At 38.3% G+C, this 108,667-nt stretch overlaps 2 protein-coding genes across 4 annotated transcripts; both read left to right on the forward strand.

Annotated features, from left to right (window-relative positions):
- The first annotated feature begins 31,878 nt into the window (after positions 1-31,878).
- LOC114240960 (organic cation transporter protein) lies at positions 31,879-50,355 on the forward strand. 3 transcript variants are annotated; one of them, XM_028171657.2, is made up of 7 exons: positions 31,879-32,032; positions 32,131-32,298; positions 45,733-45,946; positions 46,216-46,471; positions 47,029-47,670; positions 49,171-49,352; positions 49,929-50,355. In XM_028171657.2, exons 2-7 carry the CDS (start codon positions 32,138-32,140, stop codon positions 50,091-50,093), a joined length of 1,620 nt encoding a protein of 539 aa, XP_028027458.2. In that variant the 5' UTR covers positions 31,879-32,032; positions 32,131-32,137; the 3' UTR covers positions 50,094-50,355. The 3 variants fall into 3 exon arrangements, with proteins under 3 accessions (XP_028027458.2, XP_028027459.2, XP_089592580.1); XM_089736454.1 differs by having other exon boundaries at positions 31,883-31,957; XM_028171658.2 differs by having other exon boundaries at positions 31,880-32,298.
- Positions 50,356-56,122: 5,767 nt separating this feature from the next.
- On the forward strand, positions 56,123-101,016 carry LOC114240935 (organic cation transporter protein). Its single transcript, XM_028171618.2, has 7 exons — positions 56,123-56,363; positions 80,179-80,386; positions 85,421-85,634; positions 87,360-87,615; positions 89,003-89,623; positions 94,932-95,110; positions 95,565-101,016. The coding sequence occupies exons 2-7, from the start codon at positions 80,223-80,225 to the stop codon at positions 95,733-95,735; spliced, it is 1,605 nt and encodes a 534-aa protein (XP_028027419.2). The 5' UTR covers positions 56,123-56,363; positions 80,179-80,222; the 3' UTR covers positions 95,736-101,016.
- The last annotated feature ends 7,651 nt before the right edge of the window (positions 101,017-108,667 follow it).

The raw sequence follows: 108,667 nt of genomic DNA on the forward strand, positions 1-108,667 counted from the left end.
GACTGAAGAGATGCCGCGCTTTGTTGAAGCGGTACGCGGGAAAAAAATATCGGGAAATTCTTTTATCGGATGAAAAAATTTTTACCGTAGAAAAGAGCTACAACAAACAAAATGATAAGGTGTACGCACACAGTAGTGAAGAAGCGAGCAACCGTATTCCGCGTGTCCAACGAGGTCATTTTCCATCCTCGCTCATGGTATGGTTGGGAGTTTCTTATTGGGGCTTAACAGAGGTACATTTTTGTGAGAAAGGTGTAAAAACGAATGCAGTTGTGTATCAAAATACAGTCCTGACGAACCTTGTGGAACCTGTTTCTCATACCATGTTCAATAACAGGCACTGGGTATTCCAACAAGATTCGGCGCCAGCTCATAGAGCGAAGAGCACACAAGACTGGCTGGCGGCGCGCGAAATCGACTTCATCCGGCACGAAGACTGGCCCTCCTCCAGTCCAGATTTGAATCCGTTAGATTACAAGATATGGCAACACTTGAAGGAAAAGGCGTGCTCAAAGCCTCATCCCAATTTGGAGTCACTCAAGACATCCTTGATTAAGGCAGCCGCCGATATTGACATGGACCTCGTTCGTGCTGCGATAGACGACTGGCCGCACAGATTGAAGTTCTGTATTCAAAATCACGGAGGTCATTTTGAATAAACTTTAGTGTCATAAGAATCTATGTTTTGTTAAGTTCATTTTGGTATATGAATGGTTACATAATGAATAAACTTGTTTCAATTATTTTACATCAAACATGTGACAGAATTTATGACCTGACTAGGTATATATAACATTTCTAATACAATTCTTAATATTTAAACTTTACCTTAATAAGAAAATTTCATTTGTTTCTGGTAAAATGTTCCTTTTTTTTTTTTTTTTTTTTATAACAAGTAAGAGGCAAACGAGCAAGACGGGTCACCTGATGGTAAGTGATTCACCGCCGCCCACGGTCACCAGCGTTTACGCCAGTGCGTTGCCTACCCTTCAGATAAGAATATGCTCTTTTCTTGAATAACCCAATGTCGCAGTTGTTGGGGAAGACCGCTGATGGCAACGAATTCCAGAAATTTACTGTGCGTGGCAGAAAACTGTTTTTAAAACGCATTGTAGTGGAACGCCAACCATCCAGATGGTGCGGATGATAGTTCCGGCGAGACGATCGGTTGCGAAAATCAGCGGCTTCTATTAAATTGAACAACTCCTCGGAACACTCCCCATTGTAAATTCTGTAAAGTTTGCATAGGGAAGATAAATCCCTACGCAGTGCCAAAGGATCTAGCCGATCGGTAAGTACAGGATCGTCGACAATCCGAGATGCCCTACGTTGAATTCGGTCAAAGGGAGATAGCTGATAACCCGGAGCCCCGGCCCAAAGGTGGCAACAATACTCCATGTGAGGCCGCACCTGCGCCTTATACAGCTTAAGGCGGTGAGCCGGCTTGAAGTACTGTTTGGCCCTGTTGAGTACTCCGAGTTTTTTGGAGGCCATTTTAGCCTTGCTCTCCAAATGACCGCCAAACTGGACAACACTCGAAATGTCTACGCCCAGAATGCCCATGTTCGGCTTGGCACAAAGGTGAGTGTTTCCGAAGAGTGGCGATGCGACAAAGGGGGCTTTTTTAGCGGTAAACGCGCAAACTTGAGTCTTAGAAGGGTTAAACTGGACTAGATTTAGTCCCCCCCAATCGGAAATCTTCACAAGGGATGATTCGATTTCAGACACAAGTTTGTTCCGACACTCATCGACGTGATCCCGAGAGATATTGCTGCGGCCGAAATACAGTGCATCCACGGTACTGTCATCCGCATAGCAATGAATGCCACTGGTATGCAACAAATCATTGATATGCAGAATGAACAATGTCGGGGATAACACGCAGCCTTGGGGAACACCAGCATTTACGGTCCGGGGGTCCGAGCATGAGCCGTCTACGACGACTTTAACTCTCCGTTCCGCAAGGAAACTGCCGATCCACCTACAAAGTCTCTCAGGAAGCCCATAGGAAGGAAGCTTCGATAGTAAGGCTTTATGCCAAGCCCGATCGAAGGCTTTCGCAATGTCCAAACTAACGCCTAGTGCCTCACCCCTACTCTCAACCGCCTGCGCCCAACGGTGAGTTAGTAAAGCCAAAAGATCACCAGCTGATCGGCCTTTGCGGAAGCCATATTGGCGGTCACTGATCAGCTGGTGCTCTTCCAGGTAGCCCATGAGCTGGCGGTTGATTATGGATTCCATAATTTTGGAGAGCAAGGAGGTGATAGCGATAGGCCTGTAGTTGGACGGATCTGAGCGGTCGCCTTTTTTAGGGATCGGGTGTACTAGAGCCGTCTTCCATGAATGTGGGACAACGCCGAGGACGTAAGAGTGTCTGAATAAGCGCGTTAAAACCGGTGCCAGCTCTGGAGCACACACCTTCAGCACAATAGGAGATATTCCATCGGGCCCACTCGACTTGTTGACATCCAGGGAGAATAGTGCTTTCCGCACAGCACACTGTGTGAAGCGGACGTCCGCCATTGTGGTTTCACACCTCGGGATGGTAGGAGGAGTGTTCCCCCTGTCGTCAAGAGTCGAGTCCTAAGGAAGACAGATGAAAGATGAATATTGATTTTCGTTTTTTTATTTATCTATTGCTTAGATGGGTGGACGAGCTCACAGCCCACCTGGTTAAGTGCTTACTTGAGCCCATAGACATCTACAACGTGAATGCGCCACCCACCTTGAGATATAAGTTCTAAGTTGTCAGTATAGTTACAACAGCTGCCCCACCCTTCAAACCGAAACGCATTACTCCTTCACGGCAGAAAATAGGCGGGATGGTGGTACCCACCTATGCCGACCCAGAAAAGGTCCTCTCTCTCTCTCTCTTCGATCGGTTCCTCACTGCTGAGGATCGTGACTCCGTCCGATTTCGTCAAACCACCAGTAAAAAATTCAAATTATAATATGAAAATAATGTATATATATATGTATATGTATACGATTACACAATACGGAACAATTATATAATAAAAATCTAATTTAAAATTGTTTTGTTCAGTACAAATGCGTCAGTGTGTTTCGAATTTTCATGTTTCGAAAAGATTAGTTCGAAATGCATTTTTACTGCCTATAACTAAATGAGCGGCCTGATGTTGGGTTCTTACTGAATCCTATAGTGCACAACGTAAATGCCGCCACCCACTTTGGTCTAGGTTTGAATTATGTAACGGTTATGCCACCCTTCAATTCGGAACCAAAAATGCATTAACATTTCATGGGAAAGATCGGTAGGACGGTAGAGACCCTACAGGTTTGGGCTTACAATATCTCTTACCACCAAGACGTATCAAAACGAGCTATTGTTTATTAAAAAAAAAAACAAAATACTAATTAAAATGCTTACGCAGCTAATTCAATAGCTACAGTAATCCCCGTAACGACGAACCGATATAAACGAACCGATAAATCGTGTCGCATTCTCCCGACATAACTCCAGCGACCTTCACTATTCAAATGACGCGGTAACTTCATAAAGTAATCACTTATTCATGACATCTTAAAAGCAAAGATGGTGTGCGGTGACCGCTCTTTGATTCTCGGTGAGATCGTTCGGGGTCCGACGTTAAATCCACGTGGGTTTTTGTAATAGGTAATTTCTGCTCTACCTAAAATTAATATTAATCCGGCTTACCTGCTATGAGCCGATCAACTGCAAAATATACAGGCACACCGTTGAATATTTATTAAACGGAATGTTTGTTATTAAAATTTAAACTATTTTCGATAATATACGTCGTACATAGCTGGTTCGTTTACAAATTATTATCTTCGTAGCTCAATTTGCTTTTATTACGTATTGGTTAGTAATTTTCGTGATCCCTTGATAAAGTAGATTTTAATTTATAAACAGTTATTTTTTTCATTCTTTCAAAATTTCTGTTGAATGCAATACAATGTGTACGTATTTACAGTGTGTGCGTATGTGTGTATATATTTTACTAATTGAAATTGGATTAGGTGAGATTATAGGAGCAATCCAGTCTAGCGTCATGTTCGTTTGTGACCCACAGCAGACTGCGCACCAATTTGAGAAGTGAGACAACATATTTACAATAGAATTGAGTCTACCACTCCATGTTTTAAAGCAAGTGACGGTATACATCGTTATATGAAGTGGCTATCGTCAGCACTTAATACGCAAATAAGTAGACCCTGCAGCCTTCTAGATGATTAACCCTTTAGTTGCTATCTATATTTCGAAATTGGTGGTAGGACCTCTTGTGAGTCCGCGCGGGTAAGTACCACCCTGTCTATTTCTGCCGTGAAGCAGTATGTAATGCGTTTCGGTCTGAAGGGCGGGGCAACCGTTGTAACTATACTTGAGACCTTAGAACTTATATCTCAAGATGGGTGGCGCGTTGATATCGTAGATGTCTATGGGCTCCAGTAACCACTTAACACCAGGTGGGCTGTGAGCTCGTCCACCCATATAAGTAATAAAAAAAAAAACTATGCCGGCCCCATTTTTTTTTTTTATTGCTTAGATTCGTATTAAGTGGTTACTGGAGCCCATACACATCTACAACGTAAATGCGCCACCCACCTTTAGATATAAGTTGTAAGTCCACCTAGTGGGATAAGGTGGAGAAATAGAAGAAGTGCGTTTTCTACCAACGAATACTTACAAACAAACGTATGCGTACCGGTTCGCACGCATTCACAAAATCTGATTACTCTACAGGCACGTAAGGCTTACTAAAATACACTTTTCCGAGAGAAAACAAGATCCAATCCAAGCTTTTCTGCAATAGTTATATATCATAACTTTATAATGAGAGGCGTTGCTATTCCCAGTGATTTCGGTAAATCCTCTGCATTCGACAAAGGCGAACCCGTGGTCTACCATGAATCATTCACGCAGCACAGTTGGATACGAATATCGTGCTCCCTCAATCGCCCGTATAAATGTATGTGCATAAATTATTATTGTTGAGCTTTGTGCATTTGTTGTACACAGTGCTGCCATCTAGGTTTCGAGTAGTGAACAACAGGTCAACAACCCTATTGTCTCTATAGTGAGGTTGATACATGATTATTTACAGACCCGGTTTGAGCCACGCGAGCTCATCTACACGTCAAGCAGAAGCTGATATAGACTCTCAAGGCTATCCTCAGCGTAGGAAGGAAAAAAAAGGTTACAAATGTCTGTTGATCTTCAGGCACTTGGGTGTGTCCCTGAGATTACTGAAATCTGCGTGTAATGGTAACCACTTACCATCAGGTAGACCGTGTGTGCGTGCGAAGATAAAAAAATTTTTGGTAAGCAGTGGCTTGGCTTTGCTCTTGCCCGTGGGCCGTATGCCCGTCTGCCTACAAGGGCAATAAAAAAGTGGCTAAGCCTAAAGCCCTTTATACGATTCTTATTCAGAACATCCACTCTCCTCTAAACGCTTTTGGGTGTATTTTTATATTAAACGTAATTTATTTGATAACAATCAAGGGTATTATCAAAAACCTTTGAAGATGAATACTCGAATCCTCCTTGAGTCGAATAATAGACTTGATCCTCCTTGAAAAAGCACTCGTGTTTCTAGTTCAATAATAATTTCCATTGTAAAATCTAAACGAGTAGATACGAATATCTATGAGACACAAAATAAATACAGTTTTAAGGCAAATATATGATAGAGAAACGTGAGATGGTAAATAAATAAATACCTAATCCGAAACAAATCACACACGATCATCGAGCTCCAAGCTAGGACTCCCTGTAGTATATGAATGAGAAACTGATATACATACTTATATATATTTAAATAAATATATAATTATGTAGATATTAAACACGAAGGCAAAGAGGGAACAAACTTGTTCATCACACGGATGTTAACCCGAAATGCGAATCTACGACCCACGGCTCAGCTGCTTTTTTTTTTCTACCTAAACGAACCTTAACTAGTAGGTGAGCTCACGGGGCTCAAACCGGAGCGATGCTAACACTGACTCTAGCAAGAGCCGTGCTTCGCAGAATCTATCACCGGATCGGAAACGCGACCCACTGAGAAGATCCGGCGAGAAACTCAGTAGGCTGTATCTATGGGGTCTGAAGTGCTAACTGCTGTGCCTCCCAGTCAGTCAGAATAGTCCTGTATGTCGTGGTTACTAAGTTTTGAAGTCATCGTGGTCTAAAGGATAAAACGCATTTCTACGGTGAAAGAATAACATCCTGTAATAAAACAAACCTGTACATATTACAATTTGCGTAATTAGTGGTAGTAGGACGTCTTATGTATCCGCACGGGTAGGTACCATCATCCTGTCTATTTCTGCCGTGAAACAGTAATGCGTTTCGGCTTGAACGGTGAGGCAGCATTTGTATTACAAAACTGCGACCTAGAACTCATATCTCCAAGCGGTGATGTCTATGGTCTCCTATAACCACTTAAAATGAGGTGAGTCGCGAGCTCGTCCACCAACCTAAGCAATAACAAAAAAGTGCCAACGAAACCAGAAAAAATACAATGTTAAATGAGAGAGCGAATAAACAAACGTACCGCGTAAAAAAAATGGCGCAGTCAATGCACACTGCCGGCACCCCACTGAATATATACACGGAGATAAATCGTTTGAGCATGATGTGGCAGAATTGAAGCGCTGAGCCGACAGCTGAAAAATTGTTTCATAATAAATTGTAATGACACACCTGTTCTTTGTTGTCGGTACTATAAATCGTGCACATCAATTAACTGTCTGTACTATAGTACTGCTACGCCGGTAAGAGTAACGCCATCTATCGCCAAAGAGCCGAAACTATTATCAAAGGATCTAGTAACATCTAGAACGCTTGAGAAGTACAACGCCATCTATTGTCAGATGGCGGAAACAGACATCGAAAATACTCGACTTGCGAGGAATGTTCTCGACAATTCTAAGGATTTCGTGTCAACTATAAAAGCGTTGCAGAGATGGCACGCAGTCAGTTAGTAACCGGAACTACTCGAAGCGAAACAGCGAACGGATCACCTGAAGCGAAGCGGAAGAAGTGAATTAAGAATTTTAAGGTATTCTGTGAGTGTTAAATACAGTTTTAAGTTGTACTTTGGTGGAACTTTTTATTTATCCCGAATCCCAGCGCGTAATAGTACCTATAGGCACTAATTCAGCTCACATAAATCCTATAGCAGATGTTTTGGATAATCACGAAATTTTTTTCACGTCAAGGTATTCTTTAGGGTTTCAAATATGAACGAAATCTACCAGTTGTTCGGTAATTAACTAATCGTCAAATACACCTTAATCATCGGTCACCAAAGCAACTGCAAACGTCTAACGGTCGTTTTCAATAAAAAGCAGTCGACGTCGCGCAAAACACGTAATTTCAGATCCTCTCGATCCACTTACCTGCTTTTAGGTACCTCAAGCACCGGTCATCGTTCTTGTCGAACCCGTCGCTTGCGACAAAGGGCTCGACGAGTAAATTAACCCCCACTGAGTTTTTTCGCCGGATCTTCTCAGTGGGTTGCATTTCCGATCCGGTGGTAGATTCTGCGAAGCATGGCTCTTGCTAAGGTTCGTGTTAGCAACGTCGTCAGGTTTGAGCCCCGTGAGCTCATCTACATGTTAGGGTGAAGCTGAAATAGTCTCTCAAAGCTATCAGTATTGGTAGGGAAATAAAAAAAATTAAAAAAGTGGCCTATCTGAGATTACGGATAGATTGTGATTATCAGTATGAGCGTATCTATCCTTAGTTTGCGTTTCGTAATCACGGATAAGTGCTATAATATATCTTTACCTAACAGTAGATAGCTTCTTCCCTCTCATCTATCCGAGCCTCTTGATACGTTTCGTTCTACTGCAAATACGAAACAGCACCAGGTTCAAGACTTATTTTATTTTATTCTAAATTATAACTATAATTTAACCATCATATCGTAGACCATTCATTTGTTTATCTATATACTTAGTCTGGCCATAAATACTGTTACAATTAAAAATAAACAAAATATTACATTTGAATTTGGAATCTGTCATTTTACATGATTGCTCATTGAGTTTTCTCATTTTGGCGCCAATACATTGTACAACATTTTGCGATATTAAAATGGAGTGGGGTGATAAAGAGAACCGAATCGCTGTGATTGCATTACACAAAGTAGGTATGGAGCCAAATGCAATTTTTTAAACTCTCCATACGCTTAGTATTAGTAAAATGTTTGTGTACCGGGCTATTAATAGGTGCAATGAGACCTCCTCTGTTTGTGACAGAAAAATATCTGGCCGTCCACGTATTGTTCGTACGAAAAAGTAAGGGAAATAATTCGAAGAAATCCTGCCCGAAAGCGAAAGATTTTAGTTCGGGAGATGAAGATAGCACCTAGAACCGTATCGCGTATTTTAAAAGATGACTTAGGAATTGCAGCCTATAAGAGACTTACTGGTCATTTCTTAACTGATCATTTAAAAGAGAATAGGGTGGTAAAATCGAAACAAGTACTGAAGCGGTACGAAAAGCGGTAGAAAATTTTTGTTTACGGATGAGAAAATTTTTACAATTGAGCAACATTTTAACAAACCAAATGACCGTATTTATGCTCAAAGCTCTAAGGAAGCTTCCCAATTAGTCGACAGAGTGCAACGTGGGCACTATCCGACTTCAGTGATGGTTTGGTGGGGTATTAGCTATGAAGGAGTGACTGAACCATACTTTTGTGAAAAAGGTATCAAAACATCGGCACAAGTGTATCAATATACCATTCTTGAGAAGGTAGTGAAGCCCCTTAACAACACCATGTTCAATAATCAAGAATGGTCCTTCCAGCAAGACTCGGCGCCAGGTCATAAAGCTCGGTCTACGCAGTCTTGGTTGAAAACGAACGTTTCGGACTTCATCAGAGCTGAAGACTGGCCGTCGTCTAGTCCCGATCTTAATCCGCTGGATTATGATTTATGGTCAGTTTTAGAGAGTACGGCTTGCTCTAAGCGCTATGATAATTTGGAGTCCCTAAAACAATCCGTACGATTGGCAGTGAAAATTTTTCCCATGGAAAGAGTGCGTGCTTCTATTGATAACTGGCCTCAACGTTTAAAGGACTGTATTACAGCCAATGGAGACCACTTCGAATAAGCTTTTTGTACTTTAAATTGTTTTATATTTATGTATTAAACTAACACACTGTAAAAGTAATAAATGTTATTGGCCATAGATTTTTTTTTTGTTTTCCTTTGTAACAGTAGGTATTTATGGCCAGACTAAGTATATAAAAATGAATTGCTGTTCGTTAGTCTCGCTAAAACTCGAGAACAGCTCGACGGATTTCGCTAATTTTGGTCTTGAATACATGTGGAAGTCCAGAGAAGGTTTAAAAGGTACATAAATATGAAAATGCTCGGAATGAAATAAAAATAGCAATTTTGTTTTTCCTTTGATGTGTCCCCCGTCAGATGGATTCCTTTTGTTTGTTTTAAATTTATTTTATACAAAAGTTTAGGTCTTTTATTTATCGATTGAGGCACCGAAGTGCCTCGAAGTGACTTCGAAAAGTCTGCTGAGTCAGCTAGTATTTTAATAAAATAACTTATATTATTGTAATAAAAAGTCATAAAAACATATATAGATTTTTTTTGCTAGTTATTCTTGTGGGCTCTGAAAATAGATTGCTAAGGTTATATGATTTTAACAATGTTCTGAGTCTAATAGTGGCATTTGTATTTTCTAATAAATTTATATTAAAATCACCACAAATAAAAACATGTTTATTAGAAACAGAAAGCTTTAATAAAACACTTTCCATTATATTTTCAAAAAAATCATATAACGAATTCGGGGGCCTGTACACACTTACAACAATGAATCGCTCAAGCTCTACACATGCCATTTCAATAATCCGTTCCACAGAGAGGCTCACAATGTCTCTACGTTCCTTACATTTATAATCTTTATTAACAATGATCAGTGAGCCACCTCGTATAGCATTCTCTCTGCAGAAGGAACTTACAACCTGGTGATTTTTAAAATTACAATTTAATTCATATTTTTTAAGCCAATGTTCAGTAACACATAGAACATTGACTTTATTATAATCTAGGAACAAATCAATTTCAAGTTCTTTACCCATCAAACCTTGTAAGTTCTGATGCACCAGGTTGATCACAGTTGTTTTCAAAGAAATATTATTTGTTGATGGGCTGTGTCCAGATAAATCATATTTACTGCAAGAGGTAAACTCTGTTGTCTTAGTAATTAATTTAAAGTACTTGGAACGGATTCCAAATTAATAGATGTCATATTTTTTTTCTGCTCAAAAGAAGCAGTAGGTTGATTAGCCAAATTCATGGCTAGATAAATGTGTAAAAAATAATGTAGCGAGTTTGCTACTTGTCTAAAATTGTAGCTACCTAAATAGAATTTGTTAGGTTTTGTCATAATAATACATTTATTTTTTATCATGCAATTAATGTCAATAGTATAAAATATATTTTCTGATTTGCATGGTGTCATGACATAATAATTATTAACATTAGAAATTGTCTGCATGAAATCATTAATGCAATGTCTGATTTTATTTTCTGCTGGCATACTCTGAATAAATGGAAATGCAAACATGATGATCTTTTTCACCTGTAGTGTTAATAATTGATTTATTTGATATTTTATATCTCTTATATCTGCATTTCCCCTTCTCCCAATCATTATGATTATTGTTGTGTTAGGGCAATGAGTCACATTTAAAATTTTATTGAGTATGTGGGTACATGAAGCCCCAGGCATACAATAATTTATGACAGATTGTCCCAAACACAGATCATTCAGCGCTACACCCATATTTTTCCCTAGTTCATCACTGAATATTTTAATATTTTTTTATTTATTGCTTAAATGAGTGAACGAGCTCACAGCCCATCTGGTGTTAAGTGGTTACTGGAGCCCATAGACATCCACAACGTAAATGCGCCACCCACCTTGAGATACAAGTTCTAAGGTCTCAAGTAACGACGGCTGCCCCACCCTTCAAACCGAAACGCATTACTGCTTCACGGCAGAAATCGGCAGGGTGGTGGTCTCCACCCGCGCGGACTCACAAGAGGTCCTACCACCAGTAATTACGCAAATTATAATTTTGCGGGTTTCATTTTGATTACACGATGTTATTCCTTCACCGTGGAAGTCAATCGTGAACATTTGTTGAGTACGTATTTCATTTGAAAAATTGGTACCCGCCTGCGGGATTCGAACACCGGTGCATCGCTCAACACGAATGCACCGGACGTCTTATCCGTTAGGCCACGACGACTTGATTGTCCGTTTGTCAATGAGCAGTGGTCGGTTTTGTATTGTTTAGTCGATGGTAAATTGCCTCCAAAACGCTTTAAAACTTTCGTTTATAATTCTAAGTGTGTGTTAAAAAAAAGATAATGACATTAAAAAAACGCGCGAATAAACCGTAATAATAATTCTAATTATGTCTATGGCACGCGAAAAAAAGAAAATATTTTTAAGAAATAGTATAATAGTATACAAAAATACAAGAATTCTATATTCTATATTCGGTTAATGTCCAAAATCAATGTGTTTGGAAACATTCGATAAAGATATTTATGAAAAACTCAGGACACGTATTATTAAAAAAAAAAAAACTAAATGTGCTTTAGTTTTATTCTTTATTTTATTTTGTTAATTCTCATTACACAATTTGAATGACTATCTTAATTTAAACAAGCATATCAACTAAAAATAAAACATTATCAGTAGATCTATTAACATAGAAAAGAACCTAGCAGCCATAGTTTTACAATGAAAAACTTCTCAAGACTTATTTTACAATATAACCGTTGTATTATTCTACAATATAACCATGGAAAATCTTACCTTAGTCAATATTAATTTCTAATTAACCTTTAAAATAAAGGAAATCTATATATTAATACGTGAAACAAAAACTTTGTACCCCGTTCTACGAAAATTGCGCGGACGGAGGAGAATGAAATTTCCCACTCTTACAGAGAATATAGAGAAGGAGTGCAGAATGTTAATATTTTATTAAATTATGCATAAAAATACATTAACTCAATATAAAAAAATATAAAAATTACACACACTAACATATATTTGACACACACACACACACATATATTTTATACTCTTTTTTTATTGTCAAACTTTTCTTATTGCTTATGGTTTGGCGTCAAATTGAGAATAGATTAAATATAGTTTGTCTTTATTAATATTTGTCTAAAGTGTAGTCTTGGCGAAATCTGTGATTATAGAAATATAAATTGTCTTTGATAATAGAATCATAATAGTGTACAAACTTATAATTTCAATTAATTATAGTCGAATTTCGACTACTGCGGGTCCTCTAGTTCTAATAAATGTATAATATCAGAAATACTTCAAGCGTGATCCATTTATCCAATATTTGTTTCATTTCTCTGGGCCATACACTGAAAGCTGTAAAATTTAATAACGGCCGGCGTACGTGGCTTACTACCAACTTGTTGGCTTACTGGAAGTTTAACTCGAAACTAAGGTATAATCCTGGCTTACCCATTAAATCCTGTTGTGTGTTATATTCAATCAGTTTAGTACGGTTTCGACGTTATACATCCATGAAGCATGAATCTAAGCACGATACCATTTAGTTGTGGTAATTTAACAATTTAATTTCCAGGGGAAGGAATTAGTTCTAGGTCTAAAAATATTCACTTTTTTGCTTTAAGTTCTTACGGGGACGATATCACCTTAAAACATGAGGTGAAAATCTGTTTGTTAATCCATATCAAACTGGAACGCCCGATTGTTTCTAAGTATAAGTAAAATAGTGGTCCTCCATATTTTCTGACAAAACAAACCATTGATTAGTAAGCTGAATTGGCAATGGGCTGGCCATATTAACCAGACAACCGATAACTGTTGGGCTAAGCACGTTCTTGAGTGGAGACCGTGAATTGGCAAACGCAGTGCAGGAAGCCCTCAGGATCGGTTGAGTGATGATATGTGCAGGGTGGCTGGCAGGAGCTGGACGAGTGAAGCCGAGGATCGTGCTCAATCGCGAGCAATTGGAGAGGTGATAGCGAATCAAACTAAATGGTCCGCACAAAACAACTTTATTGCAATTTTTTTTTTATTACTTAAATGGGTGGACGAGCTCACAGCCCACCTGGTGTTAAGTGGTTATTGGAGCCCATAGACATCCACAACGTAAATGCGCCACCTACCTTGTGATATAACTTCTAAGGTATCAAGTATAGTTACAACGGCTGCCCCACCCTCCAAACCATAATATATTACTGCTTGCATGATTTTGAGGATTAACTCGAAATTTGGTATACTTATTAAGGACCGAGGACATTTCAATATTAAATAAAAAAAATAAAAAAAAAATTGAAAAAATTGAAATTCCACTAAAAAATGAAAGATAAATAATAGTTTAAAAAAACTAACAAAAAACGCTTTTATAGAAAATCCAACTAAAAAATAGAAAATAAATTTTAATAAATTTGAATTAAAAGTGATTTTGAAAAATGATTTTATTGTAAAAAAGCGTGGGGTGCCTGGTATCAATCAGTACTTATAAATAAGTAGCCCAGAATTTAACGCAATATCTTTATATTTACAAACGAAATGACAGCTTTGTTTAAAGGAACCAACAAGACCTCAATTTAACAAATCGCAAACAGAAAAGGTTTTCTGTAAACATAAAATATTTACAGAGCACCTAAAAAAATGTATACAGATCCGTATCCCTTACTTGGAACCGAAAAACTGGATTTCTGAAGGCTTTTGTGCCCAGTAAAGTAATTAGATTGAAGTAATTGAAGTTGGTTTTGTGAAAGAGACCTAATTTCGAACCTCCAAAAAATACTATCATCCTCGGCCCAAGTACACATTTTAAGCAAATTCAACAAATTTTTTGAGTCTTTTCTGAGTTTTATTTTTTCTATTCCTGGTACCGTTGATTTACGTTGTAAAAACCCGGTTTACTTAAGTCGAGTTGGGTTATTTTCATGAGCAATTTTTACAGCTGTTTTTGGTTTATGGGACGGCTTATTGACAGATAATGTTAATTAATAAAATTAATTACAATCTCAAATATTTATAGAGGAACTATAGCGTCGTCAGTTATCATAGAATAGAAATATTTGACACATGCCCAAGTAGTTTGCACATTTAAAATTTCCGAACAATTTTAGTTCTTCCTTTGGACAACACTTCCTAATACTATTTTAAAGTTGTAGTGGAATGCTGATAATTTCTGACTCAGCTGATGATACATAGATAACGTCGCTCATGGACGTGAGCAATTCCAGGTACACAGCCAAAGCGCTGGCTACCGAGAAGTAATCTCTGCAAGCCAAGTCTGAAGAAAGACATGTTATAGCTCTCAGGAAACACCGTGGAGAGAAGCTCATTATAAATCCGAATGGTGTGAGACAAAAAACATTTTTGATTTCTAATATATATATATTTTATTGCTTAGATGGATGGACGAGCTCACAGCCCACCTGGTGTTAAGTGGTTACTGAATCCCATAGACATCTACAACGTAAATGCGCCACCCACCTTGAGATATAAGTTGTAAGGTCTCAGTATAGTTACAACGTTTCGAAAGAATCCGCTCCTCGGAACATCTCTATATTTAAAAAAGGCGTTTAAATAATTTTCATAAAACAAAATTAAGCAATTTTATAAATATTTCCTCATATATTGAATCTGAGCACAAAGAGAATTTCACAAAGTTTCACGGAAACGGATTATGCGTACGTTTTTGCACAAAATAGAAGATGAAACAATGTAGAACGAATAAAAGCATTATTTCGTGCGCAAATATTTCTTGTTCGTTACAGGCGATACTTTACCAGGTCTATCGGGGATCTATCAGTCGATTTCATGGACATAAAAATAATAATGCAACCAAATTATCAATTGGTGACGTTATTTTATATTTAGAATGTTAATAATTAGCTAAGATTTAAATCCGTACGTAAAACCTCCTTGCTATATTATATATAATTACAACATATCCTTTTTTAAACCTTCTAATTGAATAAGACCCATCAAATATTTAGTAAACAATATGTAATAAGAAGAAAATCATATTTTTTCCAATAAACATTGTTTAACTTTTGTCACTTCTAACTTATCAATCTTTGACGAATATTTCATTATTGTACCTACTGTATGAAATAATTCCCTTCAGAGAGAGCGTTAATAATAAACCATATTAAAGCAATAAGTTCCATGATGCGATTGATAAATAACGTGGATTTAAATTTTAACTATCCAATTTATAATTGTTTTGTGAAGGAATCGCTTCATTGATTCCATTTGTTTTCAAATTTATTGTTGTAGAGCAACTGCAGAGCAGAGCAGCTGTCTCGATTATATTGTTAATACAAAAATTTGAATTTTTGCGCGATTCGAACACCGGCCTAGTCGTATCGCATACGATTATATCAGGCGTCTTATCTTTTAGGGCACGACATCTTCACTTTAATTACTCGTGGTAGGACCTCTTGTGAGTCCGCGCGGGTGGGTACCACCACCACCCTGCCCATTTCTACCGTGAAGCAGTAATTCGTTTCGGTTTGAAGGGTGGGGCAGCCGTTGTAACTATACTTGAGACCTTAGAACTTATATCTCAAGGTGGGTGGCGCATTTACGTTGTGGATGTCTATGGGCTCCAGTAACCACTTAACACCAGGTGGGCTGTGAGCTCGTCCAACCATCTAAGCAATAAAAAAAAAAAAAAAAATCTCTTGGTTTCTCGAATTCCGCAAAGAGTTCGACGTGCAACCTAACCTAAAAATCAGCCCGTTGAGTTTTTTTTGTTTTTGTTTCAAACTTGAGACATGAGTTCTAAGGTCTAGATTTTTACAGTACAACGGCTGCCCCACCCTTCAAACCGAAACGCATCACTGCTTCACTGCAATTTTGCAGAATTTGCCTTTTATTAAACGATGTTATTCTTTCACCATGGAAGTCAATCGTGAGTATTTGTGAAGTACGTATTTCATTTAAAAAATTGGTACCCGCCTGCGGGATTCGAACACCGGTGCATCGCCACATACGAATGCACCGAGCGTCTTATCCTTTAGGCCACGAAGACTTCTAATCTTCTCAGTGGTTCGCGATTCCGATTCGGTAGTAGATGCATTCGCGAAGCAGCTGTCCTTGAACTGGTAGGTCTCCTTCGGAGTAGCTGTTCCCAAGTCCCACCCCTCCTGGCTGGGCCTTTGCTCGCTCACCTGTCCTGGTGAAACTCGAAAGGCCTTCGGGCCACCAGTAATCCTCCCTTCATAAAAAAGGATTTGATTTTATTGTTCGATTTTATTCGTGACAGTTCGTCTCGATAGGACAGATATATTATTAGCCTACGTCTTACTTGTCCAGTGAAATTCCAAACCAAAGCTACCACAATAATCTAAAAAGTACTGAGTTTTCTTTTTTTTTTTGGAAGACGGTAAAAATCGCAACGAATGCACACAATTTTTTTAAGATTATTAACTAGTAGAGTGTTGGTCAGCCGGGTTCAGTACAATGGATACGAATCGACGTTTGGATTGTATACGGTAATGTATGAAAGAATTGATACGGTACTCTAATTTCTTCTTCTTCTTTTTCTCCACCTCTATCCCACGAGGTGGGTTCGGTACAGCGAATTATTCTATTCCATTCTCTTCTATCAGCCGTCATCTCAACACTCTCTCTCTCTCATGTCGTCATTCACACACTCCGTCCATGTCTTCTTCGGTCGACCTCTTACCCTTCTATCTTGCACTACCATTTCCATACATCTCTTAGTCACATGCATCTTCTCTCTACGCATCACATGTCCGTACCACGCTAACCGTCCGCTCTTTAGTTTGTTAATTAGCGGGGCTACTTTCACACAACCTCTGATATACTCATTCATACGGTAATCTAATTTAATTTAGAAAATAGTTTTATGAATACTTTGTGGTCTTGATAAGAAATCGTGTCGTTTAGGGCAAAAAAGCGCGCACTTGCAATTAATTTAATGTTTTGCTATTTATTAAGACTAGTGATCCCGCAGTAGTCGAAATTCGACTATAATTAATTGAAATTAAAAGTTTAAACATTATTATGGTTCTATTGTCAAACGGTATTATACTTCTATAATATAATTACAGATATTAATATATTCTATATAATACAGATTTCGCCAAGACTACACTAACTACATAATATTAAAAACAAACAATATTAATCTGTTCTCAATTTGACCACAGACTTTAAAAAATAAAAAAAGTTTCACAATTAACAATCCGCAAAGAGTATATTTTATACGTATGTGTTGTGTCAAATACATGGTAGTGTGTTTAATGTTTTCTTTAATGATTTAATGTATCTTTTATGCATTATTTTTAAAAAATATTAGCATTGTGCACTTCTTCTCTATATTCTCTATAAGTGTGGAAAATTTCATACTCCTCCGTCCGCGCAATTTTCGTAAAAAGGGATACATTTTTTTTTTTTTTTTTTCCTACCTATGCTGATAGCCTTGAGAGGCTATTTCAGCGTACCCTAGCTTGTGTAGGTGAGCTCGCGGGGCTCAAACCGGAGAATTGCTAACACCGCCCTAGCAAGAGCAGTGCTTCGCAGAATCTACCACCGGATCGGAAGCGCGACCCACTGAGAAGATCCGGCGAGAAACTCAGTGGGCTGTGTCTGTGGGTTAATTCGCTCGTCGAGCCCTTCGTCGCAAGCGACGGGTTCGACGAGGACGGTGACCGGTGCTTGTATTGCCTAAAAGCACCGTTAATGGATCAGGAGGATCCGTGATGACGTGCTTTGGGCGACGTCGACGGTTTACCAATCGATCTACAGGATCGGGTATGTAATTTCCAGCGGCTACGATGAGAGGGTTCTCATGTCGTGCCGCCTTCTCAAAGTGGCGCAGCGATGCCGACTGTAGATACTTACTGACGGGGTCGAGCTCCAGGTCATCGTGGAGGTCCACGTTCCTCTGGAACCATGGTGCTCCGACGGCTATCCTGCAGAATCGGGATTGTATAACCTGAAGGGGTTTCAAGTTGGTGGGGGCCGCGTGAGCGAACACTACGCTTGCATACGTCATGACAGGGCGTATGCAAGTTTTGTAGAGGGTTACCTTATTACGGAGGGACAGTTTGCTTCGTCTACAAAGCATTGGGTAGAGTCGTCCTAGTATAAACGCGGCGCGATCGCGTACCGTTTTTACGTGGGGACGGAATGTCATCCCTCTGTCGAGGGTGACGCCTAGGTATTTGACCTTCGAGGCCCACGGTATGGGCTGGTCAAAGAGAGTGATGGGGCTAACGGCGGAGATGTTTACGCGCCTATTGGGGAGTGGGGTGCTCGAAGTGGTATTCGGAGGGCGACCCCTTTTGAATAGCACCGCTGTGCTTTTCGTGGGGTCGATGTCTATTCGCCACTTCCGGAACCACTGTCCCATGGTGCTTACTGCGATCTGGAGTCGCCGATGAAGCAACGACATCTTCCTACACGAGTAGTAGATAGTCGTGTCGTCGGCGAAGAGCGCTAGATGGGTCTCCGGAGACCGGGGTATATCGTTGATATACAAACTAAATAGTAACGGGGAGAGTGCGGAGCCTTGCGGGACTCCGGCAGTCAGATGACGGGGACGAGAACGAGTTCCCTCTACTCGATATCGAAACGAACGGTTCGACAAGAAGTCTCGTATGATGAGCACGAGTCTGTCTGGCACTCCCATGTTGTACAGTTTGTAGATCAAACCGTTGTGCCAGACTTTGTCGAACGCCTTCGCTACATCGAAGAAGAGGGCGCCGGTCGGGATTTGTTTACGCCTATTTAGCCCTATTAAGATGTGCTCCGTGAGGCGGTGCACTTGTTGTACGCACGAGTGTTTGGCGCGGACTCCAAACTGCTCGTCTATTAGAATTTTATTCGCGGTAACGAAGTCCCAGAGGCGTTTCCGAAGGAGCCGTTCGTAAATTTTGCCTATCGCTGGGAGGAGACTAATCGGACGGTAACTAGCGGTTTCATTATTCGGTTTTCCCGGCTTGTGTATACCGATAACGTCCGCTTCTTTCCATACCGCCGGAAAGATGCAGTGCGTCATAGCGGCATTTAAGATGGTAGCCAACATTGTTATCAGTTGGACTGGTAAGAGTTTTAACGCGCGGTTGCGGATGCCGTCGGAGCCGGGTGCCTTCTTAGGTTGAAGGTTATCTATTACTTCTCTAACTTCGTCAGAGGTAATGGGGGGTAACGCGTCCGAGGGTGGCAGGGAAGCTCAGCGCTCGACCTCCCTGTCGACTGCCTCGGTGTGTTCGGGGTCCGCGTATTGAGTGCTGGTGGTGCACTGCTCTTGCAGTGCATCGGCCAGCAACTCTGCCTTGTCATCGTCATCGAAAGCCGGTGGTTGGCCTGAAGGGCGTACGAGAGGAGGCATAGTAGCGGTAGTTTCGGACTTGAGAGTCCTTGCTAGTCGCCAGTATGCTTGATGAGAGGGCGCGAGTCCTTCTAAGTAACTATCCCAATTCTCATTTCGGGCGTCGCTTAGGCGAGATTTAACATCCCGCTGTAGACGACGCATCCGAATCCGGTTTGAGTGCGTGGGAAGTTGATCGTAGGCCCGGATTGCCGCGTTTCTAACTCTTAGGAGGTTCCTAAGTTCGGGGGACAGTCTGATGCGGTGGAAGCTATCCTCCACATCGACTTCTTTTGAGGATCTTATGATCGCGGAAGAGATGTGATCCGTGATGATGTTTATGGATTCGACTGTGTCCTCGGGGGATGGAGTTGAATCCGGGCCGCAGGGGAGGATTGGTGGAGCGGCATCGGCTAAGCATTTGCCCAGCTTCTTCCAGTCCACCATGGTCCTCGTAGCTGTGACTGGGTTGTGGGGGCGACCGAGCTACATAACGACAGGTCGGTGGTCTGAGTCGAGCTCTGACATTGCTTCGATGGAACGCAAGCGCAGAGTTACGTTCCTCAGCAGTGCCAGGTCTATAGTGCTCGGACGGAGCGCGATGTTATACGGATAACATGTTGGAGTTGGGGGACCGACTACTTCAAAGGTAAGGTCGTCTATAAACGCGTCGAGACGCCTACCGTTTATGTTTGAACTGTGGCAGTTCCACCTAGTGTGGTGGCAATTTAAATCGCCTGCCAGGATGACGGAGTCTCCCATGCCGAACAGTGACTCGATGTCACTGCTCAGAAGGGGCTTGTCCGGGAGGAGATAAACGGATGCGATGACGATCGGCTGGTGTCCCGTCAGCGAGATACGGCACACTGACGCCTCGATATGTGAGAGCGAGGGGGTATCGAGAGGGACAATGTGCAGGGCCCGCCTATAGTAAATGGCAGTCCCGCCTTTGGAGGCGGTGAGTCTGTCATTCCTAACCATGACGTAATTCGCGACTTTCGGGTCACGACGCGAGGGCTTCAGGCAGGTTTCCTGCACTAGCAGAATATCTACAAGATTGTCGCGGAGGAATTCGTAAATTTGATCGCGTTGTCGCGCGAGTCCGTTAGCATTGTAGAATGCTAACGTAAGGGAATACGGTTTCTCTCTAGCGTTTTGCGCCATTGATTACCGGTATATTTTTTAGAAAGTACGGGCCACGGACTCGTAAACGTCCATGTGCTCAAACGCGGCCGCGAGCCGTTGTTCGGGGTTAAGGGATACAAAATTTCACGTATTAATATATAGATTTGCTTATTATTTAACTTGTATTTTAGTAGTTTAGTGACAAATTTCTTTTTTATTTACATGCGTACGTGTCTGCGATAAATCACTTTTAGCGATAACACTGTCGATGGTTGATTATTAAGCGTAAAATAATATAAATCGCTGTCTTTGCTACATTTTCATTTTGTAATTACAGTAACGTGTAAAACAAATAAAAGAAAAGAATAAAATAAAAGAAATAAAATAAAAGAATAAAAAAAAGAAAACAATAAAACAAGATAAAAATAAAAGAAAAATGTACTACTAATTTTCTTTTAAAAAAGAATGTCTACGTTTCATACCTTCATGGAGAACAGGTGTAACAAAGAGGTTCGTTAACGTGCTCGGTCAGTTTGCCGCCATTCGGGGTTCGATTTTCAAAATTGTACGTAGAACACGCTGACGTTCTAACGTCGGGCAAATAAATGAAGGAGATTGAAAAAAACAAAACATCGATATCAATATCAAAATATCGTAGTCGACGACTATAGTGTTAGGAAATATTTGTAATTTTATCGATAAAATATGACAGGTACAGCTAATTCAAAGTTTAACGATACAAAGTAAGCATAGTAATTTTATTCACAATTGTATCTATTATATGGCTTTATAATGAAACTAGCTGTACCCGCCCGCTTCGCTTGATTTAAGACGGGAAGGGGAAGTAATTTCTTTTATAAATTAATTATAATAATGACAATAAATAATAATGTTAATTTTGAATGCCCAGTGAAGCGGGCGGGTACATCTATTCAATAATAAGTTGATAGAAACTGCAATTTTAAATTTAGCGTTTTTTATCATTAGCGCCATATCGCACTAGATGACATGACGCTATCATGAAAAAAAAATAGTTAAAAAAACTAACAAAATATGCTTTTATAAAAATCCAACTAAAACATAGAAAATAAATTTTAATAAATTTTAATTAAAAATAGTGTAAGAAAAAATGATTTTATTGTAAAAAAGCGTGGGGTGCTTTTCAGGATATTATCAAACTAACCCTTCTACTCATATCTGTTCATAAAATTTTTATAACTACTGATACCATGCACCCCACGCTTTTTTTTTACAATAAAATCATTTTTTCTTACACTATTTTTAATTCAAATTTATTAAAATGTATTTTCTATTGTTTATTGTAATTTTGTACACTATTATGATTGTATTTGATACTTCTATAATCACAAATTTCGCCAAGACTACACTATAAAAATATTAACAAAGACAAACAATATTTAATCTCAATTTGACAACAGACGTCAAGAACAAAAGTTTGACAATAAGTAGTATGCATGCGTGTGTGCGTCAAATACATGGTATGTAGTGTGTGTAATGTTTTCTTTATTGATTTAATGTATCTTTTATGCATTATTTTAAAAAAATATTAGCATTGTGCACTTCTACTCTATATTCTCTATAAGTGTGGAAAATTTCATACTCCTCCGTCCGCGCAATTTTCGTAAAAAGGGATACAAAGTTTTTGCTTCACGTATTAATATATAGATATTTACATCAGATTTATAATATATTTACGCAATGTAATACAACTAACAATAAATTGAATCACGGGGTCGATTGAGAGATTGTATTGTTCAGCTGTCAGCTACCTTCTTGGTACACTGCGCGTTTTTATTCGTCTAAATGTGTGGACAAGCTTTCAGCCCATTTAGTCCTAAGTAAGATATTACATCGTAGCGTGTACACAGCTTCCCCTTCAAGCTAGAACGCAAAACTGCTTCGCTACAAAAAATAAACGGTACTTACTACATATGCTATATGAAAATTTCGGAAAATTATACCTTAGTCGCACGTGACCACAAAAATGTTCAAAACATCGGATTTTATGTTATAGCAACAGAAAACGTGAGCTTAAACCATAATCTTAATTATGTCTACGACCTGAGAACGGCGAACTGTATATTTTGCTTTCGTAATATTAACCCGGTTCACAAATATAAATTTACTTAAACAACAAGTACGTGTGCTTTAATTACTAAGTGAAGAATGGTTTCAGCTTACTTCAGACTCCATTGCGCCTTGCACAGACCATTTAGCCGAATAAGAATCCTCAACAGTCCTCATACAGTATTGTATTAGACCAGCCTTTCCCAAAGTGGGTGATAACGCCTCCTTTTGGGCGTTGCAGGCCTAAAGGGGGGCGATAAGAGAATGAGAAAAAAAATGAGGCGTTGTCTAGAGGCTTGGGAGGCGATTTGTAATTTCATCTAGGAGGACTCTTAGACACCGACTGAGCTCTCGCTATAATGGTTTATAGTAGGCGAAAAAATGGGGGCGCTAAAAAATAATTTATAATTTATTCTCAAAGTGGGCAGTAGACAAAATAAGTTTGGGAACCCCTGTATTAGACGGAAACTTGTTTAATTTAACGAGCAATTGGCTTTATCACATCGTAAGGATACCTTTTCCCTTACATATTGCGTAGAACACTTTAGGCGAATTATTTCAGCTAAATTACGTCTTCGAGTTTTTGCTCTTACGATGGAATGTATTTCCGCAATAAAATGTTATCAAATCGTAAATAACAGTCTGAAGTTAATCGTTGAGGGTCAATGACTGATTTATTATTAATTTTATTTTATTGATTTGATTTTTTTATGTGATAACGCTTTTGTATCAGCGTCTCTTTTTTTTTTGCTTAGATGAGTGCACGAGCTCACAGCCCACCTGGTGTTTAGAGGTTACTGGAGCCCATAGACACCTACGACCTAAATGCGCCACCCACCTTGAGATATAAGTTCTAAGGTCTCAAGTATAGTTACAACGGCTGCCCCACCCTTAAAGCCGAAACGCATTACAGCTTCACGGCAGAAAGAGGCTGGGTGGTGATACCTACCCGTGCGGACTCACAAGAGGTCCTACCACCAGTATTTTGCGTATTTGTTCATTCAAAATTAGCGTCAGTGTCAGTAATGTTCTTATCATTGTTCAATCCGCAGCATAATACTACTTTGCGGCAGAAGTAGGTAAGATTGTGCCGATCGGTGCAGGCTTAGGTTGTGCGAGTTCGACTCTCAATTATCGGGAATAGGTCCTCCACACGCGCTATATTATAGATCGCATATATCAATAACAATAACCGTTTGTCGCGGTTAACTGAGCCGTGTGTCGGCTCAAACGTATTGTAACCGTAAGGACGTAATTAATATCTCAATACCGAATTACGATGTAATAATTAATGTAACATTTGGTTCGTGTTTGGAGGTGTTTATTATATAGTAAACCAGATCATATCAGCGTCGCTACCATATAGGCGACACCTTGTGCTTCGCTTGAAGAAGAACACGCCATAGCACTCAAAATATGACATACGTCACTAATGACAGTTGTCAATATGTTGTCTGCAAATTTCTCTTAATGGGAACGCAAGATAGCCTCACTGTATAGAGGGGCCAGTGGTACGCACTCGCGCACACTAGTGGGACGCCGTCGCTTGCAATGAAGGGCTCAGGGAGTAAATTAACCCACAGACACAGCCCACTGAGTTTCTCGCCGGATCTTCTCAGTGGATCGCGTTTCTGGTCCGGTGGTAAATTCTGTGAAACACTGCTCTTGCTGGGGTTAATGCTAGCAACGTCGTCAGGTTTGAGCCCCGTGATCTCATCTACTTGTTAAGGTTACGCTGAAACGGTATCTCAAGACCATCAGCTTAGGCAGGGAAAAAAAGCGGCACACCTTCCATCCTTACTTAAAATTTTATTCTTCCCTACATTACTTAATGAAGCATCTCTAAACGTTCACTCAAACAATTACCTTCACATTTATACGAGATAACACAGCAACAATTGTTAATTTCAATGAACCCCTCTGGAATAAGATAGAAATACGATCCATGAAAAATTCAAAACTCAAATAAAAGAAGCAAACTAATAAAAATATAATGAGGCGGAACTGAAGATCTTCTACTAGGTCCGTATATAAAAGAAAGGTCGAAATGTTAGGTGCAATACATTTTATTTTACTGGATGACTGGTGGTAGGAGCTCTTGTGAGTCCGCACGGGTAGGTACCACCACCCTTCCTATGTGCGAAGTCGTTACTGGAGCCCATAGACATCTAAAACGTAAATGCGCCACCCACCTTGAGATATAAGTTCTATGATCTCAAGTATAGTTACAACGGCTGCCCTACCCTTCAAACCGAAACGCATTACTGCTTCACGGCAGAAATAGGCAGGGTGGTGGTACCTACCTGCGCGGACTCACAAGAGGTCCTACCACCAGTAAAATTTTTTGCCGTGAAGCAGTAGTACGTTTCAATTTGAAGGGAGGGTCAGCCGTTGGAATTGTACTGACACCTTAGAAACCATATCTCAAGATGGGTGGCGGCATTTACGCTGTAGATGTCTATGGGCTCCGATAACCACTTAACACTAGGTGCGCTGTGAGCTTGCCCACTAGTCTATGCAATAAAAAAACAAAAAGACTGGACGCTGTCACCTTCTTGGACCGTCATGAAGCATAAAGTAAAACTTTCAGTAGTATTATATTTATAGTAGCTATGTAGAGTTACTTCAAACTGAAATTGCTTTGCGGCTGGAATATGATTGGTATTGGTACCCGTGCAAATCATACCAGTAGTACTTCTAGCTACTTACGTCTACTTTCATTACGAAGGCTTAGCGCTTGCTTCCTCAGATTTCGCCATTAGTGTAGAAGAATCTGTCGATACAATTTCGTCAGTCCAGTGCTATTATTTACAAGGTGGACATCACAATTGCAGCCACTCACCTCGAGACCCTAAGTCGAAGTCTCACCCTCCCAACCAATGAGGGTTTCGCGAAAAATATAGTACTATGGCATTTGCAAGTGGCGACTTACAATTCGCCTACATTTAAATAGCGGTTAACATTCGCAGTGAACTGTTACAATACTTAGACAACACTGTGGCCCCTTTTCTGATAAATATAGCTACAAAATACCCTGAGCTATATATTTTGTTTGAGGAAGAACAAAATAGAGAAACTACACAGACAAAACCGCGGTCTCATCCCGGTTTTCCTTAACAAACGGAACGAAACGAAGACTTTCTGGAAACACAACTGATCATTACCAATAATAAATTGTAATAAGACGATACGTATTTTATTGAGCGGCAAATATCGGTTTTATGGGACCAACGGATAACTGGTCCGAATCAGACGCGAACGCTCTCTTTGTGAACGAATAGTCGTAGGAAATTGTTCTAGAAATCAAAGTGAGCTTATAACGAAATAGGATTTCAGGAGAATATCGCAATGTATAAAGGAATATGGAAACAAAAAGTGGCCTTTTCCAGAATTGTTGCGGCTAAGGTTTTTAGTGTGATTTGAATCTGGAATTTACAATTTCCTATGTCAAACCGCCCACAGATTAAAGCGATTTATATGACATTTCCTGTATTGTTATTTCATCGCAAACTTCTGACTTAGCATCTTTAGACTTTTTTGTTTGGGGCTTCGAAAAAGATAAAGTCTATACTAATGGTCCACAATCGATTCAGGACCTCATGGAATTCGTGAAGTTATCGGGTACAATCAGCTGCAAATGTGCGAATGAGTGATAGAATATGTCATGAGACGATTATGGTCCTGCAAGCGTACCAGTGGTGGTTGTTGGGCTGATTTTGTTTTCATTTTAAAGACATATTCTTCTCTTTAAATATACTTATAAATAAATGTGGGATCCTCTATTCGGTTTTGTTACTCATTTACATTACAAGTAAATAAAATATACAAGTCTTTCGACTTCAGAGTTACCTACACTACCCTCATTCCTGCTCTGGCTTAAATTAAAACTATGTGTCTAGCATTCATTCACCGTCTCTCTTGTCTTCTAACACGACATTCTCCTATCTCTCTCACTCAATATGCTCCATATCTATCATTCATCCATCCATTCTATTTCTACATAAACACCTGATGATTTCGTTTCTTACATATCAAAATTGGAACACCCTGTACTATTTTTATACTATAGGCACCTAATAATTGTACCACCCAAACTCTTCACATGTTTGTGATAAAAGGCTATCAAAGTATTCCCCGGAGATTGGGCAGCAGTGAATAAAGTACCAGCATACTGCAATCGCCAACGTAAAATAGAACAATAGCGTAAGATTGTGGGCCATGCGCACGCCTGAATAAACTAAAACAGTGTAGGAGCCCGCTATACAATGCAGGAGACGGTTAACTCGCTCCCCAAGATTATCAGTCGCTGTTACTGGCGTTAGTGATAATGTTAAGCAGAGTTAAGACACACTAAAATCTATTTAACGGACAGTTTGAAAACATTGCTTAAATTGTTTGAAAGAAAAATATAGTAGCTAGATCAAAGAGACCAATATCCAAATTGTCTTCTTGTTAGAATATTTATGGTTTCTGTGGCCTAATAGGTAAGAAGTTGTATCATAGGATACTTGATAATATTATTTATAGTAGAGCAATAGTTTTCAACTATAGTTTTGCGATTTGACAAATAAGACTGAGATATTTTTAGCCACCATTCTAGATATTAATACTCGTACTATAGTGACGGGTTTAAAAAAATACTATAATACTAAACTAAAATACAAAAGCTCACTACCGATCAAACACGCTAAGCATAAACGTGCCATGTCAAATGCATAGATACATAAATGAGATATATATTTAGAATTGAATTCATGATACATCATAAACAATGCTTGTGTATTGGTTAATGAATTAAACAAATTAATCCAAATCAGTATAGAATCTCGTGCTCTGATGATTCAGTCGTCCTAAAATAGAAACTTATTGTTAAAGTTGACGTTGTATTAGATTTTGTTTGATAGGAATTAGATTTTAATAGCTGTTGGCGCTTTTTTAAAACAATCGTAGTACAACAAATTAAAACAATAAAGAAGGTTTGTAAAGCTTTTATCTAATAAAAAAAAAACAATAAAAAAAAAAGTTTAATGGTAGTATTAATTATTATTTTATCCCGGGGACCCTGATATAAATTATAAAATGAAATTAAGTAATAAAATTAATTGTTTTTGATATTTAAAATGTTTTTTTTTTGTTTTATAAATCGGACATTAAAAAAATAACTTTATTTTTTAAAGTTACAAACGCACACAGGTCAACCTAATAAAATTGCTTAGTAACAAATACTGTGATTATAGGCGATGATATAATATGTTTAACACATATATGTATGTAGGTATGTACATCACGGGTCGTCGTGCACCCTTACGAGGGCACCGAACTGGACTCAGGGCGAACCCCTCTGCCTCTGAGCATGAATTTCCCTACTCGATGGGGCAGGGTTGGATTTGCTAGCGGGTGTATACACGTGTATCGCGGCAGAAATATCGATATATAGACAAATATAATAATTAAGCTCGGTGGCAGCCCCCCTCAGTTGCTCTATCTTCTCACTCCACGATCTTCTTTTCTTCTCCCATCTTCGGCCTCGCTTTTCTTTCTACATTGGGAGGTTTTAACAACGAAGGGAATATCTTCCAACAAGCGGCTGATATTACTCGGCAGACCGACGGTTCGAATTTTGTTGTTCGGATCTAATATATGTTAAGAAGAAGTTATCTGTCATTAGTGATTAGTGATTATTATTATAAGTGAATTTATTAATATATTCCTTTTAATACTGTATAAAATGTTATATGGATGTATGTGTGTATGTATGTATATGTGTTTGCGTATATATATGTTATGTACATTTTTTATATATGTATTTGTAATTTAATATAAATTTCATTGCGCCTACTACTATTTACTCTGCACCACCTTTAGTTGACTGGTAGAGAATGCTTTAGGCATTAAGTCCGCCAATGTAAATTTTACATGAAGCTTAATAAATAAATAAATGCGAGCTTATCTTGAAAATGTGCCTGAATAAGCGAGATTCAGGCATCTGTCAAATATCTTGTGTTATATGATGGCTACCGCCACATTACTAACTAACCTAAAACTAAGCTAAACTAACTACTGACTAGTATTGTGTGCTACACAATTTTTTTTTCTGCCTAACACAATCGATGTAACCTCACAACGAAACTTAATAACTTCCTTGAAGGAATCGGGGAAAATCTTTCAATTTTCGTGTTTACACACGATTTCCTTTATAGTTTTCCTCATTTGCGTAATAACGTGTTCGCCAATGTGAACAAGTAAGAGCTTATCGCTTGCCGAGTCTTACCGAGGTAACACACAATGTTCATTGCCACCGTATGTAACTAAAGGACGGTCGATGCGGGGAAAAGCATCAAGCAAAAGTGCTCCAGTAACCACTTAACACCAGGTGGGCTGTGAGGTCATCCACCCATCTAAGCAATAAAAAAAGAGTAGTTCCGATTACTGACTGAATGCGTGCCATCCCTGCAACGCTTTTATAGTCGATATCACATCCCTAGAATTATCGAGAATATTCAACACATCTCTAGTGTTGTGTTTCTGCTATCTGACAATAGATGACGTACTTCTCGTGCGTTCTAGATGCTACTAGGTCCTTCGATATTCGTTCGACTATTCGGTGATAGATGGCGTTTCTCTTACCGGAGTAACATTATGACGGAGAGCGCGATATAACGCCGCTCTTCTTCAGATGAGCCTCGTAATTTATGGCAGCGATACATCAAAGTGCTGTATAAGTCCTTGTTCTGCAGCATGGCCTCTTCACACGTCACATATGCTAACTTTTTCCCCGCCATCTATCCTTGCTCGAGAACATTCTGCTGCACTCTTTTTAAGCCATGTAAGTAGTCTTGATTTGGTCTATTCATCGCATTACTCATACACACACCTACTCTAAGTATACATATGCTTAACAAATAAACTTAGGGCTTAGGAAGTATGTTAGTAATTACTAACATACTTCCTAAAATTAGGTTTTATTATTATAGGTGAATGAGCTCATAGACCACTTAATTAAGCGTAACTTAATTAAGTGTTTATCGGAGATTAATTTTATCACAACCGTCACAATATCACACGAGGATGAAGTCTTCATTACATTGGGTCACGGATAACTTGCACATTCGCAAATTGCACATTATGACGCTACGATTGATCGCAAGTGTACGAGATATGCTATATTTTTGTTGACTGTGTCACATTTTGATGATTTATATGAACTAGAGGTCCCGCAGTAGTCGAAATTCGACTATAATTAATTGGAATTGTATGTTTGTACACTATTATGATTGTATTTTATACTTCTATAATCACAAATTTCGCCAAGGCTACTCTATAAAAAAATATTAATAAAGACCAACAATATTTAATCTATTTTTAATTTCACAACAGACGTCAAGAACAAAAGTTTGAGAATAAATTGTATGCATGCGTGTGTGCGTCAAATACATGGTACGTAGTGTGTGTAATGTTTTCTTTATTGATTTAATGTATCTTTTATGCATTATTTAAAAAAAATGTTAGCTTTGTGCACTTCTTCTCTATATTATCCATAAGTGTGGAAAATTTCATACTCCTCCGTCCGCGTAATTTTCGTAAAAAGGGATACAAAGTTTTTGCTTCACGTATTAATATATAGATATCTGTCGTAGCTCTCGAAGCACAGATAAGAAATTCCCGCCGAGATAAACTTTCAACTGTCATAATATTTTATAACAACAATATTTAACATATTAACATAAGCTATGCCCGAACATGGAAGTTTGTTATCAAATGTTATAATTAACACAAAAACTAATTTAACATAAAACAAAAAAAAACATAATTCAAATTACTTTCACGAATGATTCTTATTCGTTAAATTATTATTATGAAATTATCAATGTAATATTTCTGTCCACTCCATCTGTTACCTTCTTTTTGTTTCCTACCTAAGCTGATGGTCTTGAGAGACCATTTTAGCTTAACTAGTAGGTGTGCTCACGGGGTTCAAACCGGAGCGATGCTTAAACTGACCCTAGCAAGAGCAGTGCTTCGCACCGGATCGGAAATGCGACCCACTGAGAAGATCCGGCGAGAAACTCAGTGGGCACATCTGTTACCACGAAAGAGCCTTCAAAACAATAGAAATAATGTAATATAATAAATAAACGGCAAAAGTAAGTTTAATTAGCTTTATGACTCTTAGAAGCTGAAAATGATATTATGTTAATTTATGGAAAACTACATTTGCACAGTAAACAGTTTTAACAACTAGGTACTTAATTTGCATAGACCGCCTTGGGAACCCAACATTTTACATAATACCATTGATTCTTCGTAATAATAATAAAGTAATAACAAAAAATCCTTCCTCTAATTTTGAAGAAGCAGTAATCTTCATGAGAACATTATTTTTTTTTTATATTTTTTTTTTATTGCCCTTGTAGGCAGACGAGCATACGGCCCACCTGATGGTGAGTGGTTACCGTCGCCCATAGACTTCAGCAATGCCAGGGGCAGAGCCAAGCCGCTGCCTACCTAATATTCACTGGATGTTTTTTTTTGATAACGCCATCTTGTTGTGTCCTTAAAGCGGTTAGTTGCCCTCAATTAAGAAAAATTGTATTATTATTCGCCAATAGCGGTCGGGAAGAGTTGATTAATGAAAACACGAATAAAACAACATTTTCTGAAAATAAATCGTAGCTAGATCAATTTATCGCCCCCGAAATCCCCTGTATAGTAAATTTTATGAAAATCGTTGGAGCCGTTTCCGAGATTCAGATTATATAAGTATATATTAATATACAAGAATTGCTCGTTTAAAGGTATATGATACATCACACATTGATTGTATATAATGCAAATCTAATATTGTATCACTTTACACATAATTAGATATTTTTTTATGTATACCGCTAAATTTAGCGTGAAATCTACTTATCTTACAAAAAATACTATTAATAGTTTAAAAAAACTTAAAAGAACGCACAAATTTTTCCAAATTATACATCTATGTTATCAAAACCTTGACATTCTATATTTAGAAGAGTTATGTACGATTGATGCCATCTAGTTATAATCTATATTCAACACACACTCGTGATTACAAACAAAATATGGACTTCGTAATAAATTATAAATTTATCCGCTTATCAAACATTTGTCGAGCAGCTGGCAAATACATTCGTCCCTTTTTAACGCACTGATTTTTATTATATGTTGTTGCTGTCCTTTTCGCACAAGTCGACAAACAGGTCTCATTCTAGTGTGTAGCTGGCTGCAGCTTTGTTCGCGTTCCGCTTACAAAATCGTTCTATCAATTCCTACAAACGCGCGAACGTCGCGGCGCTTCGCTTTTTCGCGCGTAAAAAGTACGCAACTATTATAATCATAACCCTAAAAGTGTTTTAGACTTTTAGTGTAGATTGGGACGGCGCATGCGCGAGGTCTGTCAAAAATTCTCTCTCAGCGCACCACATAGATTTCGCGAGATTAATCTCAGTGTATTTCTGTGAAATTTATTGAGTGAAACTGTTTGTTCAAGGATCAAAATGACGGACACTAACGCCGGCGGACTGGACACCGTTTTAAAGCAACTAGGTCCTTTTGGGAGATATAACGTTATCAATTACATGTTATTCTTGTATCCCTGTTTCTTGGCCGGAATGTACGGATCGGTTTATGTATTCGAAGCTTCCGATATTAATTATAGGTAAGTGTTAATTTTAATTAATGTGATACGCGTAATTGGTGGGAGAGTCAGCCGCTGTGGGGGCGCCTGTTTAAGCGACACGCATGGAAAACAGTTTCCATCCTGGCGGCCATCGGCAACCCCAGAGACTAATGACCCAGTTAATTTTAGCCTAGTGTGATCTGCGTATGTGCCGCGCTTAAACTTTATTCTTATTCTTAATATTTAAAAGTAGATTTTTAGATTTAGATTAGAAACTATTTCTGCCGTGAAGCGTTTCGGTTTGAAGGGTGGGGCAGCCGTTGTAACTATACTCGAGACCGTAGAACTTCTCAAGGCGGGTGGCGCATTTACGTCGTAGATGTCTATGGGCTCCAGTAACCACTTAACACCAGGTGGGCTGTGAGCTCGTCCACCCACCAAAGCACTAAAAATAAAAAACGGATTATTCTAGTTAACCGTGTTTGCTACCACGATTTCTGTGTCATGAGAAACGAAACACCTGTATCGAAACAGATTGTGGGTTAAATTGTTCAGTTATCATTGGGCGATTTAAATATTTTTTATATATTGTAACTTTATATTTTGGGTCGAGTTTATGTTAAAATTAGGAGACGACGTGACGCAAGCGCGAGTTTCCTTAACAAATGGGTTGAAAAGGATCAAAACAGTATTGTCAGAAATATCCTTGTTTAATATTTAAGTGAATGAATTAATTAACTTACCTAATAGGGTGTTCATATCAATACGAATGTCATAGTACGAGTTTTGTATTCTTGACCGTGCTTTTAGCATTATATAGGAATTGAAAAACCCTTCTTGAAAGCAAAAGAGAAAAAAAATCTTATCTAAGCTGGAAATATTCTTAACTAACCGTACTCGCCCGCTTCGCTGGGCATTTAAAATTAACATTATTATTTATTGTCATTATTACTAGGGAGTCAAACAGCTATATAAATATTAACCTATCCATTAAGTACATCTATTTGCTACATGGATACCAAGATTCAAGTCAATTGGATGCATGGTTCAGTAGTTATAACGGAACATCCGTAAAAACCACTGTAGATTTATATATTAGTATAGATTTACTAAACCAAATAAGGATAACTATGATTTAACACTAAACATACTAAAACGGGTCAAACGACCTATATTGAACTTTTGTATTGAAAATGCACGTATCATCTTATTGCTTTCGCACATTTGACCTCATGATTTTTTCTTACCAATTAATCTACATTTATTATTATTTTTTTCCGTTTTGTTTTGTTTATTTTTAGTAATACTTGTTGTATACCCGTTATCTACCCGCTATGGTAGAAATAGGTACCAGTAAGTGTTAGTATGATTAGTGTTAAAAAAGATTAAATTTTTTGAACATGTAATGTAACACCCTAGGTTAGGGAGCTGCCCCATGTTTTGGAACGAACTTCCTTATGCGACGATGCGGAGGGGTACCCTAACCGGGAAAAAACGTCCGTAACGTAAGATTTTTATTAGTAATGCACACAGTGTACGACTTAACTTTGTAATAACGTACAAAAAATAACATATTTTTTTATCATTCATTGACCACGATCTTAGAGCGCTCGTTTGTGCAATATACTTACTCTTATACAAACAACCGTGAATGAAGTGTACCACAATAAGTTCGCATATTACCGAATGACCTTGGGATATTGCGAAACGTCCAGTTTTATTTTGTTTATACCTCGAATAGAACTTAAAATTAATATTTTTATAATAAGGAACTTCGTTCCTATCCGGTATCCCACGACACCACACTTTTTTTTTTATAACTGGTGGTATTACTGGGGGCTCGCAGGCTTTTTCAGTATCACCAGGACGAGTACGTGAGCACGGGCAGAGCCGCGCCGATCCCCGGTAGCGCCTGTGTGCGAAACCCATGAGGCGTCTCCTATTTTTACGAATCTTCATGTTTCAATGTTTTTAATACGCTTTTATTAGCTTCAGACGTATGTATGCTATGTAGGTATGTAACGGAATCTTTGAACATGATTCTGTTTGACCCCCTTCAAAACGTCGGATTAACTCGAAATTTGGTATGCTTATTAAGCACCGATGACATTTCAATATATAAAAAAAATTGAAAACATTAAAATTCAACTAAAAAATCAAAAATAAATAACAGTTTAAAAAAAACTTACAGATTACGCTTTAATAGAAAACACAACTAAAAAATAGAAAATAAATTTTAATAAATTCAAATTAAAAATAGTGTAAGAAAAAATATTTTATTGTAAAAAAACGCGGGGTGCTGTTCAGGATATTATCAAAATAACCCTTCTACTCATATCTGTTCATAAAATATTTATAACTACTGATACCATGCACCCCACGCTTTTTTTATAATAAAATCATTTTAATTTTCATAATTATTTTTTTTTTTAGTTGGATTTTCTGTAAAAACGTATTTTGTTAGTTTGTTTTTAAGCTATTATTTATTTCAATCTTCACTGAGTCTCTAGAATTATATTTTGTACTGTGTCTAAGAGTGTTCACTGTTTAATTCAATAAGGAAACGTTTTGCGTTTGAGTGGAGACTATGCCGGTTCTAATGAAGCCGGCGTTGTCTGCAGTCCGAAATTGGACTGAAGCCGGATGCACCAGAAGGAAGGATCTTAATGTGTCCGAATCATTCATCTGAGAAAATAGTTCGTTTTTTAGACAAAACAGATTAGCCGATCACAGTCAACAAATAAAATTTCGATACATAAATGAACACTGGTACTTACTGGTAACTTTACTGGTGGTAGGACCTCTTGTGAGTCCGCGCGGGTGGGTACCACCACCCTGCCTATTTCTGCCGTGAAGCAGTAATGCGTTTCGGTTTGAAGGGTGGGGCAGCCGTCGTTACTATACTTGAGACCTTAGAACTTGTATCTCAAGGTGGGTGGCGCATTTACGTTGTGGATGTCTATGGGCTCCAGTAAGCACTTAACACCAGGTGGGCTGTGAGCTCGTCCACCCATCTAAGCAATAAAAAAAAAAGAACAAATATTGCTAAATAGGTCCTTATCAAATGTGTTCCAAACTAGCCGCTTTATCGTTTACTAGCTATTCCTACTGTATATCGTTAGTTAAAATAATCTTATCGGTTATTGTTGAGTGACACACATATCATTAATGTGTGCACATCAAACGACAATCGACTTAGAACTCATGGTTGGAGTTAACGTATGCTGTTCCCATGCAAACGGTTGATAGTTATCAAGAAAAATGTGCCTTATATTTGGCTATACTGTCGCTTGTTTCAGAGCAAACGCCTATAACAATATAATATATTTGTTAAGTTATTGCAAATGTGTCTTTGAAACAACGTGTAGGAAGAGCGAAATTGCAATAGTCCAGACCTGATATTGTTCATAAATAAAAATATCTGCATACGTTTTAACATTGCCACTGGTCTCATGTTGATTTTTTTATCCACCTAAGCTGATGGTCTTGAGAGACCATTTCTGGGTAACTTTAACAAGTAGTTATGCTCACGGCTCAAACTTGACGACGTTGCTAACACGAACCCTAGCAAGAGCAGTGCTTCGCAGAATCTATCACTGGATCGGAAACGCGACCCACTGAGAAGATCTGGCGAGAAACTCAGTGGGCTGTGTCTGTGGACTAATTTACTCGCCGAGCCCTTCGTCTCAAGCGACGGGTTCGACGAGAACGATGAGCGGTGCTTGGGATACCTAAAACCACCGTTAATGGATCGGAAGGATCCGAAATGACGTGTTTTGGGCACCATGTTCCTAAAATTAGGTTTAAGCATTACAAAATTGAATTTATTGGAGAACTGTTTTTTATGTTTATCTTTTTTTAAAGAGTTGTCTTCCAATTATCTTTCTCCGAAATTCGTTATTGTCAACTCTCTTTACAATCCCTTAAGCAAATTATCCTCCTTATTTTTGTATTATACTTTTCTCTATTCATCCCTTGACCTTTTAAATCTAAATTTAAAATGTTTAATAAGACTTCAAAAGCTTCTTAGTATATGTAGTTTGTATCCAGATCTATCCTTTTGTATCTTCAATAATGACAGAAAAGTTCGAAGCGCATTTTTTATCGCACCTTTAATTTCGTGTTTTACAGGAAAGCTTACTGAAGTTACAAATTCGAAATATTAATTTCGAAATCAAAGGATCGGTTCCAATTAATCAGTGCCCACGGTTTAATACGGCATCCACTTGTGTCATTCAAATTAAAAGCTTTCAACGTTATTGGATATTGTAAATGAATCGAGTATTCATTACATGTTTATCTCTATCGACTGTTATGAAAATGTTAATGTAAAATTATACTGTACTCTTAATCTATTTTGTCGACTATGGCAATTGGTATCTTAGGTGCAATAAAAATAGACAGGTTGATTAATTTTGCCAAAACACTAGCATATTTTTAAGGGCCTTACCCTTTTCGCCTCGTCATGTAGGGTCAGGGGGAATGGGATTAGCCAATAGTTGCCAGAGTGCCTATGAAGAAGACCTAACAATCCAAAATAAAGTGCTTTACAAATAAATCTACTACCGGGTCCGCACCGGTCACCGCCCTCGTCGAACCCTCGCTTGCGACGAAGGGCTCGACGAGCGAATTAACCCACAGACACAGCTCACTGAGTTTCTCGCCGGATCTTCTCTGTGGGTCGCGTTTCAGATCCGGTGCGAAGCACTGCTCTTGATAGGGCCAGTGTTAGCAACACTCCGGTTTGAGCCCCGTGAGCTCACCTACATGTTAGGGCGAAAATGAAATAGCCTCTCAAGGCTATCAGCCTGGGTAGGAAAAAATAATACATTATTGTTTCGGTCGATGAAAACTCACAACGCCCCCATCAATTATTACATATTATCATTTTGACGATTCATATCTTGACGCTCAGACATTCGGTCAGAAGGGGCAATTAAAAAAAGGATTACAGATTCTTCGGCGAATTAACTGACTTTTACAAACAAAACGCTTTTGTGGTATAAGTTTGAGAAGCGTAGCGGTTTCCTAAATAAATAGGAATGATGAAGAATAAGATTATTTTTATATTTTCGCTTACATAGCCAACGAGACTGCGCCCCACTCCAGTCTCTATAGCTTTTTTTGTTTTTTATTACTTAGGTAAATTGCGTAGTGGGCACCTACCCGTGCGGACTCACAAGAGGTTCTACCACCAGTAAACTATATAGATTACTAATTAGGTTCCCATTCAAAGTAAAAAAGAGCCATTATGACAATCAAGATCATATCTGTGCTTTTCTACAAAGCGACACTGATGTTGTGATCTTTAAGGTTTCCAATAACAGCTTAATAACAGAAAGATCGTGAACTTGTCTACCATTACCACAATAAAAAGGACAGGGGAACTCTAATCACTTCCAATTATTGAAACATTACACATATATCATATTTGTGCAACTGAGCGAGACTTCAAGAGTACATTGTGTAAACCACATTAAAATACTGCTTCATAACAAGCTTCGCTAAAATTGGCTAATATTTCAGCAAAAGCCGAATCTAAAATACTCAATCTAATATGCTCAGCTTGAATAATGAAACCAACACAGGCGTGTCTTTTGTTAGGCTTACCAAGGCTTGTTCTGCGATATGCACGTACATGTTTTGGCCATTAGCTATCGTCTATAAAAATAATACTCTAAAATACATTGCAATACATTCTAGAGCTGCTATAAAGCTACAAGCATTATCTTTTTATAGAAATTAATGTTTTGATACAAATATTTTTGGAATTCGTGATTTCTAAGCCTGAGCTGTTGTGAACCTAGTCACCTCACCGAATACATAAAAACCTCAACTACTCTATGAATACCATTCGATACAGAAAAAGAGTCACGAAAATCTTAATAAGTTTGTTCTGGGGGACGATTTCAAACCTCTGGATCAAACAGAGTAATTTGGGCAATATGTGTTTGTACCAAATTCTCCGTCGAAAGTGCTCTGAGAATATTTTTAAGATGAACCTATCCTCTCTTCATATCATATTATTATCACTCGCCACCGGGGCAGATTTACTCTTGCATTCAACATACTGTTATTCATCCACAGTTTTTTTGTAAAGTTTTTTTTTTGACACGTGCCATCCAGCTCTGTAAGTGAGCCTCAGTGTTTCTATCATTCCCAATGTCTGCGTGGAAACATAACGCGTGACACGAACCAAGCTCTTCTAAAATTATCTTAACATCGAAACAATTGATCGCTCTCCGATAGATAAGAAAAAGATAATACCAAAACTCATGTTGAAGTAGAAATAGAATTTAAATTGTCCGATATAAAATTTAAACCACATTTCAGCGTCTTATTTTTGTATCAGCTGCAATTGGTTCATAAATAAATAAATGCTTATATTAATTTTTAAAGTAATTTTTCTGAACCTGCCAACTTATACCGATTTTCAGAATACTTACGTTAAATCATTACGGGTTACATTCACAATACCTATTAATGTGATTTTATGAGTTAAGTACCGAGAGCTAAGCAACAAAAAAAAGATGAGCTAAATCAGATCTTACTTATATTTGTTACTACCCAACAGGTCTGTTTGTGAATCATAAAAGCTTGCACGAACCGATTGGACTTTTTTGTGGTATAGTTTAACACCTTGGCTGTGGCAACTAAAATCATAAACCTTCATCTGATGCGGCAGCGGGTCGAAATGCGCCCTCAACGACATTTCCGCCACTGCGTGGCAGGTCTTTCTCGACGCATCAGCACTAGGGTAGATTAAAATGCGAAACCTTTTGCGAAAACATACTGTATACAATTTATAGTGCTACGCGCAGGGGTTCAGGATAAACAAAAATTCTACCGAAGTACAAAATAGATTAAAACTGTATTAACAGTTAGAACACTTAACGAACACTTTAAAATTCTCAATTCACTTCTTCCGCTTCGCTTCGAGTAGATCCGATCATTGACTGACTTCGTGCCATCTCTGCAACGCTTTTATAGTCGATACGATATCCCTAAATTAATCGAGAGCATTCTGGGCAGGTCGAGTAGCTTCGATGTGTGTTTCCGCTTTCTGACAATAGATGAGGTTGTACTTCTCGAGCGTTCTCGATGTTGCTAGTTCCTTCGATATTCGTTTCTGCTATTCAGCGATAGATGGCGTTACTCTTACTGGCGTAAAAATAGTACATTGTTATCAATGTCACTCTCACCGGCTGCCAATAAAAGAGGCTATAAAGACCGCCGACGACAGGAAGACGAGGAGAGACATGATGCATCAGGCGACCAGCGCTTCAAGTGAGGCACAACCTTCAACAATGAAGAGACCGACTAAGGAGGAGGATTGAGTCAGAAAGGATACGTTCGCTCATTGTGAAGTATCGCGTTGCGTCCACTTGACACATTTGTGCTCTGTAGCCACTTATATCGGTCAGTAGCACAGTGAAGCGCGTCGCCTAAAATCGTGACCAGGTGTTCGGATATTTGCTCACTTTATCTTTTGAGGCTCCGATCGTTTTCCATTCACCTTGCTCCGTAATTATGAATCTCTCCAGGTAATATATTCGAAATGCAATAAATACATTTGAAGTTTTCACTTAATTCGCATTCTGGTGTCTATGTTCTTCGGCAGCCTCTCCCAAAGTGGGCGATAATGCCCCCTTGTGGGCGCTGCAGGCCTAAAAGGGGCGGTAAGAGACCAAAAAAAAGGGGGCGTTGGGTAGAGGCTTGGAAGGCGATTTGTAATTTCGTCTAAGAGGACTCTTAACACCGACTGAGCTCTCGCTATAGTGGGTTTTTTTTAAGTAGGTAAAAAATGGTAGCGCTAAACAATAATTTATCTCCAAGTGGGCAGTAGACAAAGTCAGTTTGGGAATCCCTGGTCTACGGTGATAGTTTTAGCAGACTTAATTGTGAATGCAAACGAAACACGTATGTCTCGTCTGCACGACTAGGACCACGTGACGACAAGGTAACCACTCACTATCATGTGGACCGTAGATTAGGTATTTGATAGTGAACAATCATCATCGCTCATGGTTAACTGATGCCCTGAGAACAGCCAAGCCGCTGCTCACCGCTATCAAAAATCAACCGTCAAATCAGACCAGTATGCTTAATGCGAGTTTCTTAACGTCCTGGATAGCGTAAAAGTTAAGCCAATTTTGTATGCAGTTGGAACAACGCCCCTAGCGGCAAACGTACTGTTATACGGGGTCTACCGATTAGGTTTTTAAAAAAAGAATTTTAAAAAGAGATTTAACTTTTATTAGTCCAATTCCACAAACAATTAAATTGGCAGAAAGGAGATATTGTTTTAGACCGCTCCCGGTGGATGACTAAAAACGACTGACTGACTCTCGGTTGGTAACTATTACCATGAGATTTCTTACTATGCTTACTCAGCATCAGTGGTGTTTAAAAAGGATGTAACATCACTTCAACTAACATGGGGAGTCTGTAACAGTACGCAAACTTTTACGTTATCGAGAACGTTAAAAAGCTCGCACTAAGCACACTGTACCATGACTGTACCCTTATTTGCCAGAGACACTGAATTATTTACCCGCCAGGACGTATCCTACAAGAAATTAACGTTCCCTAATTAAAACACTACGGTCCAGCTCTGATATAGGGGCCAATAAAATTTTTATGAGTCCCACGTACAGGTAGTTTACGGAGGTTGAAACGGAACAAAGGGAACGAACGCCAAAGGCCTTTTCGTTAATTCAATACGGTTAATTTTATTTATACACGACCTTTGTGTGCTATTATTTGCGGGTTGCTTCATTTTCTTTTTCGGCAATTTATTTGGTGCTTTAAAATTTTAATGCGCTTGATCGGTCCCCGAAGGGAAAATCCGATGCGAGCTTGTACCTGATGAGATCTATAGATACCACAACGTAAATACCGCCATTCTTGAGGGATAAGATCGAAATCTCAATTTATTTATTTCAATCTTCTTACAGACTAACAGTAGAACAAAAAAACATTTTTAAGGTAGTAATAATATAAAATCAGAAATCAGATTTATCAGAAATCTCCAAACGCTTGAAGGAAGCTACACGTGATGCTAAGGCTGGCTGGTACTTTGCACAGAGAGAGAGTCTGGCTGCCCAACGAGGTAACGCAGTCAGTATCTTGGGAAGTGTGCCTCCTTGAAGCGCATGGGAAGATTTGTTCTACTGTATGAATTGAATTGTGTTAAATTATTGTGATTTGTTAAGATTATTGACATAATTATAATTCCAAGTGCAAATTACTTATGTAAATTCTACCAATAGCTACAAATCGCTGTAAACCATCATGGAATATGTCCATTTCCGGAGCATAGGCTAGCAAACCATTTAGTAACCAGTAGTCAATTGTTTCATTGTCAAGCAAGAATTGTTTGAAGAGGTTGAAGTTGTTCCAATTAAAACGTTAAGAAAACTCAGTACAGTTTAAAATACTGTTAATGAAATAAAATTGTGGCGGACACAACGAGTGAAAAATTACTAACAACATTGTGACAAGAACTTCCAAATTGCAATTTAGGACTTGTCGAAAAGTATTGTAACGCCACAATATTACAATATAGAGTAAGAGCCCAGGGCCCCCAGACATCACGTATTTTCTGACGAACGAAATGTGGCCGATTGCGTAGTGTTAGTATGTACTAAGAACGCATGCCTACCTGCTACCTTGCTTAGACGGCCAATTTTCAGGTATCAGGTACTCAAGGTACATAAAATCATTACATACTTCACGTTAATTCTGAAAGCTGATTTTTATATATGTCCACCAGACAACTATTTTAAAACCTCTTACAAAAAGACAGACCGATCTAAGAGGCCAATCATCCCCTAAATTCAATTTAATACCTCAGTGGGTAAGAGCGCGAGGGCATTATCCACGCGCATGAGAATGAGTGAGACATGTATTAGGATATATTGACTCATATCAATTAATTATTAATATTAAAAGAAAATCAGTTTAAAATTAAATAATCAGGTAAAACAGATGGGTATCTAAGCAATAAAAAAATGACACAACTTTGCCGTTTAACGAACATCTTAATATATATAAATCACGTGTCACGTTGTTTGTCCGCGATGGACTCCTAAACTACTTAACCGATTTTAAATTAAATTTGCACACCGCGTGCAGTTTGATCCAACTTGAAAGATAGGATGGTTTTTATTTCGATTAATGGTCGCAATATTTATTTATTAACAATAAAATGATTTCTTATGTTTATTTTTGTTATTAATTGCAAGTTTCATAAGTCTAAAACAGATGGCGCCTTAAATCTGTTTTACAGACAATTGTAATGCTGTCTGACATTAATTTCTCCTAGGTGGCGCTGTTTTAAAAATACTGACGTTTCACATAAGCTTCAATTTAATGGCATAAACACCACCACGTGTTGCTGAGGCTAAAGCATTAGTGAAATGTATTTCGTAGTAAACGCAATACAATGAAATTCAATTGTTCTTGCTTTGTTAATTTTTGGTATTAGCATAACCGACCACGTGTTATTTAGAAACAAAAATCTTAATCACAGCAACGTGTGGCCGGGTCTGCTAGTCGTTTTATAAACAACAGGCCGTCTATTTCAATAGACAAACAAATAAAGCATCTTGATTAAATAGAAATGAATAATTAATTATCGTTTGCTTCAATATTAATGATATTAAATCGCTAAATCCACAAATCGCATGATGTCATTTTAGATACCTTGTTCTACGATTTGGCCCCAAATGACGTCACACGCAGTGCTGTGAGGTGATTTTTAAAAAATCACTGTATTTCTAGTTTGTTTTGTTGTGTATTCTATTGAGTCTCACACTCACTCACAAGCACATGAGTTCTTTTTTTCGTTGAAATTTTTATTTATTTATTTCTTAGTTGGCTGGACGAGCTCACAGCCCACCCGGTGTTAAGTGGTTACTGGAGCCCATAGACATCTACAACGTAGACGCGCCACCCACCTTGAGATACAAGTTCTAAAGTCTCAGTATAGTTACAACGGCTGCCCCACCCTTCAAACTGAAACGCATTACTGCTTCACGGCAGAAATAGGCAGGGCGGTGGTGCCTATCCGCGCGGACTCACAAGTGGTCCTACCACCAGTATCACAAGTGGTCCTACCACCAGTTATCGAAATGTTAACATATTTTGATACCCACATCCTTTTAGATCTTTGACATTTTAGATGTAATAAATGAGTTGAATTTGACATTTCGTCTTGACTACGTAAACACCCAATCAGAGAGCTTTCCAAATTGACCTCTATTTAACAGGAATTTCGCAACGCTTCACGCCCCTCCTCGCGTACTCCTCTCCAATATATTCACAGCATCGGATATTACGAGTATAATATTCATTAATTTGATATGAGATAATTGGATATCACTGGAACTTCACACTTTTAGTTCGGTTTGTTCGTTTACGAATTAGGTTCGATTCCACGGCGTTTTTCCAAAGCAGATATAAACAATGCCTCCATCGACTAGTCGTGATCCTTTAAGAATAATTGACACGATTGTAATACATACAGGTATAATACAACAACAAGGCTAGAGTACAAATAACCTGTTCATGCAGATCTCGAAATGTGCGTATTGCACGATAGATAAATATATTCACGAAGTCACATATTAAAGTAATCAACAAATTAAAGAGCGGACGGTTAACGTGGTATGGACATGTGATGCGTAGAGAGAAGATGCAGTTGACTAGGAGATGTATGGAAATGGCAGTGTAAGGTAGAGGGGAAGAGGTCGACCGAAGAAGACATGGATGGAGTGTGTGAATGACGATATGAGAGAGATGGCAGTGAGTGTTGAGATGACGCCTGATAGAAGAGAATAGAAGAGAAAAATTTGCTGTGCCAACCCCATCTAGTGTGATAAGGTAGTGGGATAAAGAAGAAGTCAATTCGAACAACAAAATAAAGCAATTAAAATTACTTTCAAGTAATTAAAATGACGTTTCGAATACTTTATAGTTTTCGCGATCATGGATGACTCTCGTCTCAAACTTGTAGAAGTAATCTTTGTCTACGAATCGGCAAAAACCAAAGATACAACAGAATAAAGTTTTTTTCAACTATTCTAATGACTTCGAGTGGTAATGCTAGATTCACCGGACGAGTAAGTGAGCTCACTGGCCTCTGGCCTGGTGACGTTGCTAACACTAGCTCTATCAAAAGCAGTGCTTCGCAGAATCTACCACCGGATCGGAAACGCGACCCACTGAAAAGATCCGGCTAGAAACTCAATAGACTAAAACAAAATGATAAGATATATGTTTTATAGAATACGAAAGGTACTCAAAATACAAACTCTATTATGTTATGCCTTGTACCAACAGGCCAAGATGCTATCAAGAGCATCCGGCAAACTTCGTGCAATCAATCATTGTGCCCGAATTATATTAATTACACAATCGTTAGGATGGTATCATTGACGGACACGATTTTATTTAAATCTGAAAAAATGTTGCACGTGCAATTTGGTGCACGTGAAAGAAGTAAAACTTCTTTTGCGGTTTGTAATATTGCGGTTTTCTTCATTTTTCATCCTTAAATTAAATTTCTCTTGAATGCTAGAGAAACGACTGAGCTCGCTTTCTCCCTCTCTCCCAGATAGAGTGGTTCGCGAGACGCTCTGTCTATTTTCTCACTCTCTCTCGTCCTAAATCGTATCTTTTCTCTTTAGTCGTAACGAATCTGTCGCGATTTAAATTTTATTCTCAACGCGCGTAAAGAAATTTCACTTTAAAAACCAGAAAGATTCGAGGTGATTTTTGGCTTTGATAGATGTATGAGCTCACGGCCTCTCTAGTGGTTACCGACGCCACTCCCAGACATGAAGTCGAAATCTCAATTTCTTTGTTTAATGGCTGTCCAATCCTTCCAGCTCATTAATGTTTCGCTGCAGAAATAAGCACCTTAGTAGTATCTACCGTGCGGGTTCACAATACCACCAGCGATTAACCCAATTAACATATACTTAGTGGTAGTCACAATTTTTTTACTGGTGGTAGGACCTCTTGTAAGTCCGCAAGGGTAGCTACTACCACCCCGCCTATTTCAGCCCTGAAGCAGTAATGCGTTTCGGTTTGAAGGGTGGCGCAGTTTTTGTAACTATACTGAGACCTTAGAAATCATATCTCAAGGTGGGTGGCGGCATTTACGTTATTGAAGTCTATGGGTTCCGGTAACCACTTAACACCAGGTGGGCTGTGAGCTCGTCCACCCAACTATGCATTAAAAAAGAAACATACAAAGCTTAGTATCTGCCTTGAAGGCTTCAGTGCTGTTATATTAGTACTAATATTGGTACTAATATCGCTCGATATTAGTACACCGTACACTGTCTCATCCAGTACACTATAATAATATTGGAATAATTTAATACATAACCTAGTTTACGAGTATTGGCATGTTTCATATGTATTGCAAAAGCCACTAAAACATCATTGTTCCTTTTGTTCCAGATGCGAAATAAAAGAATGCGAAACATCTAACAATAGCGTTTGGATCGAATTCGGGATACCACACGACAAAGGAAGTTTGTCTAAATGCGAAAGGTACTCGTTCAAAAATAGCACATTGAATAATGGAACTTGTACTCAAGATATGTTTGACAATCATGTAAGAGAAAAATGTGATACTTATGTGTACAGCGACGAAGATTCGGCAGTTAAAGATGTGAGTATTGATATAGGCATGTCTATTTTTAAAGACATGTCTGACTGATAAACATACTTATATTAGTTTCAATATATACATATATAAATAATAAGCAGCTAGACAAAGAGCAAACAAATTTCACGAATGTTTGACTCGTGCGCGAATTGAACCCACGACCCTCGGCGCAATAATCCGAATTGCTGACCGCGTCTGTTAAAATTTTAATACCTTGTATTCAGCTATGCCATTAGCTACAGATCAAGACTTAAATTAAATCTACATTTTAGTTCAATCTGGGTTGCGAAAATTGGAAGAGGACACTGATCGGTACAATCCACAACTCTGGTCTATTTGTGTCTCTACCTCTCACCGGTATCATGTCTGATAGATTCGGTAGGAAAAAGGCTTTGGCTGTAGCTTCACTGATGAACTGCATTTTTGGAGTGATGAGATCGTTTTCAGTCAACTACCTTATGATGGTAGCTTGCGAGTTCTGCGAGGCGGCTTTTGGCGCTGGGGCATATACGACAGCTTTTGTTTTAGGTATGTTTAAAATCATCTTTATAATACCATTTCCAAATTAATATACATGGTATAAAATAATAGAACCCGGTGTGCCTTTACATTGAATGGCTTTGTCCGTTTTTTGTTGGCTCACATCTCCGGAAGTACTGAACGAATTATCATCAGGTTTTTACAAGAAGACAGAGATTAATTTAAAATATAGTAAATTATATTGTTAATGTGAATCAAACTCTGTTTATCAGTTACATTTTTACACCTAAGCCAGCGAACCCAACTTGTCGAACTTTGGTTTAAAAATTATCTGAATCTTGGGAAAAAATAGAGCCTGACTTCCTAGTGTCTGAAATTTGTGCTGATGCTCTATGCACTGGTCTCCCACACTATATAAGACTTAAACAACCCGAACAAAGCCACTGGCAGAGATGTACGATGTTATAAATTTACCAAATTAGTTGTCATACCATATTTTGTAGTCACATTTATTGTATATTTCAACTTTACCTTGATATTTGAAGGTACATAAATGACTGGCAAAAATAAAATTAAATTTTACTTGATAAAAATGTTTGTTGCAGCAATGGAACTCGTAGGACCCAAAGGCAGAGTATTCGGCAATACATTGATAAATGTATTCTACGTTTGTGGCTTAATGACATTGGCTGGTTTATCATGGCTCCTGCAAGACTGGAGAACCTTACTGCGAGTCATATACTCGCCAGCATGCCTTGTCTTCTCCTACATTTGGATTCTAAACGAGAGCATAAGATGGTTGCTCAGTAAGGGAAAACACGAAAAAGCCGTTGAAATACTCAGAAAGGCGGCAAAAATGAATAAAGTGGAACTATCTGAGCAAGATCTGACGCCGGTTTATGAACTAGATAAAGTCAAAGCGACAAAAGATAAAGATTATCTCGTTGTAAGCGCCGAAGGTCCATCTATCTTCCAGCAAGTGATCAGATCGAGTATAATCATCAAGAGATTATTAACGTGCTCCTATCTTTGGATTACTTGCACTTTCGTGTATTACGGATTGTCAATAAACTCTGTTTCGTTGGCTGGTAATAAATACGTAAATTTTATGCTGGTTGCCTTTGTGGAGATTCCAGCGAACTTTGCGTGTCTGGCCGTTTTGGATCGATTCGGAAGGAAGAGGGTTTTGATAATGATGTATATTTTAAGCGCGTTTCTGTGCATTGGATTGGCTTTTATCCCTAAAGGTGAGAAAAGGTAGGTCTCGGCTTCATAAGCAGGTCGTTTTACAATGATATAGTTGAAACTCCAATCTTATGTATTTGCCTGTAAGACAGTTTGGTCTTATGCCCAAATTAACCATGGACAATGGCCACCTTTAGAAATATTACATTATCGAGTATTGCTTATTTTATAGACATAGATCCACTGTTAGAGACGTTTGCGTTCAACTACTAGCCTGTAGATTCAGTAGTAGACTTTGGGAATAAATACGCTTAAGAAAAAATAACGATTTTAATGACTTTGGTATGGAAACGGTAAGATCGTATCTTCATTCTCAGCCAATAAAAAACATGACATACATATATATATTTTTGTGTTCTATGTTTCCCATATGTTTGTTCTTTTTATTTATAGTCTTTGTGTGTGGCGGGTAGACATCATACAAACGCAAGATATTTGACAGATGCCTGAATGTCTCTTACGACATTTTCAAGATAAGCTTGCTTATATACAAGTTTCGAACAACAACATTCGGGTCGTCAGTCTAGCGAGCAATATCACCCGCTCGGTGGAAGATCTTCCCTTTGTTGTATACCTAAATGTGTATAATACTAAAAAAATATCTTCTAGTCTGTTTCACAAAAATGTACTCAACTAATAAAAAATACCTTATGAATTACGCTACTCAGCTAACGGCTATGAACATTACCTTCTAAGGTTTCTTCTTAGAAATTTGGACATCCTTGATTGTTTCCCGATTAATGAGTTAAATGCAATAATCGCACCAAGCTATCAATATGGATGTATACCAAATTTTCCTGGTATGAATTATACCCAAAAAATATTTAAAATTTTTCATTATGCCTCGCTTCCAAAACGTTGAATTATTCCGTTCGACCGTTGAAAGTCAGTAGCTAATTAAATTAAAATTTATTCCCGGTAGCAATTCTCTCTGGTTTTATCAAAATTTTTGTTCTTTAAAATATCTGGGTTTTTAAATTCTTTAATTCATTCTTTAATTTTAATTATAACAGGTAAGCATACGTTGAATAAAAAATGTGGCATAAAACAACAGAGATTTTTATGTTATAAACGAGTTTACCTGATGTTAACTGTTATCTACCTCTCAAATCGAACATATGCATAAAAAACGATATTACGGCACTCGCCTCAATCAGCTCTGTTTATTTCTATGGCAAAGCATTCACACCGTCTGCCTTGGAAGCCATTTTATACAAATTTACTAAATGTTGGATACTATGAGGGCTACTGTTACCATTGTCCTACTTCTTCTTCTTCTTCTTCTTCCTAGCGTTTTCCCGGTCTAGTCCCAGGGTCCGCTTTCCTACTTAAACCTCCACTTTACCCAGTCTTCGGTATCCTTCTGGGTGAGGTTATTCTTCTCCATATACACCTTATTACCTTATCAATATATCCTATTACAATTGTCCTTATATGGTAAATACCCTAATGTATTTCTATTATGTTTTTCTCCTATTATATTAGGTTTTTTCAACCAACAGATAAAGCATGGTGGTCCTTGATCGTATATCTCTCTGGAAAGTTCTCTATAACGATCGCGTACAGTTCCGTCTACATCTACGTGTCAGAAGTCTTCCCTACGAATGTGAGGCAGTCACTTCTAGCCGTCTGCTCGTCTACTGGACGTATTGGGTCAACTTTGGCACCTTTAACACCTCTGCTCGTAAGTTGGACACTTTTTTCTAATCCATTGCTTGCAGGTTTGGTGAAAACCAAATCTGGTACAAAGGTACTGGAAGTGTTCTACAGGACGGAAACATGATGAGAGAGATTTTCTTTCACAGTACCAAATGCGGATTGGAGTTATATGATCGTCGATACTGTGATGTTGAAAGTTTTGGAAGCCAGCACTATCGGGCATCTCGGAAATTGTGCCTTCATGCGTTCTGCTGTGAAGGGTAGCACAGCAGTTATAGAATGAACACTTTGACCTCGTATCTCAAAGTGGATTGCGAAGTTTACGTTATAACGTCTTTGAGCTCTGGTAAACAATTTACACAAGTAATAGGTAGTGAGATTTAGATTTACCCCAATTCCTCTTCCTCTAAATGGGCATCTTCATTTCTCAAGTTCGTGGTTATCTTTATGACTGTTCTCCCATCATCTATTTGACGGCTCCTATCCCAATATCGATATCTTCGGCAGTCTTGAGTGCTTCGAACAGTAATACAAAAATTGACAATATTCATATTACGGTGTGTGTGTGTGTGTGATTAACCTCAGAAATTCTGACCAACAGGCTCTATACTACGAGAAACTCCCGGTCATTTTCTTCGGTACTTTAGCAGTTTTGGCCGGCACGCTGGTCTTCACGCTGCCGGAAACTATAAACGTTCGGTTACCAGACACGATAGAGGAGGCCGAGAGATTGTCTAATCGTAAAAATGAAGAAAACCTTTCGTGATAAAAATAAATTATTAGTTTAGTTTGAATGGACTCGAATTTGTAGCGTGCCATAGTAGTATGTGAGCTTCTGGCGAGTCAAACTCGATTGAAAACCACGTTCATTACCATTGAAAATACCGCGTGAGTCAAATGATATGCTTGTTTTATTAATTGGTTAATGAATACTTTCCAAGATTTTCTCATGTATAATTGGCTTGTCCAACAATAGCTGTTACAACGTCTTGTTTATCTATTAAGAGAAACATCAGATAAATAAACTATACCTCTGTTTCTCTCTTTACCCCTCGCCCTCTCTCTCCTTGCCTCTGTTAAAAACTAAATAAATTTGGCTTGCACGGTAAACGATGTTATCATATTACAATTTTTTTAAACGAAAGCTCTGAGGTATAACCACAAATGTGTTTTTAACATTCCCAATTTTATTTAGTCGTAAGATTTATTACGTGTCAAATGTACAAATATTTTAATATATATTTTTTTTAATTAAGTGTGATAAAATCACAGTTGGAAATGAAGATTTTAGATTTCTTCAATGGATGTAAGATTCGACTTTTTTAATGGGAATGTTTGCGTATGTATGAAAATGGAGGTTTGAAAATAATGTTACATTTAAATCAAACAAATAATGCAAAGTACAAACGTAAAATGTAATTTTAATAAAAAGTGTACAAAAAATCTATAAATAAATATTCTTATTGTGTTTTTTTATTTTTTATTAATTCATATTTTACAATACGGCTATGTGATCCGAAATACGCTCCACCTTCGGCCTCTTCCAATTCCCGTTAGCTAAGGATACTCACGTTTACCTTAAGGAAATATTCCCTAAGGTTGTATATCTCTCAGTTAGATAGATATTTGACATTCTACATACCACGACGGAGGAATATACAACCTCATCACCAATGAACGTGTATGATGCATTCTATATGCCGGTAGCAACCGCCTGACTTTTCTGTTCAGTGCGTCCAACTCTGATTGCGTCCAGCTTAATATGCCAAAGGAATATGTTAACATAGGCATGACCCAACCATTAATTGCTCGGCTTATGTTCCCGCCTGATAAATAGCTTTTTAAGACATTTATAAGGCGACCAAAGAACCAATCTCTATCTGATTGTTTCATATCTGCGTCTACAATATTCAGCACTTCGAACATACTAAGGTACTTGTAGGTTTCCGATTCACAATGAGATTTGAGAGCCACACTATGGTTAAGTTGTAAGCAATCTGAGTTTACAACTTTACCTCTCTGTACATCTATGAACGCACATTTATCAACACCAAATACCATCCCAATGGCTTTACTAAAATTGTCGGTTATAGTATGTAAGCTCATCAAGTCTATTTTTTTGGAAGCAAATAATTTGAGATTATCCATTTATTACTATTATTATAGTTGTATTTTTCTTCGTCTTAGTTCTCTCATTCTAGTCTAGTCTTTGTTATTTTCAATGAAGAGGAAAACAATATTTCCTTACATTCCAACCTTATCGTACGATGTTTTTAAAGTGTAGTGATTTCGTAACGTACGATTAATATTTTAATTTTAGGTTATCACGCACGGGTCATTGATAATTTGACATTGTGTTGACACGTTCCATTCACGTGACATCCAAATTATTTTTAAGATTGCTTAAAAGATATTTATTTCGACACACCGCACTCCCGAGTCTAGGCGCTGAGGCGTTGTTCAGTCGCCGTTTAATGTGAGGTCTGGTCTGGGGAATTGTTCGAAATCAGAGAAGGCTTTAGCTTTAGTGCAGTGATTATCAAACTCATTTCTTTTACCGCCCCCTTTGAAAATCAATTACTTTTCAGCGCCCCCCATTTTTTATACACCCCTAAAACCTTAAAACCACAATTTAATTAATTTAATTAATAAATGTTGTATTAATTTTAGTAAATGTAGTACCACGTAGTACATAACTATGTATTTGTAGATGCTATTATTGTTTCTTCATATTATTATATGTCCGTACATTGCTACAGAGCGTGTATTTACAAATTTGCAAAGTAAAAATGAATTCTTCTCATCAATATGTTTGTTTAAATTCAGAATCACCAAAAGAAATTGCTAGTTCACTGTACTATTACTATGCTAATTTATTAGAACGAAACTATTTTTGTTGAATGTCTTTCTCATTAATATAAGATTCTCATCATAAGATAATTAAAAATTTATATTTCGACTAGTAAATAATACTACTAACAATAATAACTTATTAAACTACGAATAAGTTAAACCTGGAAGTCGTAGAGGATTTCATTTATCTGGGCTCCGTCACAGCTAGTAATGGATCCTCCGAAAAGGACCTCAGAAGGCGAATCAGTATGGCAAAGAGAGCTATGTCCCAAATGGACCGTGTTTGGGCGGACAGAAACATCTCGAGGAATACCAAAAAGCAGCTCGTCACCTCGTCTTTTCCATTTTTCTCTACGGCGCAGAGACTTGGACCCTCAAGAAAGCCGATCGCCAACGCATCGACGCGTTTGAGATGTGGTGCTGGAGGAAAATGTTCGGGATTCGTTGGACAGAACACAGAACCAACGAATCCATTCTTACCGAGCTCAAGATTCCAATACGCCTCAGCGCTACATGCGCGCGGAGAAGTTTCGAGATCTTTGAACATATCGCCAGAAAGAGAGGTGACAATCTGGAAAAGCTGCTGGTAACAGGCAAGGTATGCGGGAGAAGGCACAGAGGCAGAAATCCAATGCGCTGGTCGGACCAAATACGCTCCACTCGTACACTCCACACAACGCTCGGGAAACACCGTGGAGGGGAGCTCATTCCAAAGCCGGATGGTGCATGGCAAAAAAAATCTCTGAAAACGCACTGTGGATGAACGCCGTGACTCCAGGTATTATGAATGATGGAATCACCTCAAATAATTCCTTAAAGCATATTAGCCCGGACGGAAAGAGACGTGCTGGGCGAAGAAAGAAGTCATGGCTCCGGAATATCCGGGAGTGGACCGGTATTGCCTCCGACGAACAGCTGTTTCGGCTGGCTGCTGATAAAAATGAATATAGAAAGCTAACGGCCAACCTTCAGGGTTGAAGAGGCACTGGAAGAAGAAGAAGAATATTAGCCCGATTGTGTGAAACTGTACCCGAGTTGTTTTTAGCACTATAAGAAACATTTCTCTCATAGAACATCAGCGTACAATAAGGACGCGCAAGTCCTTACAAGAGATCCAAGAAATAGATGTTTGAATCGATCTTTGAACGTCATTCCAATCGACTTTGAGACGTCCGATCAACTTGTAAATTTGAACATGCATCAAGATAACGATACGATAATTTTATAACTTCACTTTTTTTTATTGCTTAGACGGGTTGACGAGCTCACAGTCCTGGTGTTAAGTGGTTACTGTAGCCCATAGACATATATGACGTAAATGCACCACCCACCTTGAGGTAATAAGTTCTAAGGTCTCAGTATAGTTAAGTCGTGAACAATCTTAACGTTATCGTTGCCCTAAACACGTCATTTCGGATCCTCGCGGTCCACTAACCATGCTTTTAGGTACCTCAAACACCAGTCATCGTTCACGTCGAACCCGTTGCTTGCGACGAAGGGCTCGACGAGTAAATGAGCCGACAGACACAGCACACTGAGTTTCTCCCCGGATCTTCTCAGTGGGTCGCGTTTCCGATCCGGTGTTAGATTCTGCGAAGCATTGCTCTTGCTAAGGTTAGCGTTAGCAACGTCGTCAGATTTGAGCCCCGTGACCTCACCTACTTGTTAGATTACGCTGACATAGCCTCTCAAGGCTATTAACATAGGTAGAGAAGAAAGCGTTATCGGGACTCACTAGCGCCTCATGTAACCCAATAGCAAAAGTTTTAATCAACATGAATTTCACAATTCTATAGCTTGTTAAGGGATAAGGCGTTTTAAGTGCAAACTAATGAATAAGTGAGATAAATAAAGCTCTTAGGGCGAACGCTTTGAGTTTATCAGATACGTGATTGCTGTTTCCCATCTCATAAGCCACGTACCATTCGGCTTTGGAATGATCTTCACTCCGCAGTGTTTCATGAGCGCAAATAAGGCTCGCGGAGAGTGGTCCACAGCAGGCAGCGCCTTGACTTTGCCTCTGCTATTGTCGACGTCCATGAGTAACGGTAGCCAAATATATAAATTAATACGTGAAGCAAAAACTTTGTACCCCTTTTTACGAAAATTGCCCGGACGGAGGAGTATGAAATTTCCTATACTTATAGAAAATATAGAGAAGAAGTGCAGAATGCTAATTTAATATTTTTTTTAAATAATCCATAAAAGATACATTAAATCAATAAAGATAACATTACACACACTACATACCATGTATTTGACGCACACACGCATGCATACTATTTATTGTCAATCTTTTGTTCTTGACGTCTGTTGTCAAATTGAGAATAGATTAAATATTGTTTGTCTTTCTTAATATTTTTTATAGTATAGTCTTGGCGAAATTTGTGATTATAGAAGTGTAAAATACAATCATAATAGTGTACAAACTTACAATTTCAATTAATTATAGTCGAATTTCGACTACTGCGGGACCACTAGTATTATTAAAAAAGAGCAGTTCCACCAAGTCGAATGACTTTGCTCGGTGTACTGAATCTTACGAATGTATATATGTAGCTTTCTTTTAAACATTAAAGCTGTTAAATTGGGCTAATGCTTCAATACACTAATTAGTAAAAAAAAAAAATACATACTGGTGCTAGGGACCTCTTGTGAGTCGCACGGGTAGATATCACCAACCCGCCTATTTCTGCCGTGAAGCAGTAATAGGTTTCGGTTTGAAGGGTGGGGCAGCCGTTGTAACTATAGACCTTAGAACCTTAGAGACCTTAGAACTTATATCTCAAGGTGGGTGGCGCATTAACGTTGGAAATGTTTATGGGCTCCAGTAACCACTTAACACCAGGTGGGCTGTGAGCTCGTCCACCTATCTAGGCAATAGAAATCACAAAAAAATATACCTAAATCTTCTTCTTTTTGCTTTTATTCCAGATTATTGTGGGCCGCCGCAGCATATTATCCTCTTGTCTTACTGCTTAGGGATTTAGCATGACTTTTATGACGGGCCACTTGCCTGACTTCAACCCTTCTTAAGCTATGCATCTCCGAACATTGTATTGCAACGTGTCATGGAAAGGGACTTTTCTGTTGGTTATCTTGATGTTTCTTTTCATCCCATTACTTGTTTTCTGATATGTATTTTATTTTATTATTACACTAAATTATCAAATAAGTTTCAATACACACAACACTTAAAAAAAAGGGTGCGTGTACTTATGTACGCGCGTAAGAAGTTATACTTTATTTTTATTAAATTTATTTCTTTTTTTTATTTAAATTTTAATCAATTTGAAAAAAAATCGATTAAACAACATCCTCAAACACGCATATTGGACATCCCTTTTCTTGACATCGTATAAATTCGGTAATTCTCGGTACGGTTCGGAAAGTTCACCTGCGGCTATATTCAGACTCGCCAAGTTACGTCAGCCGTATTGTAATGAGCGATTTAGTGGGCAACTTCATTTCTGTTAATTTTGTGTCACGGTGCGCGCGCATCGTAAAATTTCACTCTCATCAATTTTTCATAACGCGCCTAAAGAAGTATAACTTCAATATACCTATACGAAAAGATGACTTGGAAATAGTTACTACCAATTGTTAGAAACATTAACATCTGGATACACGACTACGAATTTACAAACGAACATCTGAAATATTTCTTCAAATACACGAAAAAATTAGCAGAGCGCAATTTATAGTAACAGACTGATGCATCTACATCATTTCAAAAGTCAAAACGCATACAAAACCGCATTCAATATAGACATTCCAGACGTGAGTAAATGAATAAGTTCGAATGTCATCAACATCCAATGCTTTTTTTATTTGCTTAACTAAAAACACGGTTTTAAGGTCAGCAGAAATGTAGTACGTACAAGCTAATAGGATTCTCGTGAGAAGCGTGTGCGCGTGGTAAATGACGTTTTACCGGAACGCATAATATTAGTTTTAGTTAGTCTGCCGACGGCGTGAGTGACGGTTCGATCGTTAGTTAATTTATAAAAGAGACCGGCGGCGCGATAAAACTAAAAAAAAAGTTGCAATTTGTCTATCAATTTTGCTTTAATTCTGTGTAACATAATAGTTTTTGTAGTGAATACGTGATAACGGTCTTCGAGGTTAACCAACCGGCATGGTGTTTCTTTGAAATGGGTCATAGTGTATATTAAGCTAACAAGTAAGTGTATTTTTCACATATTTTTACACACCTGTCGATTGTTAACTAGAGCGTCTATAAATATATTGGCGCGTTTATATTTGACTACGACATTTAGTCAGAAACTTTGGTTAGAAAGCATGCGATAGAATTGCTACATACGTTATAACCAGCAAGCACTGTTTGTGTGACAACTTTAATACGATCAGACCATACATTCCTTTGTACCAGGTGAATCGTATCCAATTACTGACACGGCAATAAACTAACGTGTTTGTTTAAGAGATTAACTGATTTCCCTTTCGTTTCACACGTTTTTGGTTGTGTATAGCAAAATGAGCAAAATGTGTAAATTCGCGTTTCTCTTACGTTTTTACACGGTTAATGGTTTTTAATTCCAAAATAATATCGGAATATTAATTTTATAATTAAACTTTTCTTAATATCTAGGTTAGTCGGGTTTAAGCCATGTGTATTGGAAATACTGTTATTACATACATATTTTTTAACACATCTCTTTTTTTTTAAAACCGAATCACAGATCTTTCTAGAACACAATATCGAACGATATGATAAAAAAATAATATTTGAGCTTTGATATCGACTTATGATCACTTGCTTTTACGAAACGTTAAATAGAAACTAAAGAACAACAACAACAAACTTCATTTGCCTGTAAGACTGAGATAGACTTTAGTATTTTATCATTTATTACCATCACTGTCAGCCCACAACAAAGCTCTGCGTTACATTGTTTTGTAAAACTTATAGACTCCGGGCGCTGAATCTATACTAATATTATAAAGCTGAAGAGTTTGTTTGTTTGAACGCGCTAATCTCAGGAACTACTGGTCCGATTTGAAAAATTATTTCAGTGTTAGATAGCCCATTTATTGAGGAAGGTTATAGGCTATATAACATCACGGTAAGACCAATACAAGCGGAGTACCAATAAAGAATGTTTCAAAATAAGGGTTTAAATAGCTCCTTAACATTCTATAATATTTTCACTTTCTACGTAAATTAAGTGGGGGGTACAACTTAGCATTGTGCCAAAGTAATTGATCCACGCGGACGGAGTCGCGGGCAAAAGCTTATCTTAAAATACGCCACATGTGCAACGTTATAACTGATCTACGAATCAACTACCAGTTTATGGACCAGAGAGCGATACTAAGAATTGCTTACTCCGGGGAAATGCAACGTGTTTCATTCGTTTGGAATATTAAAAGCGGGTTGAGCCGGGGAACGCGTCTAAGTATACAGAAACTTGAAAATATTACCCATGCTCAGAGGCAGTCGGCAACATCGACAAAGACCGTAGACCACGAATAACCCGATAACCTCATTTCATAAGATTCCATCAAACATTTCAACGTTATCTGCGTATCACGCGAATTTTTTTATTGTATCAGAATTAAAGTTACCAAACACCGAAATTCCATAGTGGCTAGATAAGGAGCATTATCGTTAGGCCGACATGATCGTGTCCATTGTTAGAGGCCATTGTGAAAATAGATATTAATTTATGCGGAAACAACACGACGTATTAATGATTTCAACATTACGTATTCCAAACGCATGTCGAAACAAATGTGTTTCAAAGCGGAGAATATTTAGGCTTAGTGATCATGTTTATAGAAAAGATATACATACATACATATTATATTTCAAGTGTGTATTTCAATTCGTGACACTCCAATTTTTTATGGCGTAAACGAACTCCCGATTTAATTGGGATCAAAGCGCTTACTGGTATCCACTAAATAAAATGACACCCAGTTGATACACCAGAAACTGTCAACGGCAATGGCAAAAACTACTTCACTAGAAGGACTAGAAGTAAATAAGGTCGCATACAATCATCATCATCATTATCCTGCCCTTCTGCCAGTTATCTTAGTTACTTATTAGCTGTTCCAACTGCATACAAATTTGAGTTAACTTTTACGCTATCGAGAACGTTAAAAAACTCGCACTAAGCACACTTGATTACATATCTGAACTCCGAACAAAGTCTACGACATTGCTTTTTTAACTTCTATTTAGGAAAAATAAAATAAACAGTGAAATTTTCCATGTTTGAATTATTTATTTATTCGTATTTAGATGCTAAATTAAATTCTCCCGAAATACGATACTTTGCTTCGTCGTATATAGTCGAGCAAGTAACGCCACTAATCGATTAAGAAACCTGCACATTATAGAAGAAGCTTAACTATCTAACGTGTACTATAATTAAAATATTGTACAAAAACATCTCCACATTACTAATATAAGTTTGCAATAAACAAGCTTAACAATGTGCGCGCGGGAAATAAAATACAAAGGCTACTGCAACAATGTTTATCAGTTCATATTGTATCGTTGACCTTACACCCTTATTACAATGAAATAATGTGTTTTACCTTTATCAACAGTACTATTATTGAATATTTTGGTGTCAGAGCTAGTGTCAGAAGTATGCAGGACGCAGTTTGGTGTCGGAGACGCATTACTACCGTTGTTGTTCCCGCGGTCTAGTATCTACTGTATTTAAATTAAAAGGTACTTCTTTTAATTCATTGGAGAAATCAGCACGGTTCTGTACATAGATTAAAACAAAATTATTAACCGAAGTATAGTCACATACGATCATCAGGCCTCAAATTTGAATACCCTGTGTTATGGGTACCAAAGACTGGTATACATAGTTATATAAGTTTAAATATTATACATATATGACGACGCATCGTCACTATTTGATTAACTGAAAATAGTTGAAGATAACTGTTTTCTTAATGTTATGCATGCCGACTACTGTTTAAGACGGTATTCAGGACAATTCATGACTAAAGATTTTAACGTTTTTTTTAAATATCTGTTTTGTTCCAAATTAGTCTTGGTTTTTATTTCGATGAATGGTCGCAATATTTATTAATTAACAATAAAATGATTTATGTTGATTATTGTTATTAATTGAAGTTTCATAAGTCTAAAACAGATGGCGCCATAAATCAGTTTTTACAGACAACTGTAATACTTTCTGACATTAATATCTCATAGATGGCGCTGTATTAAAAATACCAACGTTTCACATGAGCTACAATTTAATACCATAAACACCACGTGTTGCTGAGGCTAAAGTATATGTGAAATTTATTTCGTAGTAAACGCAATACAGTGAAATCCAATTGTTCTTACTTTGTTAATTTTTGGTATTAGCATAGTCGGCCACGTGTTATTTAGAAACAAAAACTTTAGCCACAGCAACGTGTGGCCGGGTCTGCTAGTTCTGCTATAAATGCGAGTGACTATTGTCGCACAAAACATTGAGCAACCGAACGGAGCGGAGCTCTCTGCTGTTATCGTTGTACACTTGAAATGTAATAAATGGAATTCACTTCAAAAGTGAGCCTTAATTACTGTCACGCAATGATAATTATAAAGAGAAGGGCGACAGCAACGTTGACGTCATCATTTTAAAACGCCATCGAACCAGCCTCCAACATATATTCCTCCTCCTTGCGTCGGTTTCCTCATTACTGAGGGTCGTGGTCATGGCCTTGAAACAGTTTAAATGTTTCTCTGTCCATGACTCTCTTGGGATGTAATTGTGGTGGGTTCCCACGTCCTTCCACATCAGTATTTCGAAGGGATTTAGTCCTTCACGGCAAACTGGTCCCGCTCCGGGTCTCTAGTTGTATCCGGGGGCTGGGTTATTTCCCGCCGCCCAGTGCTCGGCATTGACGTTTTACGGTAGGAATGTCCAGCTCTACTCAACCCTCCTCTTTTCTCATCCGGGCTTGGGACCGGCAATGGCAGACAATGGGACCAACATATATTAAACACCCAAATAAAGAGCAAAACAACCTGTTCATCACACGATTTGGTTACCCGATGTGTGACGAATCCCACGAGCAGTCAGGAGTTGTCACAAAAAAACCAATCACACAAAGATATAGCGATTTTAAAACAACTTTAACTAAAGAAATTGCATGATTTGTGACCAATACTAAAGACATCCACGGTAAGAGAATTTAAAAAATATAATATGTCCAAAAATATCCTTTATTTGTTAATGAAACGTGGACATAAAATATTATTAATGTTAACTTACCTGACTCACTGTTGATTAATTCCATAGACACCTACCTCAGCATAGACCCCACCACTCACCTTGAAACCAGATCTGCCTCAATTGCCTTAGCGCATTTCTCTGCATATGTACTACTCTAGTCCTTAAAGTAGGACGCAGAACCGCTTCGCTACATAACAAGGTACTGAACAGTACTGTCAATTTGAGCAATCTCACAACTGATGGGTACGAATAAACAACTTAACAGATTTCCATAAAAATTCTATAAGTTTTCTTGTTTAATGGTTTCTATAATTTAAATACAATAGGCCAAAAACATTTTATAAGCGAAAAGTTTCAAAAAAACCATTTAATTCATGACCAATTGATAACTTATATTGTTCAATGTGCAATTAATTAATGCGGACTTTTTTTAAGTCACATAAATAAATGTAATATTTATGATGAAGTCAAAATGACTGCTCATTCGGTAAAATAGGAAAATTCAACAACAAAAACTAGCGAATTTGTCTTATTGCCCATAAAAAAATACATCGTGAAATTCAGAAAGGTTTATTTTGATAATCCCAAAAAATCCCGAACTACCGCATCACAAGAAGGTCTTTGAACCTTTCTTGTATCGTAATTACTTACACGCAGCGTCCTAATGATACACAAAAACACGTCACCGTTTAACATGTGTCGCGGTAAAAATAAAATCAAGCCATGTCGCTACTCGGCTCAATATAGAACTATCCCATAGGATGCCACAAACAGCGTTGCTCTGTCTTTCGTCTTTCTAATTCATTTAAACAATTAAGACGATTTTTATTTCTCTCTCTCTCTCTCTTCGATTGGTCCCTCACTGCTGAGGATCGTGACTCCGTCCGATTTCGTCAACCAACTGTCTCCATCGATCCCGCCCTGCAGCCCGGTGGAGTGCGTCGCTAGGTATCCCCAGTTCCTCCGTTATTTGGTCCGACCATCGTTTGGGACCTCTACCTCGATTTTTATTTATGCTTTTATAAATTTACAGGCAATACGATTAAAATCGCAAAAAAGTTCCATTTTCGCTGTTTGCCTAATGACTAATTCTCAAATTACTCGATCGTCAGAAAATTCCTGTTTCTCTTTCTTAAACTGTTTTTCAATTTCTTTTGGTTAGGCCTTAGTGTAAAATCCTAAATGTTATTATTTATCGTATAGCTCTGCATTGGGAACTTGTTTGATTTTGGGTGTCCTTGAATTATGTGTTCCTTAATCGCCCGGGTAGACACTAAACTTCAATTTTACTCATCATGAAGTAGTTGAAACCTGTCTGCCCCAGCCGACCTAAGATATTCAATTATACGCTCTCTGTTTCCTGTCTCAATGCAATAAGGCCAATGTCCTAAACCTAACTAAACCCATAAAACCCTCTAAAACTAAACCTTTTGGTGTGAATGCTCTCTAATAACTTCTAAAGAAGACTTGATCGACGATTCACGCCAGCTATTAAAGACTACATGTAATCTATATATATAAAAATGAATTGCTGTTCGTCAGTCTCGCTAAAACTCGAGAACGCCTAGACCGATTTGGCTAATTTTGGTCTTGAATTATTTGTGGAAGTCCAGAGAAGGTTTAAAATGTAGATAAATATGAAAATGCTCGGAGTTATATGAAAACAAACAATTTTGTTTTTCCTTTGATGTGTCCCCCGTCGGACAGATTCCTTTTGTTTGTTTTAAGTTTATTTTATACAAAAGTTTAGGTATTTTATTTATAGATTGAGGCACTACGAAGTCTGCCGGGTCAGCTAGTTGTGAATAAATTAATAAGCATCAATAATAATGCAAATAAAATATCATCCTGCTACAATCTTCCCACACATGTGCGTTCTAACATGTTGGTTTATTTATAACTTAGTCTTTATACTCGCAAAGTTTATTATTAGAACAGCTGTGTTTAGTTCATGAACCCGTCAGAGGACACAATATGAATATATTATGTTATTTAAAATTTACCAATCATTACCATAAAAAGTTAGGTTATCTTTGGGTCATATTCACGCTCCGTTTCGCTTACGCTTTTAAAATTGGTCGTGAGGTGAAATTTGGCTCTAAAATACATTAAAATTCTAGCGATCCCTCAATATCTCGACCCTTGTACCAGCAGAACTCTAATACTGCTGACAAAAAAATCGGTTGTCTGTAAAGTCGGTTTACTGACGATAGTTGAACGTGACAACGTCATAAGAAAATACTGATGGAATGGTTTCATTTTTCAAAAGATAATTTTAATTTTATTTGTTTGATAGATATTTTGTATGGACAATTGACACCACATTCACTTTTCACTGAACTTCATACTTGACGAAAACATGTTATTGCATAGCAGCTGTCCACGCGGATGCATCGCTCACTTAAGTAGGAGAGAGACAGATGTTGAACGCTGCCGAACGCGGAGGCCGATTGTGCCTCTTTGTCGCTCGTTGCGCGCTCTCGCTTGCACTTCAAGCCTTAAATGGAACGCCTCAGAGCGAGGTAACGCCGCATGAGTCATGTTTTTTCGTGCGTGTAGCCGGCTCCATCGAATTATATGACGTTGTCACGTCAATATAGATTGCAAATAGTGTACTTTCTTCAAGAATCAATATGTATAATATTATTATTATCGAAGTTCGAGTTCATGAGAGACTATGAACTTGTTTAGAGTAAGCCCTGACGACGTTTAATGAATATAAGCTACACAAAGAAGCACTGTCAAAACTAAATTTCATTGAAATCTTAGTGATTTATTAAGAGTTAACCATAATGACTCATCCAGTAAACAATGAACCTTTGTTTTCGTGTCATTGCTTTCAATATTATTTATTACACAAAGTACTTAGTGTCCTTTAGAACAAGGATAATTATTGCTCTAATCGGAGGTCGAGTTGCATTTGATGCCATTTTTAACATCTACAACGAACTGATAATTGATGATGATGGTACAATATCTAATGCTATAGATAATATATCTATAGATAATAGTCAGCAGGCGGTGGTATTACCTCATACCATACCACATGAAACTGAAGTCTTCTAACTGTTAAAAAAAGCTAGAAGTTCAACTGCGATCCCATCATCACAGCGTTTCACACATCAAATTCAAATTCCTACCCTAAGCTTCATACATAATAGTTTGGGGAAAAAGTCTTTTCGCATTATAGTATGTATGAACTTGTAATAAAATCTCTTTGGCTATACTATTTGTATCTGGCTGGTTTTGGTAGCATTAAAAGTTTAAATTTTAAAGAAGATAATTTCAAATTCAAATTAGGAAAATGTGTGATTTTTATTTATTTTTCGCACTGTCAAGATGAGTGAATCTAATGAAGAAATTCGATACATTTTAAAATTTTACTACAAAAAAGCTAAAAATGCAACGCAAGTCGCGAATAAAATTTGCGATGTTTATGGACCTAGTGTAGTGTCTGTGAGAGTAGCACAAATTTGGTTTAAGCGTTTTCAATCCGGAGATTTTGATGTCAAAGGTACACGTCGCTCTGGTCGCCCTGTTACGGATAAAATGGATGCCATTTTTGAAAAAGTGGAGCAAGATCGGCATATTAGTACTTAGTTACGACGTAGCTGAAAAACTGGGAATTGACCACAAAACAGTTTTGGCGCATTTGATAAAAACTGGGTACACAAAAAAGCTCGACATTTGGGTACCTCACGAGCTCACTGAAAGAAACCTAATGAACCGTGTACTCATTTGTGGTTCTTTATTACGACCTAATGAAACCGAACCATTTTTGAAGAAGCTGATAACTTGTGATGAAAAGTGTATCACATGCGACAAGAACGTGCGAAAAAGGTCGTGGTCAAAGGCCGGTCAGGCTTCACAGACTGTGGCGAAACCCGGGTTAAATCGCAACAAGGTGATGCTGTGTGTGTGGTCGGATTGGAAGGGCATTATTCATTATGAGCTGTTACCACCAGGCAGGACCATCGATTCTGAACTCTACTGCGAACAACTGATTAGATTAAAGCAAGAAGTTGAGAGAAAGCGGCCGGAATTAATCAACAGAAGGAGTGTGGTTATTCATCATGATAACGCTAGATCTCACACATCTTTAGCCACTCAGCAAAAATTAAGAGAGCTTGGCTGGGGGGTGTTAATGCATCCGCCGTATAGTCCTGACCTTGCACCTTCAGATTTCCACCTGTTTCGGTCTCTTCAGAATTTTTTAGGCAGTATCAGGTTAACATCACGAGGGGACTACCAAAACCAATTGTCGCGGTATTTTGATCAGAAGCCCCAAAATTACTATAGCAATGGGATCATGTCCCTACCTACAAGATGGCAAAAAGTTATCGAACAAAATGGTACCTACATATTTTAGTTAAATGTAAATAATGTTAAATTTAAAAATCGTGCTTTAATACCTTTTATATTGTACACTATTCCCCTCTTATACATCGTATTTCTCTCTGCTAATGGTTTGCTGGAAGAAAACTCATGAATGAGTTAAGCTCGCCTTTGGACATAGTATTTAGACATTCTTTAAATCTGTTTTTATTGTATTTTCTTTCTGTGTACAATAAGTATAAATAAAAATAAAAAAACTATATTAAAATTTTGGTGAATTTTCTTAAAAAATGCGAAGAAACTCTTTCCCCAACCTATTATATAACTATATGTGTGCAGTTTCTAATCAGTATGACCAGATTTATGTAACTATTTTACCCAGTTTACTTCTCTATGTAACCTATGGGTGTAATATACAATTTTAATTAAGTATAACATTTGCTAAGATATGGAAACGGGGATTTGAGGATAATTACAAACGTTAAAATAATTAACGAGTTACAATTGTATGTACGTAATTATCAGAAATTAAGCTGATATTTTAACTTCCATTTGCTGAAAATCAAACTTAAGATTTTTTTAAACCAACTAGATTAATAAGGTACTCAAGATGATTTTTGAAATATCTTCATGTATGTACATATGTGTATGTTTTGAACATAATTTTCACCAGCTTCAAAATATCAAATTAATAGTAGTAATAGTAGTTTTATTTTTCCAATATATATGAAAAATTATATTATGAAATGAAATCATATGAAATGAGATGAGATGATATGGGATGAAATAATATAATCTCAGTAAAATTGTGATCATTTACTGAGACTTTTTCAGTGGACTTTTTGGAGGATCCCGGGAAGTTACGTTCAACGGCTTTGTTTCATTTTCCCACATTTGTGCACTTTCACACATACTAAACAGTTAATAAACCACCTTTATTACACATTTAAACCTGAAGTAACACTAAATAGACAAAATAAAACATATCACACATCAATTTCACTCCTCGCGTTCCCGCCAAAAAGTCCCTTTCAAATTAGTTTGAAATGTAACACGCTTCTGAAGAACAGATAATACAATAATTATTTTGCGATTTATGTTAATCCGATTTAAAAAAAAATATAGAATTTACTATGTAATTGAAGTTCGTATCAAGACTACAACAGGATGGAAGAATAAAGATGGAGACAGAAAGGAAAGAAAGGAGCCAAATAGATGGAATACATAGGAATAAAAAAATAGAAATTAAATAAATTTCCAAGAAACACGCTTCTCTAGCTAGCGTAAACTAAAAAGTAGCAAAAAAGGAACTACAAGATATCTGTCTGATACGCACTAGCCACATTTATAAGATATTTTTTTCATATGTAAAAGTACCATACAATAACATTCGGATTGTCGGTCTACCGAGCAATTTCACCCGCTCGGTGGCAGACCTTCCCTATGTCGTTAACCCCAACCCCCAAGAGTTCATTCGATTACGATGTAAGTTAATTATTAAAATAAATTAAATATTAGAATTCAGCTATCATTTAAAAAAAAAAAAAGACATGCCCGCTGAGTTTCTTGCCAATTCTTCTCAGGACGGAGGCTAATTCTTGTGAATTGGCGGTAGTTCTTTTGACGTTCAACAAGTATGTTCTTTCATTTATGTTGAATAAAACTTTTTTGATTTGATTTGATTTGATTTGATAACTAATATGATAATAAAATAAGTCCGTAAATTACAATTGCGTCACTACAAAACTATAAAATCATCACACGTTATTTTCATCTCATCAATATTGGTAACACCATCTAGATACTTCACTGGAAAAGGTTGCCAACCTAAAAATCCGTATTAGAGACAATACGCTGTATAATTAATAATGGATCTAATCTGTGGCATTATTATAATGATCGACAAACAAAAATTGTAAATGCATAAGCGGTTGTCTATACCTATACTTATACTTATTACTTATAATATTATAAAGAGGAACGATTTGTTTGTTTGTTTGTATTGAATAGGCTCCGAAACTACTGAACCGATTTGAAAAATTCCTTCATTGTTTGGAAGCTACACTATTTTCGAGTGACATAGGCTATAATTTTTTTTTTTTAAATTTGGGATCCTTACTAAAACTCCAATAATGTAACCCAAGGTGTAAAAAATTACCTAAAATATTCTTTACATCACGTGCCTTGCGAAAAGTATTGATGATAGAATAAGTACTACGACTTTGTAGAACACATTATTATTTACAAAAAGTGTCGCGACAGCATAATAATATGTCTAACTATTATAGTTATGCCGCAATAAGTGTTATTTTATTGAAAAAAATAAAACAACGTCAAATATCGTTGAAATTTTTGTTAAGGAACCGGAGCGGGCCGCTAGTATAAAATAAACTGATTTATTTGCAAATAAGCAGCATCTGGCTGTTTGAAAACAAGCTAAATAATGAAGTCCACGTATACAAGGAAAATGCTGGACAAGTTAATTCATAGTATCTTCTATGTATCATCTCACAATCTTTATTAATTAACTAGCTGACCCGGCAGACTTCGTAGTATCTCAATCGATAAATAAAAGACCTAAACTTTTGTATAAAATAAACTTAAAACACAAAAGGAATCCGTCCGACGGGGGACACATCAAAGGAAAAACAAAATTGTTATTTTTATTTAATTCCGAGCCTTTTCATATTTATCTACCTTTTAAACCTTCTCTGGACTTCCACAAATAGTTAATTAAATAGTCGGTCCAGTCGTTCTCGAGTTTTAGCGAGACTAACGAACAGCAATTCATTTTTATATATATAGATTATTAGCTCATATTGACCATCAGAACAGAAATACTGGGGGCCACATGCTTACGTCTCCATCAGATCCAAGAACCCTTGCACTAGACTCCTTCAGCTCTAACACTCCGAGTAGGCTTCGGGACCGTGGTAACCGTACAGACTTGCACTCCAAGTCTTAAGGTGATGTCCATGCTGTCCATGCTGTCCAATAAACGTTTAATATGAGCAGTGATCAACGACGAAACACAATTTTCTATCAGATCCAATAACCCTTGTTTAATACGCATTTAACTCTAACGCTAGGAGCTTAGGAACCTCGGTAACCGTACTCGTCAAACTCGGCAAAGAGTCGAGAGCAACCTAACCTAAACATCAGCCCGCTGAGTTTCTCGCCGGATCGTCTCAGCGGGACGCGATTCCGATCCGATAGTAGATTCATTCGCAAAGCAACTGCTCTTAAGTTGTTAGGTCTCCTTCGGCGGCGCTCGGGCAGCTGTTAGCAAATCCCTCCTGGCTGAGCCTTTGCTCGCCCACCTGTCCTGGTGAAACTGGAAAGGCCTCCGGGACACCAGAAAACCATTAAAAAAAAAAAAAACGGGCCGTGTATTCGCGTACCCAAATGTCGATTTGGTCGCCTAAAAAGTAATAACTCATCTAAAAAAACAGGCGAGTGATAATAAAAATGTTTAATTAGTGTAAAAAAAACATACGATTATATGAAACGGAACTACGGTTCATAGAAAAATACAATCAAGGCCGCTTTGATAAAACTTTTGTTTAATGTGATAGGGCTGTCACTCATCTCTTGTACAACTTGTACAAATAATTATTCAATCCATTCACGAATTTGATCGTTAGAAAAACGCGGCTACGATCTAATTTAAAATACTATAATGCCTTAACATGCCTTAATGATTTATATATTTATTAAATATCTATATATAATGCCTTAATTATCTCCTTAAAACATTTAATAGTTGAGCAGTGAAAACTTGCAGGAAGCAAGGGAACATTCGGGTCACCCTAAAATACTTCCGTGCTAGTTCTCTTTCTGCTGTGAACGATGAATTTCTATTTGACAAAAAATATTTGACAAAAGATTTCCCGCCAATAACATTTCAAAAAAAACGAGTGAGTTATATTTTTTAACCGACTTCAATAATGAGAAGGTTCTCAATTCGATTTTTTTAATACGCTTTTATTAGCTTTAGACGTAATATATGTATGTTAGTATGTAACGGAATCTTTGAACATGATTTTGACCCCCTTCAAAACGTCGGATTAACTCGAAAATTGGTTTACTTATTAAGGACCGATGACAATTCAATATTTAAAAAAAAAATTGAAAAAAAATTTGAAAAAATTGAAATTCAACTAAAAAATGAAAAATAAATAATAGTATAAAAAAACTAACAAAATACGCTTTTATAGAAAATACAATTAAAAAATAGAAAATAATATTTAATAAATATGAATTAAAAATAGTGTAAGAAAAAATATTTTACTGTAAAAAAAGCTGGGGTGCATGGTATCAGTAGTTACATTGTTTTGTAAAAATATATCTTCAGAAATCCAAACATGAACCACCAGCTGCAAAGAAAAACATTCAGTTTATTCAATGTAGAATCGAGGAGCGAGGAACACGCGAAGTTTGTTTTAAATTCCATCCTATCATTCCAAAAAGTGGACAAACAGATTGTTTTGTAATCGGTGGTAATTATTACATGATAAACACAAAAACTTCAGCAGCAACTTAAGTTTTATTATTGTTCTTTATTTCGACAACCCTAATTTAGGCATAGTAACGCTTATCATAGAAAAGATAACGAATTTAGCAAATCATTCGGCTCTAAGAATGTCGAAAACGATCTCGAAATATCAATATTAAAAAAAATATATGCGCAGATATTTGTATAGATTAGCGAAAATGTGAAAATGCACATTTATTCATATTTTATAGTTTTTAGTTTCAGAGCTTTGAAGACCACTTGAAATTAACCTTTATTCTCCAGTATCACCACCCCGCCTATTTCTGCCGTGAAGCAGTAACGCGTTTCGGTTTGAAGGGTGGGGTAGCCGTCGTAACTATACTGAGACCTTAGAACTCATATCTAAAGGTGGGTGATGGCATTTACGTTGTATATGTCTATGGGCTCCGGTAACCACTTAACACCAGGGGAGCTGTGAGGTCGTCCAGGCATCTAAGCAATAAAAAAAACGCTATAGTTTTGTCTATCCATCCATCCTGTTTAGCAGTGGTCAATTTTATACGTAATAAATACAATTTAGTAATTCAATTATATCTTCCAAACTAGTTACTTAAATTGATATGAAGGACTTACATTAATGTAATCTGCCACTGATAGTACCTAATTTAATTGGATAAGAATTTATTTATATATCACACTACAATATTTATTTAAAATCTTATTAATTACTTTATTATTAATTGAATTACTAATTTAAAAAAAGAGATTATAAAAATATTTTTTTAAAAAACAGTACATTGAATCTTCCGCTAATGGCGGTGTCTACAACAAGCCACCAGTGATTTTTGTCTTTTCATGAGCTCTGTCTCATGCGAGGTTCGGACGTGGGTTGTTGAGCGACGGGAGGTTTTAGTCAGTTCGACTCCAACATGCCCCGCCCTCCATCCCCAGGGAGGGCGGAAGTCTGTCGATTTCCTCCTGACCAAAAAAAAAAGGACTACAGTGAGAAACCTCCTCACAATAGGCGCAGTATCGAGGATAAGTGCCCTCTCTATCACTATTTTATAGTTATTACATTATCAGTATCTTATTATTATTAATATATCAAAATGAACTGCTGTTCGTTAGTCTCGCTAAAACTCGAGAACGGCTGGACCGATTTGGCTTAAAAGGTAAATATATATATGAAAATGCTCGGAATTAAATAAAAATTACAATTTTGTTTTTCCTTTGATGTGTCCCCCGTCGGACAGATTCTTTTTGTTTGTTTTAAGTTTATTTTATACAAAAGTTTAGGTCTTTTATTTATCGATTGAGGCACTACGAAGTTTGCCGGGTCAGTTAGTTATTATTAAAAATAGCCTGTACCATAGTCTGTGCGTTCACGTGATAGCGTCGTCATTATTCCCTCCCCTAAAGCTCGCCATGGCTGGTATTGCGTGGCCCGCATCCATTGAATTCACTAGACCTTCAACAAGTCTTCAGTTCAATTCGCGGGATGCGTACCCAAGATGCGTTTTATGATATCTTTGGGCTCCTATTACCAGCACCAGTGACGTGGACCGTTAGTTTGTTTATTCATCTTACGCAATAAATGTAAACTGCGAACAATATATTATTCAAACATATGTATGTATGTCAGATCCATATAAACTCCGTTCATTTAAATTTTAAAACATAATATGTATTGTTATGTGAATTTTGAAATCTGTTAACGTCGTTGGAATAAAAACTGTAAGTTACCTAAACTAAAAATGAACCTTGTCGATATGTTCTGAAGCATGTTTTTCATGTAATTCTGAGATTAAAGCTTGCGTTTTTAACGTGAAGAATTGAAACAATGGCTCAAACGAATTGATCACGACTATTGTGAATGATGTGATAAACACAGTCAAGGATTTGTTTCGCAAGGTCCTAGATGGGAGATCATGAAACTACTTAAACGACTTGAGGTGGATTCGACCAAACTTAATTTTATACACGAGTAACTATACGAGGAATAATCTATTCCATGATTTTAATCTCGAGTAACTAACACCATAGGCGTTTTTCCACGTAAACGAGAGTATACTTGCGCTAGGAATAACAATACGCGAATAGCAGAATGAATGGTGAACGAAAATAAAACCCGGCAAATAAATATTGTTATGCAACGGCATAGTGTAAGAGCATACAATGTGTCAACTCGATTTTGCCGTATTTTAGTCGAATCCACCCTTAAATATGTTTGGGATGCACGGGCTGCGCTTGTTCCAGCGGCCTTGCCCGTTAGTTTGATTGGTTTGGCAAACACAAGGTCTCAGTCAGGACTAGGAAAAGGGGAGGGAGATTTTTCTGACAATTACCCGAGCACAATCAAAGCAGGTCTAATACCAAATACTAAGGCGATATAACGTGCTTAACAAGCTTTGATTTAGAACGCATGTCTTAAGGTGGGTGGCGCCATTTACGTTGTAGATGGATATGGGCTCTGGTAATCATTTAACACCAGGTGGACTGTGAGCTCGTCCACCCATCTAAGCAAAAAAAATAAAAAAGATAAAAAAATAAGCAGTAAAATTTCGATTATTCCCATATTGTGTGCTAATAGTGCATAATCTAATTTTCTAAATAATTTTTAACAACAATCTCGTTATCGTGTTATAGAAGTACCGTGTTATAAGAGGATTATAACGATTTTTTCTTTTCGTGCTATAGGGGAACCGTGTTGTAAAATACCGCGTTATATAAAGGAGGGTTACCTGTATTTTGATATTAAATTTCACTTACGTCACTTGATATATAAGCCTTGTGTATACGGTTAGGTTACGCAGAAAGCGCACCTCATTGCACAAGTATCTTGTGCCCTTCAAGCTCCGTCTAATTGGCTTAATGTAACAAAATTAATATCTGTCTAGTAACCTCGAGGGGTTAATCTAGATTCGCCGAGCTAGTAGGTAAGCTCATGGGGCTCAAACCTGACGACGTTGCTAACACGAACCCTAGCAAGTGCCGTGCTTCGCAGAATCTACCACCGGATCGAAAACGCGACCCACTGAGCAGATCCGGCGAGAAACTCAGTGGGCTGTGTCTGTGGGTTAATTTACTCGTCCAGCCCTTCGTCGCAAGCGACGGGTTCGACTAGAACGATGACCGGAGGTATTCCTGTGTATACTCTTTAAACTTGGTACAGTTATCGGCGAATTAATAACATTAACGTATAATACGTTAATAGCAGGACAGACGCGTGGGCAGTATCAATTGTTTTTGTTATTGGCCTTGTAGGCAGTCGATCATAGGGCCCACCTGATGGTGAGTAGTTACCTTCGCCCGTGGACTTCAGCTATGCCAGGGGCAGAGCCAAGTCGCTGCCTACCTACTACTGCCATAATAATTTTAGTGATTTACTGGTGGTAGGGTAGGATAGTGAGCCCTCTTGGGTAGGTTTAATTTATATCTCAATTATAAACTGTGCTTAGTGCGAGTTTTTTAATGTTCTCGATAGCGTTAAAGTTAACTCAAATTTATATGCAGTTGGAACGTTTTTCTCCGTTTGGAGTTAGGGGCGCTCTTCTAACTGCTTACAAATTTGAGTTAACTTTTACGCTATCGAGAACGTTAAAAAACTCGCACTAAGCACACTGATATTTATTAGATTCGATATAAGATATACGATACAGTCTAATGTTTAATCTATTTTCTATATATCACTTTGAATATTATTAATAATAGTACACCGCGACATACCTGCTGGGTCCTTCTCAGAAATTCTCTAGATAAAAACAGATGACTGGAAGTGACCGCTTTTAGCGATAAAACTATTGTACAGTTATACCTACCTGTTGACTGTTCTTCGATGTGTTGGTGTGCAATATATTATTCTACAATATACATATAATATTTATAGTATACTCACTATACCTCCCTCTTTATATAATTATATGTTTTATACTGAGATTTTTTGACTATACTGAGACCTTTGAACTTATATCTCAAGGTGGGTGGCGCATTTACGTTGTAGATGTCTATGGGCTCCAGTAACCACTTAACACCAGGTGGGCTGTGAGCTCGTCCACCCATTTAAGCAATAAAAAAAATCTCTATATATATTTCATCTCATATTCATACTTTTCTCTCTTCTCTGCATATCCCTTCATATTTCATCTCTATATTTCAGCAGTACAATGACAAAATCGAATATACCTTAAAAAAAGCTTAATACGTAATTGTTTATTTAATTTCTTGGTTTTTTTTGGGTAGAAAATAATCTAAGGATTAATTATTAGACAAAATCTCACTCTAAATCGATTTTTTCTTTGTTTAGGAGGTGGACGAGCTCACGGCCCATCTGGTGTTGTGAATACTGGAGCCCATAGACATCTACAACGTAAATGCCGCCACCCACCCTGAGATATCAGTTCTAAGGTGTCAATATAGTTACAACGGCTACCCCGCCCTTCAAACCGAAACGCATTACTGCTTCACGGCAGAAATAGGACGAGTGGTGGTACCTACCTATGCGGACTCACAAGAGGCCCTACCACCAGTAATTACCCAAATAATAATTTTGCGATTGTACATATAAGAAAATGCCAAAGACCTGACATAAATTTGAGTTACAACCTTATGGCATTAATGCCGAGATATATTTTGTGGGTTCTGTCGATGCCTGTAAAATCGATATACGTAATCGGTATAGTAGTAGCCTTGACTTGCATGCGGTCTCGCCGTGAAGGATCCACGCGACGTGCGCTCATGTTGTAGCGAGAATGCGGAATTCGTACTTTTTAATTAATTCTGAAAACGAATGTACCTAATATGAAATCTAAAACTAATGTTCTTATGACCGGATTAGTAAATCCGATCTCATCCCGAAATCGGATTGAAATTAATTTACGAGCACTCAAAAATATTGTTTCTATTGCCAAAAATCGTCGTATCTCATCCCGAAATCGGCTTAACATTAAATCATGAGCCATAAAAAAACTGATATTGCCAATAGTCGTCATTTTGATATCTACTTGGAACGATGGAAGTGTTTAGTTCTGTGAACGGGAAACATGATAACCGCTCGACCTTGTTGACCTTGAATTTTGTGATAATTAATTATGGTGATTTGGAGTCTTCTACTTATGCCCTTAGGAGCTCGTTATATTAACGTTCCCTTGGAGCAGATTAAGTTGTAGCTTTACAGAATCTCTGCTGAAGAAATTGAAGATCTATAGTATTTTACTGGTGGCAGGGCTTGTGAGCCCCACGGGTAGATAGATACTCTAACTAGTTCTGCCTTGAAGCAGTAATGCATTTCGGTTTGTAGGGTGGGGCAGCCGTTGTAATGAAAACGGAGACTTAGAACTCATGTCTCAAGTTGGGTGGCGATATTTGCATTGTCGATGTCTATGGGCTTCGGTGACCGGCTTACACCAGGTGGGCCAAGAGCTCGTCCACCCATCTTAGCAATTAAAGTGAAAGTATTTCGGTCATATTGCACGTGACAGTCTGATGTTGATTCACAAAGAGTACAAAGTCCTGTGCGATGGACAGATATGGTATCGGAACTCTCAAGAGACATCTCAACGCACCGCGTTCAAGGCAAAACAATCAAGGAGGGAGAATGACGCTATGGCTATACAAGGGAACGATCGAGGAAGATGAATGACGCTATACGTTAAGATAAAAAACGTAGCACGCATACCCAACGCAGCGGTATCACGAATACTTCGCGTGCACGAGGTCGCGGGTTTGAGGACTCGAGATATTTGACAACTTTGTTTATATTTATGGAATTTGAAGATACTGGCGCTCGGTGTTTATTTTTCTCAGTATAGCTACAACGGCTGCCTCACCCTTCAAACCGAAACGCATTACCGCTTCACGGCAGAAATAGGCAGGGCGATGGTACCTTCCCGTGCGGACTCACAAGAGGTCCTCGACCACCAGTAATTACGCAAATTATAATTTTGCGGGTTTGATTTTTATTACACGATGCTATTCCTGCACCGTGGAAGTCGATCGTGAACATTTGTTGAGTATGTATTTCATTAGAAAAATTGGTACCCGCCTGCGGGATTCAAACACCGTTTTTTTTTTTTATTGCCTTTGTAGGCAGACGGGCATACGGCCCACCTGATGGTGAGTGGTTACCGTCGCCCATGGACTTCAGCAATGCCAGGGGCAGAGCCAAGCCGCTGCCTACCGCTTAATACTCTCCACAAGCCTCGTTTGAAGAAGGACATGTCATAGCGCTCGGGAAACACCGTGGAGGGGAGCTCATTCCATAGCCGGATGGTACGTGGCAAAAAAGATCTCTGGAAACGCACTGTGGATGACCGCAGCGGGTCCAGGTAGTATGGATGAACTCTACTCCGGTGGCGGGCGGTGCGATGGTAAAAACGAGATGCTGGTATCATCTCGAACCGTTGCGTATAGATACGAATGCACCGTACGTCTTATCCTTTAGGCCACGACGACTTCATATTCTTTCGTTCGCTTTCTATCGTGCATTCCATAAGATGTTCTTTGAAGCATTAATTGGTATTGTCATCTTTTACCACTGCATAGTGCGTTTTCAGAGGCTACTCTGACCATGCACCATCTAGATTGGAAGTGAGCCTGCGATTTAGCTGAGAGCTATTACACATCCTGGGAACGGGTTTGAGTTAGCCTTATCCGTATACAACAGTAATCACTCACCATGAAATTATTACACATCCTGGGAACGGGTTTGAGTTAGCCTTATCCGTATACAACGGTAATCACTCACCATGAAATGCGTCCTTCGACGAGATATTTTCGTGTGTGACATCAGCTCACGATCAAAGTCAAGCCATAAAGTGTTCAGTGAAATAAGAATGCGAAAATGCGCAATTTATTCAAGTTAATGGGGTGTTTATTACTCGTAATTATTGTCTGTCTGGCGTGTACAAGAGGGTTGGAAACGGTGACTCATAACGAGGGGTGACTGACACTTGCCAAGCTTTCCACCCCGATTCAGGGGATATAAACTGAACTGAACGGGAAAAATAAATAATAGTTTAAAAAAACTAACAAAATACGCTTTTGTTGAAAATGAAAATTGAAAAAAATGGGGTGATGGTATCAGTAGTTATAAATATTTTATGAACAGATATGAGTAGAAGGGTTATTTTGATAATATCCTGAAAAGCACCCCAGGCTTTTTGACAATAAAATCATTTTTTCTTACACTATTTTTAAATTAAATTTATTAAAATTTATTTTCTATTTTTTAGTTGGATTTTCTATAAAAGCGTATTTTGTTATTTTTTTTAAACTATTATTTATTTGTCTTTTTTTAGTGGAATGTCAATTTTTTCAATATTTTTTTCAATTATTTTTTTAATATTGAATTGTCATCGGTCCTTAATAAGTATACCAAATTTCGAATTAATCCGACGTTTTGTAGGAGCTCAAAATCATGTTCAAAGATTCCGTTACAAACATACATACGTCTGAACTGAAGCTAATAAAAGCGTATTAAAATGGACAGTTTTAACATTTATATTCCGATGTATCCATCTGTTTTCAATAGCGTTATTGGCGAATAAAAATCTAGTTTTTGTCGTTTCTGCCACTCAAACACAGACTACACGTGAACTCAATTCGTCTGAGCTTAAAATGTATAAACTCTTTTTCCTATTCGTAAACTGTTGACAGAGTGGTCGTGGTCATTCATCAGTCGGATCCTGCGATACCGATGCGACGCCATGTGGCACGGTGTTTCGCAGAGTGAGAGCAATCGTTTATGTTGGAGTGAGTCACAGATTTTATGAGGTCGGTCCATCGTTTTGGAGATCGACCGCGAAATCTTTTGCCCTCGACTTTCCCTTGCACCACAAGCCGCTCAATAGAGTCCTCATTACGATGATGATGACGATTAATGAATAAACAAATATTCGCAATTCAATGGCCACGAACAAGCAATTTCATTTAATATCACTTGCGGTATTGGTACCGAAACACACACAACCCAGATTCTAAATAGGAACATCTCTGATACAGTGACTACAATCGAGAATTGTTCCCGGATCGTATGGCACAGTGGTCAGGCTTAACCGGTATTGATACTTTCGCAAAGGCATTATATTCTTTAGGTATCTATTTGTATATGTTTGTCTATATTTTTACTGGCTGTAGGGCCTCTTGTGAGTCCGCAGGTAGGTACTACCACCCTGCCTATTTCTGTCATGAAGTAGTAATGCATTTCGGTTTGAAGGGTGGGACAGCCGTTGTAACTATACTGAGACCTTAGAACTCATATCTTATAGTGGGTGGCGGTATTTGCGTTGTAGATGTCTATGGGCTCCAGTAACCATTTAAGACCAGGTGGACTGTGAGCTCATCCAAGCATATAAAAAAAAAAAAAACTACGGCGTCTGTCTCTGTGCACTGACGACTGATGTATATGTACAACAATACCTATACAACAACAACAATGTACAACTGTTTTTTATCTCAATACTAAAATCGAAGGCTGTGAGTTGTGTAGCGCGAAATATTTAATACTTTTACAGTCAATTTTAATAGCCCTAATAAAAAACCTTATTAAAGTATTTACATTTACAATGAAATCGGATAATAAAACTGTTAGGAACATTACTATGCTCAAAGTACCATTTTAACTACTATTTATGTCAATCGTGCATAATTTTTATTATAGTTGTTTGTATATGAGGGGCTCTTGTTTATTTAGCCCCAAATGACGTCACGTCTCTTTAACCCTTTGAACGCCGTGTAGGTCACCGGTGCCCTACGTGGCGCACTAAAGTAATTATGTTGATTTCTCTCATCGATATTCTTACTAGGACGCCGGAATATCTAGTAGAGACGAATCCTAAGGTACCGAGAATGAATGTATTTCTGAGGTTACCTATTATAAAAGACTAAAACATAAGGCCGCCAAGACAGGCGGACGAGCAAAGGCTAAGCCAGGAGGGGTGGTTATAGGTGCCCGAGCGCCTCCAAAGGAGACCTAACAACTCAAGAGCAACTGCTTCGCGAATGAATACTCGATGAATACGCGATGAATTTTTACTGGTGGTAGGACCTCTTGTGAGTCCACGCGGGTGGGTACCACCGCCCTACCTATTTCTGCCGTGAAGCAGTAATGCGTTTCGGTTTGAAGGGTGGATAAGCCGTTGTAACTATACTTGAGACCTTAGAACTTATATCTCAAGGTGGGTGGCGCATTTACGTTGTGGATGTCTATGGGCTCCAGTTACCACTTCACACCAGGTGGGCTGTGAGCTCGTCCACCCAGCTAAGCAATAAAAAAATAATAATAGATAAAACAACGCGATGAGCACTCGATGAATAAGCGAATGAATATATACGTATGATTGAGTGTCAGATAGGTACTAAAGTAGTAGTAGTTCAATTTTTACAACTGGAAAGGCTATGGTATCATAATATCATACAGCCTAATATTTTATCTTAATTAATATAAGGCCGAGCAGAATTAAATAAATAAAGTAATCATTTCATAATAGGTACTCAGATGATAGTACTTCAGATACTAAAGTGTTAGTATACTTTTTTTTCTACCTAATCTGGTGGTATTACTTGACTTAGAGGGTTATGCCAGCATAACCGAACAAGAATATATGTACATACGTCATCTGTACTACAGTTAGAAGTCAAAAAGCCCTTTGTCGCATTACCGAAAAGATAAATGAGACAACAAGACGAGATTAAGAGGTCAATTAATGAATTAACAAGTGAGTAATCGCCGGTAACAGATAATTAAGTGGTCGGTTTATTCAATTATCCAAGATTAGGAATAGGTACGTTCGAATCCTTCGTAATTAGGTTAGGGCGGATATTTGTGGAGAATAATACTTGTAATGGCCACGGGGCTTTTCTGAAATTACAGGTACTGAATACGCCACGGTTAGATGTACTGACCTAGAACTCTTGTCTGAGTCTGTCTGTCTGTCTGTCTTTACGGCGTTGGTGTCTATGGGCTCCGGTGACCACTTAAGACGAAGTGAACCTTGATCTCATTCACACACGACTAAGCATCAAATAAAAAAAAAATATATATATATTTTAAACCATCGTTGTGATAATTCCGTTCAAATCCGCACATCAATTTGAGATATTTAATGTTAAATTAGATATGCATATTGAGTATACATTTTAAAATACAATGCCATTGAGACTTCCACGTCTGAAGGTGAGCGGCGTTATATGACCAAATATTTGATAACGTCACCAGAATTTGGATCAAAAGTGCGTCTTCCAACACTAAATTTCTGGATATTCAATATAAATTGTGTTTTTCTACCTATTCGCACTAGCCCTAACAAGAGCAGTGCTTCGCAGAATCTACCACCGAATCGGAATCGCGACTCACTCAATGGGCTTAATGTGTGTGTAATGAAATAGCACAACTCAGGAATCATCAAAGTTACAGTTTAAATAGATATAGGACGTATAAATTACTGGAATGGAGCAGTAGGAAGGAGAAGGTATTATTGTTTGTACAAATTTTATAATTCGATCGAAACACCGTAGCACGTTTTAATATAAAAAAAAGATGTGTGGTGTCGTGGGACACCGGATAGGAACGAAGTTCCTTATTATAAAAATATTAATTTTAAGTTCTATTCGATGTATAAAGAAAATAATTATTCGGGTATACATTTTTATTATGATTTTTTTTATAATAAAAAAATTAGATTTTTACTATGTTATCACAAAGTTAAGTCGTACACTGTGTGCGTTACTAATAAAAATCTTACGTTACGGACGTTTTTTCCCGGTCAGGGTACCCCTCCGCATCGTCTCATAAGGAGCTTCGTTCCAATAAAATAAAAAAAACATAATACATCAAATGGACTCGTTCGGAGTTAATCCAGTGTTAAACGTTCGCATAAATCTGCATTCCCGCACGAAAATACGGGACGCGAGCAACTTCGTAAACACTAACCTATCGAATTTTATTTCAGTTTTATAACGGAGCGCCCATCGAAATACGAATTTCCCGTATAAAATGGAGGAAGGCAAGAAAGAAATCAATTTAGATTCGATACTGGAGAGCTTGGGTCCGTACGGGCGCTACAATTTACTGAATTTCGTGCTCCTACTGTACCCGGTCCTGCTGAGCAGCTTCTTCGAGTGCGGCTTTATATTCGAGGCTCAGGAACAGAATTACAGGTCGGTTTGGTTATTGCGTTTTAAAAAAAAAACCTAGTATCTCAATTTTTTTTTCCCTACCATTGCTAATAGCCTTGAGAGGCTATTTCAGTTTCACCCTAACGTTTGTAGGTGAGCTTACGGGGCTCAACCGGAGTGTTGCTAACACTGACCCTAGCAAGAGCAGTGCTTCGCAGAATCTACCACCGGATCAGAAACGCGACCCACTGAGAAGATCCGACAAGAAACTCAGTGGGCTGTATCTGTGGGTACATTCGCTGTGTCTATGGGCTCATTCGCATGAAGACGGTGACCGGTGCTTGTGGTGCCTAAAAGCACCGTTAATGGATCGGGATAATGTATCTCAGTTGCAATTGAAGATTTGACAACATATGTTAAGAATACGTACCACCACGTTGCCACGTACCATCCGGCTTTGGAATGAACTCCCCTCCACGGTGTTTTCCGAGCGCTATGACATGTCCTTTTTCAAACGAGGCTTGCGGAGAGTACTTTATGGCAGGCAGCTTCTTGGCTCTGCCCCTGGCATTGCTGACGTCCATGAGCGACGGTGACCACTTACTATCAGGTGGGACGTATGCTCGTCTGCCAAAAAAGGCAATAAAAAAAAAGAATAAATATTGTAAATGCGCTTTAAGAACTCCTCCATCCATCTTGAGACATTAATTTCAAAATCTGCGTTGGTTAGTTTGGAATAATGACTGTCCTCCTACCCTTTAAGTCACAAACCATGATTGCTTTCTGGGTGTTTCTGAAACAATATACCACTTACCATTCGATGTCAAAGATCAAAATTGACAGACAGGTGATGTATTCGCTGATTTTACTACGCAAAAAATACCATGCAGTGACTTATAAATGCGCTGGTAAAGTTGTAGTCAGTTACAAATGCCGCTTTCTTCACATTCCATATTAATTTAAGTTAGATTTTCAATGGTTTTTGTGATCGGTTATTGGAACGCGCTATTTCCATGTTAACGAGGGTGAGTGACTTTTTTGCTAGCCACTAAAGCCAGTGGTTTCCATCGCCCATGGACGTCAGCAATACCAAGGGGCAGAGCCAAGCCGCTGCAGCAAAATAACGAAACTAAAGTTTCCAATATCAAAAACAGATCATTTTTAATTTCTGCTTATTGAATACTGGGCTCTGGTAGCCGGTAATAATAAAACGCATTTTTTAGAAAAGGATAGGCAAAGTTTTTCTTCAATTACTTTTTAAATTGCTCCTTGTTGGTAGGGAAATGACAAATGAAAATGTCGACTGTTGAAAATGGAATGGAAAATGGATATTTTCAAACCAAACTACAGTTTTCCCTTTTGGGCTTTAAACGAGGCGACTTTAATAGAATTGTCCGAAATCAATTCGTGACATTTTTCGACTCCCGCAGGTACCGGCGTGGCAAGAGTGGTGTAGCGTTTACTGGTGGTAGGACCTCTTGTGAGTCCGCACGGGTAGGTACCACCACCCTGCCTATTTCTGCCGTGCAGCAGTAGTGCGTTTCGGTTTGAAAGGTGGGGCAGCCGTTGTAACTTTTTTTTTGACGGGAAAGTATCATGGGTTCCCGTTTGATATAGACCCTGTGTGTTGCTCGGGATTAGAACGAATCAAACCAGCCGATGTTGAAGAGCCGGTGGTAGGACATATTCTGAGCTGATGGTAGGACGTCTAGTGAGTCCGCACGGGTAGGTAACACTGCCCTGCCTATTTCTGCCGTGAAGCAAGCAGTAAGAAGGGTGGGGCAGCAGCTGTGTTGTAAAAACTGAGACCTTAGAACTCATATTTCAAGGTGGGTGACGCATTTACGTTGTAGATATATAGGCTCCAGTAACTACTTAACACCAGGGCTGTGAGCTCGTCCACCCATCTAAGCTATAAATAAAAAAGACAGCCAGACAGTCTCCAAACAATCAAGATCGAACTGGTTAATTTAAATAAAACAATGATTTTCATTGTTATCAACTTTATTATCGGTTTGCGATTAGAACGATTAATAAAAATATAACCGTTATCGGCCTATAGGCGTCCATTCTCAGACGTAAGTCTTTGAACAATAGTTCAAGTCCTTGTCCCACCGATAAGAAACTTATCAAAATTATTTTTGCACATTTAGTATACGTCGTTAGACAAATACAGAGTAAAAAATCTAATAGAAATGTCGCTAACGTAAAGATATTTCTCGTCGCTTTTCAGTGTAGTTCGTTTAAAAAAAAACTGTAAAATTTATCCACGAATTGGGTTTTTTTTTTTGGAACGAATTTCCTTACGGCATGCTTGGAGGAGATAGGGATTTTGCTGTGCGACCGATCTGAAAAAAATGTGATAGTAAAAACCGTAAGAAAAAGTCCGTGGAATAAGGCCTTGTTTTCGGCACAGCGATATTTCACCGCGCGATTTTTTTCTCGTAATTCTTTATTTTTTTATATGGAACTTCGTTCCTGTCCGGTGTCCCACGACAACACACATCTTTTTTTATTTTTTTATTGCTTAGATGAGTGGACGAGCTCACAGCGCACCTGGTACTAAGTGGTTACTGGAGCCCATAGACATCTACAACGTAAATGCGCCACCCACCTTGAGATATAAGTTCTAAGGTCTCGGTATAGTTACAACGGCTGCCCTGCCCTTTAAACCGAAATGCATTACTGCTTCACGGCAGAAATAGGCAGGGTGGTGGTACCTACCCGTGCGGACTCACAAGAGGTCCTACCACCAGTAATTACGCAAATTAAAATTTGCGGGTTTGATTTTTATTACACAATGTTATTCCTTCACTGTGGCAGTCAGTCGTGAACATTTGTTGAGTACGTATTTCATTCGAAAATTTTGTACCCGCCTGAGATTCGAACACCGGCGCATCGCTCAACACGAATGCACCGGACGTCTTATCCTTTAGGCCACGATGACGACAAACTTGAATTGGCCACCCGGAAAATTTGCAAAAATGTCACTTAAACCAAATAACCTTTCATCTCTGTAATTGTATACAAAGAAAACATCTAGTGGCCTTACATTTACGAAGACATGTCACAAGCATATACCGATCTTTTATTCTGACATCTAATCATCTCGTTGGCCATTCACGGTTTCTATACACAACAATTAAATGATTACTAGTGGTCCCGCAGTAATCGAAATTCGACTATAATGTGAATTGAAATTGTATGTTTAAACATTGTTATGGTTCTATTGTCAAATACTATTATTATATTTCCATAATATAATCACAGATTTCGCCAAAACTTACACTATAGATAAATAAAGACAAACAATATTAATCTATTTCGGCATTTGACCACAGACTTTAAACATTAACAAAAGTTTGAAAATTGACAATAAACAAAGAGTATAATTATATGTATGTGTGTGTGTCAAATACATGGTAGGGTGTGTAATGTTTTTTTTATTGATTTAAGGTATGTTTTAAGCATAATTTAAAAAAAAATAGCATTGTGCACTCCTCCTCTGTATTCTCTATAAGTGTGGGTAATTTCATATTTCTCCGTCCGCGCAATTTTCGTAAAAAGGGGCACAAAGTTTTTGCTTCACGTATTAATATATAGATAAACCTAAATTGGAACCATTAAACTTCACTTCCCAATATACCTGACCAACGTCAATCTTCTACATTTAAAACAGTCACCGGTACCAATTATATAGCTCATCTCGCATACTCATTTCAATTTGAATACACCAAATATGATGCTCAAACGCCCCATATAGAAACATTAACGGCCGTCTGGTGTAGTGGTAAGTGACATGGTCACTATACATGGTGGTCGCGGGTTCGAATCCCGCCAAGGGAGGATATTTGTATAATAAATATAAAATGTCTTTTCCAGGGTTATGGATGTATATTAAATATAATATGTATGTGTATAATAAAAATCTTACATTTATTTCCGTTATCTGGTACCTGTAACACAAGTTCTTTACGAACTTAGCACGGGACCAGTTAACGTGACATGATTGTTAGTAAATATTTATTATTATTATTATTATTATTTTGTGCTTTATAATCCAGATTTCGATCTACAAACGACTTTATTACAGGAAGACTCATGAATCACTATTTGCGAACGTGTCGAACGCATGATAAATCATTAGACATGTTTTGCTCTGAACAATGTATCGATAAGCTTATCAGCTCTTGAACTGAGATAATTAAATCGATAACAATCGATGTAAACGATAAACGTACTCGTAGTACGAAATACTATGCATTAAGAACACGTCTGCGTTTTAAAAAAAACCTAGTATCTCAATTGCAATTGTGGCCTAAAAGATAAGACGTCCGGTGCATTCGTGTTGAGCAATGCAACGGTGTTCGAATCTCGCAGGCGGGTACCAATTTTTCTAATGAAATACGTACTTAACAAATGTTCACGATCGACTTAAAAAAAAAACCCGCAAAATTATATTTTGCGTAATGACTGGTGGTAGGACCTCTTGTGAGTCCGCACGGGTAGGTACCACCACCCCGCCTATTTCTGCCGTGAAGCAGTAATGCGTTTCGGTTTGAAGGGTGGGGCAGCCGTTGTAACTATACTGAGACTTTAGAACTTACATCTCAAGGTGGGGTGCGCATTTACGTCGTAAATGTCTATGGGCTCCAGTAACCACTTAACACCAGGTGGGCTGTAGCCTCGTCCACCCATATAACCAATAAAAAAAACTTGAGACATCAATTTCGAAATCTTCATTAGTTATTTTGGAATAATGACTATCCTACCCTTTAAATCAGAAAAGCTTGGTTTCCGTGTGTTACCGTAATTACCACTTACCATTCGATGTCAAAAATCAAAATTGACAGACAGATGATGTATTCGCTGATTTTACTACGCAAAAAACACTGTGGTTTTTTTTAATTTTTATTGCCCTTGTAGGCAGACGAGCATGCGGCCCACCTGATGGTGAGTGGTTACCGTCGCCCATGGACTTCAGCAATGCCAGGGGCAGAACCAAGCCGCTGCCTACTAAATGCCTTATAAATGCGCTCGTAAACAGCTAAAAATGGCCATTTTTTTTTTAAACAGATGCGAAGTAGACGGCTGTGAGTTAAGGTTTAATGATACATCCTGGCTGCAGTACGCTATCCCGCTGGACGTGGAGAAACAGCGTCCTCAATCCTGCTTCATGTACGAGCAAGCAAACGTTACGAGTCAGCAGTGTTTGCCTGAAGACTTCATCAATAAAACTGTGCCTTGCGAGAGTTTTGTTTACGAAAACGATTATTCTTTTGTCAAAGAGGTAAATTTTGGTTTTATATTGCTTCACTTACCACGTTGATCGCCACACGGCCCACTGGTCATTAGGAAATGAGTAGGAAATGTCATTTAGAATGGATGAGGCAAAAAATCATAGAAAATGTGTTATAGATAGTGATAAACAAATCTTATACCTTTAAACGAGCAATTCTTGTATATTAATATATATTATGTATATAATCTGAATCTCGGAAACGGCTCTAACGATTTTCATAAAATTTAGTATACAGGGGATTCCGGGAGCGATAAATCAATCTAGCTACGATTTATTTTCAGAAAATGTTGTTTTATTCGTGTTTTCAATAATCAACTCTTCCCGACATCTATTGGTGAATAATAATACTGTTTTTCTTAATCGAGGGCAACTAACCGCTTTAAAGACACAACAAGATGGCGTTATCAAAAAAAAAAACCGGTCATCATCTAGTTCAATATTAAGTTAACACGGTATTCACTCATGTACATATATGAATGTGGACAATTACAATGATTTATTCACAAATATTACGTACCCGGGACCCAATGCACACAGATACAGTTGTATGACTAAACATTGCACGTAACCTTCTAGGTCCAATATGCAGTGTTCAACCCACGATATTCTTGGCCATGACACATGCCTTGAATCAATATTCTCGATTGCTACTTCAACTTTATAATGTACTAGTAAAACAGTGTTGCGCTTCGCTGAGACTGTTAAACTTTGAAATACACAGCTTTTGCTAATAAATCTGTGCTAATTTGCTAGTAAATTAGAAATATGTTTGAATATGGTTTGAAGGGTGGGGCAGCCGTTATACTGTAAAAACTGAGACCTTAGAACTCATGTCGAGGTGGGTGATGGTATTTACGTTGTAGACGTCTATTGGCTCCTTTAACTACTAAACACCAGGTGGGCCGTGAGCTCATTCACCCATCCGAGCAATAAAAAAAATATATATATTTCAGTCAGTGCGGTATTTAAAGTTGAAGAGCATAGAAAATAACACATAATAGTCGAAGCGTAAGGCATGGTATCGCTTATTAAATAATAACTCATAGACATGGCAAAATAAATACCGCCTCTCACCTCAATACATGAAGACAATCTCGGTTGTAATTCAAAATATCCTTGCCCGTCCATACCCGATCCTGTAGACCGAATGGTAAACAGTCGACGTCGCCCAAAACACGTCATTACGAATCCTCCCGATCCATTAACGGTGCTTTTAGGTACCACAAGCACCGGTCACCGTCCTCGTCGAACCCGTCGCTTGCGACGAAAGGCTCGACGAGCGAATTAACCCATACTGTAAAAACTGAGACCTTAGAACTCATATCGAGGTGGGTGGTGGTATTTACGTTGTAGATGTCTATGGGCTCCAGTAACCACTTAACACCAGGTGGGCTGTGAGCTCGTCCACACATCTAAGCAATAAAAAAAAAAAAAGACAGCCCATTGAGTTTCTCGCCGGATCTTCTCAATGGGTCGCGTTTCCGATCCGGTGGTAGATTCTGCGAGCACTGTTCTTGCTAGGGCCAGTGTTAGCTTCCCTCCGATTTGAGCCCCGTGAGCTCATCTACTAGTTAAGGTTACGCTGAAATAGTCTCTCAAGGCTATCAGATTAGGAAGGAAAAAAAAATTACTTGCTCGTCTCCTGAAGTTGAATTGGAATAGTTTTAATCTCGCTGCCAATTGAGGGTAGTTACAACGCAAGTATTTTTTTAGTTCAACCTTGTCTGCCAAGAATGGAAACGAGCGCTAGTCGGAACCATCCATAATTCTGGAATGTTTGTGGCCATGCTGTTCACTGGAGCCATATCGGATAGGTTCGGGAGGAAAGTTGCTGTAGGGTTTTCTTCCTGCGCAAGTTTCATATTCGGATTCGCTCGATCTTTCTCGCCGAGCTACCTGTTTTTCGTTGCCATGCATTTCCTGGAGGCTGGTTTCGGCGGAGGACTTTACCCTTCAGCTTATGTTTTCAGTAAGTAACCATACGAAAATATTATTATATATTAGTTTAACACGATAAGCGTCCCGACGGACACCATGTGTCCACAACATACTTTCGTCTAGGGCAGTGTTTCCCAACCTTTTTTGTGCCATGCCCCACTGTAACATTTCTAAAATTTTTGTTGCCCTCAAATATAATTTTTAACATAAAAAAATTGATTTTTTCACTTAAGAAACATAAATGATTGGTTTTAGGAAGAAATCACTATGAAATTGTTATGAAAACACAGTACGTATTATAATATTTCAAAACATATAATAAAAAAACGAAATTCAAATTCAAAATAATTTTAATATAGATTTTGGATATGAATATAGTGCGATTGCCACCCTTAATTATCAAATTGCCCCCTGTGGGGCGTGGGCCCCACGTTGGGAAACACCGCTCTAGGGCCACACCAATATATCAATAATGATCCAAAAAGCGTTGAGGTGTCCTTTCGCAAATATTATCAAGAAATAACTCATTAATAATTGGGCAACTGACGGATAAAGTGACTACTCATTACACCTCTCCCCGGGACCCGACCTATTGGCGGTCACAGTGTGTTCATCGCAGCCCACTGAATTAAATAAACACGGTTTCAAGTCTGGCGTTCAACGTGTTAATAATGACAGTCGCACTAAACGCAACTGTCGATGATGTTATTGGAATGTACCAAGATATTTTAAGCTTATTATTTACACGAACGAATACCGAACCCCATAAAAAGAATGATATCATATAATTTGAAGAAAGTCTATACGGTCGTCTTTGATTTCAAGATATCACTGCATTAATACTGCTGTGGGCACAGGTCAATACTCCTTAACCAGATGTTCGCGCATTTTAACTAGCCAAGACGAACTAATCTGTTCTATATAATAAGTTCTAAGGGATTCATGAGATGCGTAAGCTTGGACGCCCCGTCCCCATGACATCACGACCACTCTGTCAAGAGATAAACGATTGAGAAGAACGGACGAACACATTCCAACTAAGGCCAAGTGATAACCGAAACCCATACCGTGAATTGTGTTGTGTGAAATTGGTACAACAATTTGTTTTACGCCAACAATTGACAGGTTAATTAAACAGTATAAATTACAAAAGCGTGAAGAGAGCCGTAGGGCCTTGCGATATATTGAAACCGGTATCTGTGGTGGGAAAAGTGAAATCTGTGTAATGAATTATAGTTTAATGGCTGCGTTAAAAACAGCCGGTCTCGTTAGCGGACTCTCGAATTTCAATAACGAATAAATTATTTGAAGGTGTAGGTACAAAGTTCGTTTTCGTCACGTCAGTAAAGCAAAGTTCATTAAACCCCGACCATATGTTACGCGCGAACGTTATTTAACCTTCATCGTTCTATTTATAGTTGTGGAACTGGTTGGCCTCAAGCAACGGGTCATCGTGTCGGCCATGTGCAACATGACCTTCGTTATCGGCGTCGTTCTCATAGCCCTTCTGGCCTGGGCTGTAAACAACTGGAGGACATACATCCTAATCCTCTACTGCCCCGCCACAATCGTCTTCGTATACGTTTGGTTTATGAACGAAAGCGCGCGCTGGCTTCTCAGCAAAGGACGAAGGGACGAAGCAATTGACGTACTGAAACGCGCCGCCAAGATCAACAATCTAGACCCGAGGAGTCTCGATCTAGATGCGCTCGGAGATCCCCTGCTGAAACCGCAGAACCAAACCGGGGACAAAAAGTCTCAGATGTACAAGGCCATCAGATCTGGTATAATATGGAAACGGGTCGCGATTTGCTCGTTTCTATGGATGACGTGTTCCCTAGTGTACTATGGTTTTTCCATTAATTCGGTTTCTTTAAGTAGCAATAGATACGTTAGCTTCATGCTCGTGACGTTAGTGGAGATACCTGCCTATATTGTGGTAGTCATCGTGCTGGATAAATACGGGAGGAAGAAAACTTTATTGACGACTTATCTAACTTGTACGGTCATGAGTTTGCTGTTCGCTTTCTTGCCAAGATGTAAGTATTTTGTTTTTTGTTTTTCTTTTGTTTGTATTATTTCAAGGAAGCAACCGTTAAGAACACAAAACTGCGACTTTAGGTTACACGGTGGTAGGGGTAGTATTGATAAGTCCTATTAAACATTAACAACAATATGACTGTTAATACTGGCGGCTGATAGAAGAGAATGGAAGAGAAAAATTAGCTATGCCGACCCCACCTAGTGAGATAAGGTGGAGAAAAAGAAGAAGAAGACTGTTAATACGTAACACATAAAGACAACTGGTGGTAGGACGTGTTGTGAGTCCGCACGGGTAGGTACCACCACCCTGCCTATTTCTGCCGTGAAGCCGTAATACGTTTCGGTTTGAAGACGGGGCAGCCGTTGTGTTTTACACTAAGACCTTATTACTCATGTCAAGGTGTCTCAAGGTGGGTAGCGGCATTTACGTTGTTGATGTCTATGGGCTCTGGTCACCACCTAACACCAGATTGGCCGGGAGCTCGTCCATCCGCGAATAACATCGTGTCACAATAATAAAACCGGCAAAGCTTTTAATTCGCGTAATTACTGGTGGTAAGAAGTATTTTAAGTCCCCACGAGTAATAAACCATCAGTAGGTTCCAGTTTTAAGGGTGGGACAGCTCTAAAACGATACAATTACGACCTAGACCTTAAATCTCGAGATGAGTGATGGCATTCACGTTGTACTGTCTGCAGTCTTAAAAAGCATATGTTTAAAATTCAATCTAATTAATTTCAAGGTTTTTTTGCGTCAGCATTACTTAAATAACTTTATGCTGACACTTAAATCACGTCTGTGTAACGAAAGTATGCGTAAATGTCTTTTTTTTATAATTCATCATTTAATTTGGCTTACTGATCTATTTGTTCGAACCGCAACCGCATTAATATTGTCTACGGATGACCTTCATAATTTGAATACGTACGTATAATATTGGCACGTACATAAATCTTTCAAAATGTATGTGCCGATACAAAGTTAGTGCCGTGAGTCGTGACTGCGATGGACTGGTTCGTCGTGAACATCGACCTGCATGATGACCTGGACCTAAAGTCCATCAGTACGTATCTACAGTCGGCATCAATGCGCCACTTCGACAAAGCGCCACGACACGAGAAGTGTGCACACGAATGCTTTTAGGTACCTCAAGCACCGGTCATCGTTCTCGTCGAACCCGTCGCTTGCGACGAAGAGCTCCACGAGTAAATTAACCCACAGACACAGCCCACTGAGTTTCTCGCCGGATTTTCTCAGTGGGTCGCGTTTCCGATCCGGGGGAGATTCTGCGAAGCACGACTCTTGCTAGGGTTCGTGTTAGCAACGTCGTTAGGTTTGAGCCCCGTGAGCTCACCTACTAGTCAAGGTTACGCTGAAATAACCTCTCAAGGTTAGGTAGGAAAAAAAATTCGGTGAACAAACGGGTTTACCACGCTACTGTCATTGACAATGGCCACGACGGCGGTAACCATTAGGTGGGCTAATCAGAGAGCTATAGTAAAAAGATGCACAAAAATAGACAAGTAGGTACCACCACCCTGCCTATTTCTGCCGTGAAGCAGTAAAGCGTTACGATTTGAAGGGTAGGGCAGCTGTTGTACTATACAGAGACCTTAGAACTCATATCGGTGGCGGCATTTACGTTGTAGATGTCTATGGGCTGCGGTAACCACTTAACATCAGGTGAGCCGTGAGTTCGTCCGCCCAACTAAGCAATAAAAAATAAAAGATGGACGGATCGGACGTCAGTACTGGCAATGCTGGAAAACGATTGTGGTTCCAAGTTACAAGTTACTTACAATAAACTTTGTATCATTACGTTTTTTTTATTGCCTCTGTAGGCAGATGTGCATACGGCCCACCTGACGGTAAGTGGTTACCGTCGCTCGTGGACGTCAGCAACGCCAGGGGCAGAGCCAAGCCGCTGTCTACCGTTAAGTAATCTCCGCAAGCCTCGTTTGAAGAAGGACATGTCATAGCGCTCGGGAAACACCGTGGAGGGGAGCTCATTCCAAAGCCGGATGGTACATGGCAGAAAAGATATTTGGAAACGTACTGTGGATGAACGCAGCGGTTCCAGATAATATGGGTGGACTCTACTCCGATGGCGGGAGTAGTAAAGATAAATTACGTACGCGTAGGTATTATTACATATATGATTACGTACGCGTACATATTATTACGTATGATTACGTACGCGTACGTGTTATTTCGTATGATTACGTATGCGTACGTATCAAGTAATAAAAAAGATTATTAATGCACCGATTAAGTCTTACGTTCCAATTTCCACTCCAAGTCTTAAGGTGATGTCCATGCTGTCCAAAAAACGTCTAATATAAGCAGTGATCAACGACGAAACACAATTTTCCATCAGATCCAATAACCCTTCCTTGTTACGCCTTCAGCTCTAACGCTAGGAGCAGCCTTACGGACTCCGGTAACCCTACGAGCAACCTAACCTCAACATCAGCCCGCTGAGTTTCTCGTCGGATCTTCGCAGCGGGTCGCGATTCCGATCCGATAGTAGATTCATTCGCGAAGCAGCTACTCTTGAGTTGTTAGGTCTCCTTTGGAGGTGCTCGGCTAGCTATTAGCAAATCCCACCCCTCCTGACTGAGCCTTTGCTCCTGTCACTGGTGAAACTGGAAAGGCCTTTGGGCCACCAGTAATCACTCAGATTTCATTATTCATTGGAAGGTTAACACTACCGTGACCATATTCTGAATCCCTACAGAATTCTTACACGACACTCATTGCCATCAAACAAACAATATTACATCATGATTACTGAGGTCAAATAAAAATTGCTATTTTAAAACCACAATCGTTATTTGAAAATCGCATTTAACACACAAATGACAAATAATAAATAACCACTCACAATGACATAATGTTTAATGGTGGGAAGATATATAAATAAGTTGACGTGCTTTATGTTACGGAAATATTTTATGTTGTAAATTTATTGAAATGTCTGATTTAACCTGGGTGTGTATTGCACGTGCTATTTCAAGAAGTTAATTTGACTCTGTCTCTCTCTAAGGCGAGCGTGTGAAATTTATTAGCCCGTAAGTTTTCGGCAGTTAGCAGAATCTACTACAACATTAGATACATTCACAGAGTTCTTTATATGGCCGGTAATGGCCTTTTATGTAAGAGATCATAGTTTCGCGACTTAGAGTTTTTTATTGACGCAGATTCATTGACGAAATTACGCCCCAACCAAGCATAATTAATAGATTCAAGAAAAACTCGCATTTAAACGTGAGTTCAAAGTTGTTTGCATTAGGGTTTATTTGTACTACGATTGATTTTTAATTAAAAAATATCAAAAAACGGCACAACAGTCAAAAACTTATACTTCAGAAAATAAAATGAAAATTCTTCAAGAGACCCTGATTCTCGTCGCTTATTTGCTGATTAATAATCTGTCTTCCAAATAAAATAAAAAATCTTAGTAACAAACGAGTATACTATGACGCCGTCAAACATCTGGGCAGTTTGCAAAACTTAAATTCTCCGACTGCGCTACGACACAACGTAAATAACTTCCTATACAAAGCATCACAAATCATAGAAATGAAAAACACGTTGTTCGAACTAGCATCGTACTTACAGATACAATGTTATATAAAATTATATGACGGTTTTTATAGTATATTACGTACTATGATTTAGTCAGTAACACGGTTAAAAGAAAATACTTTGCAACGGTTTCCTTACAACGTAAACGCCGCTACACACTTACAACAGTTGTCCCGCCCTTCAAACCGAAACACATTACTGCTTCACGGCAGAAATAGGCAAGGCGGTGGTACCTACACATGCGGATTCACAAGACGTCCTACCACCAGTGTGCTATGTATTTATGTTTTTTGTCTTGATATAGTCGACTGGATTAACAGCCGTGATCGACCCATTGACTACCCCTGCTCTGATTGGAGAACTGATAGCCAAGCCCTAGATGCTACCGGGTCCCATACACATCACAACCTAAACAACACCACCTTAAAACAAGAGGTTGAACTTTACGGCCACTAAATCACTGCAGTCAACTTTACAACTAAGCTTCTTGATGGTATTTTTATATCCATACCAGACTTAGTTTAGTATAACTTTACTTTTTCCCTACCTAATAGCTGGTAGCCTCTAAGGCCGGGTTCACACGGCATTGTCCTGCACGTTTATTTGCAGTATACGTCTTAACGAATGAATAGTGGCACATACATTGTACATAGAACCGCGCAGGAGCCAGTCACCGTCGACGCCCTAGACACGTCCTTACGAATCCATCAGATCCAATAACCTTTGCATTAGACGCCTTCAGCTCTAACACTAGGAGCAGGCTTAGGGACCCCGGTAACCGTACTCGTCGAACCCGACAAAGAGTTCGCCGTGCAACCTAACCCATGAATGAGCTCGCTGAGTTCCTCCCCGGATCTTCTCAGCGGGTCGCGATTCCGATCCGGTAGTAGATTCATTCGCGAAGCAGCTGCTCTTGAGTTGTTAGGTCTCCTTCGGAGGCGCTCGAGTAGCTGTTAGCAAATCCCACCCCTCCTGGCTGAGCCTTTGCTCGCCCACCTATCCTGGTGAAACTGGAAAAGCCTCAGGGCCAACAGTAATCCTTCAATCATAAAAAAAACATAGAACCCTTCACGTGTCGTTTTTACTGCAAAAAAACGTTTACCGCTTATGCGTTTAAACGAATACTCAACGGACATTTGTCAAGCAAATCGAATGAACTTTAACGTTGCAGTGGCGTATAGTACATAATATATACCACGAGCGATGTGCCAGCGAGTTTTCACGAATTTGAGGGCTAGATTGCAAGAGTGTACGTGTAGATGGCACACATCTCAGCGATGTTATTTTTAAAAAATAAAATTCCCATTTATAATCTTTATTATAATTATATTTTTTCTTTCCTAAACTTTGTAGTTTTTTTATATGATTTTTTATAATCCGCTCAACTTTATGGCCCACCCTGTATAAGTAACTCTGTCTCGTTCACACGTTCGTTTTTACACGAACGAAAACACCCGGTTGATTGTACGTTAAAATAACGAATACAAAGAAAACGTGCAGGATAATGCCGTGTGAACCAAACCTAAGAGGCTATTTTAGCTACGCCCAGACGGCTAGATGAACTCTTGGGCTTAATCTGAGAGAATTTGATAACCCTAGCCTTAAGCAAAAGCACTGTTTCGCAGAACCTATACACCGGATAGGAATCACTGAAAAGATTCGGCAAGAAACTCAGTGGGCTATAACTTTACATATATATTGACTAATTGTTGCAGCTGATTACTGGTCGATACCGCTATATCTAGTTGGGAAATGGAGTGTCACATTAGCCTACAGTTCCGTCTATATATACGTGTCGGAAGTCTTCCCTACTAACATGAGGCAGACTCTGATAAGCGTCTGCTCTACAGCTGGAAGAATCGGCTCTCTAATAGCTCCTTTAACGCCACTACTGGTAAGCACTACTATTTTTATTTATTAAATATCAATGGCTGTTGGGTACTCGACCTTTAAGCCAATCTTAGTTATTTTAATGTACATATGAATGTATATAGCTTTAAATAGGCCACTTAGCGTAACACATTGAATTGCTCATTGCTACCATCAGGCCATTGACATTGCTAATATTTATATTAAATCTATTTCATTATTTAGCGCCAAATAAAGCATGGCTTCAAAAAATAGCGGCGTAAAACAACATTATTATTGTTTTTTATTCTGATTTTAATGTATGTAATAGATATGCACACTAATTGTTAAAAAAAGTATTTACTTCGTAACACAAATATTTATCGCTTTTCTCATCGAAGTATTACCTAGGTAGTAACAAGAATGCCTATGAAATAACAAAAATTTTATTTAATTATCAACACGAAAATACATTCAAAATACGTTATCTCTTCAAACAGTCATATTACCACAAATCGATGCCAACTGTGATCTTCGGAGCGATGTGCTTCATATCGAGCACTCTGGTCATGATGCTGCCGGAGACCAGGAACATGAGGCTGCCGGACACGATCGAGGAGGCCGAGCACCTCTCCAGAATGAAAAGCAAGAACGGCGACACCACAGACTGACGACCTAAATAAACATCAGTTTTAAACGGTCCTCCAATAATAAGCGCGTTTTTTTAACGTGTTAATAAAAAATAGCATAGCGATTATTAATTTATAACGTGCGAAAACTTCCTTTAACTGGTGGTAGGACCTCTTGTGGGTCCGCACGGGTAGGTACCACCGCCCTGCCTGTTTCTGCCGTGAAGCAGTAATGCGTTTCGGTTAGAAGAGTGGGGCAGCCGTTGTAACTATACTATGACCTCAGAACTCATATCTCAAGGTGGGTGGCGAAATTTACGTAGTATTAGTAAATTTACGTAGTAGATGTCTATGGGCTCCAGTAACCACTTAACACCAGGTGGGCTGTGAGCTCGTCCACCCACCTAAACAATCATTCCTCGATAAGTGACAGTAAAATTAATCGTTACACTAAAAACGCGATTTAAATTAACTGTCACATTGGATGGTGGTATACGCGATGTGACGATCATTGGTTTTTTCAACACCCATAACAACCGATCAATGTGAATAGATACGTGGTTTCAAACGTATTATATGTATTTGAAGATCTACAAAAAAAATCTGTCGTTTTAAATCTACCTAATAATCATGTGAAGCTTTTAGCTAGTGCCGTTGAGGTCGCATTAAACCGAATCTTAATTAAGCTCCCTCAAAATATCCGAGAAAAACTTTCGTTAAACGATAGTTCGTATGACGATTTCTTTCCCATCCCAATGATCACATCTCAATTGGCACTGACTAAAAACTAAAACAATTTTAGGATGCCATTTTCAATTTTACATTCACCTTTCGAGAGAACAAAAAAACAATTGTTTGCATTAGGGCCAAAATAAACGAACTGCTTAGAGTATATACAAAATAGCAGACTAATTCTAAAACTGGCATAAGTATTCATTACTGTTTCTAGCTATTATACTAATTGGAAAATGCCAAAAATAAAACCTATATCTATCACGTTTTTATTAACTTGAATCGTAATTTTCAATAACTTCGACAAACATTCTATTAACTTGAAAATTTGCATACGCGCTACAGTAATTTCACTAGTACGCTAGAATATCCTGACCAATACAATCAGGATAAAGGATCAATTGAATTGGTCATGTTCCTAAAGATCAAATACGCAAAATTATAGTCTACCTAATCACAGACAGGCGTATTGTGAGCCTTCACGGGTCAGTAGCAATATCCTGCCTATTTCGGCTACGAAACACTCTTGCATTGAAGTTGAAGGATGAGTCAGTCGACAGCAATTTTGAGTCTTCGGACTCTTGTCTTAAGGTGACATTCGCATTGGATGACGCCTGCTAACCACGGCACTGCAACAAATATCAATAACTAGCTGACCCGGCAGACTTCTTAGTGCCTCAATCGATAAATAAAAGACCTAAACTTTTGTATAAAATAAACTTAAAACAAACAAAAGGAATCCGCCCGACGGGGGACACATCAAAGCAAAAAACAAAATTGTTATTCTTATTTAATTCCGAGAATTTTCATATTTATCTACCTTTTAAACCTTTTCTGGATTTCCACAAATAATTCAAGACCAAAATTAGTGAAATCGGTTCAGCCGTTCTCGAGTTTTAGCGAGACTAACGAACAGCAATTCATTTTTATATATAGAAATAATCATTCAAATCAAAAGGACTATTTATACAGCTGTTTATACATTTGTACAGCTAAACCTTCTATAACGCGGTAGATACGTTGCTACAGAGTCCCGTGTTGTGCGGAACCGTGTCATATGAGACTAGAAGCCAGTACAAAAAGGAATGTATTTTTTCTAAGTGAAACATCTCAACTATGCCTGTATGTATGTAAAGAAAAACCTTCATATTCTAAAACTCTTTAGTTTTCTAACAAGGATTTTTCTTATCATTCAGTGAAGTTTGACATTCAGTAAAAAGAAGGTTCAGTTTGTTTAAAAATATTAATTTTATTAGATTATTACCTAAAGGCCTTTAAATGTTGTTTTATAATTATATTGGATACTCCAGTATAACAATATAACAATAACAATAAAATACTTCATTGCGTTGTCTGTTATATGTATAATGAGAAAACAACATTTAAAGATAAATCCTTTTTAGAAAACTAAAGAGTTTTAGACTATGAAGGTTTTTCTTTACATGTATTTACATACATAAAAATAAACGGTAAAATTTCGGTTCTCTTAATTTAATTATCGCGTATTCGTGGTGCACAATTCAATTTTGTAAATGATTTTAAATAAGTTTTTTCCTACCTAACCTGATAGCGTTGAGAGTCTATATCAGCGTAACCTTAACTAGTAGGTGAGCCCACGGGGCTCGAACCTGACGACGTTGCTAACACGAACCCTAGCAAGAGCCGTGTCTCGCAGAATTTACCACCGGATCGGAAACGCGACCCACTGAGAAGATCCGGCGAGAAACTCAGTGGGCTGTGTCTGAGGACTGAGGGTTAATTCACTCGTCGAGCCCTTCGTCGCAAGCGACGGGTTCGACGAGAACGACGCCCGATGCTTGTGGTACCTAAAAGCCCCGTTAGTGGATCGGGAGGATTTTAAACAAAAATCTCGTAACGCGTTGTAGAAGTACCGCGTTATAAGAGGGTTTTAGGGAACTTTTCGTGTTGGAGTGAAATCGTGTGTAAAATATCGTGTTATAACAGAGTTACCTGTAGGTGACTTTTAGTTTTTCTATAATTAACTTACCATCGATGCGCTATTCAGCTTAAGAACTGAAAAGAATATGTGAGAAACAATAGGCTTATCGAAATAAATGTAGATTCAAGGGAAACTGTTTGCTGTTTACAAAATACTATAATATTGGTGGGGCAGGTGGGGTGGACTGTGTTATCACACACAATTACAGCAAAACACTGCTCTTGCTAGGGCTAATGTTAGCTAAATCACTCAGGTTGAGTCCGTTAGCTCATCAACTCGTCCGCGCGTAGCTGGAATAGCCTATTAGGCATAAAAAACATACAATTCTAAAGTACGAGGTACTATTGTAATGTCGTGAATAGTGAAAACACATAGGTTGCGTTTTTATATTTCCTGTTTTGCGGTATTCCGACGTTCCTGACTATACGCATTAATAGAGTCGATCTACCGACGGTTCGCGCTCATAGGGCTAAATAAAAGACATTATGAAAGCGAATGTTTAATTTTTTTTTTTGTTTTTTTTTTCCTAATAACATTTTTATATCAATAGATTAAAAGACGAGCTTACTTGTGTAGTTTAAAAAAATACTTGCAACATTTTTAAATGTGTTTATATTTCGAATTTCGAATTTATACGCGTTAATACAGTCGATCTACCGACGGTTCGCGCCCATAGGGCTAAATAAAAGACATTATGAAAGCGAATTTTTAATTTATTATGTTTTTTGGTAATAACATTTTTATATCAATAGATCGAAAGACGAGCTTACTTGTGTATCGCTGTGATGAATCATTGCGACGATATGATTCGCTAAATCATTAACTAGCAAGTTGAAGCTCGCGTGTTGATAACCGTACTAAGTTTCAACTCAATCTAACTAACGATTGTCGGAGCTTATAAATCTCAAATCTACATAATATTATAAACTTTTATAAATAGATTAAATAGCTCTTTCTCTCTCTAGTGAGTAGGGACATGCAAGCAACTGAATGCATGGGTGCAACTTTGACAGCGTCTTATCTTCAATTTACTCTTAAGTTACATGTTCATCACGTGGGCTGTTTATAAATAATACATTTAACAAAAAAACTATACTTCCGATTTTATAAGTCTAAGGTGTGATCTATAGTTTTTTTGTCCTATCAAAACTGGTACGACTAGATCAGTCAATCGGTACGAAATGTTCATTTTATAAAATTAGCGAATCGATATACGACTCCCGGTTTTAATGTTGAGAGTTTTAAATAAATTACGCATATGACGCTCAGTGCGTTAAGATTAGCATTGAGTAAACATTGTGCAGGAAAATATTATATTTTCTATTTAATAGCAGACATAGCCGCGGGTTGAGAGGCGTTAAATTTGATAAATAATGAAACGAATCTGATATACGTGTGCTTGTGTAACTTTCTTTGTACTTAGTTCGAGTTTTTAACTTCTCGATCGCGTAAAAGTTAACTCAAACATGTATGGTGTTGGAATAGCTTTCCTTCGTTTGCCGCTAGGGGCGCTGTTCCAATTCCATACAAATTTGAGTGAACTCTTACGCGATCGAGAAGTTACAACACTCGCACTAAGCACACTGATCTGTTAAACTATCAGATCGATTGGTAGATCCGAAGATACGGATATAGCAGATTCACCACGCATTGCCCGGGTCATGTTATATGCCATAGTCAAAAGTTTCCTATCTATTAATCCAGGTGAACTAATAACTTCAGCGCGAAAATTCACCTTAACATATTCAGCCATTTTTGGATGATTGTCTAACAGTCTCGTTTTTTGTATTAATGTATGTATGATGTTACATACAAGCTTTCACAATTATAATAATGTTGTTATACTGTACATAGTACAGATTCTTGGGTAGCTTGGAAGCTATGAAGGGGGAACAAAGAAATCGAATCGTAGTAGTTAGGCTTTTTCGTGTCAAAATTATGAACTAGAAAATAAATTACTGTAGATCACAGAGGGCATTGCATTATACCATTGATATATTATACAGGGTGTGTCTTTAGGGTAAATCGAAGTTATTGTTTTTCTTGAGAATGTCAGGAGATACGAGCTCTCTGACATATCGCATACCTTTTAAAACCTTTAAAATATTTTTAAAGAGACGGAAAGCTTACTTTACTATTTTCTAACTTAAAATTTGAGTCATTTTTAAATTTTAAATTTTTATTTTATAAACCGATAGAATACTTGTTCATAGTTAGTTCGAAGTATTGAAACTCATTTTCTTAAAATTTTTAGTTAAGCCTGTTCAATGCTAAAGTTGCGATATTTTTGTTTAGAATGATAATTTCGGTACACCATAATAACGATTAAAACAAATTAATTAACTCTCGCATTGAAAGCCAAAAGATCAAAAGAAAACAACCAAAAAATAAATCGCCTCACCATTACAATAAAAAAAAAACTCTTAATTGTGAGATGCTTAAGACGAAAAGAATATTTGAGCTTTTGTATATAAGGTCGGAATTAATCCTCAGAAAAATTTTATTAATAAAGAAGTACTTTTTACACTTTTGTAATGTTCGTCCACTTAATGTTTATAAACAATTAATTTCTGTTTAGTTTTAAATATTTTGTACATTATTTATGGTATTACGTAATAAACAATGTAAAAATAATATTTCTGTGTTTAATTTTTTTTTATTATACTTTATATTATATCACTGCGTAAGTATCCTTGACAAGCCAAGCCAATAATATAATTAATATCACGACCTCATCCCTCCATGCATCATGAGGTCTAAATCTCAATTATAGCTAATAAAGACTGACCTAAACGTAAAACATCAATATCTCCATTCTTCAAGAAATCGGCATTAAGCAGTGTCTTTCGACGCTCGTGCATAGGCGCATACTATCATTTCTTGGACATATCTCCCGGCGAGGATATGACTCCATAGAGTGCCTTGTTGTTCAGGACAAAGTAGAAGGCACCAGACCGCGTGGAAGGTTGCCCATGCAATGGACCGACCAAGTGAAGTCGGCAGTTGACGGTTTTTTTATTTTTTTTATTGCTTCGATGGTTGGACAAGCTCACAGCCCACCTGATGTTAAGTGGTTACTGAAGCCCATAGACATCTACAATGTAAATGCGCCACCCACCTTGAGATATAAGTTCTAAGGTCTTAGCATAGTTACAACGGCTGCCCCACCCTTCAAACCGAAACGCATTACTGCTTCACGGCAGAAATAGGCGGGGCGGTGGTACCTACCCGTGCGGACTCACATGAGGTCCTACCACCAGTGATTACGCAAATTATAATTTTGCGGGTTTGATTTTTATTACACGATGTTATTCCCTCACCGTGGAAGTCAATCGTGAACATTTGTTAAGTACGTATTTCATTAGAAAAATTAGTACCCGCCTGCGGGATTCGAACACCGTTGCATCGCTACATACCAATGCACCGGACGTCTTATCCTTTAGGCCACGACGACGGTTGTTTACATGAGTGTACCAGACTCACCATAAACCTCTAATATATTAGGTATGTGATTGAGATTTTTTTATCATGACTTCCACGGTGCTTACGCAGGCATAGTACTTTACGTGACAGGCGATCAGGGTTAGACTAAGCTTAAATTCCGGTCTGGGGCACCGTCAAAAATGTCTCTCCATTACGTATGTTTTACACAGCTTGGATAACAGTGCGAAGCAACCCTACTAACTCGTACTACACTACTATCAGCATTGTGAGACTTAACTCTCATAAATGTAATAAAGTAGAAGGCACCAGACCGCGTGGAAGGTTGGTCATGCGGTTGACCAGCCAAGTCAAGTGAGCAGTTGGCCGGCTGTTTACATGAGTGTACCAGACTCACCACAAACCGGGAGAAGTGGCGATTGCTCACGAGGCGCATAACATCTGCCCACAGCAATTATACTGAATGACGACCACGACCGCTCTGACAAGAGTGACACGACAAAGGAAAAACGTAAAATCGTAAGGCGTAAAATTCTTACCCGGCAGATATATACAAAATAATGTTAGTTAAGTTAAACAGTGAGTTAAGTTTCTGTTCTGCAATCAGCAATGAAGGGAACACAGACCAGGTACTGTCATCTCATTTATATTAAAATAAATTAAAAAATGATAAACTAGGAACAATATATCTAGGCCGCTTTTTTTTTTCCTACCTAATCTGATAGCCTTAGAGGCTATTTTAGCGTAACCGTGGCTAGTAGGTGAGCTCACGGGGCTCAAACCTGATGACGTTGCTAACACGAACCCTAGCAAGAGCCGTGCTTCGCAGAATCTACCACCGGATCGGAAACGCGACCTACTGAGAAGATCCGGCGAGAAACTCAGTGGGCTGTGTCTGAGAGTTAATTTACTCGTCGAGCCCTTCGTCGAAAGCGACGGGTTCGACGAGAACGGTGACCGGTGCTTGAAGTACCTAAAAGCACCGTTAGTGGATCGGGAGGATCCGAGATGACGTGTTTTGGGCAACGTCGGCTGCTTTCCATTCTGTCCGCAGGATCGGGAATGTAGTTACCGGCGGCCACGATGAGAGGGTTCTCGTGCAATGGCGGATCCAGGGGGAGGGTCATGGGGGTCATGACCACCCCCTGAGCTGGGTCCAGGACTTAAGTGGACCACTAATTGAATATAATGATTTTATTTATATATTTTGTCACCATACAGATTTTATGTAACTACATACCTTCAATATTTAATTAATTTAATATAATATAATAACTTTGTATAATGGCAAACGTTTGGGAACGAACGCATCTAAATTTGACTATATGACCCCCTCCTGGCGCCAAAGCTGGATCCGCCCTTGTTCTCGTGTCGTGCCGCTTTATCGAAGTGGCGCATCGACGCCGACTGCAAATACTTACTGACGGACTCTAAGTCCAGGTCGTCATGGAGGTCGACGTTCCTGACGAACCACGGGGCTCCAACGGCTATCCTGCAAAAACGGGATTGAATAATCTGGAAGGATTTTAAGTGAGTGCGGGCCGCGTGAGCGAACACTACACTTGCATAGGTCATGACGGGGCGTATGCAAGTTTTGTAGAGTGTCATCTTATTTCTAAGGGACATTTTACTTCGCCTGCATATCATCGGGTAGAGACGTCCTAGAATGAAGGCGGCACGGTTGCGTACCGTCTTGATGTGAGGGCGTCTAGGCCGCAATGTATTATTTTCAAAGGCACACGATGCGTGCCGTTAAACTTTCCCAGATACCTCACCTAACAATGGTTCAATTTTTCGAATATGCTGTTAATAAAATCCTAGATACCACACACTTCTATTTCGTAATAATGTTTCAATAAGTTATATTGTAAAATATGCTATTGTTACGCCGGTAAGAGCAACGCCATCGATCGCCGAATATCGAAGGATCTAGTAGCACCTGGAACGCTCGAGAAGTACAACGCCATCTATTGTCAGATAGAAATGTGTGAAATATTCTCGATGATTCTAGGGATTTCATCTCGACTATAAAACCGTTGCAGAGATGGCACGCAAGCAGTTAGTAATCAGAACTACTCGAAGCGAACGGATCACCTGAAGCGGAGCGAAAGAAGCGAATTGAAAGTTTTAAAGTGTTTGTTGAGTGTTCTAAGTGATAAATACAGTGCTAACTTGTAATTCGGTAGAATTTTTAATTTATCCCGAACCCCATCGTGTAACACTATTTATTAAAATAGTGTTGAGATCGAATTAAATCGTACTGTTTCTGTAAGCTGAACTATCGATTTTTACTAGACGAATAATCTTTGATGGAACATTGATATGGGCGCAAATAATCTAGGCAGCCTCATTGAGAGTTGTCTCAGAAAATAACCTAAACAACAAAGCAGTCCGCTATCAAAGATAAACTCCCCGTTTTCTAAACATCGCCTTATTAAAAACCCGTATGCACGCTTCGTACGGAAATTAAAATGGAACAAAGCTTACGTTAAACCTTTCTATTTCTTGTAGTTTCTCATTTAAAAACAAACGCTCACCAGAACAAACCGTTTTTTGGAGTGTGAAAACGGCCTTATATGTTATAGTAGGTACGTGCATAGTATCAATGACGCACGAAAGATTGTGCGACTAATTTTTGGATACGGTATTTTTTATTTTTTTTGATGGTCATAAATGATATGCAGTCGATTCTTTGTTAACAAGCTGTCAATATCTATACTAATATATAAATCTACAGTGGTTTTTACGGATGTTCCGTTATAACTACTGAACCATGCATCCGATTGACTTGAAACTTGGTATCCATGTAAAAAATACATGTACTTAATGGATAGGCTAATATTTATATGAGTGTTGGACTCCCTAATAATAATGACAATAAATAATAATGTTAATTTTAAATGCCCAGCGAGGCGGGCGAGTACGGCTTGTATTGTATACAGACTGAATCATGACAAACAAGATCAATCCAACGGACTCAATCAAGAGATTTCAGAATTAATCGATTTACGATTTTTATTGCCTACAAGCAAACGAACTTGGGGCCGAATGCGTTATATGACAGGAGGGACATGGGTAATGCTAGAATCAAAACCGTCCTCAATTTAAAATGACATAAAAAAAAACTATACCTAGTCCAGCCATAAGCTCTGTTACAAATTAAAATGCTTTTTTTTTTAATGAAGTAATGTAATTAAATGATATACGAACATACGGCTGAACCAAGTTTTTTGTCTAGAATATGACCGACGACTCCATACCCACTTTGTGCAAAGTGATCACAGCAATCATATTTTCTTTAACACATGGGGTGTTCCATTTCCATATTGTAATTTGATAATGAACATGAAAAAATATGTGAAATGGCGCAAAATAATAATGTGTCCAAATTCAAAATAATTATAAAGTTAAAAACAAGAAAAGTTTTTAAGTAACAGTATTTATGGCCAAACTAGTTATAAATGATAAATAAATAAGATGTTCGTACCGACAAAAACTGTTGTTATTTAAGGGGATATTTTTGCTCATTTATTTATGGCAGGCAACGACTTGGCTGTGCCCGTGGGCATTACTGATATCTATCAGCGACGGTAACTACTCACCATCAGGTGAGCCACATGCTCCCCTGCCTAAAAAACCAATATAAATATAATAAATAAATAATAATTTTATAACTAAAAATAATTTGTTTAGTTGAATTTAAATTTTTTCAATATATTTTTTTAAATATTGAATTGTCATCGGTCCTTAATAAGTATACCAAATTTCGAGTTAATCCGACGTTTTGGAGGGGGTCAAAATCATGTTCAAAGATTCCGTTACATACTAACATACATACGCCTGAAGCTAATAAAAGCGTATTAATAATAATTGATAACAACCTATGTTAACTAAGCACTGACCGATATACCAAAGTCACAAGCGAATATAATTATTAAAGATGCCTTTTTGTGGCACGTCCAATTTCTGATATTTCAAGTCGAACAACACGAAGGGGATGTATCAGGAGATGCAACAAAGCTTCGTTTCCGTTCTTGGCCCTTTTGTTCGTGACAACGGTCGGGGTCGTGGACTAACCGAAATACTGCACTTCCCTAAATCGTCTACCGTCTACCAGTGATGCGGCACACGTCGAATTATCGATACAGGTAGCCCTCCGATAACGCGGTATCCGGTCACCATCCTCGTCGAACCCGTCGCTTGCGACGAAGGGCTCGACGAACGAATTAACCCATATACGCAGCCCACTAAGTTTCTCGCCGGATCTTCTCAGTGGGTGGCGTTTCCGATCCAGTGGTAGATTCTGCGAAGCACTGCTCTTGCTAGGGCCAGTGTTAGCAACACTCCCGGTTCGAGCTCCGTGAGCTCATCTACACGTCAAGGAGAAGCTGAAATAGTCTCTCAAGGCTATCAGCATAAGTAGGGGGAAAAAACGCGGCAGATACGTCCCTACAATGTCCCGTGCTGTGCGAATTACTATTACTGGTGGGTAGAACCTCTTATGAGTCCGCATGGTTAGGTACCACCACACTGCCTATTTTTGCCGTGAAGCAGTAATGCGTTTCGGTTGGAAGAGTGGGGCAGCCGTTGTGGCAGAAATAGGCGGGGTGGCGGTACCTACCCGTGCGGACTCTCAAGAGCTCCTACCACCAGTAAACGAATATTTACGAAACAAAACAACACTTTGGAACAGAGAATATGACATTTCTAATACACTTTAGAAGAAATTGATTTGATTTTTTAAAGAAAAATAAGAACCCTAAGTAAAGCAAAATTCAACATTTTTCGTTAATATCAAGCATCGACAAATTCCACGGGAACATTCTCAATCTCTACAAGACACTATAGGCTCTTTGTGTGATTAAAACGGGCGCCACATTGTCACCGTAGATACGAGCCGAGATAGGAATGCAATAAAGTAATGTCTACCTGCATCTTTTAAAGGTATCTGGACCGACCCGTTGAGTTTGTTTCGCCGATATCAAAGACTGGTTTAACAATCTTCCGAAGAGCAGTGTGCATAGTGCGAGTTTTTTCCCGTTCTCGATGGCGTAAAAGTTAACTGGAATTTGTATGCAGTTGGAACAGCGCCCCTAGCGGCAAACATAGGCAAACGTTTCAACTCCATACAAATTTGAGTTGACTTTTACGCTCTCGAGAACGTTAAAAACTCGCACAAAGCACACTGATATTGTTTTTTTCGGCTACATAGCATAGGCTGGTAAATTCAGGTTATATCAGTTTCACCGAATGTATAAGAGAGTTCAAGGGGCTCAGCCTGGCAATTTGCTAACATTTGACCTTGTCAAGGCTCGCAAAGCACCAATAGAGGATCATAAGGATCCTAAGTGACGTCTTTTGGGCGACGGCGACTGTTTACTGTTTGGTCCGCAGGATCAGGTATGTGGACGTTGTGGCGGGGCACACTGACGCTGCCTTTTTTCAATTGCATTTTACAACTACTGTCATTTGCACTATATGCCTTCGTAGAGGAGTTGTTTGGACAGAAGATGGTCGGACCGGAATTGGATCTTCACTGAACATCAAGTACTTTACAATTTTATAGACTTTCAAGACTTTTCGTGTTTAATGTTTCGCATATTTTTTTTGAGTACAATTACGCATATCCTCTTTTTCTCTCTCTCCCTCTCAAGTTCCACCATGCGTCAGAAAATGATGCAGCGGAGGTGTCACGATTCTAAGTAATGAGGAAATCGACGCGAGGAGAAAGACAACTGTCTTTTTCTGTAAAAACTAAAAGCAGAGAGCTACGTTTCACACAGAACAAACTAAAAGGATTTTAAGGTCTCGTTTGTTGGACTTGGGTTTCGTTTTCACTTCACTAAATTGGCTGTTAAATAAGCGATACAGTTGGCGCAAAATATTTTATAAATTTATCTTTACTTCTATACTAATATTATAAAGAGGAAAGATTTGTTTGTTTGTTTGTATTGAATAGGCTCCGAAACTACTGAACCGATCTAAAAAAATCTTTCACTGTTTGGAAGCTACACTGTTCCCGAGTGACATAGACTACAATTTTTATTAAAAAAATTAGGGATCCTTACTAAAACCCCAATAATGTAACCCAAGGTGTAAAAAAATTACCTAAAATGTTCTTTACAGCGCGTGCCCTGCGAAAACTATTGATGATAGTATAAAATAATGTATTACGACTTTGTAGAACACATTATTATTTACAAAAAGTGTTGCAACAGCATATATCTTACTATTATAGTTATGCAGCAATAAGTGTCCTTTTATTTAAAAAAATAAAACAACGTCAAATATCGTTGAATTTTATGTTAAAAACCCGAGTGGAGCCGGAGAGGCCGCTAGTTATATATAAATGGCGCTCCGCACAATATTCAAATGGCGACGAATAAATTGTAAAACGCGCGATCTACCCACGAAAGTAGTTTTAATCATTTAACTCACTGTACGAAGTGAATGTGAATTTAAATTCACGTAAAGTAATCTATCTACAATCACGAGAACGTGGTACACATACGATGACATAGTAATCTATCATTTATTCTAAACAAGTCGCCTGCAACGGAAATGCAATACGCTGATATTGCTTGAAGTTTAGCTCTAAACAACACCGAACTCAGATGATACTGGAAACGGTATCTTTTCTTATAATATAAATAAAAAGTTTGAGATTGTGGGTGGATCACGAATATTTTTCAAGTATCACTTCTTAGACATTTAAAAAAAACATTTACTTTTATAAAGACAAGTATCTAAGCGCGTTTACCGAAGTATTCGATAGATGGCGCTACTTGTCTGAATATCGCCTCTAAAAAGACCCAAATAAAATTAAAACTAAAGTCGCAGA

The sequence above is a fragment of the Bombyx mandarina genome, chromosome 21 (genome assembly GCF_030267445.1).
Source record: "Bombyx mandarina strain Sakado chromosome 21, ASM3026744v2".
NCBI lineage: Eukaryota > Metazoa > Arthropoda > Insecta > Lepidoptera > Bombycidae > Bombyx > Bombyx mandarina.

Excerpts from the sequence above, each read along its gene's own strand:
- LOC114240960 (XM_028171657.2), top strand. The coding sequence starts at position 32,138 with ATGACGGACACTAACGCCGGCGGACTGGACACCGTTTTAAAGCAACTA. Across the intron at positions 47,671-49,170 it reads ATTGGCTTTTATCCCTAAAG|ATAAAGCATGGTGGTCCTTG; the intron begins GTGAGAAAAGGT and ends TTCAACCAACAG. Across the intron at positions 49,353-49,928 it reads CACCTTTAACACCTCTGCTC|GCTCTATACTACGAGAAACT; the intron begins GTAAGTTGGACA and ends TCTGACCAACAG.
- LOC114240935 (XM_028171618.2), top strand. The coding sequence starts at position 80,223 with ATGGAGGAAGGCAAGAAAGAAATCAATTTAGATTCGATACTGGAGAGC. Across the intron at positions 80,387-85,420 it reads GCTCAGGAACAGAATTACAG|ATGCGAAGTAGACGGCTGTG; the intron begins GTCGGTTTGGTT and ends TTTTTTAAACAG. Across the intron at positions 89,624-94,931 it reads GTTCGCTTTCTTGCCAAGAT|CTGATTACTGGTCGATACCG; the intron begins GTAAGTATTTTG and ends TAATTGTTGCAG.